The sequence below is a fragment of the Coptis chinensis genome, chromosome 8, assembly GCF_015680905.1.
Source record: "Coptis chinensis isolate HL-2020 chromosome 8, ASM1568090v1, whole genome shotgun sequence".
NCBI classification, from domain to species: domain Eukaryota; kingdom Viridiplantae; phylum Streptophyta; class Magnoliopsida; order Ranunculales; family Ranunculaceae; genus Coptis; species Coptis chinensis.
Window position 1 is genome coordinate 75,084,540 of NC_141463.1, and position 143,946 is coordinate 75,228,485.

The following is a 143,946-nucleotide window of genomic DNA, read 5'->3' on the forward strand; positions in this document are numbered from 1 at the left end:
ATTTAGGTTGTGAACGTTTACTTATACTTTATAAGGTACTGATGATATGATCTTCTGTGTGTCACCACACACCATATCATCTACAACATAAAGTATCAGACACATGCATATAACTAATAACATATATAATATGCATAACATTTGCTCATATGATTCTCATTCAAAATATAAAGAATTAGAGTTATTACAAAAGTAATGCTTTTAGTATATAACCCTATCAACCTCAATCTATTAAGCAAAACTCTGTTCTCGATCGAGCCCGGTACCTGTTCCATATTAGCTTGAATGTAAAACCTTGTATCAGCAATGATCCTTTGAACTAGAACTTGAGCTGATTGTCGATTGCCGAGTGTTTTGAAATCTTCTATTGTTTCTTTCATGCCATATGAAACTGACTGAAGCACATATAAAAGCCCTTATAACCTCAGCTTTTGTCTTGTTACCCAAACAAATTCTGAAGATACTTGACCATTCATAATTAGCATTCCTAGTATCTGTGTTTATACCCAAGAAATTTTTTATACCCTCTAATACCTCTTTAGAAAAAGGGCATTTGAAAAACAAATGCTTCGAATTCTCATTGTTGTTATTGCTCATTGTTGTTGTTGCAAAAACAACATTGAGAGTGCTCCAGGGCCTTCTTCTTTATCAGCCTATCTTGTGTTTGTAAGCTATTAGAGAATAGCTGCCATGTACAAAACGAGTGTCAAGGATGTACCAGTTTTCCCTATACAAGACTAGCCCATCTGACATGTGGTGCCTCTCTTCTCAGAGCTTGGTATGCCGAACTTGTGGTGAAATTTCCAAGCTGTGATGGTGTCCTCTTCTAAATTGCCATGGATCTCAATGTTAAGAATCCGATGTTTCAAATCATCATCATGCAGTAAATGCACAAGGTGGTTCCACTCACCATCAGTAATAAGAGCATCTATTGTAGCTTCCAACCCAATGATAGTAGCCCAATCAAACTTAGCTTGCTGATTATGATACAGAGGGATGTCACTACACCATAGATCGTGCCAGACCTTAGTTTTCTTCCCATTTGCCAGTCTTTTTTTGATGAACCTTCCTGCAAGTACTCTTGTCTTTAAAACATTTCTCCAAACCCATGAACAATCTCGAGGGATATCCATAGACTAGAAGCTAGTGTTTATTTTTTATATGTTGGGCATACACCCATCTGACCCATAGACCATCATCCTTAGTGGCCACTTTAAAGACTAAACCACAATACGCAGCCTTACTCCACTTGTGTATATCCATAATATTCAGCCCACCTTGCTCCCTAGTTAAGCACATAGTGCTCCAGCTTGCTTGATGCATCTTGTTGGAGAGTTCAGGCCCACTCCACAAAAAGTTAGAACAAATACTGACAATGTGATCTAGTATAGCTTTAGGAAGCATGAAAGATCTAGACCAGTACACATGGAACGAAGAGAGAACTGAAATAATCAGATGAAGTCGACCTGCATGAGAGAGGAATCTCGCCTTCCAGCTGGTGATTCTTTCAGTAACCTTCTCCACTAAAGGAAGGCAGTCCTTAATGCCCAATCTGGATGCTACTAAAGGAACTCCCAAGTAAGTAACTGGAGGAGACACCAACTGAATTTGCATAGTACTTGCCATAGCTTTTGCATCATCATCACTCATGCCTCCTACCATGATAGTAGTCTTTGTTGTATTGATCATGAGACCTGTTGCAGCAGTAAAAATTTGCAATTTCTGGTTTATAGAGTTAATAGACTCAAAATCACCCTTTGAGAATATCAACATATCATCAGCAAAACACAAGTTTGTGAGTTGAATCTTCTTGCATTTGGGATGAGGTTTGATAGTCTTAGAATTGATACCATCATGTAAAAGTCTGCCTAGAACCTCCATAACCATTACAAAGAGATAAGGGGAGAGAGAATCACCTTGTATGATCCCCCTATTCCCTTGAAAGAACCCTTCCAAAGAACCATTCAACAAGATGGAATAATGTGGAGTAGTTATGCAAATCGAAATCCAGTCAATCATCCTTTGAGGGATATTAAATCTCTTTAACATATGAAAAATAGCCTCCCAACTCACTGTATGATACGCCTTCTTTATGTCTACCTTAATAGAGCATCTTGGAGAGATGTGAGCTCTACCATAGCTTCTTAGCACTTCATGAGATAAGAGAAGGTTGTCTTGAATATTGCGCCTAGGTATAAAAGCAGTTTGGTTGGGTGCAACTAATTCTTTAATGACACTCTTAAGCCTATTAGTAATTATCTTAGTGATGCATCTGTAGATAATAGTACAACAGGTGATAGGTCTATATTCCCCACTCTAGTTGGATTACTAGTTTTCGGAATAAGACACAAGGTAGTAGCATTTACTCCTCTAGAAAAGTGACCAGAAGAAAAGACATTAAAAATGGCATTAGTAAATGTCTCACCTACTGTTTCCAGCAAGTCTTAAAGAAAAAGGCATTAAAGCCATCTGGACCTGGTGATTTGTCATCATCCATGGAAAAGAGAGGAGTAACATCCACTGCAAGAGAATCAGCAACACCAGATGATAGAGAAGTAGAGATGTTTAAATCACTGAAAAACTCATGCCCCACTGTGATAGCTGAAGAAGTGCCAATAAGATTTTTGTAATAGCCAACCACTTCATTTGTCACTAACTGTTGTGTATCCAATCTGACTCCTTCATTTGAGACCAAAGACCATGTAGCATGTTTATTCTTCTTTTCCTTTATACAATTGAAGAAATATGTTGTACCCTGATCACCATCCACAAACCAATCATTAGAATTTTTCTGCTTTAATTCCATGAACTCTGCTTTGGCCAAAAATCACCATACTTCTTCATTTCCGTCCTTTCTTTTAGAATAAGAGTTATATCCAAAGGATGCAGTTGAAGTTTTTGTTGCATATCATAAAGGCATGTCCTGGTAACTTCCAGTTGAGAGTGTAGACTAGAGAAATGCTTCTTTGACCATCCTTTCAGCTTGAGCTTAAGAGACTTAAGTTTTTGCATAAGAATATATATAGGGTTAGAATCCACATATTGTAACCAAGCATCCTCCAGAATGTCTTTGAACTCAATGTGAAACACCCAGTTATTGAAGAATCTAAAAGGACTTGCTTTCCTTTTATAATCAGCCCAAGATATAAGAACTGGGTTGTGGTCTAAGATCCCATATGGTAGAAATTCAGCTTCTGAAGAACCAAATTCTGCAAGCCATTTATCATTAACAACACACCTATCTATTTTAGACATGATTTTGTTCCTGCCATCAGAGTTGTTAGACCAGGTGTAAAAAAAACCAGTAAACTTGAGATCTACAAGACCAGTATATATACGTAAATTGTAAACAGTGAACAAACGGAATTGTTTCCCTAGCTTGGATGAACAAGATGCCCACCAACTCTTTCATGAGCATTTGTGACATTATTAAAGTCACCAAAAACACACCAAGGAATATGACTAACTTGTAAACTAGTCAAGTCCCTCCATAGCTCAAGCCTAGCACTACCATCATTTCTAGCATAAACAGTGGTGAGCATATATGTCAAAGCCGAAGACAATATAGTTAGTTGGGAATATATAAACTGGTCACTTTTACTAATCTTAGTGATAGATACAACTGAAGGATCTCAGCAGAGCCACACTCTCCCTCTTGGATCTTTGTTGTAGTTATCTATACATATCCACCCAAGACAGCACTTCTTTTGAATATATAAAGCTTTCTCAATGAAAACTTTGAGTGATGAAAATATCTTGGCCTTCTTTTTTGACTACCACCTACTCGCTTGTGTTTTTTCTTCTTAGTGATGAAATTATGAAAATTCGCAAGTCTTGAAAGAAAACCTTGGATATACAATTAGAGTTGTATCCTTGTATGCAGATTCTAGAAGGAAAAAATTAGTAGTACATGCAACAAGTAAGGCACTAACTTTGCCTTCGGAACTTTAAGTACAACTTGATCTACTTATTCTAATTAAATGCATTTTAGGGCATCTCCAATGGGAGGGGGGGTTAAAATTACACCTCCACCTAGGCTCCACGTAGGTGCCATTAGGATTTTATAATTCTAATTGCATACTATTAGATAGCCTATAAATATCCACACTCTATACTCTCCAATGGAGAAGTGTCAAAAAAATTGAATTTTAAACTCAGACGTCACTTAAAGTAACATCTCTCTTTAATTTAAATTGAGAGTCCAAGTTAAAATTTTACTTTAGAATTAGAAATTGACATTACTTAAAGTGACGTCCGAATTTTTTTTTGTTCGGACGTTGGTTAAAGTGTCGCCCGAGCTATTTATCAACTGATAGCAAGATAGGGAATTCCCCACCTCCTCTATCAATTAATACTCTATTATTTACGGTATATCACCCCCATTGGAAAGAGTTTTTTTATATTTAGAGTGTAAACTTTACACTCTATACAATTTACACTCTCCATTGGAGTTGCCCTTAGTAGACTTTTTTTTTAAAAGATTATATGGTTGAGGCGGACCATATTTGTTGATTAGACTTCGAAAAGTTACATACTTCTCTACCTCCATGAGAGTATGATCATTAGAGAGAGAATCATCTCTACAATAACAGTACTAGGCTATACGCCTATAAACCTTACAATTATGAAAAACTCATGAACAAACTCACTCGGGTACATTGTACACACACATAGATAACAACATAAAACACCTAACGTCTGATACCAAACAAAAATTTATCCTTTAAGACTGGATGATCATTCCTTAGATGTTTTTGTGCCTTCTCAAAGCTATAGAAAAAAATCTCACATTCACAACAAGCGTCGCATCATCAGAAATCTCAGTGATGTATTCATCAAGGTTTTTATCTTTATATTTTAGTAGACTTTCGAGTACATCTACCTTGTAATCATTGAGACAGCAAACTAAAAATCTGAGTACATCTCTCTGTTTGTCTCCCTTAAGCGTTGTTTCAAGAAAATTTGAGCTTCCCACAATCAAAATCTGCCTTCTGCAATAATAGCCCAACCAGGTACGATGACAAAACATTATCTCTGACGAAGTTAATCACCTTCCAGCTACTTTGTTGCATCATACCTACCATATAAGATGTAGTAATAAGTTCAAAACTTCTCCATTTCCTCTCTTTAGCAAACTTTTCTAAACCTTTCTTGATACTGCTATATTCTTCTTCTTCAGTGGTTATTTCTCCGCTTTGTTTTCTTAAAAAGACTTCTCCTAGACATCTAGCTAGAACAACACCATCTTCTAGCAAGACACCCCCTTGCCCGATATCAGGGGTCATAGGATGGAGAGCATCCCCAGCAATACAAACATTTTCTTTGTAGATTGCTCCAGGCCATAATAGCTTCCATGGCCACCTGAGCATTAAAGGAGAGGAGGTGATGCTTTTCAGTTCAGTTTTTTCCACGACATCCACCCAGTCTTTGGGCACGTTACCAAGATTCCTTAGTACAAATTGCTTCATCTTAGCTGGGTCATCTTCCTCTCCCATGTCTTTGTCTACACACACAATTCCATATTTCCATGTCAAATGTTATGCATTCATTAGAAGAATAATTAAAAATAGAAACCGCATGCATGAATGTTGTTCTATGTATTCAGTCCTAATTGTTGTTGAGCAAAACATTTTCCGAAGTCCGTCTAATTGCATATCCCTGATATCAATCTGTTGTGAATCAGCTGGATCACTCTTTGACGAGGTGACTCAGATCAATACCAAGTGCGGCGGGGAGGGAATACATATTTCACTCCTAAGTGTTAGAGTGCAAGTATGGGACAATATTCCCCATGTCGAAAGGTCGGTGAATAAACCTAGTGAGATCCTATAAAGGATTTCAAATTGGGACTTGGAATCAAACTTACTTTTGTTGGACGAAGAGTATGTGAAGAACCAGTACACATTGTTTTGATCGCAAGGAATGAAACCTGATCGGAAGCCATTTCCTGAAAATTGCATGAATTTGGGTTCAAAGTTGTGGCCATCGGGAAACTCTGCAATGCCCCGTGCTGCACACCTCCCAGTAAAAGTTGGCCTCTGAATACCCAACCCTTTTGCAACCACGGAATTTACTCCATCACACCCGATTAACACCTGAAATTATGTCGGATTTAGTTAGTTCAAGGCTTTGACACATCAACTTGATATGAACTCTTAAAGTAAGTACTAACAGAGGTCATCTATAACTTAAATTGTTTTACTTACAAAGCTCAGTTTTAGATATTATTTGCAACTTCTTTGCAATCACACAATTGCTAGCAAATAAGCAACCCCTTAAGAGTTGTACCACAATAAAATCTTGTATCCTCGTATATACATGTCCTACGTACTTACATTTACGACATATATACCTTACTGAGTTACTGCATATATCCAGTAATCTCTGTATTTTTGAAATTTCTATATATACCTTAGTCTTGAGGATGGATCCATCAGCCAGGTGCACCCATTTAAAGTACCCTGCTTCTTCAATTGATACAACCTTGGAACAGAACCTGATAGTACCAGGAGGTAGGTCCTTTGCAAGGGTTTCAAGCAACACCATCCTTCTCACACAACGAACTTCGTGATATCCACTGTATGATCAAGTTTAAAAATTGTGTGCAGGTATAGTCATCAGTATTTACTTGAACTCAATTGAATGACAAGACTCTTGTACTAGATTTTAAGTTTTCGAAAACCTTTCTGTCATCTTTGCACAGTGCTAACGACTGAGCAGTAGATGCTATCACGGCAATTGGTACAGATCAACTACCTTGGGACATCAGACCCCAAATGGAAATTGTACAAGCAACACCTACAGTCTTTGCATCATCTCTAGTGTGCGGAGAGGGGCCAATTTTGCGGCAGATCAGGCACCCAAACATGCTAGTAACCTTGTGACTTCAAATCAAGTTGTGTATGAGGCTAGACCTTACTGGTTAAGACGTTGGGAGTCTCCGCATTCAGTTATTTTAGATTTTGCTAAGGTCGTTTGGGATCCATATACTTCCAAACTGTGACATCTCTGTAATTTCATGTCTAGTACTATACTAATATACTACTAAATTAGGGGAATAGATACATGCTAAATATATTGCTAAACATACGACGATCTTCATGTATAAATAGCCGGGAGGGAAGAAAGGGCGTAGATGATAATGAAATTGACTGAACAGGCCTATCAAAAAACATTTGACTGAACAACGTTATCTAACACTAAAAAACTGTCGATGTATTAGACTGCCAATTTCTCAAGAAAACTCCACAACATTACATCAACTAAATAGGATTATGTGTGTAGGAACAGAACAAATTTACAATATTCGTTTAGAAATGTATATGTTCTGGAAAAACTCACTGTTTTGCTTTGACTTGAAATGACATTTCCGACAAAGGCAATCCCGAAACAATAGATGCAGCAACAGCACTGCAGAGGACAAAACATACAGCGATATATCACTTAGGATATAGATATGATGCCTTCATGTAATTGTCTTCTACTTTCTAATTCATCCAATCAATCTATTGTAACTGGAAAATTCACTGGTAATAATAAGCCACTCAAATCCATGGTAGTTTACTTACCCTGTAAGTTCCTGATGAGTTTGCCTAAGGGAATCCCCAATGCCAAGTGCATCAAGAGCCTTCCAAGCATTTGTCCAATTTGATAACGCAAATCCAGTCACTCTCAAATCACTCCACGACTCCAAAACCAAGCTTCTTAATCCCAACCTATATTTAACTTGATAAATTTTTGTAAGTCATGCTACTAGCTAATCCTTAAACCCTCTAAAATTAGAACAAAACAAATTATTTAAAATTAATCAACGGCGTATCCTTATTCATTTGGGGATATATTTAGCAGAGTATATACCTATGAAGCCCCAAGGCTGTGGTGAGTCCTGCTATCCCAGCACCAACAATCACAATATCTTCAACCGTCTCCATTTGCAATGAACTTAAAAATCAGCTCAGCCTGCTTTGCTTCCAAGGTACCAAATGAATCTACTTCCTCTGCGTCCACTTCTCAGTATATATACATATTAGCTTAAGTATAGAGAGAGTGGAAAGACAACAAAATAAGCAGCAGCCAGTATTTTGTAAGCCATGACATCATCTTAGATACATAATGAAGATCAGAATAAATATCTGGACAGGAAACTGTTTGCTGTACACAATACATCAGCTACTTGGTGGGGTAGCTGCCCGAAAATACTATTTAACTGCCTGAAAATTTTATTTAGCTGCCCAAAAATTGAACTGACAAATAAAAATAAAGGTGATGTTTCAGTCACAACTCACAAATTCGTTCTTACTAATAATGAAGATACTGAACAGCAGACACATGGGTCCAAGCCGCCCCTATCAGCGGTAAACTGACTTTCACTAAATTGTCTAAGGTCCCAAAAATAAATAAATAAATATAAATAAATAAATATATATATATATATATATATATATTATGGTATCTTATATATAATACGGATAAGGGATTTTCCAATTAGTTTCCGTATTCCGGTTTTACACCAAAGTTTTTAATCCAAAGAGTACCGGAAAGTTGGACAGCCACTTTATTTTTGCTCTTCATGAAAAGGATAAAATCATATATACATTTCTCCTTACCATCACTTAACTTACAATGAAAAAAAAACCCAAACATACCCACATTTTCATCACTCTATAAATCACAACGAAAAAAAACGGAAAAAAAAAAAAAACAGCACACAAATTCTCTAAACTCTTTTTCATCATAATCCCAACTCTCCTTATTCACACTCTAAAAAATAATATTCGCAGAAAAGACACCGTTTGACAGATATACCCCAATTAAAAGAAACAACATTCTGAAACTCTCGCCCATGAGACATTTAAAATTAATAGGAACCCAACCCCAAGAGAATGGAAGTGAAAAAGGGCGAATCTATATCCTATTCTTATCCCACCTATCGATCGGAAATATTGCCATCCGACCCCGAGAATTCGGATTTGAGTCTATTCCGATTTCGCTACACATCAACACTCGAACTCCAAAAATAAATCCCTATGAACAGGCACTGCATCTGGGACATCTGGAACGGAATCACAAGAAAACAGAGACACCGTTAGTTCGTCTTCTCCATTCCTGATATTCCCAATTAAAAGCGTTCCCTCCCGAATTTAACTCCGTCATTCCACCAAAATCTTCTTTCCACTAAAAAAAAACAAATTCATCATTCTTCTGCTGATTGAATTGATGAATTAAAACCTACTCTAAAGCGCATAGGTAGGGATTTTGTTTATTTCTTCAAATTTGTCTGCAATTTTCGTATTGTTCTATTTCTTACTTTTTCCTTTTCTATTTTTTTTTTTTTTTGTTCCAGTCGCAGAATAGTGCCTTTATCATCCAGGACTTTTTTTACCCAACTTCCCGCCTCAACGGAAAAGTATGGTCTTCTAATCTGTTGCCCCATTTTCTTATACCAAGTTTTCAGTTATTTTTTTCCCCAACCAACCATTTCGATACTTTTCCAAAAAAATTATGAGAAGGTTGATAAGGTCAGTGCGTAGATATCATTGATAGTAAATAAATTTGATTGCTAAATTTAATTATGGCCATTCTCTCAAGATTTCAAATTGGTATTTTCCTCTTCATAGCAATTCAAACAACTTTGGGACCATATTTGGTGTTGAATCGAGGGTGAGGAACTCTAATTGGTGTTATTATTAAATAATATCCTAAGAGTCACATTAAGATCTTGAAGGTGTTCAATATGATGTGGATCTTGAGATAGCTTGCTTTAATGGTCTCATTCAAGAGGCTTGGATTCCCAAGTGCACATATCATGCGCCATTGAATGTTTTTTCTTGAGTCAATACAGAGTTTACTCAGACGATGAGGTTGTATCTGGCCGGGCATGTATGGTCCATGCCAAGATACAAGAAGCAAACATAACTTAATAATACTTGCCAACCAATAAATTCTCTTTTGTGTTACATGAGCAGTTACAAATGATTGAAAATGGGAAACTGTTAATAGTATTAATTAAAGTTTTCAGTGTGGGACTGGAAATTATAGAAAATGAGTTTGGCGTTGATATCTATCCAAATTTGAATGGCATTCCTTGATACTAGGATGGGACGGTAGACCACTACTTCTATAAAATGCTTCAAGAGCCGCCTTCACAAACAATCCATGGCTAGCAGCACCAAAATAAGGTATATAAGGTATAAGAAACCCGTTCCTAATAGAAAAACGCACCAATTGGATAGTTTCCCTAATAACTAACTGTACTAATTTCACGAATAAAAATGACGCTCTCTTCTTCTCTCTCCTTCCAAGTTTTGATCTAAATTCCATGGCGAATAAATTCTCTATGGGGGTTTATTCGTTGGTTCATTTAATTCATAGGCAATTGCAGAAAAACTTCTCTTGTTAGAAATAGGTTTACTTACCTTTTCTTTCTGTCCTGTTCACTTTTAATTGTTTGAGAAAATGCAAGATAAATTTCATCCTCACATTTACGTTTTATTTGGATTGGTTAGTCTCACTTTGTCAAACACAAGTTGCTGTTGGTAGAAGGAGTGCTTCATTACATAAACACCGCCAGGTATGCTTCAGAATATTTAGGGAACTAAATATTGTTTGTTTTTGTAAAACTTTATTTTCGTTCAGAATAGTTGTCTTTTTTTTTCACTCCTTTTTTTTCACATTTTAATTAATTTTCCAGTTAACTTTTTATTCCAATTTAAGATTTCGAAAGGAAAAAAAATGAATGAAAAGGCATTACTAATTTACTACGTTCTTTTTATTAAAAAAAAAAAAAAAAAAAAAAAAAAAAAAAAATACTACGTTCTTTCCTTTTCAAACGCTTTAGTTGGGTCCTAGAAAATTTATTCGCTTTGAATTTGGTTAAATGGAATCATTGTTGGTATGGCATTTAGCCCATCTATATTTCTCTTTTGTATGAGATTGATTGTATGCGACCTTCACCTGTTTTTGTATGTGACCTTCTCACATTCAATATATATATATATATATATATATATATATATATATTTCTTAGTATGTCGTTCATAATTGAGATAAAACATAATTGCCTTTCATTTTATCTTTGTTCTACTTTAGTTCGTCATGGTTCAAAAGATGCAAAAGAACAACACAATGCTCAAATCAATGTTAATATATATATATATATATATATATATATATATATATATATATATATATATATATATATATATATATATATATATATATATATATATATATATATATATATATATATATATATATATATATATTTCTTAGTATGTCGTTCATAATTGAGATAAAACATAATTGCCTTTCATTTTATCTTTGTTCTACTTTAGTTCGTCATGGTTCAAAAGATGCAAAAGAACAACACAATGCTCAAATCAATGTTACTAACGTGAAAGCAGATACCGACAAAGAATGCCTCATATGCTCAACAAATTAGAGGCAAATCCATCAATCCATATTGTGAATGAACATGTGAAAGGTATTGATCCAACCTGAAACTACCCACACTTATTTGTCTTATTTTCTGTTTTTCTTGGTTGTCATCTGTTTAATTATATAAGGGGTGTACTAAACCTACTAGCTGTGACAGTAACTGAATCAATTGATGATAAACAAATCTCATTTGATACTTCTCTGACTACTGACTACTTTGATACTTCTCTGACTACGCAATTTTGATTAGCAATTAATGATGGATAGACAACTCTATCATTTTTAATCTTCATTGCATCTATTGAACTTTGGTTTATGTCTATTTTAGAGGGTTCTCACTTTAGAGGATCCTCGCCTTTTTTGCTTATTCCAAATAAATTAGATGACCCCTTTACTTGGGGAGGAAGGAATTGGATAGGAGGTTGAAAAATGTAAAGCTTTGTGAAAAATATATCTAGAGACAGGTTGGAAGCTCTGCTCTTAATGAACCCTGCATTGTATGCTTCAAATACCTTGGAACACTGTATTGAGATGCATTACAAGTTCTGATAATCTTTCATTCCTTACTTCCAATCTACTGATTATTGATTAATCATGTGATGCCTTGATGGTTGATGACGTAGGTAATCATTAGAATGCATTGATTACATAATAGTAGTATGCATTTGTAAATGGAAGCAAATGAACATTATTTTTTTACTTTGTCACTTTATTAAACAATTCTTTTTAAGTTTCTTAAATTAGCTTTTGCGATAATCATAGATGAATATGCATCACCTGGAGGCTTTGCCCAAACAATCCAGTGCAATGGCAACTCTATCAGCACAACAGTGAGTCATACACTCATACCCGTCTATTTTGCCCATTGATTACTTATGTAATTTGGTGACTAAAATTTTGCTTTTATTGTAGATTTATGTTAATGGATTAGATCCAGGTGTAAGTGTGACAATGTCGGATTATCGGCCTGTTCAACATGCGTTTGTTATACTTTTTAAATACGTTTGTTAGACTGCTAAGTGAAACTCAATCAGAAATTCAGCTATACAAGTTTGCTTTTGCTGAATTTGACAACATTAGCAGTCGTTACAAACAAATCACAAATCTAACAGGTATCCAAGGAATGAAGCAACTGAGATCGTTGCTGTCTCCTTTTTTTTTTTTTAAATAAATTTCATTGTGTATTATTACATCATTAGTAAGGGTTCAATAATTAGGGATATTCTGGATTCAGGGATGCTTTGAAATCTTTTCGCTGTTTGGGTCTTTCCTTCATAGTAAGTAGGAGGAGCATCCTCAAGAACCAGTGGGCTTAGTGTGTGTCTCTCTAGCACAGATGGTCAGGTTGTTGTAGGTGGGCCATTGACTGCAGCTAGCCCCATCCAGGTAGTGTGTTTTTTTAAAGGTGTTTTTGGTTGTCATCACGCCATCACTTCCATTTTGAAAAGGGAAGAAAATATTTTTGGCAAAAAAAAAGAAAGTATAGAAAGTCGTGTCTTCTTATTTTCTTTAAACATCAAAATTGAATTTGTGTGCAGATCGTTGCTGCATCATTTTCTTTTGACACCACAAAGAACAAATGTGCTGATGAAAAACTTGAAGCTTCTCTTAACAAGTCGCCTCCACAAGTAGCGGGAAGGCCATCAATGATAGGTCTCAACTTCCGACCTGCACCAAATTCATCTGGAAGAATATCTGTTAGGAAAATTGATAACCATCAAAATTTTGTAGGTAGTTTCATGCTCCAACCTCGAGGAATGGATGTGACATCTCCCCACTCAACTGACTGGAGGGGTGGTCTGGGTTCTAGAGGTAATGCAACTTATTCTGCTAATTCAACCTTCTATATGTTTGTCGCAGAGGCAACACCAAAGACAATGTTCTTGTGGTAAATTTAAAATTAGATATATACATTTATCTAACATTGCATGCACAGATACACTTTTATTATTCTCAAGCTATTTGTGTTTACATGCTCTGGTTATTTAAAAATTGGCCCTGATCTGATTTTTCTGCAGAATGCCAAATATTGATTTGGAGATCATACATTGCCAGATGGGTTTCAAAATAACTCATCCTATGAAGTTCAAAATAAAACTGAACATGCAAAATATATGATGAATGTTGATATATTTCTATGGTGGGAAATCTTTGTACGTTAGCTATGCCCCGCATATGCCCCACTTATCGTGCAAGTTCTCATATGCGCTTTTCATGTAGGCATGAAATCTAGTATTGTTGGCAGAATAGGCAGTGGCAAAACAACACTCAAACAAATTGTATTATGCTTAGTTGAACCTACTGCTACTAGACAGATCCTGTTAATTAAGGGGGTAAGATATCATCCATTGTTAGTTATTACATCATACTATGAGATATACTAAGAAGCCAACTCTTAAAAATTTGGTTCCTTTTTTTGAGCTGAGCAACTATTCCTTAATGTAGGGATTTCTGTACTGCAAGCCTCACTTTGCCAAGCTCTTTGAGGATTCTGCGAATTTCAACTGGAACTTCCAATTACGTATACCTTCTTGATCACGTCAATCGAATTTTCTTTGAATTTTTTACCAGCTGTCCTTCGGTTTATTTACTCATTGCATTTAGATTTTCGGCGTTGATATGTTGTGTGGGTTTCAGACAAGGTCACCTACCAAGCCTGCTGGATTGTTTTCTCACTTTTAATGGTTATACAAGGTTGTTCAAATTTGACATGGATGATGGAACTATAACAATTACCTTACCATGTGGAAGAAAATTCGGTTATTGGGAAGGACCGTTTTGGGTAGGGGTGTAATACGGGGCGGGGCGGGTCAACCACGGGTCAAATAGTGATGGGGGCGGGGTTAGGGGATACAAATCCAATGGTCCCCGATGGGGGGGCGGGCGGGTTGAAGTGTCATGTCTTAGTACCATCACCCGGCCCGTTGGGTCAGTTTACGGGGCGGGTCATCTGGGTCGGGTGGAAATTATCATTTTAACCCAATTTCACTAAAAAAAAACGTTCTAATTCTGCAAGTAATATATTTCCAATTCACAGTATATAGAAAAAAATGGAATCAATCAATAAAAAATAAACAAAAATAAAAAAACTTGAATTTGAATCCAAAACCATATTTGTAAATTTGAAACTTATTTATTGTGATTTACCATTTGTAAATTGATTATTTTCCATAGCATGATAAAATGAAGATGGGAGCGAGGATCTATGGTACAAAACAATAAAATATAAACTAAAAGAATTCAAAATGAATACAAGGATGAATGATTTATCTTCTCCAAAATTCGAAAGTTGAATTTGAATTTTTGATATTTTCCCAATGTTCAAACTTGAATATGTGAAATTGATATTGAACTCATAAGTTTGTATTCATATCTCTCAAATTTCTACAAAAGTTAAAAGAAATTATAAACAAAATACAAAAATATTAGAGTTAGAGTCTTAAAATTGTGAGGGTCAACGGGGTTGGGTCAACGGCTTTTGACACTGTGTGGGTTGGGCGGCTTGACGGGTCGGGTTTGAACATAGAACCTATACCCATAGCCCGACCGCATAAAAACAGTGGCGGGGCAGGGCGGGTCTATTTTCGGGTCGGTGCGGATTTGGGTGGCGGGTGAAGACCGGGTACCCTACCGGATGATGGGTCAACGGTTTTTTTTTACACTCCTAGTTTTGGATGGTGCCCAATTGCGAACCACAGGTAATTTGTCTATCAGTCTATCGCTCAATATCTTTCCTTACTTTCTAATATAAGTTACTTTTATATTTTCTTTTACACACAATTATATCAGTCGTCTGTGGTGTTGTTCTTTGTCATGTACACTTTTCCTTTGATTTGTAGTTTGAAATTTAGGCATGTGACGCCCAGAATTACAAACTTGGAATTCACGGCTTGACACAAAATTAAAGGCTATTTATTTACCTTTTCTCCTTTGATTTGTAAACTGAATTAAGGCTTGATTAGGAGATTGCCACAATCATAAACTTGAAATCCATGGGATAGTCTCCATTTTCTAGCAAAGAAAGTACAATCAATATATGCTGTGTCTTTGGGATTGCGGAAAGCTCCACCATTTTTTAAAGCAATACCAAGTGGGATATTAACTCTTATTGCATACTGATCTAATATAAGCCTATAAAGGGTCTACCTAAAATGTTTAGCACCAATGTATAATAGTCTATTTTTCATTAAACTACATGCCATGTTTTCTGAGTTGGATTATATGGCCTGATTAATGTAAAAGATATTGTTCTAATCCTGGACAACATATTTTGTAGGTTAAGAAAGAAGTCCCGAAGGTGGGGAACTACAAAACTGAAATTATAAAAGAGAGTTGGAATGACCTTCCAGCCGAGGTTTTAGAGTTGGTCATATCATCTCTGTTTCTTGGTGATTGCATTCGTTTTTGTCTTACTTGCAAATCCTTGATATCCATCACGCCACAAATGCTATCAAACCCGCCTCTTACACAGTGTGAATCTAGGTGTCAATGCATACCATGGTTGATGTCCTTGCAAAAGAACAACAGCTCTGAATGCATATTCTATTATCCTATATACGATAAATGTGCTACGTGTCTTAAAACGGCTTATCCACTAAAGAAGGTAAGTGCTAAAGTTATTATTCATATTCATCTGAATGAATTATGTGTTTCCTTTTACTTGGCTTTTGGTCTGTGGACTATCTTTGACAACATTATGGACCTTATTTCAAGCTTTGCCTTTACTATTTCCTCCTTGAACAATAGAATTTCTAAAGAACTCAATTGTTTTATTATGTTGCTTTTCCTTGCTCTAAGGAAGTCCTTTGCCCTGTTGTGTTTGAGAAAGGGAATTGTCAGTAATGGATATAAACCTGTTCCTCGAGGGTCTAGCCAAACTGTTGAGATTGAAACAGATAGGGAGAATGTTGCATCACTTGCCAACGCTCTTTACACAACAATAACAATTCCAATGACTAAATGTTGCTTCATTTACTCCTTCCTCTACTGCACTTATCCAAGAGGCAGAGCGAGAGCACGAATGTAAGCGTTAATAGAATCAGAAATGCAGCAGATCGAGTTTGACAATCCTCCTATCGGAGGTGAGTATTCCCAAGTACGATTTTCAGAATCACACAAGCTCAATGGAAAGGAAACTGAGATTGATTATGAAGAAGAGGATGATGGTCTAGAGACCGACGAGAGTGATGAGAAGAGGTTACTTACCCACCAATTTACATTCTCAAACCTGGGGGACTAGTAAGTGTATAAGCAACAGGTTACACGTGTTTGAACTCCAACACTTAACTCGCTCGTGAAGAAGGCTTAACATATGAAAAATTTTGTGAGGCTTTTGTATATCTACAGAGTAAACACATCAATGAGCTTCAATTTCCTGTACGATAAGTTAGTGTACTCAAGCACTCTCATGTCTCATGTGAACTGTAATTTTTTATCAGCGAATTACTTCCAAAAGTTCAGTTCCTGTGTATAGTTTATTGACGGTTTGATAGTTTGAAAACTCAGTAATACACCATATGCTTCTTCAAAAAGTATAGGTTGTATCTTAAGTTTTGTTAGGTCTTGCTCTCAATTTAGGGGGACTGGACTACAAAACCATGATCACTCTTCACATTGATGACCTTCTCAACCAATGTGCATCTCCAAGAGTTCGAGGCAAATATTAAGAAGTTGATCAATAATCTTATGTCCTATTCTTTGTCATGCACTATCGTTGGCTATCCTAGCTACCCTACTTTCTTTTTTTGCAAAATTGGTTTATGTGGGTCTTGGTGCAACCAACTGTGTTTTCACCGCGTGTTATGCCCATGAACTCGATTTTTGGCGTAATTCAACAATGCAAGGACCTTTATAATTATGTACTGATGACGGTATACATCAATTTTTTTACTCCATCGTGTCATCAATACTTACTACTATCTCAGTCACAAGCTTATATGATTAACGCCATCAAATACGCTAACATAGAACCTACTAGCCCAATCTTATGTCTATGTTAGAGCAATATAGTAGCTCACTTAGACTCATTACTGCATTGTTTCATCATCTCTTTTTTTTTCATAGTCATGTAGTTTTTTTAAATGAAATAGCAATCCTTCCATGGTCTATATTCCTCTGACTTTAAAATTTTATAGGCTTCCTTTGAAATGACAACGTCGGGATATCTTCCTTTGTATGACATAAATGACTAGGATCAGCAATGCAAAATTAAGTTCCGCGTCTCTAGAAAATGGAGCATCGGAAAAGAAGTGCAAGGAAAAACTAACAGATTTGACATGGTTTTGATAGATGATCAAGTTAGCCAATTTCATTTGAATTGCACAAATTCCTTTTCCATTATTTTTATTGCAAACAATTACTAACTAATTTCGTATATTTTGGTTTCAGGGAAATCAAATGCATGCAATTGTTCCAAAGAAGCAAGCAGAAAAATTCTCAAAAGTTATCCGAGAAGGCTGCGTGTATGCTGCTGAAAATTTCATTGTACAAACAGTCTCGAATTATCGGCCTAATGAAAATGAGTTTGTTATACTTTTTAAATGGGACACATTTGTTAGACTGCTAAGTGAAACTCAATTAGAAATTCTGACGTACAAGTTTGCTTTTGTTGAATTTGATAACATCAGCAATCGTTACAAACAAATCACAAATCTAACAGGTACATTGAGAATATATATAAAACTACAAATACACACACACACACACACACACACACACACATAGATATATATATATATATATATTATAACAAATATCTCTTTATAATCTCTATCAGATGTATATGGCGTGCTTGAAGGAATGTCAACCATAACGTTTACCAAAGGAATAAAGCAACTGAGAAATATTCACTTGAGGACTGAGAGGTCAACTTTCAATAATTTTGTTTTTTAATGAATATGAAAAACTTCTTACCTGTATCTATATACTCACAAAACATTATCACCCATTGGGAAAAAAATGAGGATTACATTATGGGAAAATGGAGTGGACTTGGTTGACAAAGATATCATTACTGTGGATCAGCCCGTGGTCGTTGTAACATTGTTGACTGTTGATATCTATAATGGTGACTTCATTATTATGAATATAATTATCACTGTATATTACTATTTTATTCCTTCGCTTGGAATGAACTAATTTTTAAAATATTTCAGGTGTATACTATGTAAATTCGACAAGGGCGACAAGAATTTATTACAACTTGGAAATTCCTGAAATTAAACATCTAATGAACAGGTAAAGTTCTCACACGTTCATATACTTTACATTACTCCAGTTAATAGAAATTTAACTTTCAATTTTTCAGTTCCAAGAACACAAAAATTGCACTGCTTGAAGGGTCATCATCTACTGATCGTATATCGACTAACCGACAACTCAAGAACAGGAAAACTCTTTCTGAAATTCTTAATTCATTGGATAGAGACCCATTACACTTAATTTGACTCTCAAAGAACTAACATTCCATTGCATTATGTTAATCAAATTGAAGCCCGACGCCTGCCAAAGTTATGCATGTGGCGTTGGGTGCTAATAACATTTTCAGAATGGGGACCAATAACCAATATAAGAATTTAGTGTTGCAACTAGCTAGCATCCATTATTTCTTCCTTTTGTCGCCTCCATACGGATGGTTCGAAAAAATCAACACTCCAACATTTGAATCATTCAATCTCTATACACATGAAATAAGATCCACATTATATTGAAAGCTTTTAAATTGTAATTTTGTTACATAACCATCTTCCGGTAAGCTATTATTTACATATTCAATTTACTCCACATATTCACTCCAAATATTAACAGTGTCCAATGCATTTTATCTAATTGTTTCCAAATGTGATCGTTTCTAAATAAATAATTAAATTAATTAAGCTAGCTACAAATTCTTTCTCTGTCCAAGCTACCTACTTATTTAAACAAAAAAAAAAAAAAAAAAGCTGATAGTAGAGCATCATAATTAGAATCGAACAAAGAATACAACTAGCGTATTGAAGTGTTTTTTCCTTATTGAACTTTTTAATTTACTATTCTAATTTACATGCATTCATTCTTTTCCCCAATTTTTCTTTCCTAGCACGTGCAATGCACGTGCCCATTTACTAGTGTTTATAAAGCAAATAAATTTAGAGGTTATTTGTACCCAAATTGATGACCATACCTCATACACTATGTTGTTATATGAACAATGATTGTTCATACTCCAAATATGTATTAACATTAATTATTCATATTACAATAGGTGTTCTTACTAATTATACATTATGTTGATGTATGAACAATAATTGTGCATAGCTCATGTTGAAGTATGAACAATAAATATTCATACATTGATTGTTCATAGCTCATGTTTTGAGGTATGAACAGTGTTGATGTATGAACAGTGATTGTTCATACCCAAAATATGTGTTCTTACTGATCATACATTATGTTGAGGTATGAACAATGATTGTTCATAGCTCATGTTGAGACATAAACAATGATTATTCATACAAACAGTGATTGTTTATAACTCATATTGAGATATCTAAATAGGTATGAACAATTATGAATATTAATTGTTCATAACTCATAGCTGAGGTCACCAAATAGGTATGAATAATTGTTCATACTCCAAATAGATGTTCTTATTAATCATACATTATGTTAAAGTATGAACAATGATTGTTCATAGCTCATGTTGAGGCATGAACAATGATTGTGCATAGCTCATGTTAAAGTATAAACAATGATTGTTCGTACTATTGGGGTCCCACATGTGATGGTATGACTTGGTGGCATCGTCCACATGTGGGTTGGATGATATCATGGCATCATTCGTAAGGAGCTCGAGCAATTTGCATCCGTCGTTAGGAGCAAATACTACTGATAATTTGACATTGGAATGTCGGTTGGAACCAAAATTTTGCAAACGCATTGAAATTTCATAACACTATAAAACCAAAGTTAGGTTTTTGGGTAAAATAAGTATTTGAGATACACCAATTTTGAAAGCAACCAAAATTGAGAGAAAACCCTTGCAAAGAGATAAAATTTGTAAGGAGAGAGATTAGTGAAAAGAGATATAGTAAGACTTGAGATGAGTGATTGTAATCTTCATTCCCACACTTATAAAACGATTTGCTCTTGTGGAAGTAGGCATCATTAGTCAAACCACGTTATATCTTGTGTCTCATTGTGGTAAGTTATTATTTTATATTTTTATTGCTTGTTTGTGATAGTTAATTCCATAGCTTAGGTTTGTGGTTATTAGTTGTAGTGAAAACTTAGATTTTTCGATTGGAGTTTAGAGTGTTCATATTCAAGCTATCTTAGTGGGAATCGATTGATATCGTTTTTCCCAACACATACGAATAGTGATTATTCATAGCTCATGTTGAGGTATGAACAGTGATTGTGCACAGCTCATATTGAAGTATGAACAATGATGAACAATTATTGTTCGTATGAATAGTGATTGTTCATATATAGCTTATGTTGAGGTATGAACAATCATTATTTATACATCAACATTGTTCATACCCCAAATAGGTATAAACAATTTTGATTATTCATATTCCACTAGGTGTTCTTACTGATCATATCTAAGTATGAACAATCACTATTTTGCGTTAGGAGTATACTTGACCTTTCATCTACGGAACTGTTTTTTATTTAACGTCAAGGGTATACTTGACCTTTCATCTATCCGGTCCTTGTAAGTGATTAAAAAAAAGGTGGTGTCGAGAGTTATTTTTTCGCCGTTTTGTCCATGAGAGTCACTCCCTGAGTATGTTTTGGGTAGAAGTTGCCTCACAAATTTACTTGGTAAACAAACACAACCTTGTATGTATATCTTTGAGAGTGAGTGGCGTTGGTATTAAAACCTCATTAGTTCATAAACATTGAAAGATTGCGTTCATGTAGCATATTAATTAAGACATTATTGTAAACCAAGTACTTAAATTTCCCAGATTCTTCTTTGTGCAGTAGATTACAAGGTATATGGTTGTTTAGATGAATACTTTAAAGCATCCAATTGTCTAATTAATTAGTTAGACCAAACGCATACACATTTCAATTATATTTTAGTAGAATTCCCCTTGTACCTTTTTATCATTTCCATCTTTATTTTAATATAACAGCTCGGTAAGGTGTAGAGTTAATGATCTATGAACTGCTTTTCTGAACTAAATCATGATTTTGACAAATTGTTTACTTCGTGATCTATCATCTATGTGAGCAGCATAGCAATCCAATATACCTTTTCAACACCAATAAATCAGTCTTTTCTGTAGAGCAAACAGCGAACCAAATTGAATTAGTTTCCCTAGAGTCCTGGACTATCCCCTGACATTTACTGTCATGCTAGGCACAATACTAATTGGTGTTTACTTAAACAGTTCCCAAAAGTTACACATGAACCTAATACAAAAACCATTAAGTGTGGTCAGTTAACAACTCTAGCTCCCTGCTCCTACTAACCTGTGCAACAACTTCATCAACTTCTCCATTATACTTCAACAACTAGCATTCTAAGATCTAAACTCTATATAGGCCCCTCTATATAAGGTTCATCTATCTAACCTTTCACATTCAAAAGCTTTTAGTTTCTCTTAAAACTTCAGCGCCTTTCTTGTTTCCATCATCTGTTACAAGTAATAAGTAATAACTATATCAACCATGATGAAGAGTAGCGACTCAACAGTCATCAGTGTCAAAGAGACCAACACCGATACTAAAGCAAAGGCAGCAGCTAAGGGTGCTCCAATAGTTGCAACCAGTAAAGTTATTAAACATGAGAAGAGAGGATGGAAGAGAGGAGTTGCAATATTTGACTTCATTTTGAGGATTGTTGCAATTGCTGCTGCTCTTGCTGCCGCTACTGTCATGGGAACTACTGATCAAACACTCCCATTTGTTACTCAGTTCTTTCAGTTCAAAGCTAGCTACGATGATCTTCCTGCTTTTACGTAAGTGAGATATAAATAATTAAATATTGTACGTTCTTTACTAACATAGGAATTTTGGTTGTGTGTGTGTGCGTGTATGCATGTATGCAAGACCATCTATGAAAATCTGTAAAAAGAAGAAACTTCATAGACAGTCTTGAACAAAACTGCATGTATCTTACTTATATGAACTTCTGCAGGTTTTTTGTGGTCGCAAATGCAATAGTCACTGCTTACCTTGTCCTCTCTCTTCCTTTCTCAATAATTGGTATAGTTCGGCCACAAATAGTAGGTGCAAGGTTGCTTCTCCTCATCTTCGATACAGTAAGTATATATCATTTGAAATGCTTTTGTGCTTGAATATTAAACAAAAAATCTGAGAAGCACTAAGGTTAGCTTGACACTTGACAGTATGTTTTTGAGAACCGTTAACAATGAATCTCAAGTTACTGAGATTCACAGCAATGCTACTTGCTCATTCCTATGAAGTACAAATCTACTCTTCAAAACAATTTCATATAATCCTATCAGGTATGGTTGTCGTCTACATCAGATATGGACTTTGAATAATAGAAGTGCCCCTAGACATAATTCAAATGACAGTATTTTCAGAACAGTTACCTATACGAGTAGTGATCCATACCATCCATGGCAGGTGATGATTGCAGTAAGCTCTGCCGCTTCCGCAGCTGCTGCTTCAATTGTCTACTTGGCACATAATGGGAATTCAACTGCAAACTGGATTGCCATTTGTCAACAATTCAATGATTTCTGTCAACGCATTAGTGGGGCCGTGGTGGTATCTTTTGTGGCCGCCGTTATTCTCATGTTGTTGGTTGTGATTTCTGCTTTGGTTCTCAGGAAGCACTGACGATAGGATATGCACACGCCATCTGAGATGTGACAGATTGTTTCTTGAGTGATATTTTCCTGTTGTTGTTGTTTTTTTTTTTATGATTATGGTGTAATTTCAATGTATTGGTGTATATGTGTACTAGTATTTGGGGTATTTTAATTTGTCAACTGTCAGGAGGGTAAAATGAGCAAAAATGATTTTATCGGTGTCCATTTCATACTCTTGCTGCTCAGGGTAATTGGGTTTAGAACTTAATGTAATGTAATATATTCCAAGGACTTATCACTTATGTCAAGTGCTAACGAGGATGATGTTCTTGTTGTAAGCGGATAAAGAAAACAATAAAAGAGACAAGGACAGAATAAAAGGTAATAACCAAGGCGCAGATTAGGCTGTCCTTAAAGAAAGATTTCGCCCCTTCCAATAGTGCAGAAAGGTCACCCCTTCCAATAGTGGAAAAAGGCAACAATGGCGTCTTCCTCACAGGATTCAATGGTTAAGGAAGATGGGGTTCTGTTTCTCTGTAGGGTTGGTTAAGGAAGATGGGGTTCTGTTTCTCTGTAGGGTGGGGTGAAGTGGGGTTCTGTTTCTCTGTAGGGTGGGGTGAAGTGGTATACACGGATGGGGTTCTGTTTCTCTGCACAAGTTCTGTCTCTCTCTCTACGTCTGTAATGGCAATTGGTAAGCCACTACCCACTAGACAGTAAGCCCAAGTCCAAACCCGACCCGACGCGACTCGGTGCGGGGCAGGCGGGCGCGCGTGTGTGGCTTTGGGTGAGTCCTCCCTCCTAACACAAAAGCTTTTGTACCCTAAAGGCACGCCCTTATGGTAGAGGAATTCCTCATATACCTCACTTGCTAGTGGTGGTTCACCAATGTGGGACTAAACACAATGCACTAAAGTGGAGAGAACACACATAGTTCATCTCCTCCACTTTGCACACACACACAAGTATTTTGAAATACTCTTGGAGATTCCAACAATCCCCCACTATTTCAAAATACTAATAGTCCCCCACTAATTTGGAATAGGATATTATAAAAGAAAAGGGTTAACGAAATGCCAGAGAGAATCGAAAAAACAATGCATAAGATACTGGTGCTTTTCGGGCTTGAACCAGTCATAGGATAACATGTTTTATAATACGTGAAAGTGGTGGATTAAAAAATCTTTGAACCAGCATTCCCTTGTAGTAAAATAGAGCACATGCACCCACATTGTTCTTTCATTATATGTCTGTTCTGCGGTGTTGTGCTTTTTGGCCCTCAAGGCTACTGTGTTCCATGAATGCTCTAGAGTACTTGCCTGAATACTCATAAAAACAGACCCAGTTCTACATTCACGTAGGTGGATATCCATCAAGTGTACATTGCAGTTAAAATACACTATTTCAAAAAATAATGGACTATGGATTCCAATAAGAGTAAAATAACTCATCCTTTCTCATTGCAATTCAAGTTATACAAAGTATACAAAAATGCTATCTAGTCATAGGGTGGGACGTCTCAAAGGAAGACAATAGCATACCAGAGCGACGAGGTGACTTGTTTTTCCCTTTGAACCTACTTCATGGGATCTCCAATCACATAGGTGGGGTTGCCGTCAGTGTCGCCCTCTATCTAAGGCAAAAGTCCCATCCCCCTCGACATTTCAACCACTTGTCTCCTGTTAAGCGGTTTTGTCAGAGGATCGGCCAAATTTAACTCTGACCTCACATAATCTAGAGCCACAACTCTAGATTCCAGCAGCTGCTTTATAGACTGTAGTCTCAGACGGATATGCCTACTTTTCCCATTATACAATTTGCTCTTTGCCTTTGCTATTGCGGCCTGATAGTCACAATGCATAGGTATAGCTGGAGGCGGTTTTGTACCAATAGGAAGATCTGCCAAGAGGTTTCTAAGCCACTCAGCCTCAGCACTTGCTTTATCTAAAGCAATAAGCTCGGACTCCATGGTTGAATGAGCTATCAAAGTCTGCTTAGAAGATTTCCAAGCGACTGCACCTCCACCAATGGTGAAAATATAACCACTAGTGGACTTGATATCATGAGAATCAGATATCCAGTTTGCATCACAATAACCCTCTATCACAGGTGGAATTTGTCTAAAATGTATGCCGTAATCCATTGTTCCTCTCAAGTACTTGGCTAGTCTCTCTAATGCACTCCAATGTTCCTGGCTAGGACAATGAGTGTATCTGCTTAACCTGCTAACTACATAAGCAATGTCAGGTCTAGTGCAATTCATCAAGTACATGAGACTACCAATAATTTGGGCATATCTAGACTGAAGGACACTATGTTGATCATTTTTTTAAGTTCACTAGTTGCCTCATAAGGTGTCGACACAGGCTTACTAGCATAAAAGTTAAACTTCTTCAAAAACTTCTCAACATAATGCTCTTGTGAAAGCGTATAGTCATCACTATTTCTGATAATTTTGATTCCAAGAATCACATCAGCTTCTCCCAAATCCTTCATTTCAAATTGGGAGGATAAAAACATCTTGGTGTTTCTCACAACATCAAGGCTATGACTCATTATTAACATGTCATCCACATATAGACAGATAATCACATATGTATTCACATCAAAAGATTTAAAGTAAATACATTTATCAGCATCATTTATGTGATATCCATTAGACATCATGACACTGTCAAACTTTTCATGCCATTGTTTTGGCACTTGTTTCAACCAATATAAAGACTTAACCAATTTGCATACTTTTTGCTCATTCCCTGGTACTATAGTACCCTTAGGCTACATCATATATATTTCTTCATCAAGATCACCATTCAAAAATGCAGTTTTTACATCCATTTGATGAATAAATAAATTATGAATAGCAACGAGAGCCATTAGAACTCTTATAGAAGAAATCCTAATTACATGAGCATAAGTATCAAATAGTCAATGCCTTTTTTCTAGGGGAATCCCTTGACTACTAGTCTAGCCTTGTATTTCTCAATGGAACCATCTAGCTTCAGTTTCTTTTTAAAGATCCACTTGTAACGTATAGGTTTCGCCCCAGGAGGTAGATCAACTATCTCCCATGTGTGATTAGCTATAATCGAATCTAGTTCTGAGTTTATAGCATCCTTCCAAAAAGGTGCATCTCGAGAACTGATTGCTTCATTATACGTCACAGGATCATCATCAAGAAGAAACGTGTAAAAGTCATCACCAAAATTGGTGGATTTTCTATCTCTTTTACTCTTTCGAATTTCTTGTTCAGAAATTTCAGGATTTGTTAATTGTTGTTCACTAGGAGCAACCAACCTCTCGATGCCAATTTTCAAAGGAAACAAATTCTCAAAGAAATCAACATTTTTACTCTCTATAATAGTGTTAGCATCGACAAGGTTATTATCAAATTTTACTACTAAAAATCTATATGCGGCACTATTATGAGCATAACCAATGAACATACAATCAACAGTTCTAGGTCCCAATTTTCTCTTTTTAGGTTCGTTTACTAGAACCTTTGCAAGACACCCCCACATTTTGAAGTATTTCAGGTTAGGTACATGACCTTTCCATAATTCATATGGTGTCTTATTCCCTGTTTTCTTGTTGGGCATCCTATTATGTATATGGCAAGCAGATAGGATTGCTTCCCCCCACAAGTTTAGGGAAGCTCCATAACTTACAAGCATAGCATTCATCATCTCTTTTAGTGTTCTGTTTTTTCCGTTCGGCTACTCCATTTATTTCGGGGAGAGTATGGTGGAGTAGTCTCATGAATAATGTCATTCTTGTCACAAAAGTCCCGGAAGGGGTTAGACTCATATTCTCCACCCCTATCGGACCAAGTTTTTAATCTTCTGATTAAAATTTGGTTTTCAACTTGACTTTATACTTGAGAAACATCTCACCTGCCTCATGCTTGTTTCTAAGTAAATATACCATGGTGTACCTAGAGAAGTCATCTATGAATGTAATATAATAAAACTTCCCCCTCTAGACATGGTACTTCGAATTCACCCAAACTGTATGAATAAGAGTTAATAATCCAGTTTTATCTCTAGAAACAGTTCTGCAGGGTTTCTTTGTTGCTTTAGTCTCAGCACATATCTCACATTTATCATTAGAAAAATCAGAAATATCAGACAATAAACCACATGCTTTCATTCTTTTCATATACTGAACATTCACATGTCCTACTCTACCATGCCATATATTAAAAGAGTCAAGCAAGTAAGCAGAAGCAGATTCATCTTTATTAATAATAATGTTATCAAGTACATTCAACATGAAAAGACCACTGTTATTACAATAACCTTTCCCAACAAAACCCTCATTCTTCGTCAGAACGAACTTGTCACTCTCAAAAGTCACCTTGGCCTTGACTTTTCCCGATGGGACCGAAATCAGATTCGGCGAATCTCGGGAACATGAAGAACATTACTAAGTGAAAGGGTTTTCCCGAAGTTAACCGGAAGAATCTTGCATGTTCCCTCAACAGAACGGACCTTGAGTCACCCATATAGACCTTTTCATCTTTCACTAGTATGTAGTCTGAGAAGGCTTCAACATCACCACAGACGTGGCGGGTGGCACCAGAATCTAGTACCCAGTTTTTCTTCCCAGTGGCCATGAACACTTGTGACACCACAGCAGCAATAATATCATCTCCCTCAACTATATTAGCATTGGGAGGATCATCAGTGTCTTTCTTGTGCCTGCACTGAAAAACCCTATGTCCAGGTTTACCACAAACATAACAATTTCCATTGCCAGTACCACTCCTTTTAAAAGAAGTGTCTTTGACCTTGAAATTCTTATTTTTGTTGTACTTCTGCTTTTTAGAGGTTTTGTTAGATTTGCTAGGATTACCTTCAATGATGTTGGATTTAGAATGGAATTCCTTAGACAACACATCATCCCGAGTCTTGTTCTTTTCCTCTATGTGAATGTGTATGATCACATTCTCAAGAGTCATCTGCTTGCACTTATGCTTCATACTATTTTTATAGTGTTTCCAAGACTCGGGGAGTTTCTCAATCAAACATCCAGCAATAAAGGTTTCGGGTAAATCAATACCTTCAGTTTTCAAATCATTAATCAGCACATGAAAATCATGGATTTGAGACGTTACATCTCTATCCTCTCTCATCTGGAACTTTAAAAAAGTCCCGATAGCATATTTCTGAGTACCAGCATCCTCTATTATGTATTTCTTGTTCAAACTCTCCCATTTATCATGTGCATTCTTATTTGAACAATAAATATCAAAAATTTCATTGGACAAGGTACTCAAAATAGCATGTCAACATACCTTATTCCCATTGAGCCAAGCAGCTTGATTTCTTTCGAAATCATTAGAACCCTCCACGGGTTTTATATCAGTGAGATACTTTGCATAGTTGAGTACATCTAGGGATGTGAATACCCTTTCTCTCCATCGCTTGAAGTGTGAACCGTTGAAGGATTCAATCTTTGACACATTGGGTAAGTTGCAAGCATCCAATAGAGGTGCAACATCTCTCATAGTCGAAGTAACTTCCATGACTCCAGAATTGGTTTCTTTGATCGGCGTGGTGTCAACAGGTGTAGACATCTTGTTCTTTCCTTAAGATTGTTGTAAGCGGATAAAGAAAACAATAAAAGAGACAAGGACATAATAAAAGGTAATAACCAAGGCGCGGATTAGGCTGTCCTTAAAGAAAGATTTCGCCCCTTCCAATAGTGCAGAAAGGCAATAGTGGCGTCTTCCTCACAGGCTTCAATGTTGGCGTCTTCCTCACAGGATTCAATGGTTAACAGCAGCCTGACTTTGCACTAAAACAGACTACCCTCTAGAACAGTAATATAATTATCTCTGGCAGCTGACAGGGAGAAGAGAAGAAGAATAAGATGGGGTTCTGTTTCTCTGTAGGGTGGGGTGAAGGTCTGGTATACACGCACGAGTTCACAAACAGCTAAGGAAGGAAGTTTAGGCAATTGGTAAGCCACTACCCACTAGACAGTAAGCCCAAGCCCGAACCTAACGCGACTCGGTGCGGGGCGGGCGGGTGCGCGCGTGTGTGGCTTTGGGTGAGTCCTCCCTCCTAACACAAAAGCCTTTGTACCCTAAGGGCACGCCCTTATAGTATAGGAATTCCTCATATACCTCACTTGCTAGTGGTGGTTCACCAATGTGGGGCTAAACACAATGCATTAAAGTGGATAGAACACACATAGTTCATCTCCTCCACTTTACACACACACACAAGTATTTTGAAATACTCTTGGAGATTCCAACAATTCTCACACCTGAATACTATTCCAATATAAAAGTTTCTTGTCTCACAAATTACCCGTCACATTTTTCAACAAATTCAAAAAATATCTGGCACGACTGGCCGTTAATTTCCCATGAAACTTCAATTGGGATTGGTAGAGACATTGCAGATCATTATTGTCAGTATCAAACTGCAACTCCAGAAACAACTCGATTTCAGAAATCGAGCTGGCTAACACGAGTTGTGAAAGGAAGCACACAACTAAAGAGAATTAAAACAAGATGAATGCAGAGAATCAAATTAGTTCGTTGCAGTGAAGAGCAACACGCCATTTTCCTACTTCGAAATCCACTCTTGAGTCTTGAGCTAACTCTTCTTCAAAATCATGGACAAGTAAACGAAAGATCAAGGGAGAGTGATAGTGCAACAGTTTTGACAGACAATTCTCAGCCCTGTTGTAACCTAGATAAACCATTATCATCATATTCCTTGCCCATGGTTGCTGAGGAAGCAATACAAAGAGAACCATCATGAGCTTGAGCAAATGAACCCAGTAAGGTGTGCCAGGCATAGTACAAAATATCAGGATATGGGTATTTATCGATATTCAATTTATGGATATGTATCGTGGATATATGCTCCTCTTTGGAGATATTTGACATTGTTTCATATACAAATATCGTGGATATATCCAAAATATTGACAAATATCGTAGATATTGTAGATATTTTTGATATATCATGATATATTATTTATATTTATTTGAAATATAATGGTAAATATTAAATAAAATTATTATATACACAAAATATCGCCAAATATCGCCAAATATCTCAAAATGTCACAAATATTACAAATATCATCGAAATATCACTGATATTTGCAGTCGTATATATCTCTGAACATATCGTGATATTTATATATCTTTCTCTGAAATCTGGATAGATATCCCCAAATATCGCGATATATCAGGATATTTTGTACTATGGTGCCAGGAAATGATGCTTCCCTTCTTCTACTAACTTGCAGCACCTTTGTCCTTGCATAATTGCGAATTTGTCCCTGCATAATTGCGAATCCAAGCCCAATTCATGTTTTGTTTGTACCATAGTCCAAGGACCAAAATATCGCCAATATATCCGATATATCGCCGATATATATATCGTTTTTTTTGTACACCGACATCGATATTTCCGACATATATCCACCGAATATTGAACTCTTTTTTTTCCGATATAAAACTTTATATCACCGATATAATCGATATATACGATATTTACGATATATATCATTTGACTTTTTGACCTTTTGTAATATAAATCCGATATTTCTAATATATTTCTGATATATTTCCGATATTTTAAATAGTTTGGACTGGTCACAAAAAAAATAGATATATCCGATATATATATCAGTTTTTGGGTACACCGATATATTCACCGATATCGATATTTTGGTCCTTGCCATAGTCACTAATTCGGAATTCGGCACTAGTTTGGCAAGGAGTTGAATATCCAAATGTGATACCCTTAGGCATGGCCTGAAGAGGAGTACGATAGAAAGACGCCTAGCGTGACGATTGCGCCATGGTGTGGTCCCACTTCTCTTAGACGGTTGTCCAATATCTAGGTTATAAATAATGATGCGCCAAATTCTAATGTCGAGGACTTGATGTTGGGGTGGTTGGTGAGAACATCCACCGTAGTTAAGAGTGCTCATGCAGGTAAGATGAGTGACCCCCTAGAAAGTCCTGTCGGAAGAAAATCCCACACTGTCGGAGGTTTGCAAAGGCCAAGTGGGGACGGTATCAACGCGACAAGATGAGACGGATTGTTACATAAAATTCTTACAAGTTTCGATCAAAATCCAGAAAAAATCAGGAAAGCCATAACTAATTAAAATATCCAATATTATTTGTGATTGCGTATCAGCGTATATTAATTCAAAACTCTTAAGTATATTAGTTGGTGTAGAACACAGACTCTATAGTTATTGTCTAATTGTTTTTAATAAATCCAAATTTACTATAAAGAAGTAATTTTCGCTTTTATCATTTAAACACAACTTAGAACTGTCTAGACTAGTCTAGTTTATGAATTCTAGTAGTCATAGAAGGTTAATATTATGATATATAGGTTAAGAAAGTATTTTTTAGTGTTTTAGACGGTTTATAATATAATTAAGATGATTTTGATAGAGTTCTCTATATAAAGAAAATTGTAGTCTAGTTTGGACGGTTTATTATGATTTTTTAGTCTAGTTTGGAGGAAGAAAATTGTAATAAATTCTTCATTATTATCAATAAATTTATGTTTCAATTTATCTCTACAATGTTCTATTGAACTTTTAATACCGCTTCTCCTACATCATTGGCAAAATCTTCTTCTTCCTTAAAATGTCCTACAAATGTTTGAAATTTCAAATATAAATTACTCAAATACATGTTAAAAAAGCTACCCATCATCATCAAAATCAATAAAAATTGGTGAAAACCGAGCAAAACCACGATTTTACTATTTTTGCCTTGTTTTTGCAAATCACTAATGAGTCCATTTTGAGACTTTTTACGTTTTATTGAAAAAATAAGAGACTTTTGTGACTATGGTTTGTATGTCATTGAATGATGCCAACATTGAAATATCTGTATCTTGATTTAAACCTAACCAAGAACAAGGTTCTATGAACTCGTATGCAAGTATGAAAAGGGATGACTGAAATCCAACCATCAGTATCAGATGTTTATTTTGATTTTCACTCCCTCTCAATACAGTCAAAAATGACCATCAGTATCAGATGTTTATTTTGATTTTCACTCCCTCTCAATACAGTCAAAAATGGCCATCAGTATCAGATGTTATTTTTTATTTTCACTCCCTCTCAATACAGTCAAAATGGCAAGTGTAGGAAAAAATGAAGAGTGACACTACCAACCGAATTTAAAAGGTAATCACGTCTCTGCAGTGCTACTCCATAACAGCAAAATACAAAGAGAAATTTGTTAGAGTTCTTACGGAACAATTACCAATGGTTGAAAAATCTGTAACGGAGGTACGAGGCTGTGAGAAAAGGATGTTTCTACTATCACGTAACAGTTTTATTTTCTTACACTCACATAGAGTCCGGCAGAGAGGGTACCCGCACAAGGAAACTGGTGTGGGCGCACCCAATCTCGTTAGATTTCATTGGGATTGTGATGTGTTAACATGAGGATTAACACCGTCATATTTCAGTGTTACCCGAATTCCCGAAACAGTCTGTCACCCTCTTTTATTTTGGTAACTAAATCTCAGCCATCTCCCTCAACAAAGATAAAAATAAATAGGAATAAATATAAGAAACAATGTCTTCCAGCCACTTCTTCCTCGGCTACTACCATTTCTAATGAACAATCTAATCATCCATATCTCGTCTTCTTCTTCTATCACTTATCGTCTTCCGTTCGGTGATGCCGAGCAATCATTTTTTCTATGACTTCTTGTGTTAAACTGTACACATGGTTGTACCTTTTATTTACTGAAATTCTACAGTCATGAAGATATGTAATGATCAGATTGAATTCTTTACTCATCAGAACTAGGACAACTACTACCAGGTGACGATAGTTCTATCAATTTTTTTTTTTTTTTTACTATATATAAAAATAAAAGACTTCCTAAGCATGGATTTATGACCGGTGGACATCAGTTGTACTTAGCTTGATAACATAGCAATGGAATATTAAGTGCCAGACATCAGTTGCACGTACTAGGAAGGCCTTGTGTAATACTAAGAAGATGAGGTAGTGCTACTTGTAGCTTACTAACCCGAACACGTATTCACTTAAATTATGATTTGCTATGTTGTCAAGCTTATTAGAAGATTATGAGGTACTTGCACTTGTAGATTTTCCACTCCACTTGCAGTTATAATTGTTAGGGGCTGAATTATATATCTTTTTTATTTTTTTGTTAAGGAAAAAAATGAATAGTTCCATGTAGAATTCTATCTTTTAGATTTAGTTACCAAAATAAAAAAGGGTGACAGGCTGTTTGTAGTAACACTGAAATATGACGGTGTTAATTCTCACTTAACGCATCACAATCCCAATGAAATCTAACGGGATTGGGTGTGCCCACACAAGTTTCCTTGTCTGAATCCGGACTCTTCTTACATATAGTGTGCGAAGGACAAAAACAATTAAGGCTGTATATGTTTTTCTCTCTTCTTCTCCAGATTCTCATCCTTTTCTCTTATCATATAAATAAAGTTTAACTTGCGTGCAAAAAATATAAATAAAGTGCAATGCTAGCATAAGCATAGAAGTTAAAGGTGTCAGCTCATGAAGTTCAGTTGATAAAATACCTCATCAACCTCAGAACAAAATGGTCCAAATAGTGGAACACAAAGGAATATCTTCAGATAAGCTATATCAAATGCGTTGACAACGATGGATATCTGATTAAGCTCTGATGCTTTAACAAATATGTATCAGGACACTTGAAGAGGCTCGGGGTAGTGCTAACAGCCTCTCACTGATTTCTGGAAACTTTTTTGTTTCCTGTGGACTTATCTTGATTATCATTTCCTTCAAAAACACGGCCTTCAAAAGTAAGAACTCCAAGAACTTGGGTGTGTTTGAGAATTCATAATATATTTGTTCACCCATGGAATAGAAACCTCAAATCCCCAAAATCAAAGAATTGTAAGTTTCTATAGGGGGTAGAAACTTGAGATTTCCATATATTCAGGAATTTTAACTCTTAAAATTGTAAGTTTTGGAATTAACAATTCCAAAAAGGAAAACTTCCAAACACACCCTTGAGTTCATGTTCCATTCCGTGGAAATTTTTAACCTCAACAGTTCTGAAAGAAGAAAGTATGCACTGGGCTGTCAAATCTGCTCCCCGACTGTCACGCCTTCTAGAGAGCACATACTGATTGGAAACATAGAAAATAATAATAATAATAAATGAATGGTGAACTTTAAGGAATTAAGAGAATATATTTTAAAAATATATAAATAAGTGCTGCTGCAGTACCAGATCCAAAAGAGAGAGAGAAGATTTGAACTTGTACTTTGAAAAAATAAGTTAAGAACTGAACATAACTTTTTCTTCTAGTACCTTGTCTCTTTCCCAAACACAAGCTTCTACACAAGGTAACCTCTTTAGTATGTTTGCAGCCAAAATAGGAGAATGAGCACCCACAAAGCAATCCTCAAATATAATTTTCGTCAGCTTAGGAAATAGTTTTGGAAGCACTTCCAGAATGTCAGGAGAATCATTTATGCTCTTTGCACAGAAAAAGGGGGGAACAACAGAAAAAGGAAAAGGTAATTAACAAATAACAAGATATGAGTAGATTCTCCAAGATGTAATATCAAATAAACGTTAGTATGGACACAAAACCCATATACATTTTTAAAAATGCAGGGCAACCCATGTTTCTACTAAGACTTTAGTCAGGGGATCATAGCTTATAGGTAAAAATGTGTAATGAACTACTCTTTTGTAAGATCAAATAAACGTGACATACTAGAATTAGGGACTGGTGATGCTGAGTGTCACTGCATATAGAGATGAATAAGTTTCATATTTGAGTTTAACTAAATGCTGATTCGACAGTGTATAAATTGAGACATACAGGAGCTAACTAACACAATTTTCTCCCCTGGTCTCTTCTAATTTACTTAAGAAGACAACGATGTTCAAACTAAATAGATTCAATAATACTCACCTTTAAACTCAAAATTTCCAACCGCAAGATTTTTACTTCGTAAGTTCAAAGCATGCTGACCAAAAGAACTTGTTTGCCATAAAAATAAGGTAAATAGGAACCTACCTTCTAAGGCCAGGAAATGTGTTTACTATGATAGGAAAACACTCAAAAGTCGTAAAGTACAAATAGACCTACTGGTCAATCCTGCCTTCGCAGCTGGGGCGTTAAACCCTCAAGGAGATATCTTAAACATTGCAAATATTTTCACCATGGCTAACTTAACTTCAAATGGAAACCCATGTTCTGTACAAATTTTCATGGGTTGAAGGCCTTTTCAGCACGGAGGTTCAGATATACCCCAGATAATCTAATAGTTAACAAAGTGTTTGGAAGTAATGATCTACAAAATATTGCATTAAACAATGTCAATACACCAATTATTTTGGGTTGAGCTACAGATACTAATATCATAAGTAAAAAATCATACTTATCCAATGAAAATTGGCGGAGCAAAGACATACCCCAAAAACTGGAGATGACAGTTTTAAAGTGTTAACATTATACGCCTCTTTCAGAATTCTAATCAAACACTGTGCATACACATCTTTCTCCATCCGATAACCTTAAATGAAATGAATATGAGCACTAATAAGAAAAGAGGCGTTCTTCAGAGAAAAGTTCGTATGCATCGATCCTTTGCAAATGATTGATGTGAGATTCGGGCTGCAAATATTTATTTTAGAAGCAGCACTTGTTTCGTCATTTGTAAATATCAGTTCCTTGAGTTGAATGGCAGATACGGTGAGAATATTGAGATGGCTACAATCACATTGACATAGGACCAAAGTTTCCAAAACAGGGCAATGCAGAATAAGCGCGCCATTCAAATCTCCATCTGGAAATTTTACTGATCCCAAATGCAAACTCTTAATCTTCGCAGCCGAACACATAGATTTAGGCATTCTGAGATGAACACCATCCCAACAATTGAAACCACTAGCCATAGTTAACACTGTAATATCTGAAGCAAAAAGGCGGCGAGGCACTTCAACGTGTTGAGCGACAAGTAATTTAAAATATAGCTCCTTAACTTGTCGTTGCAAAGCAGCAGTTAACCATGCATAAACATGATTTGAAGTGAAACGCTCGTCAGAAGAGACACTCAACTTGTGCATACCAGCAGCATTGTGAAGAATTAAAACTCAATTAACAAAATCAATCAAATCATTTCTTTTTAATGTCACTTCACCTGGGGGAGTATCATAGTCTTCATCTGAGTGTACATCAAAGTTGAAGTTCAGATAAGGAGTAGACATCCATAAAGACTCCCATCTCTTCGAAAGAAATGTTGTTTGAACGACCACTCTATGTCTAAAAATGAGAAAATGTGATGGATGATTGAATCTGGTAGAGCACTGATTCTGTCTCCTACATTGCTTTTCTTCATCTTCACTTTTGTTTCACCTAAATTTCATGAAAACTTCATTCGTGTTTTGAGTGGAAAGATAGTGTATGTAAGGAGGTGAATCGTTTTGCTACTGGGAAATGTCAGCTTACAAGTGGATTCTGGTTCTAAAATTTCATTTTCTCACAAGTATACTATGACGGCAGTTAGGAGCCATGACGGGCTGAAACCTGAATAATAGTTAAACGTGAAGATCAATTCAATGTCAAAGTACTAAAGCCCAAAATAAATGTACATGCATTAAATTATTCATTTCAAGAACAATCATGGTGTTTCATTTCAAGAACAATCATGGTGTTTAGTGGTTGCTGATATCTTCTTAATAAAATATGAGCAGAAGTATATCAGTCAGCATAAAAATCATGATGAAAATAGCTAAGAGTGACAAACAAAACAACCCGACCTCAAATAGTCAAATGAACAAGCTCAAACCCTATTGCAATAATAGCAAATAAAACATAAATGTTTCTGACACATTTATATTCATCCATAACTCTTGAAGAAGGAAAACAAGTCATAGGATTAAAGTTGCAAAAGAAGAAGAAATAGGATACCCAGTTACAGTATGCTCTGGCAAAGAAAGGAGCTGGACACTAAGGAGTAAGGAGAGTAGTGAGGATGATAGATTTTTAAAGCTTCCAAAGTTCACAAACAAAGTGGAAAAGAGAAATGCAACTGAGCAGACGATGTACTACACAAGTACAGAAGGCCCATGGCTCAAATCTTTGCATTCCGACAATATCGAGACTACAAATCATCGACATGCCACCCCTGAAAGGCCTAAATCTCATCAACATATATCGAAAAAGCTCGGAGACTGGCAGACTACAACTGCAATACTGCCATTGGACGAAGTCTCAATAATGAAATTGCCAATGCACATGGATGGGGACCTTTTCCAAGTACATATTTTCACTTTGTGAGTTGTGACAATTTGTTTTGTCCGTGCTTTTTTTTAACTGAAAATTTTATTGATAATGATAAAAAAATATATATATAAATAATTATGATAAGACGTGCAGTAAAACTATATTAACACAGAAAAAATAACACAATCACGACACAGTGACGTCACATGTTGCAACATCAATATTGCAGTAGTGAAAATGAGAGTTAAAAATCTCTTTTCTCTCTTTCAAAACACTTCTTCTCTTTCTATTATCATTTTTCCATTCTTATTTTATCATTTTCATCTTTTTTTCATAGCAAACCATCTATTCCATTGATTTTTCATGGTACAACATTGATGTTGCAGTGGTTTTCATGGTGCAACATTGATGTTGATGTGATATTTCTCAGTACAACATTCACGTTGCAGTGGTTTTTATAGTACAATATTGATGTTGCAGTGATATTTTTTGGTGTAACATTCACGTTGTAGTGGTTTTCATGGTGCAACTTCGATGTTGCAGTGGTACTTCTCAGTACAACATCGATGTTGCAGTGGTGGTTTTTCATAGTGCAACATTAATGTTGCAGTGTCATGTCACTGTGTCAAATTCTCTGTGTCAGTGTAGAATTATTGGCAACAAGCTGCGCTGCCAAGTCCTTTCTGAATGGCAAATCATATTCTTCTAAATATAAATTCGTTAGAACCAACTGTCATTACGTTACTATCTATAACTTTCTACAATCTCGTAAGGAACTCAACAGACTATTGTGCCAAGAAACTGAAAGTATCGAAACTGAACGGAATGAAACAATATTAGTTAGCCCTACAAACATCCTCGTGTTTCTCAATCTTCCGTGTCGCTGCTCTATTAGTTGTTTCTCTCACTTCAAAGACTCCACCCATCCCTACCAACGGAGACACTCCAGTTACATCAACACATACATGTTTTCCCTCAGTCCAACTATAAATCAAGACATATGCAAGCCAAAGTGTCGATCTGCCCTCATTCGGATCAGTGAAAAGTTAACACAAGACTATTTCTTCACTTGTACCCCAGCCTTCCAAAATGCATCAACATAAAATGTCTCTAACATGATCATGTTGGTATTTTAAACCTGGAAAATGTCTACAATGTGTTGCATGGTCCCCAAAAACATCTAGTCTGCTATTTTTGCATAAAGGGCAAAGACCACCATCAGAGTATAGAGGAATCATAAGACGGTATCAGAGAATAACACGACACTCCACCTGTGACATACATTGTCCAAGTTCATCCACCAGAATAGCAAGTAGAATTTTTTTTTTGTATGTTCCGACTGCAAGCACCCAATGACTGTTTTTTGACGAGTAGATAAATCAATCTCCCTCTCAATACCAACAACAATTTTACCGTAGAAAGCTTCTGCCAAAATTTTTGGGGTGAGGGGACGGTAACATTCATAGCCGGAGAATTAAAGTCAAAATCAGGTAGACGAATACCCAATGCACTGCTAGAATAATCAAGAATCTCACCAATAGGCACTGGGCTACAACTCCTAAAGATGTGGTTCTGAAGCTCTAAAATCTGAAAACGAGAGGCAAAAAAAGCAAATGCCGAGACATAAGTAACATAATAGATACCTAACCCACTAAGACATAGTGGAAGTGTTGCTAAATGCCACTGTAGATCACCAAAGCCAGGGATATCATTAACTAAAATACCCTGAAGAACACTGAACACTGCAGTGATGGTAATCAAAAGTCTTAGCTGACTCTCTAAAAAAATATGGTAGATAAGTACGAATCGTAAATACCAACTTAGAGAGCCCAACATAAGCTCATAACAACGCAAACTCACATTGTGGATCCTCCAATATGACTAAACCTCATCAAAGTCATAGTATTTTCAACACACTTGTGAGCAAGGCTCATGACAAATGATGAATCAGTGTTGATTGCCCTTCCAAGCAACCTGACCCCTTGTTGAGGACGGGATAAATCTGAAGGAAAGAGACCAGGAGTTGAGGACGAGATAAATCTAAAAGAAAGAGACTAGGAGTGGAGCGACGTGGATCCAATAATGGCCAAAATATCTCAATTTTAGCCATATTAAAAACCAACCCATAAGAAGGTCTTTATTCCTGAATCATACACAAAGTTGTCGCCACATGTTCTGTATACCCAATCAAAGTCTTATTGTCTAAGTGCCAAGCCTGTAGCAACAACTAACAACTGGACTGGATATGCAGAATCAGATGATGCAACACCAGTACAAAAAGAAGAGGACCCCAAAGGATCACCTTGTTGAACTCCAGTAGCAGCCATATGTAATCATCCATATCCCTCAAGTATAATTTCGCAAGTTGACAATACAAATACTTAACCCAAGGGGAAATAGCTGGGTGACAAGAGAATTAAAATTAGATGTGAAAATAGTAGTTCTAACATGCTAAAATCATTCTAATCAAGTTATATTTGTACTCTCTAAATCATGTGATATAAGAAAGAGTAATCGTGTTCTCCACTCTTGCTTGCACTTATTTATAACGAATCTAGACTAAACAACTATTAACTAATTGAGAGAGTAATAAGAGATAAAAACAATAAACTAAGATGCAAAAACAGTAGATTTAAAGGTGAGAAAGATAATTAGAGAAGGGTAATCCACCACACAATTCAATTGATCATTAGGTTGATTATCGAATTGCATATTGATCCCTAGTGAACACCAAGTCCTCTTGGATCAAGGTTCCACTAGCATGAGAGTTTAGCTCCACCACAAATCTCTTTGATGGTGACTCTAAACTCTAGTTCATCATTATGAGGTTTATCTCTAAACACTCACAATAATGAACTTGAAACTCTAATGCAAAAACAATAACAAACTAAATACTAACCATCTTCACGTTGCTTCATAAACCCCCCTCTAATTGAGGTTTTAGCATTGTTTCATTGGATGTTCTAAACTAAAACAATAAGCTAAGATAAAGACATCAAATAAAGAGACAATAATTTAATTGAAGAACTAAATCTTTTATTGATGGGGAATTAATGGAGGCTACAATTATAAACCTAATTTTAACCCTAAACTAATTAGAGACTAAAGGGAGGAAAGAAGGAGATAATAGGTTTAGCCTTAACTCTCTTTATATAAAAGAGGGTTAGGATTACATTTTCGTGCATGGGCAAAAAAGACTTTGGGCTTCTAAAGTGAGTCCAAAGTCCATTAGGTTAAGTCTAAAGAGGTCACAACTATTGGAAATTACTTCAGTGCTATTTTCGTCTACTTTTAGAGCTCTGATTGGTGCAAGATTGGGTCCATTATAAATCTTATTCCGAGCCGGTCGTTTTGATATAAAGTAGGCCCAATTCTGAGGCTCAAGTCCAAAGATACACCCATTTGAAGTTTTGTTGACTTTTCTATTCACTTTCTACCCAAATTGACTTTGACTGGGCTTGAAAATAACTTTTCTTCATGATTCTTGGGCTTTAAACGTAGAACTTTCTCAGCAATCATCTTGACTCATTTTCCATGCAAAATGACGTTTTTAAGCACATAAACAACTTCAAGACCTGGAATACACAAAAACATGTAAACATTACTAACTCTTATTTATTATAAATATAATTGGGCTAAATAGAATACTATTAAGGGGTTTAAACTACATTTTTGGGTGCTTATCACTAGGCATCGGGTACGAACCCCTCTCAATATGATAGTCCGATCAACTATGTTAAAAACATTCTAAAAATCTACAATCAGTATAGAAAAGGAGGTGTTGTCACTGTTAGCATATACCATGCGATTAACATCGTGCAAAATCACCTATGCTCCAATAGGGACACCGACCCCATACTAAAAATCCTGTAAGTATCTTACTACATATTTGGAAAACTCATTTCATTGCAATCTTTAAGACAAGACGGCGACAAACCATGCCCGCAACTATAGGGACGAATGATATTATTCGGTTAAAGAAATGGGGTAAGCAGAGCACTCCCTATGAATTCTGCTAATAGTTGTGGACATCGTCCCTATAACCAAAGATTCACCACAGAGGTCAAGACATCTAATAAGTCAGACGATATAGTTGCTACAACACCACTTATAGCATTTAACATGTGCTGAGCACGGAGACCATCACAACCACAAGAAGTGCCTTTCGGAAATGACCTAATACATGACAGTAAGGTCTCTCTCTCTCTATCTATAAAGGGGATCATCAAAAGAAACATTAGATTTCATATGTGGTTGTCGCATCGGGGTGTTTCTCCTATAATGCATGTAAAGTCTCCGCAGTATTGAAAGCCTGATGATGACAACACTTTAACTGTTGCAGCAAAATGTATATTAACAATTTTCTGTAAGCATTGTCGCATATTCTGAGTAGGGGGCGGATTTTCTGGTTGGCTAGATTGAAGGAGGCTCTATTACAAACTCTAAGAGACGAAACATCCCGCCATGCTCATTCCATGTCGTCAAAGCATGGAAAATATGTTTTGGTTGAAGGTGTTTCTTGCATAGTGCAATGCAACAGAAAGAGACTAACCGAATGCATAACTGAACCAGGATCAACAGTAATATCCCAAAGAGCCGATTTTAGTGGACCAGAAAATGCCACTTTTTTTTTTTTATTGGGTATTCCTCATGGGTCAAAATATGGTGATTGTTCTAGACTTCTAGTGAAACTAGAGTCTAGTAAAAGTTCCAAAATAGAACACTAAATTGGCCTCCATGCCCAATCAAAAGAGGGATCTTCATTGTACTTGTGGCGTATCACTCCATTGATTTTGATGTGCTCCTTTGTTGTTAGCTTCGTTGCACTGAATTCTGCTTTCCTTAGAGAAAAAAGATTGTTGCACTAGACAACTAGAGTAGAGATTACGTTGCAATCTCCATCCTATACGGACTTTCTACTTCAACCATTCAGACCATCAGAGTTCCATCAAACTTTTTCCTATTAAAAGTTAATATTCCCACTCAACGTGTCACAATCCAATTCCTCAAACAGTCACCACACGCACAACACTTGTTTCTGCCACACAACACATGCTCAAAAAGTCTTTAAAACCCCACGTGTCATTCAACAACCCTCCAAAATTTCATCATCACGAGCCAGTAAAAAAAGAGACCACCTCTCCCTCGTCGTCTTCTTCTTCTCTCACATAAAAAGAAAAGAAAAAAGGAACCTCCCATTTTTATTTATTTATACTCTCCTTCTTCTTTAAGTTATCTTCTTCACACCAAACCTTAATAAAAATCATTCCTGTCTTCAATTAATCCATTATCTCAACTTCTTTACATCTCAGGTACTCCCCTTTTCTTATTTCCAGCAACTTTTTTCGTATTTTTGTATAAATTGTAAGGGCAATTGTGTAAAAGAATGAAAATTTATTACTTTAAATGGTTTTTTAATAGGTTGGGTTCCAAGGTTTGAGTTCAGTATTAAAAAAAACAGGTATATTTATTGGTGAGTTTTGAGGATATAGAAAATATTTGAGTGTTGTGTGGTCTCATGAGAATTGTTAGGGGGATGCAGAGATTGATATTTGAGGAAGAGCAAAAAATTGTGAAATCTTTTAGCTTTGGTATTGGTTTCACTATACCTAAAGCTAGAGCACGTGATAAGCATTTGGGTATTTGAAGGACAATTTTGAGGGGTTGAGTTGGAAATTTAAGATGACTAGAATTTTAGTTCAGAGAGGTTCTGCTTCGAATAATCAGAGTCGTTCTGCGGGTTCTTCGTCGTCGGGTACTAGTACTTTGGTTCCTCAGGTTCAGGTTGTGAATGTTACAAGAGATGAGCAGGAAGAGGAAGTGTTGGAAATAGGAAGTTTGGATGATGATTCACCTGATTCTTGTTTAAGTTTTGAGGAAAAAACGATGAAAAGAGATGAACTTTTTGGTGAGAGTAATCAGTTTGTTGTGAGTGAAACTGTGTTTGATGATGAGAAGGAGAAAGTTGGTAGTGATGATGTTTTGGATTCTGGGATTGTGATGAAAGAGTTGGGTGGTCTTCGAATTAGAGAGAAAGTAGATGAGAATGAGGGCCCAAGTATTGGTACATCTCAGATTATTACTGGTACTTCACAGCCACCTCCCCCTCCAGTCCCACCCCCAAAACCTTCTGGTGGAAACTTAAGTTCAAGAAGAACTGTCTCTGGTGGTTCGAATGCTGTGAGAATTGGTCCTTCTAGAAGAGCTACTGCTTGGCCACTTGTTTCAGCTCGGAATGCGCAATCGGATTCAAGGCCTTCTTCTCCTAGGTCTTACGGTGAAGGTGAAGGTTACAACAGTGCTGATGAGCAGAGTCCTTGCTTTGGGTCCACATGTGATGATGCCGTAAGCTTTTATCTCATTCTTTTATACAACTCGTAAATTTATTGTATGCATGATTGTTAGATTCATTATGTTTGATGTAGACGGTAGAGTTGTTGCAACTTCTACGACATGTATCTAGTGTCTTTCTGTGTATAGGTTTATATGTATTGCTATTAGTTTTTTAATCATCTGCTAGAGTTGTTATTAGTCAAATGATTACTGAGATTATCTTGCACCAAACCCTTGCAATCCACTATTTCAGGCAGTCTGTCTCTACTCACTCTCTAGTGTAACTTGCTGAAGAAAACAAATTTTAGTTTATGGAACAGAGCCGTTTGAGTATCTTTTGTTCTGTTGTGACACTTCTTTAATGTACATGCAAAATTATCATGATTGTTTTTTTTTTTAAGATTTCAGTTTCTGAGTGGAATATTTTGTTGAAAGTAATGTACTGCATGTGTGAAAAGAAATGAAAAAGTCTGTAAAGAACAATTCTAATTTGGACGACCTAATAATAGTCTAGTCTAAACAACTAAACAGACTTCATAAATCGCCTCCAAAAGTCTGTAAAATCTCTCTCCCCCAACAACCACTCTTTTTATTGTTCTTGTGGTTTTGAATCTTGATAAATTATGATATATGACCCTAAACCCAATGCTACATAAATACAAATAAAATTTAAAATTTTATTTAATATCCGCGTCCTACTTTTTTAAGATATGCATGTGTTGCCGCGTTTGTGTCCGCGTCCATGCTTCATAGGTGAAAACTGAAGAGATGTGCTATTGGTGAGTGTTTTCCTAAGATTTAAGTCACATAACATTAACTATTCTTTTCAATATGTGTTATATTGTACATATTGGATCAAACATTAAATCTAGGACACTGGTTGTTTTTAGGTCTAGATTAGTAAATGCATAAAAACTTTGCTTTTCACCTCAAAAAATGGTCTTGCTGGATCAGGATCGACATTGTATAACTATGTTAAGAGGGATGGGCAAATTGTATAACCGTATAAGCAAGTTTCTTGGATTACTGTGCTTGTGTGCTAGAGTTGGAGAGTCAGTTAATCATGTACTTCGGTCTTCAGGTTTGTCATTTCTTTTGGCAGAACTGGTCCTGTTTCCATGAGATATCTGGATTACTTTGGGTTAGTCGAGGCTGGTGGATCTCCTTACTCAGGCATACATCCCTAGTCTATAATAGAGGCCAACTTATTTGGAATTTATGGCTCCGCCTGTGACCATGTGGTTGGAACATACTTTTGTGGGTAGAGTAATGGATCACAATAGGTCGTTGTAGCCCTTAAGGGTTTTCTTTATTACTGCAGCAAAGTGTTTGTTGATTTGAGAATTGTTTATTATGAACACTTTCTGGCGAGATGGGGGAATGTTATGGATAGAGATTCTTAATTGGTGTGCTTGTAGAGTGTAGCTTTTGAGAATGTTATTATTTCTTTTCTTTTCTAGTCATTAGTTTTCTCGACCTCTTCTTTGTTTCTAATGAAAATTTTCAGTTTACCGATTAAACAAAAATGCAAGAGACTGTTATTTTTTCTTTTCTCTTCTATTCATAAGTTTTCTAGACCTCTTCTTCGTTTCTAGTGAAAATTGTCAGTTTACTGATTAAACAAAAATTGCAAGAGATGAGATGTATTTAGTTCTTTGTTATATATAACTAGCAATTTTCATAGTCAGTTGCCCTTCTCTAAAGGTTCTGAGCCTTCAATACTCTACAATGTTTCAGGAGAGGGAACGGCAGTTTGAGCTGGAGATCAGAAGAGTAAAAGGTTTTGAACTCAAACGTATGCTAGAGGATGGGAACTGCCTGTTTCGCGCTGTTGCAGATCAAGTGTATGGGGACGCTGAAGCGTATGATTTGACACGGCAGATGTGCATCGATTATATGGTACTTCTGACTCCCCCCGCTCTCCTCTTGAGGATTTACATTCTTCCATACTGCAAAGTGAAATTGGATTATTTGCCACGTTCTAGATTTTTGCTATCCAGAAGAATCTGCAGCTTTGTGGGTTTGAACTTTTTCTATTTGGGATATGTAACTTCCAATTTTTAGTCACTTCATTAGCTGTGTGGGAGTGCTAGGCGTTATGCTAAGCATTCTCTAGCCATACATGTTAGATAACTTAAATGGGAATTTAATGTTATCTTTTATTAGCAAATTATTATGCATATCTATGGTATTCATGCAAGCATGCTTTCTAAATCAATTGTTGCTAGTCTAAAATTCAAAGAGTGGTAACAGAGAATAATGGGTTAATGTCGTGATGGTCCCTCTTTGAAATTTTGTTTAGACTAGTGATTCGTTTATACTTGTTTTCCCCTCATTTGTTTGTTTTTTTTTGTTGATTTTAAGGGGGTTATGAGTAATGTATTTCTGTTTTCCCTTGTTCAGGAGAGAGAGAGGGACCACTTCTCCCAGTTTATAACAGAAGGTTTTACATCATACTGCAAAAGGAAAAGGCGAGATAAGGTAGGTTGTTTCTATTCTATATATGCTGCGGCTCTTCTTCCTGCAATTTGGACTTCCACATCTGGTTGAGAATAACCCTGTTTTAACACTTATTTTTGCAAGATGTCCCTTCAACTTAATTGAAGCATTGAAACATTGGATAAGTTTCTTTATTGAAGCATTGAATCTGTTTCCTACATAAAGACCAAACTAAAATATCCAAACGCGTCTTTGATTTTCTTGATCACGTATAACATATATATACTTTGTTTCTGCTGCCTGACTGAAGAGCTGTTACATATTTTACCAGAAGCATTAACTTTGTTTCTTTTGGAGATATGACTGTTCATTTCTGACGCATGAGAAAACAGAAAACATTTCAGAAATAACACTTACCCGGAGGAAAGTATAATTATTTTGTTGTTTCATTCATATATCTATATATATTTTTTTTCAATCTATTGTTCTAACAAGATTGTCAATGTCAATTTTGTTTCTTTTCTTTTCTTTTATTTTATTTTTCCTTTTCTTAAATCAAAATATATTTATTGATATGAAAACTAAATCAAACAAACGATTTAGAGGTCAAGTGTGCTACAAATTGCGCCACTAGCCCCTTCTGAATAGCAAAACCAATCCTCCTAAATATATATTTGTGAGAACCAACTGTCATAACATTGTTGTCTAAAATTAAAAATCATTGTGTCGTTTTTGTTGTTTTCTTCACTTCCTGTGTGTCACAAGAGTTCAAATTTATTTGAAAAATATTAGTGTCAGTTGGATTTACTGGGTAACCTAGTGATGTTGCAGTCTCTATTATGGACTTATAGTGTGGATTTACAGTTCAATTCCTGTTCATTTGACTTGAGGACTTTAGGAAAGGCATTCTGTGCATGATGCTTATGTTGTTGTGGCTCGGTTTTTATTACCACTTCTTTATTATTAAACATGTGAACCTTCCTGTTTGTCCTGTCTAATCTTTGTGGATGCATTAATTGGTTGGCGACAGGTTTATGGAAACAATGTTGAGATCCAGGCTTTATGTGAAATGTACAATCGTCCTATCCATATCTATTCCTATAGCACAGGTATGTCTCTTTGGAAGTCGTGGATGACTTTATGTTAATTTTAGTGGCATTAAACTGTACGACTATGCTCTCTCTCAATCTGTCTTGTTATTGACATTAATTTGGTCTTTGTGTTTCCCTATCTTTTAATGCAGAACCTATCAACATTTTTCATGGAAGCTATAACACAGACACACCACCTATTCGATTGAGTTATCATCATGGTAACCATTACAACTCACTCGTTGATCCACGGAGATTGACAATTGGTGCTGGCCTTGGATTTAGCAGCCTTCAGGGAGTGAGTCTGCTTGCGCTAAACGTCACCTTACTCGTTTCTCTACTTTTGTTTAATTTTGTTGATTTGAATTTTGTTGTGTAGGCCAACATTGACAAGGATCAAGTGAAGGCTGCTATTAGAGCTCAACAGGACCAACAGATTGATAATGTAATATAGCTTTGGGGTTTGGGCCGTTTGGCATTTATTATTATGTCCCTTGACTGACTGATTTTTACTGTTTTGTACATTAACAGGCACTTTTATCTGAGGGACGCTTTTACTCTGATCTTGAACTGACAGAGAAGGAAATTGAGCGCATGGTGATGGAAGCATCAAGGGCCGAATACATTGCTAAAGAAAAATTCAAGCAGCAGCCTAGCTTTAGAGAATCTTCCACTTCTAGTGCAGAACCATCATCTTCTGGAGCTAGTGAGTTCCCTTCTATTTTCATTGCAGCACATAAAATGCACTACCTTCCATTTTGCAGAGTTTATCGATAATACTTATTTTTTCCATTATTGAATATCCTAACTAACCGTTGGGCCGCCCTTATCCTGAAACTGAGAAATTTTAGCATTGGAAAAGCGTTGATCTTGTCAATGTTACTGTAGTCCATTTGTTTGTAGAATTTTCTTGAGTATTAAGCTTTTCTGTGGTGGCAAATTTGTGAACACAGTGACAGGGTCTTCACGGAGCTTGCCAAAGGCAGAAGGTGAAAGGGAGAGGATTCTGCCTGATACAGTGCTGAGCAGTAATATGCAGATGTTACTATCAATGGGGTTTACCTATTTGCAAGTGATCGAGGCATATAGCATTTTTGGGGATGATCTTGATTCAATGGTTTGCTATCTACTGGAGACTGGTAGTAGTAGACGCAAAGGCAAGGCAACTGAATAAGTTGTCACCGTATTGTGTCTGATAGGATAAAGTAGATGTTTAAATTGTGAGTCCAGCTATGAGGTTAAAGTTAATAAAAGTGGATCCATCAATGTAAATCAGATACAATGCTGAGATAAATATTTCTCAGATGTTGTTGCATATGCAGTAAATTATATTATTGATTCTAGTTTCTAGACCATTTATGCTTAATAATTGTAGTTTAACGTTGGATGGTAAGGTCCGTAATTTGCCTCCATTGTAGCTATCGAGCTGTTTTGTTTTTAAATAATATGGGTGACAGCATGGAAATCCCTCAAAATGGTATAACCACTAGAAAAACTATCAATGTTCGAATTTGAAAAAACGGATGTGCTGAATGGAGATATGTCTACCAATAATGTTTGACGAAAACATTTTTCAGTCTCTCAATACAGGAAATGTCTCTAAAGAGATTGAGTTCAGTCCTCATTCCCACCTCGAGTTTCTCCACTTCTCACTACTCATTTAAAATTGGCCATGTTTTGAGCAAGTCGAGGTCATTTACAGATTCAGACCTGCTCGACTACGCAAAGCTGACTCAGGATTCGAACCCTCTGCATTTTGATTCAGAATTTTCTCGAAGATATGGTTACAATGATGGAATTGTTCATGGGATGCTCATAGCCGCTCTCTTCCCTCAGATTATAGCCTCTCATTTTGTAAGTTTTTATTGGACTTTCTTTAATGTTTTTCTTGTTCGCCATTATTTTTATTAACCTCGTTCAACTGTTTCTGCAGCCTGGAGCTGTATATGTTTCACAAAGCTTGCAGTTTAAGTTACCAGTTTATATTGGAGAAGAAGTTGTTGCGGAAGTTAAAGCTCTTAATATAAGACCAAACAAGGACCGATACTTGTACGTTTCACTCTCTATAGATAGTTATTCTGTTAGTAGTTTTGTTTATTTAATTGATTTTTTTAAATGTTTTTCCTATAGGAGTAAGCTTTCCACGAAATGCTATAAAAATGGGGAGCTCCTTTGTATTGATGGTGAGGCAGTTGCTTTGTTACCCACTCTAACTATGGATGTGGAAGGAGAGGAATCTTTGTAATCCGAGTTTAGCAATGGCTAAAACATGTAATGTATCTATACTCTGTCAATCAGCTTACTATTTGGTCATTAGTATTATAGCTCTTTTTATAGAATACCTATGTTTTTTGTACTTTGTCTTACCGAGTTTTGAGTATGGTTTCTCTTACCGATTGTGTTTTGATTCATTTTATTCTAATTTCTTCTTAAAAAGTATGAATGAGTTGTTTCTGTTAGAAACGTGGAGTAATGGAGGATAATTTATGATGAGCTAACTTTGAAACAATAAACATAGAGCGTTGAGTACTTGTCATTCTGTATATTTATCCAATACAAATGTTCTGTCTTTTTGTCTGTTATCCCGGGGTACACTTCTTGCATCTAAATACACTAGTAAGCATTGTTAGTCATTGAGAAAACGAGCAACAAGTGCAAGCCAGGGTGATCCCACTGATTTATATTACAATTTTAGGAAAAAGGTCTTAACATCATGGATATCACCATCAAAGACAGACTCTGTCTCAAGAAAAATTAGTATCAATTGTCTGCATTACCATGTGATCACCCTCAAAATATTTTTGCAGTACTTTCTTTGATGATATGAACTTATGAAGATCTTCATGATGTTGTAGACTTGTATCCTGTAGGTGTATAGATCGAATTAGTAGATTCATTAAAGAGTTGTGAGTTTCTTCTTTGGAAAAAGAACCTCAAGAAAATATGAGAAGTGAAACTTCCTTGTTTTGTTGAGTCTCTTTCGGTGAATAAGTTGTTGTGAGGAGTCAAATATATATTTTGTTTCGATAATCGTGAGAAGTCAAATAAACCATTCACATTTTTGTAAAAAGCAGTCTAGCTTATTGGAGAGGAATAGTTTTTTTTTAAAGCAAAAGAGAAGCTTAGGTTATTTGTTTCAAATGACACGCACGGCTTTCTGTTTTTGGTATTAGAGTGTTGAGTTGAGTAAAGTACGAGTTGGCTTTATATGTGTTAGCTTTGAAATGTGTAAGTGTGTAACATAGAACATTTGTCAAGTTCATCATCTACTGTGTAACATAGAACATTTGCTAAGTTCATCATCTACTCTTGTGAAGTTGTGAGGCGTAAAATAAGATGATCAGAGCAACAACATTCATTCTCCTCCTTTGCTCATACCTGCACATTTCTGCATCGTCCAACACTTCTAGTAATGTCACGGTTTCAAGTATCTTTCTACCAATCTTATAGTTGGTTTGACTGATTTTGAGCTTGTTAATTTTTAGTTATTACCATGCATCTAATGTGAAATGCTATTCATGTAAATTAAGTTTGGCCACCACATACAAGTCTCTTTAGAATCCGGCCACCCCATTTTGTGTGAAATCTTTATGATCTGGGCCAAGACATTTTGAGCCACCTACTATTCATCCATACTAGTGCATACTATGTTCTAATGGACGAAAGTCAGGAGGGTGTGAGGGAGATCCTCACTTCAGAAGGGGAAAATTACGAAAAGAAACAAAGACCAAAACCTACTAAGATATGCTCTGTACTAATGATGCTCCCTGTGTCGATGACCATGCATCTGTGGCGTTTGGCATAAAAATCAGCACCGCAAGAACAACTAGTGCAGCAGAAGTTCCCCAAATGAACAGTGTATGATATCTAGTAAAGCAGTACTATGGTCACGAAGACGTACAACAACACTGATGTTAAGTCAATTAATAAGCTGGCTAGGGAAAATAAACACTTTGGATGCAGATGGCCTTGCAAATTAGTTGATTTTTACGCTTTAGAGTTTAGAGTGTAGACCAACACAAAGTTCTTTGACTTCTGATTACTGCAATTTAAATTTTTTCGGTTCCACAATGCTTCTTCAGGTTATGGTTACCAACCTCCTATGGACACCAAAAGTATTCTAGTGTCTGTCAAAAAAGGGCGTGGTGGCGGTGGTCGTGGAGGTCACGGTGGTAGTTATAGATCTGGTAAAGGCAGCCGTGGTGGTAGTCCTAGTCCAAACTATAATGGCACTTGTCCAATTAATACAGCATCAACAGCTACAACAGCTGCTATAATGGTTGTCGCCTTCTTAGTTTTAGGCGTTTTGGCTTTTGGGCTTAGTCAATAGATTTAAACCAGTTACATCAAATGTTTTTAGTTTGACCGTGTGTAGATATTCAATATGACCTTCTGATTTATTCCAAGTCCTTTGTCTACTAAAACAGGGAGTTGAGATCTGTGAGCAAGTTATATCTAACATTGTTTTTTTGCTTTTGCATTCATTCCTAAGAACTTTCAATAGTATTAATGTAGCAATTATTTGAATGATCTGATTATTTTGGTGTAACAAAATGATTTTCATTACACTTACTAATTACAGAAATGTTCCTATTTATACTACTATCTATAAAGCAAGTAGTTACAATTAGTTAGAGTTGTTATGCTGTTACAAATCAGTTACATTTGATTACATTTGGTTACAGAATGTTGTTAGATGATTGCTGAGCTGTCCTTCATTGACTGGTCTTCAGATGACTGTTCTTCAGACCCCTTATTACCCCCCTTCAAGCTGAAAGGAGATGCAATCACCTGAAGCTTGGCAAGTAGCATTTTAAATCTCTGCGTAGACAAACCTTTTGTAAAGATGTCAGCCAGTTGATCCTTACTGCATAAATACTGAATATCAACAACCTTGTTAATAACCAGTTCCCTGATATAGTGATAGTCTATCTCCACATGCTTTGTTCGAGCATGGAAAACTAGATTATTCGCTAAAGCAATAGCACTAATATTATCACAGGAAATCAAAGGTGGTTGAGGTAATAAAATATGTAAGTCTTTAAGAATGGCACAAATCCAATACAGCTCTGCAGCTGTGTGTGCTAAGGACCTGTATTCAGCTTCAGTGCTTGATCGGGCAACAGTATGTTGTTTCTTTGCAGACCATGAGATGAGATTGTGACCTATGAAGACACAAATTCCAGTAATAGACCTCCTGTCCACTGGACAAGCAGCCCAATCAGCATCTGTATAGGCATGAATTTTAAAATTGCTTTTGATAAACCAAATTCCATGACTAATAGTTCCCTTTAAATATCTGATGATCCTTTTTACTGCTGCAAGATGTGGTGCTCTTGGACAATGCATGAATTGACAGACCATGTTCACAGCAAAAGAAATGTCAGGACGTGTCCAAGTTAAATATTACAAAGCCCCTACCAATGATCTATATATAGTTGGTTCAGACAAGACTTCACCTGAGTGTGAATCTAACCTGCAGCTTGAAGACACTGGTGTAGGTGCTGGCTTAGCATCCACCATGTTTGCTTTCTGCAACAAGTCATATGCATACTTTGTCTGACATAAGAAAAGGCTTTTTTCATTTCGCTGAACTTCCAAACCCAAAAAATAATGCAGTAAGCCTAAATCTTTCATAGCAAAAATTGAACTGAGTTGAGTGATCACTTGAAGATACACTGATTTAGAACTTCCTGTAATAAGAATGTCATCGACATAGACTAAGATGTAGGTCCTTTGTCTTTGAATCTCTCTTGATAAATAAGGAATGGTTTAACCCGAGGAACTAATAGATCCAATAGACAATAAAGCTTGAAGAAGTTCTTCATACCATGCATGAGGTGCCTGTTTAAGGCCATATATAGATTTCAGCAACTTGCACACATAGTGTGGCTTTGTAGGATCAACAAATCCTTGTGGTTGCTTCATGAAAACTTGTTCCTTCAGATGACCATGTAAAAATGCATTGGATACATCCAACTGCCTAATTTTCCAGTTGTAGTGCACAACAATGGACAGTATCAATCTTATTGTAGTTGGCTTGGCTACAAGACTGAATGTCTGCTAGTAATCAACTCCATACTGCTGATGAAAGCCCTTGGCTACCAGTCTTGCATTATGTTTATCAATTGTGCTATCTGCCTTTTGTTTAAGTCGAAAGACCCATTTATTATCCACTAGATTCTGAGAAGAAGAGAGTGGAACTAAAATCCATGTATTTGTTTTTATTAAAGCATTGAACTCACTCACCATTGCATCTTTCCAATTTGTATCTTTTATGGCTTGAGAAAAGCAAGTAGGAGTTGGAGGAAGTGAGGATAAGGTAGTTTGAAGAGCATATGGTAAAGGATGTTTAATAGCATGAAAAACCTTAGGTTTGAAAATGCCTTGTTTAGATCTAGTGTACATGATGTGATTGTTTGATGAGCTAGAGGCAGGAATGATACTAGACAGATTTGAGGTCTGAGTAGAAATGGAAGGTAAACCAGAGTTCAAAGTAGGAAGTGATTCAGTAGAAATGGATAGAGTAGAAATTGATGATTCGGGAAAAGTAGAAAGATGAGAAGGACCAGAAGAACTGAGAGTGACTTGTCTAGGAATAGTAAAAGGAAAATTTGAATTGAAAGAAGAATCATGTAGTTTGAAAGGAAACTCTTTTTCATTGAATATAACATGCCTAGAAATGTACACTCTTCTAGAATTAATATGAAGACATCTATATCCTTTATGATTCAAAGAATAACCAATAAAAACACAGAGTTTGGATCTTAACTCTAACTTGTTAGAGGTATAGGGTTTTAACCAAGGAAAACAACTACACCCATAGGTTTTGAGCATTGAGTAGTCTGGTTTTCTGTGAAAAAGTTTCTGCCAAGGTGAAATGAAACTCAAAGAAGATGAAGGCAATCTGTTTATAAGATAAAGTGATGTTGAGAAAAGATCAACCCAATATTTCGAAGGAATGGAAGATTGAGATATTAAGGTTCTAGACATGTCCAAAATATGTCTGTGTTTCCTTTCCACCACTCCATTCTGCTCTGGAGTGTGTGGACAAGTAAAATGATGAGAAATACCAGAAACAAACAGAAAATTTTCAAGTATATCACTAACAAATTCACCTCCATTATCAATTCTAACTGTTTTGATTTTGTGTGATAAAAAATTCTCAATGAATGATTTGAATGATTGAAACACAAGACAGAATTGAGATTTTGCATGTAAGAGAAAAATCCAACAATATTTAGAGTAATCATCAACAATGGTAGCAAAAAATTTATTTCCACTTACTGAAATTACAGGAGAGGGACCTTACAAATCCATGTGTAACAACTGCAAAGGAGCAGTGGACTTACAAGATGACAAAGAAAAAGAAAGTTTTGTAGTTTTGCCTATAGCACAATCAGTACAAAAAGAGTTCTTTGAACCAATGAGAACATTAATAGAGTTGTCTTGAATGAGTTGATGTAGTATAGAAGAGGCAGGATGTCCAAGTCTACTATGCCATGTAGAATTTGAAGCTTTATTAGATATGAATGCAGTATGAGCAGAGAAACATGGAGATGATGATGATGAGAAATGTAGAGGGTACAATCCATTTTCAGTTGGGCCTTGGAAAAGCATCCTCCCCGATGCCATGTCCTTGACAAAAAAGGCATTGGGAGTAAAAATTAGGACACAATTATTATCAGAGACAAATTGATGAATACTAAGAAGATTGTGTTTGATATGAGGAACATGTAAGATATTTCTAAGATGAAATGGATGATGTGAATTAGATATTTTAAAAGTAGTAGAACCAGTATGAAGAATAGGCAAACCTTGTCCATTGCCTACGAGCACTTTATCAGATCCTTTGTGGTCAGTGTGAGCAGCAAGATTGTTATGATTGGATGCACCAGTGTCAGCATACCAGCAAGAGTCATTAGCTTGAGAAGATGAAGCTTGATTTGATGTGTGATTAGACTCATTGAATTGAGGTGAATCATAGTACTGAGTATCATTGGTTTGAACAGAAAATTCTGTATCATTGAAGCTTGCTAGCATAGCAAGTTTTGCAGGTGGAATCCTGCCAACATAGCTGTGATTCATCCTATTGTGACAATCCAAAGCAATATGACCAAACTTGTTATAGATTTGGCATTGTGGCCTTGAGGATCCTGTATTATTGTATCCTGAATTCTTGTAATAACTACCACCATTGGGACTAAAACCTCCACCATTGGTACTAAAACCTCCATTGCCAGAGTTACTGTTTCCAGGACTGTTATATCCAGAAGATTGTCCTTGATTAAAGTTTCCTCTACCTCTATAAGAACCATTTCCTCTTCCATTTTGATTACTTCTTCCACTATTTCTACCATAACCTCGATTTGACCCATAGAAGCCTCTATTGGAGATATTGAAAGCTGCAAAAGCTTGATGTATCTGTTCTGTGTTCAGAAGTCCTTTATTTCGTTGTTCAGTAGTAAGCTCTTCATTCAAAAGTAACCCGTGCAATTCTTCAGAATGAACCGGATCATTTACAGATCTTGTACGAATTGATGTAGTAAATGAGTGATACTCTGTAGGTAATCCTCTTAAGGTGTGATAAATCAGATTAGCATCATCAACAGGAGAACCAGAAGCAGCTAGGCTATCAGTTATCATCTTGATCTTTTGAAGATAATCAGCCATTGAAGAATCACCCTTCTTAATCTCTTGTAGCTGTGTTTTTAATTGAATAATATGTGCCACAGATATTGTTCCTAACCTCTTTTCTAGAATTTGCCATAACTCTCTTGAAGTAGATACTCCAACAACATAAGGAAGTAGTTCTTCAGATAAAGTAGTATTAATCCAAATTAAGAGCATTTGATCACGTTTAACCCATACAACATATTGAGGATTTGTAACAGTTGAATAAATTCCAGCATTATTCATAAGAAATTTAGGGGGACAAACATTAGTACCTTCAATTAAACCCATCAAATCATGTGTTTTGAGTATAGGCATGAAGACTTGCTTCCACATGAGATAATTATCTTGCTTTAGCTTTAATGGAACCATATTTGAGATGTTCTGAAACGAATAAGAGTTGCTTGATGGTGGAACCGCCATTGGAGCATTGAAGCTTGTAAAGTTGTAGTTCTGATTTGGATTTGAGGTTTGAAAACCATTAATAGAATTGAAACCTTGATAATAACCTTGATTTGGCATAAAGAAGGTTTGAGGAACTTGATTTTGTTGTGAGTTTTGTGAAAAACTTGTTGAATTTGAAGTCATGTTGTTGAAGCTTTGAAATTGTTCTTGAACTTGTTCTTGAAGATTTGTTGGAATAGAAGCAGCAGCAATATTGATTTGAGATGCCGGAATATTAACAGCGACATTGACTTGATGATGATCATTGATCTGATTTTCATTGAGTTGAGGAGTGATTTGATTTTCAACTCCATTAACAATCGAATTAGGGTTTGAAGAAGGTAAATTTGTATGATTTGATCTTGTCATTGAAAGGTTTTATGAATTGATTTGAAGAAAATTGATGAATCTCAAAACTGTTTTTGGATCAATTAGCACCATGAGGTGTATTTGGCTCCGATACCATAACAAAATGATTTTCATTACACTTACTAATTACAGAAATGTTCCTATTTATACTACTATCTACAAAGCAAGTAGTTACAATTAATTAGAGTTGTTATGTTGTTACAAATCAGTTACATTTGATTACATTTGGTTACAGAATGTTGTTAGATGATTGCTGAGCTGTCCTTCATTGAGTGGTCTTCGGATGACTGTTCTTCAGACCCCTTATTATGGTGACATATTTTTGTAATGTGTATCAACCATATCTGTTGTAACATCGTTTCGGCATTTCGGCCATGCCACAAATCCACCTCAAAAAGATAAACCCGTCAGGAACCGAAGTGTTAAACCCTTAGGTTTCACACTAGCCATCGTCATTCGTGTTAATCCTAACAAATCCTTGGTGATTTTGTGTTCTAGTCTTGCGGAGATCGACTGTCTCTATTGAGGAGGAAGGCTGGAACTTGACAATATCAGCAAATATATTCAGTATTCACCGTAAGTAGAAAAATTGTATCTATGGCAGGTGACAATCATTGTTGGTCGAATCTCCCTAGGGATATTTTAGAGTTGATTGCATCATGCCTATTGATTACTTATGCATTCGATTACGCGAATTTTGGTGTTGTTTGTAAGTCATGGAAATCAGCCATTTTGGAGGAGAAAAAAATCCTCACATTGCGCGGCCTCCCTTGGCTGCTGTTGTTGGACCACATCGGAAACCCATACTTGTTTTTTCATGCCCTCACGTAAAACATTTCGTTACAGAAAAGGACCAGATCCTCACACTCAAGAATGCATAGGATCAGGGATGGTTCATGATTGGTCATGTTGGACGAAACCAGCCCAAACATTTTTTGTACTCAATCTACTAGGATATGGTTCATGATGTCCACCTATTACCACACTACCATGAAAGTAGAAAATCTTTTGCATGTTCCGACTGCAAATATTCAATGACTGTTTTTTGGCGAGTAGATAACTCAAACTCTTTCTTGAGACCAGCAACAATCTTAATGTAGAAAGCTCCTGCCAAAATTTTTTGTGGTTTTGAGGGAACGGTAGCATTCACAGCTAGATAATCAAGGTCAAAATCGGAAAGACAGAGACACAATGTACTAGTAGTATCATCAATGATCTCACCCATAAGCATTGGACCACAACTCCTAAGAATGTGGTTTTGAAGCTCAAAAGTCTGAAAATGGGAAGCCACAAAAGCAAATGCAGAGACATCAAAGGCATAATAGATACCTAACCCACTAAGACACAATGGAAGCGTTGCTAAACGCCACTGCAAATCACTGAAACCAAGACATCATAAACTATGATACCTTGAAGAACACGGTGAAGATGCTAGTCAAAAGTCATAGTTGCCTTCCTAAAAAAGGATGGTGGACAAGTTCGAACTGCAAAAACCAGCTTAGAGAGCCCAACACAAGTTCGTAAGAGCGTTAACTCACATTGTGAATCCTCCACTGCATCTAAACGGTCCATCAAAGTCAAAGCCTTTTCAACACGTTTGTGAGCAAGGCCCATGACAAAAGATGGATCAATGCTGACCGTACATCCAAGCTACCCAACCCCCTATAGAGGACGTGATAAATCTAAATGAAAGAGATCGGGAGTGGAGCGATGTGGATCCAGTGATAGCCAAAATATCTCAGTTTTAGCCACATTAAGAACCAGCTCGTAAGAAGGTCCTTCTTCCTGAATCATACGCAGAGTTGTCGCCACTTGTTCTGTCCCTAATCAGAGTCTCATCGTCTAAGTACCAAGCCTAGAGCAGTAACTGACAACTAGACTGGATATGTAGAATCAGAGGGTGTAACACCAGTGCAAAGAGAATGGGACCCAAAAGATCACCTTGCTGAACCCCAGTAGTAGACCATATGTAATCATCCCCCAAGTATAACTCTCGTAGGTTGACAATACAAATACTCAACCCAAGAGATAATAACTGGACATTGGATGCAAACCTCTCTTAACATGGTAGTCTGATCAACTATGTTAAAGACATTATGAAATTCTACTAGTAGCATTTAAAAGGGTTAAGGTAGCCCAGCCTGTATTAATGAACTCATTCATAAACACAACCTAATGCACCCTCCTCTACTATAGATTGTAAGCATTCTTTCAGTGGAGGGGTGTAAAACAATACACCATCATCAGCAAATATAAAACAAAAGGAGGACTTCACTAACAGGTCAACTGCGCCCTATTATTAGTTTCTCTGAATACATGCATGGTGTGTATTACAGCAAGAGAGAAGAAGACTTTTCCTTCTAATAGATTCACAGATGTTGGAGTAGCACCAAGGAGGGGGAGAAGAACCATTTGTTTTTTGCATTGCCCAACATACAATCTAAACATATCTCAACCCGACCACAACCAATCTTTAAGCAACCATCCAATCCCGCATTTCACAAAGGAATTTGTTGAGATTATTCCACCCCAATTTCTAGGTGTGTCCTGTCTATTTCTCTCCCAAACCTCTTTTTATATTAATAGAATTTACTCTTCACATAAGTTTGAGCTTATAGAGAAATTGACAATTTAGCTTTGATATCAAAGCACAAGTTTATAAGAAGTCGTGGGTTCAAGTCTTGTCAGGTGAAAGTTGCACAAAAAATTTCTAGATATATCCCTTCTATTTCTCTCCCGAGCCTCCTCTCATATTAATATAATTTACTATTCACATAAATTCGAGTTTATGGAGAAATTGACAATTTAACATAATTGAAAGAAAAATAAAATTTTGTTATTTTTATTCAACGTTAACTTTTTTTTCCTTTTCCTTTTCTTTTTCTTTTTCTTTTTCTTTTTCCATTAAAAAGGAAAACTACTATAGTCAATATATACCAACCACCTCACTTGTGAGTTTCTTCAAAATGACACAAACAATATACCAAAATTTTACTCTGAAATGATTTAACACTTAATTTCAACATCAAAATCTGCCTTTGAAAAAGAACCTCCACAAAATATTAAAAGTGAATTTTTTTGGTCTGTTGAGGAAACACTTTCGGTATTAGAGAGGTATATGTTTGTTTGTTTGATTTATATGTGTTAGCTTTGAAATGTGTAACATAGAACGTTTGCCAAGTTCATCATCTACTCTTGTGAGGCAAAAAATAAGATGATCAGAGCAACAATATTCATTCTCCTCCTTTGCTCATACTTGCACATTTCTGCATCCTCCAACACTTCTAATAATGTCACTGTTCCAGGTATCTTTCTACCCATCTTATAGTTGGTTGACTGATTTTGAGCTTGATAATTTTTAGTTATTACCATGGATAATTGGAATGTGAAATGCTGTGAAATCCTATTCATGTAAATAAAGTTTGGCTACCACATGCAAGTCCCTAGTGCATGCTATGGTCTAATGGACGGAAGTCAGGAGGATTTGAGGGAAATCCTCACTTCAGAAGGGGAAAAATAGGAAGAAAAACAATGACCAAAACCTACTAAGATATGCTCTGTACTAACGATGCTCCCTGTGTTGATGACCTTGCTTCTGTGGCGTTTGGCGTGAAGTGCATGCAGCAGAAGTTCCCCAAATGACCAATGTCTGATATATATCTAGTAAAGCAGCCCTATGGCCACCAAGGGTCCAAGACGTACACAACACTGATGTTAAGCTAATTAATAAGCTGGCTAGGGAAAATAAACACTTTGGATGCAGATATGCCCTAGCTTTGCAAATTAGTTGATTTTTACGCTTTAGAGTGTAGACCAAGGTGACCAACTAACACTAAGTAGTTCTTTGACTTCTGATTAGTGCAATTTAAACTTTTTTGTTTCCACATTGCTTCTCCTGCAGGTTATGATTCCAAACCTCCCATGAACATCAAAAGTATTCCAGAGACTGTCAAAAAAGGGCTTGGCAGCAGTGGTCGTGGAGGTCACAGTGGTGGTCGCCGTGGTAGAGGCAGCCGTGGTAGTAATTCTAGTCACAGTAATGATGGTAAAGGCAGCCGTGGTCGTAGTCCTAGTCTCTGTCATGATGGCACTTGCTTTGCAATTAATACATCAGCAACAGCTATAACAGCTGCTATAATGGTTGTCACCTTCTTAGTGTCAGGCTTTTAGACATTTTAGCTCAGTCAAATTTAAACCAGTTACAGGAATGTTTTTAGCTTGACTGTATATAGCTTCTATTTATTTATTGTCTAGTAATTTTTATTTTTTTTTTTTATTTTTTTTTGTGCAAAAGAGAGTTAGACCTAAAAAAGGGTCGACTCTCTAAGATTACATAATTACAGACTCCATGATAATTTGGACCGTGCTGAAACAAAAATACGGAAAGACCCATCTACCTCTAAAAACTAAACTATAGGCCACAAAATTCAAGGTCCTACAAACATAGTAAAACTTACACTCAACTAATTATTAATACAGGAAATTGACAATTTTTCTAAATGTATCGATTGACAGAAATCCACCACATTTTGAACCAAAGTAAAAGGAAATGATAGCCTGGTCTAATCAGCATGCAAACTAAAATGATCCTGAAAAAAACTTCATGCACTCCCTCACTCCTCCAACGTTCGAAAAATTCCCTCCACTCTTTTCTCCATTATTTCTTTCACACTAAAACATATGAAGAAGACCTCAGCCATTACTACACTCATCTTCTTCAAACCAACCCACACACCAACTCCATAACCCAAACCCACACTCAAATTCTCATCAACGGTTTGTCCAACAACAGTTTTCTCGCCACTCATCTCGTTAAATCATACGCAAAGGTACAAAACTACACTTCATCTCGTTTAGTTTTCGAAAATGTTTATAAGAAACGAGTATTCATATGGAATGCAATGATACGTGCTTATAGTGTGACATCATCATGGGTAGAAATCATTGAACTGTTTAAAAGAATGGAATTAGAAAGAATACAACCTGATCATTACACACTCCCTTTTGTTATCAAAGCGTTTGGAGTTTTATTGAAAGTTGATGAAGGGAAAAGAGTACATAAAGTGGCTAGGAAGTTGGGGTTGGTTAGGAATGTGTATGTAGGGACCGCTTTGATGGAAATGTATATAAAGTTTGGTGACTTGGAGATGGGGTTTCAGTTGTTTGATGAAATGCCGAAAAGAGATATTGTCTCTTGGACTTCTATGATATCGGGGTATGTTGAACATGGGTTTTATAAAGAGGGGTTGAGAGTTTTTAATGAAATGAGACTTGGAGATGATGATAATAAACCGAATTGGGTTACGGTTTTGAGTGTGATCCCAGCTTGTGATTATTCGATACATTCGTTTGTGGTGAAGTGTGGGTTTGATTCGATAGCAGAAGTTCAAACTGCGGTTCTTAATATGTATGTTAAAGGTGGGGATGTTGTGGAAGGTTATAGGTTGTTTTGTGAAATGAAAGAGAAGAGCTTAGTTTCGTGGACTGTTATGGTGAGTGGGTATTCGCAGAATGGATATGCCAGTGAAGCTCTTACATTGTTTTATCAAATGCTGAAAATGACTGATCTTAAACTTGATGCTATAATAGCTGCAAGTGTTCTTCAAGCTTGTGCCCAACTTGGTTCGTTAAATTATGGAGAGATGATTCACGGATATGTTGTACGTATGGGACCAGTTGTGGGACTTGAAGCGGAAACGTCTCTTGTTGACATGTATGCAAAATGTGGTAGTTTGAATGCTGCACAAAGAGTATTTGGTGAGATGAGAAATAGGAACATGATAACATGGAGTGCACTGATTTCAGGTTATGGATGTCATGGTTTTGGTTCAAAGGCGCTTGATCTTTTCGAACAGATGAAAAGAGAAGGCTTCATACCTGATGAAGCTGCATTCCTAAGTGTATTATCTGCTTGTAGTCACTCGGGTCTTGTTAGTGAAGGAAAGGAGTTTTTTAACTTGATGCGACAAACATACGGGATGTCCCCTGGCTTAAAGCATTATGCTTGTGTGATTGATCTTCTTGGACGAGCAGGACTCATCGGCGAAGCTTGGGATATGATCGAGGGGATGCCATTTGAACCGGATACAAACATTTGGAGAAGCCTGCTTTCAGCCTGCAAAATCAAAGGGAATGTTAACGTTGCTGAATATGCATGTAACCAGTTGATGGAGTTGGACTATGATAACACAGACTACCATGTGCTTCTAGCTAATATATACGCCAGTTGCGGGAAGTGGAATGAAGTATCTAAGGTAAGATCTGTTATAAGAGGAAAGGGTGAGAAGAAATCACCTGGGTGTAGCTATATAGAAGTGAATTGCAAGATCCGTAATTTTTTTGCTGGTGATAAGTCCCACCCTGAGTCAGAAAACTTGAGCTTCATTGTTGAAATGCTTCACACTTTGGTGAGTAACAACCAATAGATATGTCATATCTAGAAGAGCGTGTGTAGCTCTTATCTGTAACCTCTGACAAAGGACAAACATTTGTACAATGTATGTAATGGTGTGTTGTGGTTCCGTCAGTTCTTACCGATGGTGTTTCGTGATTTATGTGCTACTGGTTGGTTCATGTGACTCTCAACTCAACATGGAAATGAAGCTTTGATTAAGATGGATATGTTTGTTGTCTATTACAGGGAGTACAAATTTGACAGGGTGAACTAGGCCAGGTCAAGTACACTGAGATGAAATGGGGTTAACAAAGTTGAGATGTGACTCTCCGACCATTGTGGTGATGAAGTTTTGTCGAAGGAGACATGTTTGTTTTCTGGGAGTATGATTTGACAGGGTGTAGTAGGCCAGGACAAGTACAGTTAGATGTGACGGGCTTAACAAAGTTGAGATGGTATTTTGTTCTGGGTTAAATCAATTCGGAACATATCCAATGACAGTGTTTGATTCATCGATTACAATGGAACTCTTGTGCATGGAATATGAGAAATCAATTTGCGCTGACCCAATTTGGTATCTATGTTTGGGACAAACAGTTATGCCTTCAAAGGGTTTTAGTTTGATTCCCCTACATAATTGACCGAAAAAAGTAGTAAGATGAAGTGAATTTGAAGGCTATTTACCATTCTAATAAAAGGAAATTCGGAGAAGAATCTTGTTTTTGTTTGAACGAAGGCTTTGTGATGAGGCATCAGCAAAGCAAAACTCTGGGATCAAGCAAAACTCTGGTGATCCCCTTGGTCCACATCTTTATGGGAGAATTCTGTTCCCCTGCGACTTCATTGCACAATTTACGAGCAGATGAGATTCTCCGAAAGAAGGTTAGAAATCCAAATGACGCCCGCATTCTTTGCCTTTCCTATTGGTTGGTTAAATATTGTGATCCCTTTCCAAAAAATTAGACCATCCATGCCTGTGTTGCTATTTTATTTATTTATTTGTGTGTGTGTGTGTTTTAATCTTCAGATAATACCATTTGTTCCAAAAAGTAGTATCTTTGAATTTTAAATTGCTGCTTGAGGCAGGAATGAATCTTTTATTGTCCGTTTGAACAGAAATAATAGCTGCTACTTGCAAGTTGGGTATGATTGTTCTATTGCTAATGTCAGGATAAATAGAAACTATTGAGTGAGTGGATATGGGTTGGAGGGATCAGGAGGAGGGGAAAGATGCCACTTCATCTTCCAAAATATCGAACACCTAGCCCTTCTTTTTTAAATGAACATCGTAGCCCTATTTGCAATATACTACCCTATTTCCTTTTCTTCCCCTTTTGACTAAATCCCTAGTTGTTGTTCTAGAGGCCTGAAATGGGGTTTACAGTTGAAGTTCATAACATTCGAATATCTTTGGAGACTTTCGAAGTTTATGTTGTAGGTTGAAGAAGTGTAGAATCTTGCACTGAATTGTTCATATGACCCGAGGACTTATGATATGCCCTGATTGTTGCTTGTCGAATCAAGAAACAAATCTTGCTGAAACTGGATGCCTTATTGTCATAGAGCACTTTGTTCCTGTTTTTCCATAGACTCACTAGGCTTGTTATCAAACAAGCCTTCCACATGTCCAAAATGAGGGAGCTATAGTGCTTTCCTTGTTGTTGAATGTCATTGAAGGATTCAATCTGCTGCCGCGTGTCAAAGACTTCACTAACATATTTCCAGATTTTCTTTGCCAGTGCACATTCATATAACAGGTGATCGAGAGTTTCTTCATGTGTCTTGCATATGCAGCACCTTGAAGCCAGTTGGGATTTCCTCCTTTTCATCTGATCGTCAGTTCTAGTGGCTCCATGTGCCAATTTCCGTGCTCTTCCTTGAGTCCTTGGTAAGACTTTAGCACTCCATATGAACTTGCTCCATGTAGGTTTGTTGGCTTTGGTTCTAATGTCTTCATGTGCTGCAGAAACCGTAAATTGACCATTGTTAGTGGATAATCAGACCCTTACGTCCTCTCTGGAGTTGAAAGGTTGGTGCAGTGAATTGATATCAGTACCAGTGAGATTCAGCACTTGAATCAAACTGTTAGAGAATTCCCATGAATGCAGTTTGTGAGTGTTGCCCGAAGCTTCATTATGTCCTTTCTTTCGTCCTGAAAGTTGTCACAAATAGGTTTCTGCCATAACCAATTGTCCCTCCATAGATTTATAGATGCACCATTCCCAACAATCCATCCATGAAATGGAGCCATTTCCTCGAGAGCCCATCTTGTTCCCAGCCATACAGTTGAGGTCTTGTAGTTAGACCATCCACCTACTTTGTTTGTATATTTCCCCTTCATGAAATGAGACCAGTTGCATTCTTCAATTAATAGACATCATGTCTGTTTAATGAACGTGTGAATGGTTGCTGTACCTTAATTTATTTCCTTCCCTTCCCGCAGACACTCCTTATTGGAACATACGGTGTCAATTTTTAGCTTCGATCTTCATTTGGATGAAGCACCTCTGCTTCGTTGTCGCAATCTTTGGTTGAATTTTGTGAATGTAGCCAAAAGTCAAAATTAGAGAAAGTAAAAAAGATGAAGTCGTGAAGATGAAACCACTTTCGAAAGAAGGCGTCTTTATATCTACTTGTACACTAAAAGGGTGTGTTTGTTAAATTTTAACTCATGGAAAGGAAAGGAAATAAAATGGGTGGTCCACTATCGAATGGAATGGAAAGGAAATAATTTTAAATGGTATGTGTTTGGTAAACTGGAGAAAGGAAAGTAAAAACTGGGGAAATGAATAATCATGTTTGTTTGCAAAATCTATGGAAATGAATAATTGTATTGTTGGGTGGGGTGTATTAGTAATAAGTCCTTATATATCTATTTCCTTTCCTTTCCTTTCCACAAAATTTTCAGGGATTAGCTAAGGACACAAAACCTTTTCCATTTGTTTCCATATGGAAAAGCTCATTTCATTTTCCATTGGGTAAAAATAACGCCTTTAAAAACTATGGAAAAGATGGACCACTCTTATTTTCCTTTCCTTTCCATAGTGTTTCCATCATAACAAACACACCCTAATTCAAGTTGTACACACCAAGGAGGTATCATTTAGCCCGACTTGTCAATTAGGGGCTTGAATCAGGATTGGACTAGGTGTCCCAGGTGATACAGTGATAGAGCCGGAGGGATTGATATTTTCTTTTTTTCTTTATATATATATATATATCTTACTATATTAGAAAAATATGGAGTAGGAGGAATAGTATTTCGGTGTCATATTTATGTCCTTTAGAGATAAAATGATAATTATCTGATTTTCAAAGACTTAAAAAAACCAAAATTAATGACATAAAAGTAAATATTTGAATATGTAAGTCTTAAAAATAAATACAGTGGGCCAAAGATAATAGTGTCCACACATTATTATTATTATTTTTTGTTATTTTTATTTTTTCTATTATGGACTCTATTAGAATAAAATAATTAAAAAATATAAAAAAAAAAAGACAGACTTTTTTTTTTTTCTCTCTCCAGCTGTAGACCCTATGTATTCTAAATATATTTTTTACTCGCGTGCTGTTTGCTAGTGTGTGTATATATATATATATATATATACTGGTGGTGACCGTTGTTGGTCGAATCTCCCAAAGGATCTGTTGCTGATTTTAGATATTTTCTATTACCCATTACGTGATTTTCAGCACTGTTTGTAAAACATGGTTTGGAGAAGAGAAAAAAGTCCCCCAGCAGCAGCAGTTGGGGCGGTTACCTTGGTTGCTGTTACTGGACCACATTCTTCTTTTTCATGCCCTCCTGTAAAGAAGTTCTGTACAAAAAAGGACCAGATCCTCGCACTCAAGAATGCATAGGATCAAGCCATGGATGCTTGGTCATGTTAGATAAAACCAGCCCAAACATTTTTTAACTCAATCCACTTACAGCTGCTACCATTTTCTTTTTACCTTCACGTACCAATGCTGAATTTTTCATGGCCTCACCGATAAAGCTGTCCACCTAATCGTACTTTGTTCAAGGTCGATGTTGCTCACAGAGATATAAGCACCTGGCTCTCACTGAGCCAATTTATCTTTGCCTCCAACTATTAACAATGACTATAACGGCACTGGCGTCTCCTGCATTGTGTTTATGGTCTCTGCGGCTCTCAGGCTCTGCATGTTTGAATGAATTTCCATTTTGCAGACTAGGGGATAAGAAGTGGACATTAATAATGATTGAGGAACTTGGTTTCTGGCGTTGTAGAGAATTCAGAAACCATGATGGAAGTTTATATACTTTCTAGATCGATGTAATACTACTGTGGTTTGTGATGTAAAAGACGTTTCTTCTGATGATGGTGGAATGGTGTAATCAAATACATTCCTTCTTCTTCTTCTGCACTGCGATTGTTACACCTTAAGGAGATAGTTCATTTAGTCGAATCATCGGACAAATATTAATGGTTATCAAATCGCTAGCAGGTAACTTTCCAAAGCTTTCATGTAGAAAAACGAGGAGGGCCACTGTGGAAAGTTTATAAGCTAAATATGAGTATTCTGGAGTGGGTGGAGGTGGAAAGTCTTGGCGATGATGCTGCATTGTTTGTAGGTCCCTATAATTCTAAGTCGTTCTTGGCTAACAATTATCCTGATCTGAAACCAAATTGTATCTACTACATTCACCATCGATGCAGACTGTGATTGCTTCTGTTGTTGGCTTGATTTAAGTACCAACGGGTTTGAACTCCTACCTTCTCTTGAAAGGTTTCCACGGTTGCACAATTACCTAGTTAATCATGGCGTGGATTATGTGTTGCCAATTTTTGGGTTACGCCCTCCCCAGTGGTAGAGTCGGATCAAGCAGTATTTATTGGATAGCCTATTTATTTTTATTTTGTTCATTGTTTATTTCTGAACAATAGCATATTTCCAGTTAACTTCAGCTAGCTCTGTGTCTGCAGTGGATGTTGCATTTCTTTTCGAGGACAAGAAAGTATTTATTCTATATGCCATGAGATGTTTTTCTAATAATCATATATACGATTAGTGGGCTTTTTGTATCCTCAAAAAATTACAACCTAATGGACTCCCTTTTTTCTCTCTCTCTCTCCCTTTTTATACCATCTTTTTTCCTAACTTCCCCCTCTCATCAGCTTCGTTCATCTCCTCTCCATCACTCGCCCTCTAGCTCTCCACCTGTCCCACTTCCTATATGGCAGTTATCGGCAGTTAGGTTCTGGCGGACTGATCCACATCGTCTTCTCTTCACAATTCTGCGTACGACCCTTTTGTACCTTTGAGTCCACATGTCATCAATAGGTCCTATACAGATGCCCCTCTCGGTCTCGTTGACATTCCGCGGTATCATTTATGGTCCGCGGACAGTCTACGGTTCCGAGAATCATCCCAAACCTCCCCTTCCAAATATTCCATCTCTGGCACACACCTCCTTTGCATGTGCGCCATCATCCACGTGTCCAAGGCGCACGTGTAGGAAACCTGTCTTTTCGGCGCACGCACATCGAACCTGCCTTTTCGATTTTCAAGGACCCACGTGTCCTTTTTCCTCTGGTCCTTTTTTCTTTTGGTATTACGTTTTTACCCCTGTCGCTTAGTATTCTGCTCAAACATCTCTCTTTCTTCAAAGCCCATCTTTTGCATCTAAACCCTCTCACTTTTCTCACTCTGCTCCTCCTTCTTCACTGTTATTCTTTTCCGGTGGATTTTTGGCCGCTCAAGGTTCGAGTTTTCTTCATTGTTCTTCGTTTTTGTTGCTCTTTGCTGCTTGTTACCTCAGGTTTGTCTTCATCCTCTTTGCCCCTGTCCTTTGTACCCGATTACGCTTATTCGTGTAACTGTTCCTTCATTTCCCTTCGTGGTTTATTTCCCCCTTGTTACCTCAGTTGGGGATCTCCAACTTGTTGGATTCTATCATGTCGAATCGAACCGCGGAGTACCTCGGGCTTTTCGCCTCAGGGATCCGCGTCCTCCACCTCCAGATCTAGCGGTCATACCGCGGAACGATCTGAGTCAACGACTTCTGACACTTCTAGCCCTGCCGCGGAACCTTCCACTTCAGGAAGGAAAGCCACTCTTCCTCCCCCACCTTCATATCATTGTAGACCCAACTTAGATGCCGTTAAAACTGCTTATGGCATCCCAGCCGACGTGATTCTTGAGCACGTGCCTGGCGTTGCCCATTTCCCACATCTAGTCACACCATGACCCGGTTGTCTCATCGCTACCGTAGGTCAGATAGCCGCAAGCTTGCGGTTTTCCTTAACTCCTCTAGATGTCGAGGTATGTAACCACTTCAACATCTCCCCATGCCAAGGCATTGGTAACTTTTAGCGCATCTTATACGCCGCGAATTACTACAACAAAACCAATTCACCCAAAATCCAACTCTGCGACATAATAGCTCATTATTATATAAAGAAAAGTACCAAATTTGGTAGTGTAGGATACCAATCCTTTTGTACCCGTCCACAGAAGAAGTCATTTGTCCTCCACATTACTACCTCTGAAAAAGAATGACATTATTATCCGTTATATGTGTCCAGTAGTTTTCTATCCGCGGATCTTTCATCTGAAGTTTCTCTAAGGCATCTCAGTTTCCTTTCTAGTGGTACGTAACATCTTTTGGTTCGCAGTGCCTTTTCCTAATTTGCTTTTAACTCGTCTTTCTTCTGTGACACAGGTTGGAGCCCTGATTCGCGATCTAAAATTTACACCGGCGTCTCATCGCAATTTTCCAAAGGTCTCGGTGATTTGGGAAGTGCCCAAAGTGTGAAGTTCTTGGTATAGATTCAGACAAGGGCAACCCTCTTCTCCTTGATCCTTCTTTGAAAAGCATTGGTAACTATTAAGGTCCGCTCTACCACCCAGCACCACCCAAAGAAAGACTTCCCAAATCCTCCCCTCGCCCTAAAAGAAAGGCCTTCAAGTCTTTCAAGTACACCAACAAGATATACCACTCCAAAGTCGTTTGCCCAACGAGCCGCTCAATCTCATACCGCTACTCCTAATAAGCCCCTCTCTTCCTACTTTGTGGCGGATTGGGAAGACGACTTTACTCAACCCTCATCCGCTATACGATACGCCATGGCCACTAATAAACTCAAACTTTGGGAAAGTGACTTCGGACGGGAGGAGGCCCGAAGTTCGCGCCAAGAGTCCCCCGACCAAAAGGCTAGAACCGCGCTCTGCGATCCAGCGGAAACCGCATCATCCGCATTGCGGGCCAATTGCTCCCTTCATCCCCGGTAAAGAACCCTACCCATCTGGGCCTTTGTCATCTGGTGCCATTGACATATGGCGCCCTCAATTCAGGGCCAGGGAACGGGATATAATAACTCGTGACTCGGCCCTAGAAAACACCGCTGTTGCAGCCTCTCTTTTCTTCAGTTCACATCTTCCAAAAGACCAAGCATATGGAGACTCTGGCACGTTTGCTTCGCATAGAGCTTCCATCTACCATGGCTGGGAAAAGGTTTAAATTTTTCTCCTTGCAACTTATCTTTTCATTTGGATAGTTTGGTAACCAATCATTCTTTTCAGTTGAGTTTGGACATTGGCTACTTGGTCCGCGGCTTAACCAACACGCTAGAATCGCTGGAAACCGTGAAGCAAGAGATTGAAGGCCCTGATGGCTGGAAGGCCAAATACGCCAAGTTGGAGAAAGATCGTGACGTTCTTCGAATTATAGCCGTGAAGGATCAAAAGGCGCTCCAGCTAGCTGAAGACAAGCATCGCGACTATGTGTCCGGTGTGACATCCAAACTCGAGGGCCAAAAAGCGGCGGGTAAGATAGCTACTCAAGCCATTGGAGACAACAAGACAAAGGACGGAGGCCGGACCGTTTGTAGTCTAGCCGAGAAGAAGATCAGCTGTGAACTTAAACAACAGCTTGAAGCTCTCACTGCGTCTGGCCGTCTTCTTCTTGTTCCCCCTCCAGCAGCGGATATTCCAACCTCTGTTCCCCTGCCTGCTCCGGCCGGTCACTCCCCCCATCGATCTTCGCTACTCAAGTGATGCCTCTACCCACATCCAGTGTGGTTGCCTCTCCCATTGACTTGGATAATGATCCTCCTTCCTCTGGTGAAGGGGATTTGGCGTCCACTCCGAAGGATGCGACCGGGCGGCGAAGTAACTCATTTGAATTCATGTCTTTTTTGTGTTTAAACTTCGTGTTTTTGTGTTTGTTGTAATCCCTATACTATGACTCATTGCACTTTTTGTAATATCCTTAGCCTGGTTTTCTGGGTATGCCCAGCAGGCTTTTAATGTCAGTTGTTTTGCATTCCCGAGTTCCTTATTAGCAAATCTAATTTCCATTGAATGTACTTTTGATCTCTTTAGCGTTGGAGTTCTTTTATGTCTTACCTAAATTTGCTTCATAATTGATTTGGATATTCAGTCCGCGAAGGCTCCTCCCCCCGCTGTCTTTGATCGGCTGTGAAGTCTAATGGGGCAGCTCATTTTGCCCCAAGTTTGATTCAAGTGAATACTCTGCGCAGGGATCACCCTCCCTGCTGTCTTTGAACGGCAGTGAAGCCTGATGGGGGCAGCTCATTTTGCCCCCAGTTTGAATCGGACGTTGCATCCACGAAGGGCTCATCCCCTTTGCTGTCTTTGAACGGGTGTGAAGCCTGATGGGGGCAGCTCATTTTGCCCCCAGTTTGATTCGGACGTTAGCGTCCATGCGGCTCATCCCCCGTCTTTGAGCGGGTTGTGGAAGCTAACGCGGGGGCAGCTCATTTTGCCCTTGATTGATTCGGACGTTAGGCCCGCCCGCGAAGGTTTCCGCCCCCGCTCTCTTTGAACGGTGTGAAGCCTGATGGGGGCAACTCATTTTGCCCCCAGTTTGATTCGGACGTTGCGTCCGCAAAGGGCTCATCCCCCCCGCTATCTTTGAACGGCTGTGAAGCCTAATGCGGGGCAGCTTATTTTGCCCCTTGATTGATTCGGACATGAAGTCCGCGATGAAGTTCGAAGCCCCCATCCCGCTCATTTTGAACGGCTGTGAAGCCTGATGGGGGCACTTATTTTGCCCCCAGTTTGATTCGGACTTTGCATCTGCGAAGGGCTCATCCCCCCCCGCTGTCTTTGATCAACCAATTCATGCTATGGCGCCAGAAATGCATTCTTTATTTTATTGACTTAGAATTCCACACACAATACATTTTCAATCGCTCTATATATACAAAAAAATTTCTTGTCCCATCGGAAAGCTAAACACTACTTCTTTCATGAAATTTCTTCAGCATTCTTATATTCCACTGTTTCTCAATCGTTGCCCCTGCCGGCGTTTCAATCTTGTAGGTGCCAGAAGTTCCCTTCTTTGTCACGACATACGGTCCTTCCCAGTTTGGTCCTAATTTGTCGTCATTCTCCTTCTTAGTGGCTGGGGTAACCCTTCGCAGCACCAAATCCCCAATCATGAATGCACGCGGCTTTACTCGTCTATCATACTGTCTCTGTAGCCTTCTATGATACTCCTCCAGTCGCATGCGAGTTATATCTCTTTTTTCCTCAATTACATTCAACTCAATGGCTAATATCTTCTCATTTAGACCCATTTCCACGGCCCTGGTTCTTGTCGTTTTCTCTATCATTTCCACCGGTATGACAGCTTCTACTCCGTACGCCATTGCGAATGGTGATTCATTCGTGGAAGTTCGCGGTGTGGTACGATAAGCCTATAAAACATGATTCAATTCATCAGCCCATGCTCCCTTTCTGTCCTCCCCCAACTTTCTTTTTAAATTGTCCATGATGATTTTGTTTGATGCCTCCGCCTGACCATTCCCCTCCGGATTGTATGGCGTCGAGAATCCTTGTTTCACTTTGTAGGCTTGAAGGAATTGACACACCTTTCCCCCAGTAAATTGTGTTCCATTATCTGCAATGATTGTATAGGGCAATCCGAATCTGCATATTGTGTTCTCCCAAAGGAACTTCTTCACATTCTCTTATTTGACTTGCTGTAGTGCCACTCCCTCCACCCACTTGGTGAAATAATCAGTGGCGGCCAACATAAATCTTCTTTTGCCGCTTGCCATGGGCAAGGGCCCCACTATATCCAGTGCCCACATGGCGAATGGCCACGGACTAAACACATTATGCAGTGGCTCTGCTGGGGAGTGGATGAGTTGTGCAAACCTCTGACATTTCTCACAAGTTGTTGCATACTCTGTTGCCCTCTTCATATGGGGCCAAAAATACCCCTGAGATATCAATCTATGGGTTGTTGTTCGGCCAGTTGAGTGACTTCCACAATCACCTTCATGTACCTCGGCTATCACTTTTTGCACCTGCTGTGGCCCTATGCATCTCAATAGTGGCCCGCTGAAACTCTTCCTGTAAAAATCCCCATCTAACAGAACATATCTCTGACTTAGTTGCTCCATTTTTCGTCTCTCCTTTGTATTCTCTATCTCTACTCCCATAAGAAAAGTTTTAATAGGCGTCATCCAACCTGCCTCCCTCTCAATGGTGAGACATACACCCTCTTCTTCTGATGTACTTGGCCGGCGCAAAACTCTTACTTCAATAGAATGACCCTCTTTTCCTGGAAGCACAACGGCCACATATGCTAAAGCATCAGCATGTCTGTTTTCACCGCGGCCCAAATGGGCAAACTGAATCCTTTTGAACTTGCTGGCTTTTCATTGTAGAACCTCCAGATATCGTGCCATCCTTGGACAACGCGCCACAAACCCCCCATTCATCTGACAAATAACCAAGTTAAAGTCAGAGAACACCGATAACTCACTTACTCCCAGATCTTGTGCCAAATCTAACCCTGCTATCACTGCTTCATATTCAGACTCATTATTTGAAGCCGCGAATCTCAGTTTCATTGACAACTCCAACCTTGTGTTCTCAAGAGTCACCAAAACCACGCCGATCCCATTCCCGGTATTTGTAGTTGATCCATCCGTGAATACTCTCCATCCATTGCGCATATCCCAAGGGTCTAAGGGATCACGTTTAGATTCTCCCTCCTGATCCATGACCATTTCTTCTCCCCAAGTGGGATCCTCGGCTAGAAATTCTGCTAGGAACTCCACCATGGCTTGCGCTTTTTCTGCCGTTCTAATATGATATTGGATTTCATAACAACTAAGCATCACTGCCCATTTTAGCATTCTGCCAGACTTTTCTGCCTTCAACGCTTGCTTGAGGGGCAGATTTGTTATCACCACCACTGAGTGAGCCTCGAAATAGGGTTTCAACTTCAATGCAGAGAAAATCAACGCCAAGGCATACTTCTCAATTCCATCGTATCGGCGTCTCGTCTAGCATGGTTTTACTCTGAAAGTAAACTGTCTTTTCTACTTTTTCTACAACTCGCACCAGGACTGAGCTTATCGCGTACTCTGAAACCCCCAAATAAAGATACAACCTCTCTCCTTGCTCCGGCCGCGATAGCAAAGGTGTTTGTCCTAAATAAGCCTTCAACTCCTGAAAGGCTTCCTCATACTCAGCGGTCCATTGGAAATCTGGCGTTTTCCTCACCAACCGATACAACCGTCTGCATTTGTCCGATGATTTAGATATAAATCTGTTCAATGCCTCGACCCTTCCTGCCAACCGCTCCACCTCCTTCACATTCTAAGGGGACGACATCTCAACTAGGGATCTAATCTGCTCGGGATTGGCCTCTATTCCACGGTACGTGACTATGTAACCCAAGAACTTTCCCGAAGATACTCCGAATGTGCATTTCTCGGGGTTCAGTTTCAGCCTATGCCTCCGGAGTATGTGAAAAGTTTATTAGAGACCCCTCAAATGTTCCTCTTCTGACATGTTTTTTTCCACCATATCATCAATATATATTTCCATGCCCTTCCTAATATTGTCTTCAAACATTCCATGCTCTTCCTAATATTGTCTTCAAACATTTTTCCCCACCTGAAATGTAGCCGCAGATTCTTCAAACCAAAAGACATTCTTGTATAGCACAAAAGTACCTCCTTCCACCACGAAGGTTGTCTTCTCTTGATCCGGGCGAACATCGCGACTGGTTATATCCCATGGACGCATCCATGAAAGAGAACACCTTGAAACCCGCAGTTCTATCTACTAACTCATCCACTTGCGGCATAGGATAATAGTCTTTAGGGCACTTTTATTCATGTCTGTAAAGTCAACACACATTCTGACCTTGTCGTTCTTTTTTGGAACAGCGACAATGTTGGACAACCATTCCGTACATTCCACATCCCTAATTATCCATGCGCCCTTAAGTCGTATAACCTCCTCGCGAATCCCTTCCGCACAGATTTGGGTCTTTACGCTTCATCATCTTCGTCTTTACAGTTTCGTGATCTTCCTTCATATGCAAGTGATGACAAGCAAACTTTGGATCTATCCCATTGATATCTTCAATCACCCATGCAAATATGTCAACATTCTCTGTCAATAATTGTACCAGCTTGATTTTCCATTCCTCTGGAAAGTCCGATCCGACCGACGTAAACTTCTCTTCCTCTCCCACCCCTAGGTTCACGATCTCCATCTCATCCAGAGTTTTCGGTCCCTGAGGAGACTCGTATCCTTCAGTCAAGTCCGCCTCCTGTAATTGCTACACTTCTCCTTTCTCGCATGTCGGTTTTTCCCCTCCTGTTCCACAGACCATATTTTTAATCGTCACCTGGTGTATATTCTGCGCGGCGACTTGATCCCCCCTTATTTCGTACATCCCCCCCCCCTCGCCCCTCGTGGGGAAGCAGATCATCTGATAATAGGTCGACGGAATGACCTTCATTTCATGAATCCATCTTCTCCCTAGAATGACATTATATTGGGACCCAGTATCTACCACCATAAACCTGGTGAATACCATCATCGGACCTACTGTTACTGGCAACGTTAACTCCCTCATAGGCTCTGTCATGCTACCATTGAAGCCATGCAAATTGGTCTGAGGAATCTTCAACTGATCTCTATCTATGTTCATCTCTTCCATGGCCCCTTTAAACAATAGATCTATCGAACTTCTGCAGTCTATCAACACCCGCTTCACTAAATAATTACCCATTGCTATGGTGATCACCAACACATCCTCATGCGGCGAAATCACTGATTCCAAGTCTTTCGGTGTGAACATTATGTTTCCCTCTCCTATTGCGGTTCCCAATACTAACCGCGGCATGCTTGCCACCTCATTTACTTGTCGAAGTCATTTGTCTTTCTTATCTTGTCTCCGGTAGGCATTTTTCCGAAAGTGTCTCTCCACCGTAAATGACATTTATTGTTCCTAAGATCCTATCGAGCCTCGCCTCTCTCCGCATGACTTAACCTCCGCGACATATTCTCGAAGCATCCCCTTCTCAATCATTTTTCCACCAGCCACTTCAAAGCATAACATTCGTTAGTGGCATGGTTCATAATCGATGATAGGCACAAAAGGTTTTCCCTCTATCTCGAGGGGTGTATTCGCGGTCCCTCATTATCGCAACCCCTTGATAAGTGGCAAGATTTCCTCTAATGGCCTGTTAAGAGGTGTTTGTTCTATCTCTCCGCGATGCGGCTTTCTTTCGCGAATATCTCTCCTATTTCGATCTCCAATTCTTTCGGGTCCACGACTTTCCCCTCTGTAGGATCCCCCTTCTCTCTCTTGTCTATTTCTTGATCATCTTTGTCCACCGGGCTGCACCTTTGCCTTCGGATCTCTTTTGTTCCCTCGCATTTCTTTGCATTATGTCCTCATACCGAATATATTTTTCTACCTTTGGGTACAGAGCGTGCAGAGTGGTGATTTCGATTTTGGACACCGACTCGTGGACCCTAGTCCCCTACCTCAAGCCGTCTTTTGAAATGCAATTTGTATGCTCATCCAGATTCTCCACCCTCGGGTTTCTTCTTTGAATCTACACGAAATTCCCTTAACGATTTCGTGACCTCGTTTGATGTTGAACAAGGCCGCTGATATCCACTACCCTCCTTTTTCGGTGGATGAAATGGTCCACGCGAAAGCGCACGCTCTAGCTCTTCAAATCGATGCTCGCGAAGATAATCGGTAATACCAATCCGAGGCTCCCCCTTAAGGCTTGCGGGGAACATCATGCACAAGATCCATCATACTTACTTTCTGCCCAATGGCATCACATTTGTCTGATGTGATGCAAATGATCAGTTAGGTCGCCCTTCCCATCATACCTTTCAAATCTTGGTTGACTGAATCTCTTAGGTACCTCCGAATTCCAGATCGAATCCGCCAGTGGATTCTTATTGAGGTTAGCAATCTCCTTTTGAGCGGCACTTTGGTTCACTTTTTCAACCGCACGGTTCACTTCTCTATCTTTCTCATTCATTACCTGTACTACCTCCAGCGTGATGCCCTCTACTGGATCTACTCCCCGGGGCTGGTATTCCTCATTTTCCCCTTTCATCTCACTGCCCCGATGATCCCCACGTTACATGTCTTCCTGTGCAGTGTCTCTTTCCTTTCTCAATTCGTCGTTCTCGTTCCTCAACCTGACTATTTCTTCTTGTATAAGTCTGGTGGCGTCTGCCGCCACATCAGATATCTCTTCCTCTCCACCCACCTCTCTTTCTTCGCTCACCACTTCCTCTACTACCTCTCGAACAGTTTCTTTTCTAGGTCTTCCTACTCCCTTTTTTGTTATGGTGACCATTTTATCTCGCTCTCCCCACAGACGGCGCCAAAATGTATATTCAAAAAATTACAACCTAATGGACTCCCTTTTCTCTCTCTCTCTCTCTTTTTTTATACCCTCTCTTTTTTCCTAACTTCCCCCTCTCATTAGCTTCGTTCATCTCCTCTCCATCACTCGCCCTCTAGCTCTCCACCTGTCCCACTCCCTATATGGCAGTTCTCGGCAGTTAGGTTACCGCGGACCTGATCCGCTGCATCAGGTCTTCTCTTCACAATTCTGCGTACGACCCTTTTGTACCTCTGACTCCACATGTCATCAATAGGTCCTATACACTTTTCTTTCAATGAACATAGGTCTTTAGTTGAGACAAGGAGCTATTACCATAAAACTTGTTTCTGATTACCTTTGATTTTTATCTCCTGGAATCCCTCGTATGAGCCCCTTGCCTTCACAATTCTCACATTGTTCTACAGTAGTGCGCAAAACTCTAAACCGTGGTGGTACAACTATAGCGTACAGTTATATAACCACCTAAATTCTTGTTTACAGTATTGTCAACGCATCATATTTAGAATCATTACAGTGGAGGTATGATAAAAAACTGTTAAACATTGTCCCAAGGATCATAGGAGCAGAGTAATAAAATAGACTAGTATAACTGCAGCCTAATGTGGTGAGGGAGCGGATGTGTTACTTTGGATATGGAAGAAGGGAAGAAGCTGCAAGCTGGAGAAAATAATTTCGGTAATAAAGAGGAATGGGAGCTGCAGGGGAGAAGAGGATGGGAGGGAAAAGGAAAGTGGAGGAAGCAGGGGAGAAGAAATGGAGACAACAAGACAACAAGACAGAAATTTTGGATTAACATTACTCAAAGATTCACCCCAAATGAACGTACAGATTCCACATACTTCACGAACACACAAGTCCTACTTAGCCGGAGGGATTCGAACAAAATAACTTATCTATCCATGTCGGGTCAATGAGGTCCCGTGGTATGATGCCGCCTTCCGAACTACTCAGCTTAATCTCTTTTGCAGAACCTGTTTCTCTGATCATGTCCCAATACATTCTAGCGGCAGTCCTGCGCTGATAAGGTTCATAAACATGTACGCTTCTCCTGGGACCTGGGATGCATATCCCCGGCAACTCCTCTGAGTCCAATGTAGGGAACCTGCTCAGTTGATCCTTTTCAATAATGGCTCTCCTGAACTCTTCTTCAGTGGCGGAGATCCTTACCTCATCAGAGGAGCAGGTGGAGGTGGAGGTCTTCAGACGGAGTACAAGGTGGAGAGTGGAATCTTTGAAGATGATGTATCCAGCTAGGGTTCGACCATCCTCGAGCTGCTTCCCAGCGAAGATGAGACGTTGTTGGTCTCGGGGAACGCCCTCCTTGTCCCCTCGAAGACAAATATTGATGAAGGCATGAAGCAGATTCTGTCTGATTTTTGGAATCTACTTCGATTCCTCATTTATTATATATGTAAATGGAGCTGGCTGTTTTAGATTTCTACCATTATCTACATCGTAAGGAACATCGCTAGTTCAATTTGTAGTTCTCATCTAGTGCCCAAAAACTGTTTTCCTATTGTTGTTGTTCTTTTTTTTTAATGTTTTAGTTTCGAGGAATCGTCTCAATTGTTTTTATCTTGAATTTGGGGCGTGTGATCTTGGTAACATGGTAAAATAAAGCTTGTGTTGTGTAAAGGTTCGATCTCTTTAATTTTCCTCTGCTGAGTTGGAATTACATTGACCTGATCGTGTGGGAGGCTCTCCTGGATTGCAACTGGTTTGGAGCAGATGATTGAACGAGTAATAAGCAATGTGATATATCTAATCTAAGCATAGGGAAGAATTTTACCAATCTACAATACAGTAGCATATATTTTTTGCATTCTTAATTTTGTCAGTCTCCTATGTTACATCTATCTTGCAGGTCGCAGTGAGTGGGAGACCCAAGCTCATCTTGGTTCATCGATGGATTAAGACGAAATGTTGTGCTCAGTGTATAATGTATCCACTCTTATGTATCCACAGGTAAACAGTCTCTTATATCAATGTGTTTGTGTCGATCGTTCAGTTTTACGGAATTTTATATTTTAATGTTGAAAGAACTATTTATATATTAAGCTCATACAGTTTCCCTTGTTATCATATATGCAGTCTCTAGAAGTCCTAGAGAAGAAATCAGAGAACGAAACAATCAGCTTCACAGATCTAATATTTTTTCTAACTAACTAATACAACAGAATAGACAGAATAGATCAATAGAGAACGAAACATCATTCCAATGGACTTGAGAGTGGGGAGCCAGAGATTCTTCATATACCAAAAAAAAGGAAAGACTGACTATGAAATTCCAGATACAAGTTCAACTACCAAAACAAACTGTTAAATATATGTCTTCCGTTAGGTATAAGCCACTCCTAAACATAAATTCTGGCCGGCTTTTGGCCATTTCACCTCAATAACTAAGTGTTAGGCTGTGAAGAAAACATTGTAGTACGTGAGCTTGGACTTCATCCAAGATTGATCTATAACGTTTTACATAACTGTTAAACCTACACCTGTTTCGAAACTTCCAAATGTGCCAGCAACTTAGAGCAAAGTAGCAATCAGGCCAACAACTCTGGGTTCCACGAGGAAAACTAGGCTACAAAGGAATCTTAGAACTCATGCAGATGCAAGTGGCCGAACCAATATGATGCCAAGTCCCACAGATTTACTGAATTCCTGATTCCTGCTAGCTGTTTACACTCCCATAACACGTGCTTAGCTTGCTGATTAATCAAATGAATACACCACAAATTCTAAAAGCGATTTAACGTAAAATTTTGTGATATAGTCGGATTTGAAGCAGCAGGTAACCTGTTGTTAAGTGTATTCATAGAGCATATAGCAGTAGGAAATGATTGACTTTATCCAAATATCTGGTAACTTGGTTTTATAGGATGGCGAGTAAATAGTTTAGGGGAAGGAATTAGTGATTGATAAGAAGATTTAGTTGTGATTTCATCCCTAGAGTTCTAAGGCCAACCTAATTCATCTCGGATTGCATCTGTGAGCACAGTAGGAGACTTAATCAAATCAATCACAGTTGAACTCAAAAATGGCTCAATCAAGTCCCACTTCCATTTCATTATCCTAGAATAAAATCGTCTTCCCCAAGACCTAATTGTGCAATTCTGATGATTCAGTGAGAGGAAAGTAGTGCACATATTTATTAAAGGCCCATCTCCTACCCAGTATGGCAGTATACATACTATACAACGATAAACCGTGTTCGATACCTTATATTACCCCCACATTATACTTTGTGTTTGTGTCAAGACTAGGTTTACGTGTTTCCATTTGGACGCACAGGTTTGGGCTACTCACTTGAGTATTCCAAATCTTGTAATCCAAATTCAACTATTCTTCTAAGCGGTATGGATGAAGTGAGCTTCGAACCTAAAAATTCTTATATGGTTAAAAGAATCGTTACACTGCAAGCAATAATTCTGTTAGAATCATAACACTGGAAGCAACAAAAACCAATTTAGGACAAGGATGTACTTTATGCCGTAAAAAGGTATATATGCCATGGATAATAACGAAGGGTGGAAGTAATATAGAATGTTGCGAGGTAGTAGGGCATGACAAAGGAAATGAAATTTCTCCTCAGCATCACCTTGGCAATCGTCTAGATAATATATTGAGGATACTCCATTATATTATAAATTCCGCAAATGATGGGTAACAAATAATTTTTATTAAATCCAATTATAAGCCCACCTGATTTATGTTACAAGGAGAATGCAGAGACAGAGTAGGCTAACATCACAAAATTTTAAACCGGTGTCTGAGATAAAACAACCTCCGTCCAGGGTTTTCTTTTCAATTGATCTCTATATGAGGATGTGTGAACTGTCATTCTTCATTTTCATTTTGGAACAATTAACAATATAAGCAGTGTCATTTGTAGTAATATTAATAACAAAATCATCGAAGTTATTCCCAGCGAAAGTACAACAGAACAAAAATTAGTAAAACTGTAAAACAGAATTAGTTTAGCAGCACTTGGGAGACAAGTGAAAGATTAAGTACTTATCTGGCGGTCCACCGCAAAGTGCGCTGCATATACTAAATTGAGTTTGATTTCTTTTGAGGTGAAAATATGAGTAGTACTAGCAGCAGCATCCATGCCTACATACATATAATTTTGTAATCGGTGGAAGATGGACTACAGCATGGGTAAAGGGATGATTTATCTGAATTTCGCCATTGTCATGCAAGGAGATAAGCCAACCTCCTTTACAAGAGCCACATATTCGACGACTACGTAGCTCTGGTGTTTCTATTTTGTAAACCTTGTGATCCTGAAAACTGAAGAAACCTAAGGTTTCGTTAAAAAAATTATGCGGCGTGCACTTGTTGTAAGGAACTATCAGCCATGGAAGATTAAGCTTTGGAGGAAGTAAAGACGCGGCAAATGATCTCCTTGTTGGACTCACACAACTAAAACGGATCAGATCATTAAGGTCTAGTCTTTCGATTATTGAATCTGTGAGATGTCTTGGAAGTTGTGACAAGAGATCCTCCATGAAAACCTAGGGGTTTGTTTGCACTCTGCAGAGTAAACCTTATTTTCTGGCCATTACATATAGTTCGTGACATTACAAAGACTTGTAGAGTTAGAATTCTACTAGATTACGTTTCTCTAGTTATTGACATTAAAGACTTTCTTATTTAGTGTACTTTCCAAATATTGATACTACTCATTATTAGCATTCTGGTATGTCGTGGTACTTCCCAACAATTTTGAATGTACTATTACTGCCGGACCCAATTTGTGTTACAAATATGTTATTGGTCCCCAAAAAATTGAATTCGAAATCCCAAACTTAAATTATCCGGTTAGGTTAGGTCGTTTGAACTAAACCCCAAACGATCCGGCCACACCGGTCAAGAGCCCAAAAAATAGAACTTTATATTTTTTTCAAAGTTCAAATCCCAAACGACATGGCCACATCGTTTTGGACTAAGTCCAAACAGTGTGACCATATCATTGGAGACTTAGTCCAAACGGTGTGACTATATCGTTGGGGATTTTTCTAAGTCCAAACGGTGTGGCTATTTTTTTCTAAGTCCAAATCCTAAACGACATTGCCATATCGTTTTGGACTCAGTCCAGACGGTGTGGCCATGTCGTTTGGGATTTGAACTTCAAAAAAATTTAAAGTTCTCATTTTTTGGGCTCTTGACCTTGTGGTGTCGGTTTTTGACTAAGTCCCAAGCGGTATGGCCAAGTCGTTTAGGACTTAGTCCAAACAACCTAGCCGGGTCGTTTGGACTAAGTCCCAAACCACTTGCCCATACCGTTTGGGATTAGTCCAAAACAACCTACCGGGTGGGTCGTTTAAGTTTGGGGTTTTCGAATTCAACCTTTTAGGACCAATGGCATACTTGTAATAATTGTTTTTTTAAGATTTTTTTAGACCAATGGCACACTTGTAATAATAGTTTTTTTTTGTGGGAGTCTGCCCAACACAAATTGGGTCCGTAAGTAACAAATACCTAAAAATATTGAACTCACGGGAAGAAGTCCTCAGTCTTGACAGGCCACCGTTCTTTTTGTTGCATGTTTTACATCAGTGTATATGGATGGGGTTGAATAAAGGGCATTGACACGCCCATCCTACAAGCATTGCAACCAAAATTATGTAGTAAGTACTGAGAACTACCCGAGTTCTGAACAAATAATTTGACTTTAAGGAACAAAGGTTCCACAAGACAATCAATGGTACTTCCATGCATTTTGAGGTATAGCCAACATAACGATTATATCATATTGCAATACATCAGCCCAATGATCTTATCTAGGTATATCATCATTCAACTCCCATCTCTACACTATATGATAGCCGGATCTTTAGGAGGAAAATTTCTCAACCGAACTGTATATTTGTAATCTCTTTATTTTATGATTTTAATTAGAACCACCTCCCTTAATTATTCTAAGGTGATCTTGGACATACCCATAAAAACACTCCCGTACCACAACTTTGAAATAAATAAATAAAATTGTTTAAGACACATTTAGGTTTCTAAATTACCCTTTCTTTTATTAAGTATATCAAAGACAAAACAAAACAAGTGTTTATCCTTCCAGCAAACACAAACCCTTCGCACTTATTTTCTTTTTTTTCTGTCATTTTTTTTCTCATTTACGAAAGGAATTAAAAAGAGATAAAATTGTAGAATTTAGTCTTCCTCCTCCTCCTCTCACTCATCAGCCATTAATGTATTTTTTCCTCATTGCAGCTCCTTGCTGTCTTTCTCATTTTCCGCTTGAGAAATTTTCAATTTGATATATTTCTACTAAACTCCTTTAACCCTTCTACAATGATGAAGAAGAAGTAATTGCAATAAGAAAAAAAAAATCAAATTTGAAACAACTTCTAAAAGAGGAAAAAAACAATTTGTTTTTTGGGCATTCTTTTACCTTTATTAGAAGTTCTCTTATTGTGTAGTGTGTTGTAGTAACACAAAGATTCTTCAAGGTTCAGAGTATTATTTTCAATTTTTTTTATTTGTTGTTTCCTTTTTGGAATGAGTCTCTCGGTTTTTTTGTTTTTTCTCTTTCTTTACCCCTATTGGAAATATCTCAAATTAATTTGGAAGATATTATTGGATTAAAGCGGTTATTGGGGTATGGCAAAAACTGAGTTAGTTATAGGGTACGGGAGTATTTTTATGGTATGTCCAAGATCATCACCCTTATTCTAATAAGCTCCCTCCTTTTTAAACAATTTACCAAAAACTCTCTCACTTTATTGAAATTAGAATTAGCTTCATATTATTTAAAATAATTTAAAAAACCTCATTCACGTCACTCAAATTATATTCAACCCCTCCTAATGTTTTTATATTATTTTTTAGATTATAAGTAGAATTCAAAAAATCATACTATCAGAGAGATGTTAGAGCGACAGATTTAAATATTTGAAAAAACACCGATGCGTAGCACGGTTCACATACTCGTTTAGTTAATAAAAGAAGAGTCATCTCACGATTCCCTTGCCGCATATGCATTAGTAGCAGAGAAACTGTTATGCTCTTTGTTTAATACATGAACTGGGTAAAATTATAAACAACATGAATTTTTCAAAGTAGAGATTAATATAATCACCCCAAATTAAGGGAATTGCTATATACAGACCCCATATCTCTCAAGGCAGACCCCATTTAAAAAAAAATTAATACCAGATATGTCCCCAAATAATCTCTTAGGACAGACTCCACTTAAAAAGTGAAAACACATAAATTTCAACTTTTGTCTTTTTACTCAAGTTTTGTCTTTTTACTCTCTCTCAAGAAACCTTCCTTAAACCCACACTTTTTTTTTTCCACTCCTCTCATTTTCCAATCCAAATAAACTTAACCCACACATCTCTTCTTTCTCTACACATATTCATCTTCTTTTTCAAATTCTTTTGTTCTATTTCTATTTACAACCCATCTTTTTGTTTTTCATTTTTTTTTATGACATTGAGTGAAATGGAATGGGCATATGATGTTTTTGATGTGAAAAATGAACTATTTAATGAAGAGAAATTTCAATCAAGTGGCCAAGACGGCGACCAAGACGAGGTAACTCCATATACAACTATTGTTCATAATGATTCCAATATCAATTTATTATGAAATCATTATGAGGACGACTTGTACAAAATGTGATTACAAAGTATTTATGCAAACTCAATCTATAAAGACAATCTCTTCCGTTTAATGGTTGATTTGAATAGTGAGTGTTGGGAAATGGGAATAGTCTTACGTTCGAGATGTCCCAGGCCAACTAACTTTCTAAGACTCTGGCGCCCCAACTGGAGCGACTTATGAAGCATTAGACAGTCTAATTTGGCCGTCTCTTAGTTACTTTGATAGATATCCTATATTTTTCTTGTGACAAATTTTTAGCTAACATTATAATTCACTGTAAATGTTATAGGATCCTCTATACAGTCACAATGAGGTACCAATTGATGCACTTCGGACTTCACAAAATTCAAATGCATCTTGGAGGAGGCACTACATAGATCAAACCGAACATTTTAACACCAACATGGTATGCATGGATGAATATATGTTTTGAAACTTACTTTTTTGATTTAATACCTTCTGAACCATGGATTAATGAATACTTAAATTGATTTATAGGTATTTGATAGTCGTCAAGATTTGATTGATTGGACACAACATAAAGGAAGTGAAGTGGGAGCTATTATCGCCACTGGGAAATCTCAAAATGCAATTGGTGGGAAGGGTCCTATACTTATTTTGATATGTGAGCGTGGTGGTAAATTTCGACCTCATAAAAAGGTAGAAGCAAACGAGAAGACAGTGAGAAAGACTGGAACAAAAAAGATGAATTGTCCTTTTAAGTTAAAAGTGTGTTTTGAATGTGGTAGTTTAGATAGATGGACACTAAGGGTTGATTGTGGTAGTCATAATCATGGGATGGCAAAAACTATGGAAGGTCACTCTTATATGGGAAGGTTTAATAATATGGAAATGATTCTTGTATCTGAGATGAGTATTAAGAATGGTTCATTGGAACCAACTTTAAAATAAAAGACGTTCATATTAGGCTAACTCCGTTTGCATTGGATGGTTGGCCTGGATCGTCTTAGAAAGATAGGAGATTGTGTTGGACCTATCTTAAGAACGGTTTATTGGAACCAACTTTAAAATAAAAGACGTTTCGATTAGGCTAACTCCATTTGCATTGGATGGTTGGACTGGACCGTCTTAGAAAGATAGGAGATTGTGTTGGACCTGTCTTAAGAACGGTTCATTGGAACCATCTTTAAAATAAAAGACGTTCAGATTAGGCTAACTCTGTCAGCATTGGATGGTTGGACTGGACCATCTTAGAAAGATAGGAGATTGTGTTGGACTTATCTTAAGAACGGTTTATTGGAACCAACTTTAAAATAAAAGACATTCTGATTAGGCTAACTCTGTTTGGATTGGATGGTTGGACTGGACCATCTTAGAAAGATAGGAGATTGTGTTAGACCTGTCTTAAGAACGGTTCATTGGAACCATCTTTAAAATAAAAGACGTTCAAATTAGGCTAACTCCGTCTGCATTGGATGGTTGGACTGGACCGTCTTAGAAAGATAGGAGATTGTGTTGGACCTATCTTAAGAACGGTTCATTGGAACCATCTTTAAAATAAAAGACGTTCAGATTAGGCTAACTCCGTCTGCATTGGATGGTTGGACTGGACTAACCTTTCTCGTTTTGGATAGCTGATCTAAACTGTTTAATTGGTCAATTTTTAGTAATTCACTCAAATTTGGTTCACAGTGGCTGAAAAAATCTTTATTTTAAGACAATAATTAAAAAACACATTACTAACCATTGTTTATACACCTAAATGTTACATATTCATTTTATGGTCTTCCCCACTACACTATATGAGCTAAGTTCAGGGTTTAAGGTTTATGGGCAAGGTTTTGTACTTTACAGAGATGTGAATGAAATTAAATTTGAACAATTTTTTTTTTCTTTAATTCAAAATTTATTATTGAATTTTGGCTCACAAAATTATTTTTGAAATTTAAATACACGACTCAGTTTAGGGTTTTGGGTTTATAAATCGTTTAGTTGGTCAAAATTGGTCAATTTTTAGTAATTCACTCAAATTTGGTTCACAGTGGCTAACAAATTTTTTATTTTAAGACAATAATTAAAAAAACATTACTAAACATTGTTTATACACCTAAATATTACATATTCATTTTATGGTCTTCCCCACTACACTATATGAGCTGAGTTCAGGGTTTAAGGTTTATGGGTAAGGTTTTGTACTTTACAGAGATGTGAATGAAATTAAATTTGAACAATATTTTTTTTTCTTTAATTCAAAATTTATTATTGAATTTTGGCTCACAAAATTATTTTTGGAATTTAAATACACGACTCAATTTAGGATTTAGGGTTTTGGGTTTAGAGCATATATATAGTGAAGGAAAACTTTGATTCAAAATTTTTGGTCAATTGATTTGTAGTTTTTTTTTTTTTTTTTTTTTTTTTTTTTTTTTCATATGAAGTCTTGAAGATGAAATTTAAATTGAAATTTCCTGCCCAAATTTTAAAATTTGAATTTGAATTTTAAATTTTAGTAAAATTTCGAACACAATATTTTGGTGATTTGGTTTGTATTCTTCCTTTCATGTTCAATACAATATGAAAACATGAATTGAATTGAAATTGGAGTTAGTGATAACACAAAACCAACTTGAAATTCAAAACACAAAATTTAAGTTTAAATTTTTTGCCCAAAATTTCAAATTGGATTTTAAATTTCGGTGAAATCTCGAAACCCGCCCAAAATTTGAATTTGAATTTTGAAATCCGACCTTACAGTAAGTTGTACCAAAATATTTTGTCAAAATTTCAAATTTCAAATGAAGAGAGATGTGTTGGTCATAATGGTTCAATTTAACTAACTTAAAAAGAGTAGATGTTCACATTGGGCTACTCTATGCCCCCTTTTGTTAGTTGGAATGGACCGTCTTATACATAGACAAAATGTGTAGGTACTGCATTAGGAATGGTTTAATTAAACTAACTTATATAAACAAAGATGTTCCAGTTAGACTATCCCTTTATGCCTCGTTGGTTGGGTGGACTGTCTTTACACTTAGATTAGATTTTCTTTGGCTAGCTTTGTTTGATTTAGTTGGTTGGACTGGACTGTCTTATACTTAGATTAGATTTTGCTAGTCCTACATTAAGATCGGTTTAAATAAACTACCTTAAAGCGAAAAGACGTTCGCACCAGGCTAGCTTTTCTACTTTAGTTGGTTGGAATGGGCTGCCTTACACTTAGATTAGATTTTGTTCCCACAATAATTTGACTTTACACATACATATGCCAAGAATTCTTCGTGACAAGGTCGTGGCTCATATGTTCCATACTGCAAACTTCGCAAGACTACAAAACTAGTGAAGTTACAGATTCCCAAGGACAGGTTAAAATGCCGAGACAACAGTCTTACCATCAACTTAATTTTATTGAGTGAGCAAAAATCTAAATGTCTGCCTTAATATACAATTTGCACTTAATTAGTTACTGCTAAGATCAGTATTATTTATTATTTTCCCACATGCACTATATGTCTATATAACAGTATCGGAAATGATATTCCGATTTCATTCTATTCTACAACCAAACATGGCCTTAATGGAATCACTTAGTACTTGCTTCACCACTTTGCCCATCGCTATAGCTGCATTGATTGTTTCGATAACATTCACATTTGTAGTAAGAAAACTATCCGATAAGAAGAGGTATTGCCCAGTTCTTTGGTACCGTCTTCCACCTAATTTTCAACTTCCATAGAGCGATGATTACATGGTGATCTCGTTAAGCAAAAACAAGACTTTCGGGATTCTCAGCCCTTTCGCGTTGAAGTATTCACTTCGGATCCCGCAAACGTGTTGAATACATCCCGAAAACAAATTTCTCAAACTTAATCACAACCTGTCTTTGTCTCTAAAAACTACAAAATGTGGATTTAAACTAGCCTCTAACCACGATTTTGAAATGTAACAGGACTATGCCCAATATTTCACATATGATATAACCATTCCAAATCTTCTCTACAAACCTTTGCTTTATTCCACCAACACCTGCAAGTAGGCAACGTGTACACCAACTCCCGACTTGTCATTGAAGATTGTACACCCCAAAAGAAACAACAAATAAGCTCGAACATGACAATCAACAATTTCAGCCGTAGCATCTTCGGGCGTGTTAGAGAATGTCTTCCTTAACCACTCTAGAGTCACATGCCCTTTTTTCACTTTGGGTACATTTTCGGCCGTCAAACCAAGCTCTTGTATAAGCAATTTTTCTACTTTTCCTTTATCTAACAAATAGATTCCCTCCACTGGAAGACCTTTTATTGGAATCCCCAAAATTTGGATGACATCATCGAGAGTAATGGTCATCTCGCCAAATGGGAGATGGAAAGTAGTTGTTTCTTGATGCCATCTCTCACAAAATGCTGAAATCACTACTACATTGAAGTTCTTCCACGAATACAAGGCTAAGTTTAACAACCCGCACTACTACAGAATGACACTTATACCACTGTTTTTAAGTGTGGTATAAATATATTTACCACTGTTATACAACCGTGACAATAGGTGGTGTGGTATATAATAATAGCAAAACTGTGGTATATATGTTTAACGGATACCACGGTTTTTCAAAGAACCGTGGTTTGTATGCCCATTATATACCACGATTGTCAACAGAACCGTGGCATATAAACTATTGAAACCGTGGTTTATATTAGTGTATGTGTTATAATACCGTGGTATATAGTTATATTAAACACTACGGTTTATATTAGTGTATATATATATATATATATATATATATATATATATATATATATATATATATATATATATATATTTTTAATAATAATGCTAGTAACAGTCTTCCACTTAAAACTGAACACCCATAACAAAATTTACACAGCCTGCCTACATATAACATTTCCATCTTCCCAACAAATTTCAAAATGTACAATTAATAAACTATCAAACATTGCAAAAAAAAGATAATAATAATAATAAAAAACTTCTATTAATTTTTGAGTGCACTAAGAAAACAAACTTCAAATTCCTTTTCATAAATTAAAAGGTAAGACTCATAAATTAAACCTGGAGGGTCCGAACATAGCTAAAACTCACCTTCATTCGCCCTCGAATCGAAAACACCCCATTTTCTGGATGAACTAAATAATATCGAAGTCGAACACCGTCAAGTTCATCTTGCGTGTATGTCTCCTTCAGTTCTAAATTTGTTATCCGGATGAGTCAAAGCACAACACTAAGCATTGATTGACCGCGATCTTTTCGATCTTTACACCTCGCAGAGTGGAATGCATTAAACAATCGCCTACTACCTAATTCTAAATTGTTATTGTAATCGAGGAACTGGGGGCCGGAACAAAAAGATTTAGGAATAAATATTTCAAAAAGAACACATACTTAGAAAGCTAAAACATACAAAACTATGGCTCGGTCGGGCACAATCCACTAACATGATGTGATATTAATGGTAAATCCAGAGGTTGATAATCGAACCGGAAGTTTAGCTTGACTTTGATTGGAAAAGTAAAGATTTCTTCGAAATCTCAATGTATTTTTTCAGCCACAGATTTTTACGCCGCCATAACTTCATCCGCCATATTCATGGCGAGTTTATCGAGGATGGAGAAGTATATATTTTCACCACGTGACATGAAATTTGTGTACGCTTTATTGGAGCATTTTAAGAAAACTTAGAAGCAGGGGGTTTTCCTTTTCAGAAAAACGAGCGGCAAAAGACCATAAGTTTTGTCCTCACCTTACCAAACGCAGCCTTACATATCATATATAAGTTAGTAGAGATTCGATCTATGAGTTTGAGAGAACAACACGTAACATTCAACTTTGCTAGAGGCGACATTTTCCCTTGACAAAACCTCGGATAATCATGGAGTCATGGAGAAATGCGAGAGTAACTTAGTTGTAGAGACCCGGAGGACAAATAGAGAAGAACGGACACATACCTATTGCCTGACTGCTAACCGTGATGCATAGTTGTGGTTGCTGCAGTTTGTGCACATCCAATCTCCATCACGCCATTGCTTTGCTCTAACACGAGAAAAGATGCATCACAAAATCAAAATTTTGAAATATACATGTCCGCACCTGATTTAGAAATTAAACATAAAATACCTATCACACTTCTTCTATATGAGTCTACAAACAATACAATTGTGTAAAACTTTAACAAATTGGGAGGCTGCATAATGGAAATTGTTTCATGCATGCACTGCAACACTGGAGCCTAGATAATTCAAATGATTGAACGATTATTTTTGAGCCAGTTCTGCCGCACATGTAATAATCAAGCAAGAGATTTAGCTATCAGTAATGTGGTAAGACTATTGATTATTGACAACATTTAGATCCTCTATAGCTAACTTCTTAAGACTCGCGTGTACTTATTCCTTCACATTTGATTGATTTTCTTCTCCTTAATTATGGTGTTGTTTGTGGAACTATGGTGCTGATAATTGGTAATCCAAGTTAACATAAAGCCAAAAAGTTTCATTGGCGGAGTTTAGAAGCAGATGAGCTAGTGACTCCTTTACAGATTACTAAAAGGTGCGAAGTTCTCATATAAGCAAGTGACAAACTAACAACAATTTCAAATAACCTAAGCCCACCTTTCCACGAAAAAGAGAACCATCCGAAAATATAGCATTTATCCCTAAAACATAAACCTCGTACATATAGTAGCCTTCCGGATGGCTTATTTGGGCGATTGAAGTTCATGATTGCTCGAAAGCCTCCGCTGGACTCACGAGTCATATCCATTCTACTAATGATGTCACCACCTTTTACTACAGCCATTGAATTTGAATAAACTTAATGCAATTAGATATAAAAGCGAGAAGATAGATGAGCATAACTTTACGTGGCTCCCCACAAACTTAAAAGTTAAAGTATTGATCGAGTTAAAATCTTTATAATTACTCTTTGGATAGCACGCCCAATAAATTGGTGGCAGAAAATAAAAAGTGAAAAAAGAGATTCCTAAATGTTTGTTTCTTTTCTTTGTGTTGATTGGTAAAAATGAGTGAAAAGCCAAAAACAAAGAAACGTAAAACCAAGTATTACCCTTTTCCAAGAAGTGTAGGCTTTTGGTGTGGTGAGTATGTGGTAACTGCACTTGACCTTGTGAGTTCAAAGGTGTTATGGAGCTTCCATTGCGGTATGGGTAAAGGTCGGATGTCCGATCATTGCGGGGCCTTAATATGCTCATAGCCACGGTATGAAGGTTTTTTTTTGGAGGAAGTAAGCATTCTCATGTTTTGGGATGTGGGAACCCGTATCCTCGCTAGTGTCTTACATATGTACAGCTCCAGCGACAATTGGCTACTGATTCGGTCTACAACAATTGAATATAGAACATGTAAGAGCAAAAAAAAAAACATACAAAAATCGAGGGAAAATAAATGATTTCGACGAATGGATTAAGGTTCCCTAACTGCACAATTGGGAGAGCCGCGATAACAGTTCACTCTAGCTCCCAATCTGATTGCTTGAGTCGCTCAATGAATCATGACAGTTAAGCGTGCACTCTATCTCCGAATCCGATCGTTCGATTAAGCTCTGCGAAATAACGGACGGATTTAATCCAATACTCTTTTCTCGGTGATCCATCAAAGCCGATCGGTTTCGGATAATGGGGCAAAGCAAGTCTTCATAAGAATCCTCCATGGCCGAGGTATCCATTAGCAAAGGAGGCGAGAAGACTTGGTCGAGCTTCATTCATACCATAAAGCGATCCCTCGGCATCGAAGTCGCATATTTTGAACCCCTTATCGAGCGAAATCCATTATCACGGGCTTGTGTACTTGGGGAGTGAATCCATGTCGACCAACATACTCCCTATTTCATCATAGTTTCCCAGCGGAGGACCATCGAAACACCGCTATTAGTAAGCGAGGTATCATCGGGGAGATTGAAAAGTCGGCTTGCTCTTAATTCCAAGCACCTTGGTGGAATTTGGCACCGGATAATCCGGTCCACCAAAAGGTACAAAGAAATGTTCGGAGCCATCATAGGAATGATTGTCTCTTGATGAATCCATGTCTAAGAGGCAGCTTGAGAGAGCGGCTTCGGTTGATCTCCTCGAGTTATGGACATAAGAGCTATCACTCCCTTGTAGATTATCAACATTATTATTTGATATAGGAAGGTCAGCGGACTTTCCTTGACCACACTCTCAACCGGATTGACTTGTAAAATTGCGGTTAGTAAGGCGCACTTTTGAGTGTTTGAACCTTTTCGGAAAGAGTTAGGAGTTAAACCGAATAATTGCGGGGCTTCAACGCAGAGAATTTGAAACCTTCTCAAAATTTGGGCCGGTTGACAATTTTGAAGTCACCTCGGAGACCTCGTCAATGCCGGTTTCGCCATCAGCCCACTACTTTGAGCTGTATAGGCGAAGTAGATCTTCCCCGGTATTTGGCCATGGGAGGAAGAGTGGAGGATATAGTGTTTTACCGCGATGAAAGCTCGATATTGATTTCTCGAATCTTTGGAGAGAATCCTTGAGTTGATTAATTAGCTTTTGTATGCTAGCTAAATGTTGTCGATGTTACGCAAAAGGAAGCTAGAGACTTGGCATGGCGCTAGTACCGGCGTCATGTGCACGTCGTAGAAGCTCGCCCCCTCTCCATTATTAGCCGCCGCCCGGTTCGCGTTGATTTGTTTATGAATACGTTGTAAAGCATGTGTCCAGTAGCCGAGAACCGGCTATGTCAACTGTGGGATGGACTCTTCCGCTTCGATCATCCACTCGAGAAAGAATATCATCACTTACTTGCAAATGAGTTGTATCTGAACTATGATGTTTTTCTCTATTTGCATTGATAAATGAACTATCTGTTGACTCTCTATCATCGGCTTGTGTTGAAGCCATATTACGGTCAGTATAGATAATACATCTCGTATAAGGAATCTAAGAGCTTTGATCCATATCCGAAAGCGGCACCGACCGAGAGATCCGATATCTATGTTCACGATGAGCTATCAAATCTTCAATAGGACCTGAAGCTAAAACTTCATGTTGACTTTTCGAGCTAACAAGGACTCCCACGCTTTAAGCCTTGGAAACCAAATGTGAATTCGACCGAGGAGTGGATACACGATCATCCCATAGCTCACCATCCATCTTTGCTTTGTTTCTCGTAAATTAAAGCTTTTTCTAGCTATTTTGTTTGATGCCTCCTACCGACCATTCCCCTCCAGTTGTAGGCGTCGAGAATCCTTGTTTCACTTTTAGGCTTGAAGGAATTGACACACCTTTCCCCGGTAAAATTGTGTTCCATTATCTGCGATGATTGTATAGAGCCCAATCAGAATGCGATATTAATGTTCTCCCAAAGGAACTGCTTCACATTCTCTTCTTTGACTTGCTGTAGTGCCCGCCCTCCACCCACTTGGCGAAATAATCGGTGGCGACCAACATAAATCTTTTGCACCATGGCAAGGGCCCCCACTATATCCGGTGCACATGGCTAATGGCTTACGGACTAAACCGTTAAACAATTGGCTCTGGCAGGGAGTGGATGAGTTGTCTAAACCTCGACATTTCTCACAAGTTGTTGCATACTGCGTTGCATCCTCTTCATATGGGGCGAAAATACCACGAGATATCAATCATGGGTTGTTGTTCGGCCGGTTGAGATCGACTTCCCACAATCACCTTCATGTACCCTGGCGGTATCGCTTTTTTGCACCTGTGGCCTATCGCATCTCAATAGTGGCCCGGAACTCTTCCTGTAAAAAAATCCCCATCTAGCGAACATATCTCGACTTAGTTGCTCCATTTTTCGCTCTCCTTTGTATTCTCTATCTCTACCCCATAAGAAAAGTTTTAATAGAGCGCCATCCAACCTGCCTCCCTCAATGGTGAGGACATACACCTCTTCTTCCTCGATGTACTTGGCAAGCAGAAAACCCTTTACTTCAATAGAATGACCCGTTCACCGGAAGCCTGGCGACCCACATATCTTTAAAAGCGTCCGGTAATGCATTTCCGCTTGCCCGACCAAAATGGGCAAAGTGAATCCTTTTGAACTGGCGGCTTTTCATTTGTAGAACCTCCGGATATCGCGGCCATCAGCGGACAACGCGCCACAAACCCCCATTCATCGACAAATAACGAGTTAAGTCGAGAACCGATAACTTTTACTCCCGGATCTTGTGCCAAATCAACCCCGCTATCAACGCTTCATATTCGACTCATTATTTGGTCAGCGAATCTGATTTCATTGACAACTCCAACCTTGTGTTCTCAAAGAGTCACCAAAACCACGCCCGATCCCATTCCGTTATTTGTAGCTGATCTATCCGTGAATACTCTCCATCCGTTCGCGCGCCAATCGAGGTTAGGGATCGCGTTTAGATTCTCCCTCCCCATCCATGACCGTTTCTTCTCCCCAGTGGGATCCCCATTTAAAATTCGCTTAGAACTCCACCATGGCTTGCGCTTTTACGCGTTCTAATCGATGTGGATTTCCTCGCGGACTAAAGCATCGGTACGCCCATTTTAGCGATTACGCGGGGACTTTTTCTGCGCCAACGCTTTAGCCCGGGGCAGATTTGTTATCACCACCAAGCGGTGGTGAGGGTCGAAATGGGTTTCAACTTCAATGCGAGGAGAAAATCGGCCAAGCGCAAGCTTACCATTTCATCGCGTCGCCGTCAAGGCGATCTAGCATGGTTTTACTCGAAGTAAACCGCCTTTCTACTTTTTTTCACAACTCGCCGCGGGGACTCCAGCTTATCGGCTGCCTCTCAAACCACCAAATAAAGATACAACCTCTCTCCTTGCTCGGGCCGCGATAGCAAAGGTGCTTTCATCCCAAATAAGCCTTCAACTCCACGAAGGCTCTCTCCACTCGGGCCGTGGGTCCATTGAAATCTGGCGCTTTCCTTAACAACCGTCTACAACCGATGCGCATTTGTCCGATGATTTTAGATATAAAATCTGTTCAATGTCTCGACCCTTCCCGGCCAACCGCCTCCACTTCCTTCATTCACTCTGGGGACGACATCTCAATAGGGATCTAATCTGCTCGGGGATTGGCCTCTATTCCGCGCATGCGTGACTATGTAACCCAAGAACTTTCAGAAGATACCTCTAATGTGCATTTCAAGGTTGGGTTTATTTTAATGCCTCCGAGGGTATGTGAAAAGTTTATTAGAGACCCTCAAATGTTCCTCTTTCGACATGTTTTTTCCACCATATCATCAATATATATTTCCATGCCCTTCCTAATATTGTCTTCAAACATTCCATGCCCTTCCTAATATTGTCTTCAAACATTTTTCCCCAACCGTGAAATGTAGCCGCGATTCTTCAAACCAAAAGACATTCTTGTATAGCGGTAAATGCTCCAGCTCTTCCACGAAGGTTGTCTTCTCTTGACCGGGCGAACATCACGACCTGGTTATATCCCATGGACTTATCCATGAAAGAGAACACCTTGAAACCCGCAGAGATTCTATCCTACTAACTCATCCACTTTGCGGCATAGGATAATAGTCTTTAGGGCACTTTTTATTCATGTGCGTAAAAGTCAACACACATTGACGACCTTGTTCTTTTTGGAGCAAGAACAATGTTGAAAACCATTCCGTACATTCCACATCCCTAATTATCCAAAAGCTCTTAAGTCATTAACCTCTCCTCGCGAATCCCTTCGGCAGATTTGGATCTTCGCCTTCATCTTCTGTCTTTACAGGGCAGATCTTCCTTCATATGCAAGTGATGACAAACAGGCCCTGCGGATCTATCGATTGATATCTTCAATCACCCCTAAGCCAACATTGTCAACATTCTCAATAATTGTACCGTTTTGATTTTCCATTCCTGGAAAGTCCGATCCGACCGACGTAAACCTCCTCCTCTCCCCTTGGTTCACGATCTCCATCTCATCCGAGTTTTGGTCGAGGGAGAGGAGATCCTCGATCAAGTCCTCTCAATGAATTGCTATGCACTTCTCCTTTCTCGCGTGTGGTTTTCCCTCTGTTCCACGCACCATATTTTTAATCGTCACGGTGTATATTCTCGCTGGGCGACTTGATCCCCCTTATTTCAGACATCCCCTGGAAGCAGATTATCATCGATAATAGGGTCGAAATGAAAATGACCTTCATTTTCATGAATCCATCTTCTCCCTAGAATGACATTATATTGGGACCAAGATCTACCACCATAAACCCGAGGTGAATACCATCATCGGACCTATCATCTCGTCAACGCAACGTTAACTCCCCATGGCGTCATATGCTACCATTGAAGCCATGCAAATTGGTCTGAGGAATCTTCAACTGATCTCTATCTATGTTCATCTCTTCCATGGCCCCTTTAAACAATAGATCTACCGAACTTCCGCAGTCTATCAACACCCGCTTCACTAAATAATTACCCATTGCTATGGTGATCACCAACACATCCTCATGCGGCGAAATCACTGATTCCAAGTCTTTCGGTGTGAACATTATGTTTCCCTCTCCTATCGCGGTTCCCAATACTAACCGCGGCATGCTTGCCACCTCATTTACTTGCTGTAAGCTCGCTGTCTTTCTTATCTTGTCTCGGTAGGCATTTCTTCCGAGTGTCTCTCCACTGTAAATGACATTTATTGTTCCCAAGATCCTATCAGGAGCCTGCACTCTCTCCGCATGACGAACCTCCGCGACATATTCTCTCGAGCATCCCCTTCTCAATCATTTTTTCCACCAGCCACTTCAAAGCATAACATTCGTTAGTGGCATGGTTCATAATCGATGATAGGCACAAAAGGGTTTCCCTCTATCTCTCGGGTGTATTCCGCGGTCCCTCATTATGCCGCAACCCCTTGATAAGTGGCAAGATTTCCTCTAATGGCTGTTAAGAGGTGTTTGTTCTATCTCCGCAGATGCGGCTTTCTTTTCAATAATATCTCTCCTATTCCGATCTCCAATTCTTTCGGGTCCACGACTTTCCCCTCTGTAGGATCCCCCTTCTCTCTCTTCTCTCTTGTCCACCGGCTGCACTGCCTTCCCAGATCTCTTTTGTTCCCTCGCATTTCTTTGCATTATGTCCTCATACCGAATATATTTTTCTACCTTTGAATTACAGAAATGCGGAGTGGTGATTTCGATTTTGGACACCGACTCGTGGACCCTAGTCCCCTACCTCAAGCCATGCTGAAATGCAATGACCGCTGTATGCTCATCCAGATTCTCCACCCTCAGGGTTTCTTCTTTGAATCTACACAGAAATTCTCTTAACGATTCCAGTGACCCGCTTTTGATGTTGAACAAGGCCGCGATATCCACTACCCTCCTTTTCTCGTGGATGAAATGGTCCCAAGGCACGCCTAGCTCTTCAAATCATCGATGCTCACAAGATAATCGGTAATACCAATCGGAGGCTCCCTGCGTTTGCTGGGGAACATCATGCGCCAGATCTATCATATTTTACTTTCCGCCACAATGACATCATTTATCTACGATTGATGCAAATGATCGGGTTAGGGTCGCCCTTCCCATCATACCTTTCAAATCTTGGTTGATTGGAATCTCTTAGGTACCTGGATTCGGATCGAATCGCCAGTGGATTCTTATCGAGGTTAGCAATCTCCTTTGAGCGGCACTTTGGTTCACTTTTTCAACCGCATCGGTTCACTTCTCTATCTTTCTCAATCATTACGTACTACCTCCGGTGATGCCCTCTACGGATCTACTCCTCGGCCGGTATTCCTCATTTTTCCTTTCATCTCATCGCCTGGATGATCCCCACGTTACATGTCTTCTGTCGCGATTCTCTCTTTCCTTTTCAATTCGCCGCTCGTTCCTCAACCCGACTATTTCTTCTTGTATAAGTCCGGGTGGCGTCGCCACATCGATATCTCTTCCTCTCCACCCACCTCTCTTTCGCTCACCACTTCCCTCTACTACCCTCAGCGGTTTCTTTTCTAGGTCTTCCTACTCCCTTTTTGTTATGGTGGCCATTTTATCTCGCTCTCCCACGCACGGCCAAAAATGTATATTCAAAAAAATTACAACCTAATGGACTCCCTTTTCTCTCTCTCTCCCCTTTTTTATACCCTCTTTTTTCCTAACTTCCCTCTCATTAGCTCTCGTTCATCTCCTCTCCATCACTAGCGCCCTCTAGCTCTCCACCGTCCCCACTCCCTATATGGCGGTTCTCGGCAGTTAGGTTATCGCGGTTTGATGATCCGCATCGAGTCTTCTCTTCACAATTGCGGTAATGCGACCCTTTTGTACTCGACTCCACATGTCATCAATAGGTCCTATACACTTTTCTTTCAATGAACATAGGTCTTTAGTTGAGACAAGGAGCTATTACCATAAAACTTGTTTCTGATTACCTTTGATTTTTATCTCCTGGAATCCCTCGTATGAGCCCCTTGCCTTCACAATTCTCACATTGTTCTACAGTAGTGCGCAAAGCTCTAAACCGTGGAGGTACAACTATAGCGTACAGTTATATAACCACCTAAATTCTTGTTTACAGTATTGTCAACACATCATATTTAGAAACATTACAGTGGAGGTATGATAAAAAACTGTTAAACATTGTCCCAAGGATCATAGGAGCAGAGTAATAAAATAGACTAGTATAACTGCAGCCTAATGTGGTGAGGGAGCGGATGTGTTACTTTGGATATGGAAGAAGGGAAGAAGCTGCAAGCTGGAGAAAATAATTTCGGTAATAAAGAGGAATGGGAGCTGCAGGGGAGAAGAGGATGGGAGGGAAAAGGAAAGTGGAGGAAGCAGGGGAGAAGAAATGGAGACAACAGACAACAAGACAGAAATTTTGGATTAACATTACTCAAAGATTCACCCCAAATGAACGTACAGATTCCACATACTTCACGAACACACAAGTCCTACTTAGCCGGAGGGATTCGAACAAAATAACTTATCTATCCATGTCGGGTCAATGAGGTCCCGTGGTATGATGCCGCCTTCCGAACTACTCAGCTTAATCTCTTTTGCAGAACCTGTTTCTCTGATCATGTCCCAATACATTCTAGCGGCAGTCCTGCGCTGATAAGGTTCATAAACATGTACGCTTCTCCTGGGACCTGGGATGCATATCCCCGGCAACTCCTCTGAGTCCAATGTAGGGAACCTGCTCAGTTGATCCTTTTCAATAATGGTTTTCCTGAACTCTTCTTCAGTGGCGGAGATCCTTACCTCATCAGAGGAGCAGGTGGAGGTGGAGGTCTTCAGACGGAGTACAAGGTGGAGAGTGGAATCTTTGAAGATGATGTATCCAGCTAGGGTTCGACCATCCTCGAGCTGCTTCCCAGCGAAGATGAGACGTTGTTGGTCTCGGGAACGCCCTCCTTGTCCCCTCGAAGACAAATATTGATGAAGGCATGAAGCAGATTCTGTCTGATTTTTGGAATCTACTTCGATTCCTCATTTATTATATATGTAAATGGAGCTGGCTGTTTTAGATTTCTACCATTATCTACTTCGTAAGGAACATCGCTAGTTCAATTTGTAGTTCTCATCTAGTGCCCAAAAACTGTTTTCCTATTGTTGTTGTTCTTTTTTTTTAATGTTTTAGTTTCGAGGAATCGTCTCAATTGTTTTTATCTTGAATTTGGGGCGTGTGATCTTGGTAACATGGTAAAATAAAGCTTGTGTTGTGTAAAGGTTCGATCTCTTTAATTTTCCTCTGCTGAGTTGGAATTACATTGACCTGATCGTGTGGGAGGCTCTCCTGGATTGCAACTGGTTTGGAGCAGATGATTGAACGAGTAATAAGCAATGTGATATATCTAATCTAAGCATAGGGAAGAATTTTACCAATCTACAACACAGTAGCATATATTTTTTTCATTCTTAATTTTGTCAGTCTCCTATGTTACATCTATCTTGCAGGTCGCAGTGAGTGGGAGACCCAAGCTCATCTTGGTTCATCGATGGATTAAGACGAAATGTTGTGCTCAGTGTATAATGTATCCACTCTTATGTATCCACAGGTAAACAGTCTCTTATATCAATGTGTTTGTGTCGATCGTTCAGTTTTACGGAATTTTATATTTTAATGTTGAAAAGAACTATTTATATATTAAGCTCATACAGTTTCCCTTGTTATCATATATGCAGTCTCTAGAAGTCCTAGAGAAGAAATCAGAGAACGAAACAATCAGCTTCACAGATCTAATATTTTTTCTAACTAACTAATACAACAGAATAGACAGAATAGATCAATAGAGAACGAAACATCATTCCAATGGACTTGAGAGTGGGGAGCCAGAGATTCTTCATATACCAAAAAAAAGGAAAGACTGACTATGAAATTCCAGATACAAGTTCAACTACCAAAATAAACTGTTAAATATATGTCTTCCGTTAGGTATAAGCCACTCCTAAACATAAATTCTGGCCGGCTTTTTGGCCATTTCACCTCAATAACTAAGTGTTAGGCTGTGAAGAAAAACATTGTAGTACGTGAGCTTGGACTTCATCCAAGATTGATCTATAACGTTTTACATAACTGTTAAACCTACACCTGTTTGAAACTTCCAAATGTGCCAGCAACTTAGAGCAAAGTAGCAATCAGGCCAACAACTCTGGGTTCCACGAGGAAAACTAGGCTACAAAGGAATCTTAGAACTCATGCAGATGCAAGTGGCCGAACCAATATGATGCCAAGTCCCACAGATTTACTGAATTCCTGATTCCTGCTAGCTGTTTACACTCCCATAACACGTGCTTAGCTTGCTGATTAATCAAATGAATACACCACAAATTCTAAAAGCGATTTAACGTAAAATTTTGTGATATAGTCGGATTTGAAGCAGCAGGTAACCTGTTGTTAAGTGTATTCATAGAGCATATAGCAGTAGGAAATGATTGACTTTATCCAAATATCTGGTAACTTGGTTTTATAGGATGTCGAGTAAATAGTTTAGGGGAAGGAATTAGTGATTGATAAGAAGATTTAGTTGTGATTTCATCCCTAGAGTTCTAAGGCCAACCTAATTCATCTCGGATTGCATCTGTGAGCACAGTAGGAGACTTAATCAAATCAATCACAGTTGAACTCAAAAAATGGCTCAATCAAGTCCCACTTCCATTTCATTATCCTAGAATAAAATCGTCTTCCCCAAGACCTAATTGTGCAATTCTGATGATTCAGTGAGAGGAAAGTAGTGCACATATTTATTAAAGGCCCATCTCCTACCCAGTATGGCAGTATACATACTATACAACGATAAACCGTGTTCGATACCTTATATTACCCCCACATTATACTTTGTGTTTGTGTCAAGACTAGGTTTACGTGTTTCCATTTGGACGCACAGGTTTGGGCTACTCACTTGAGTATTCCAAATCTTGTAATCCAAATTCAACTATTCTTCTAAGCGGTATGGATGAAGTGAGCTTGAACCTAAAATTCTTATATGGTTAAAAGAATCGTTACACTGCAAGCAATAATTCTGTTAGAATCATAACACTGGAAGCAACAAAACCAATTTAGGACAAGGATGTACTTTATGCCGTAAAAAGGTATATATGCCATGGATAATAACGAAGGGTGGAAGTAATATAGAATGTTGCGAGGTAGTAGGGCATGACAAAGGAAATGAAATTTCTCCTCAGCATCACCTTGGCAATCGTCTAGATAATATATTGAGGATACTCCATTATATTATAAATTCCGCAAATGATGGGTAACAAATAATTTTTATTAAATCCAATTATAAGCCCACCTGATTTATGTTACAAGGAGAATGCAGAGACAGAGTAGGCTAACATCACAAAATTTTAAACCGGTGTCTGAGATAAAACAACCTCCGTCCAGGGTTTTCTTTTCAATTGATCTCTATATGAGGATGTGTGAACTGTCATTCTTCATTTTCATTTTGGAACAATTAACAATATAAGCAGTGTCATTTGTAGTAATATTAATAACAAAATCATCGAAGTTATTCCCAGCGAAAGTACAACAGAACAAAAATTAGTAAAACTGTAAAACAGAATTAGTTTAGCAGCACTTGGGAGACAAGTGAAAGATTAAGTACTTATCTGGCGGTCCACCGCAAAGTGCGCTGCATATACTAAATTGAGTTTGATTTCTTTTGAGGTGAAAATATGAGTAGTACTAGCAGCAGCATCCATGCCTACATACATATAATTTTGTAATCGGTGGAAGATGGACTACAGCATGGGTAAAGGGATGATTTATCTGAATTTCGCCATTGTCATGCAAGGAGATAAGCCAAGAGCCACATATTCGACGACTACGTAGCTCTGGTGTTTCTATTTTGTAAACCTTGGGATCCTGAAAACTGAAGAAACCTAAGGTTTCGTTAAAAAAATTATGCGGCGTACACTTGTTGTAAGGAACTATCAGCCATGGAAGATTAAGCTTTGGAGGAAGTAAAGACGCGGCAAATGATCTCCTTGTTGGACTCACACAACTAAAACGGATCAGATCATTAAGGTCTAGTCTTTCGATTATTGAATCTGTGAGATGTCTTGGAAGTTGTGACAAGAGTCCTCCATGAAAACCTAGGGGTTTGTTTGCACTCTGCAGAGTAAACCTTATTTTCTGGCCATTACATATAGTTCGTGACATTACAAAGACTTGTAGAGTTAGAATTCTACTAGATTACGTTTCTCTAGTTATTGACATTAAAGACTTTCTTATTTAGTGTACTTTCCAAATATTGATACTACTCATTATTAGCATTCTGGTATGTCGTGGTACTTCCCAACAATTTTGAATGTACTATTACTGCCGGACCCAATTTGTGTTGGGCCACTCCAAAAAAAAATACAATTATTACAAATATGTTATTGGTCCCCAAAAAATTGAATTCGAAATCCCAAACTTAAATTATCCGGTTAGGTTAGGTCGTTTGAACTAAACCCCCAAATCATACCCGCCTGGCCGTCAAGAGCCCAAAAATAACTTTATATTTTTTCAAAGTTCAAATCCTTAAACGACATACACATCGTTTTGGACTAAGTCCAAACGGTGTGACCATATCATCGTGGAGACTTAGTCCAAACGGTGTGACTATATCGTTGGGGATTTTTCTAAGTCCAAACGGTGTGGCTATTTTTTTCTAAGTCCAAATCCTAAACGACATTGCCATATCGTTTTTGGACTCACCCGCACGGTGTGGCCATGTCGTTTTGGGATTTGAACTTTGAAAAAATTTAAAGTTCCCGTTTTTGGGCTCTTGACGACCGGTATAGGTCGTTTGGATAAGTCCCAATCGGTATGGCCAAGTCGTTTAGGACTTAGTCCAAACAACCTAGCTATGGTCGTTTGGACTAAGTCCCAAACCACTTGGCCATACCGTTTGGGACTTAGTCCAAACAACCTAGCTGGGTCGTTTAAGTTTGGGGTTTTCGAATTCAACCTTTTTAGGACCAATGGCATACTTGTAATAATTGTTTTTTTAAGATTTTTTTAGACCAATGGCACACTTGTAATAATAGTTTTTTTTTGTGGGAGTCTGCCCAACACAAATTGGGTCCGTAAGTAACAAATACCTAAAAATATTGAACTCACGGGAAGAAGTCCTCAGTCTTGACAGGCCACCGTTTTTTTGTTGCATGTTTTACATCAGTGTATATGGATGGGGTTGAATAAAGGGCATTGACATCATCCCTACAAGCATTGCAACCAAAATTATGTAGTAAGAATCTTGAGAACTACCCGAAGTTCGAACAAATAATTTGACTTTAAGGAACAAAGGTTCCACAAGACAATCAATGGTACTTCCATGCATTTTGAGGTATAGCCAACATAACGATTATATCATATTGCAATACATCAGCCCAATGATCTTATCTAGGTATATCATCATTCAACTCCCATCTCTACACTATATGATAGCCGGATCCTTAGGAGGAAAATTTCTCAACCGAACTGTATATTTGTAATCTCTTTATTTTATGATTTTAGAACCACCTCCCTTAATTATTCTAAGGTGATCTTGGACATACCCATAAAAACACTCCCGTACCACAACTTTGAAATAAATAAATAAAATTGTTTAAGACACATTTAGGTTTCTAAAAACACTCCCGTACCACAACTTTGAAATAAATAAATAAAATTGTTTAAGACACATTTAGGTTTCTAAATTACCCTTTCTTTTATTAAGTATATCAAAGACAAAACAAAACAAGTGTTTATCCTTCCAGAAAACACAAACCCTTCTCGTGACTTATTTTTTTTTTTTTGTCATTTTTTTTTTCTCATTTACTTAAAAGGAATTAAAAAAAGAGATAAAATTGTAGAATTTAGTCTTCCTCCTCCTCCTCTCACTCATCACCATTAATGTATTTTTTCCTCAGCGGCTCCTTGTCGTCTTTCTCATTTTCCGCTTGAGAAATTTTCAATTTGATATATTTCTACTAAACTCCTTTAACCCTTCTACAATGATGAAGAAGAAGTAATTGCAATAAAAAAAAAATCAAATTTGAAACAACTTCTAAAAAAGAGGAAAAAACAATTTGTTTTTGGGCATTCTTTTTACCTTTATTAGAAGTTCTCTTATTGTGTAGTGTGTGACAAAAGATTCTTCAAGGTTCGTAGTATTATTTTCAATTTTTTTATTTGTTGTTTCCTTTTGGAATGAGTCTCTCGGTTTTTTGTTTTTCTCTTTCTTTACCCTATTGGAAATATCTCAAATTAATTTGGAAGATATTATTGGATTAAAGCGGTTATTGGGGTATGGCAAAACTGAAGTTAGTTATAGGGCGGGGAGTATTTTTATGGTATGTCCAAGATCATCACCCTTATTCTAATCAGCTCCCTCCTTTTTAAACAATTTACCAAAACTCTCTCACTTTATTGAAATTAGAATTAGCTTCATATTATTTAAAATAATTTAAAAACCTCATTCACGCCACTCAAATTATATTCAACCCTCCTAATGTTTTTATATTATTTTTTAGATTATAAGTAGAATTCAAAAATCATACTATCGGAGAGATGTTAGCTTAATGCATTTTAAATATTTGAAAAAACACCGATCGTAGCACGGTTCACATACTCGTTTAGTTAATAAAAGAAGAGTCATCTCGATTCCCTTGCCGCGATATGCATTAGTAGCAGAGAAACCTGTTATGCTCTTTTGTTTAATACATGAACTGGGTAAAATTATAAACAACATGAATTTTCAAAGTAGAGATTAATATAATCACCCCAAATTAAGGGAATTGCTATATCTGAGACCCCCATATCTCTCAAAAGGGACCCCATTAAAAAAAAAAAAAATTAATACCAGATATGTCCCCAAATAATCTCTTAGGACAGACTCCACTTAAAAAGTGAAAACATATAAATTTCAACTTTTGTCTTTTTACTCTCTCTCAAGAAACCTTCCTTAAACCCACACTTTTTTTTTCCACTCCTCTCATTTTCCAATCCAAATAAACTTAACCCACACATCTCTTCTTTCTCTACACATATTCATCTTCTTTTTCAAATTCTTTTGTTCTATTTCTATTTACAACCCATCTTTTTGTTTTTCATTTTTTTTTATGACATTGAGTGAAATGGAATGGGCATATGATGTTTTTGATGTGAAAAATGAACTATTTAATGAAGAGAAATTTCAATCAAGTGACCAAGACGGTGACCAAGACGAGGTAACTCCATATACAACTATTGTTCATAATGATTCCAATATCAATTTATTATGAAATCATTATGAGGACGAATTTTGTACAAAATGTGATTACAAAGTATTTATGCAAACTCAATCTATAAAGACAATCTCTTCCGTTTAATGGTTGATTTGAATAGTGAGTGTTGGGAAATGGGAATAGTCTTACGTTCGAGATGTCCTGTGCCAACTAACTTTCTAAGACTCGCGGCCCCAACCGGAGCGACTTATGAAGCATTAGGCAGTCCTAATTTGGCCGCCTCTCTTAGTTACTTTGATAGATATCCTATATTTTTCTTGTGACAAATTTTTAGCTAACATTATAATTCACTGTAAATGTTATAGGATCCTCTATACAGTCACAATGAGGTACCAATTGATGCACTTCGGACTTCACAAAATTCAAATGCATCTTCGGAGGAGCACTACATAGATCAAACCGAACATTTTAACACCAACATGGTATGCATGGATGAATATATGTTTTGAAACTTACTTTTTTGATTTAATACCTTCTGAACCATGGATTAATGAATACTTAAATTGATTTATAGGTATTTGATAGTCGTCAAGATTTGATTGATTGGACACAACATAAAGGAAGTGAAGTGGGAGCTATTATCGCCACTGGGAAATCTCAAAATGCAATTGGTGGGAAGGGTCCTATACTTATTTTGATATGTGAGCGTGGTGGTAAATTTCGACCTCATAAAAAGGTAGAAGCAAACGAGAAGACAGTGAGAAAGACTGGAACAAAAAAGATGAATTGTCCTTTTAAGTTAAAAGTGTGTTTTGAATGTGGTAGTTTAAATAGATGGACACTAAGGGTTGATTGTGGTCGTCATAATCATGGGATGGCAAAAACTATGGAAGGTCACTCTTATATGGGAAGGTTTAATAATATGGAAATGATTCTTGTATCTGAGATGAGTATTAAGAATGGTTCATTGGAACCAACTTTAAAATAAAAGACGTTCATATTAGGCTAACTCCGTTTGCATTGGATGGTTGGCCTGGATCGTCTTAGAAAGATAGGAGATTGTGTTGGACCTATCTTAAGAACGGTTTATTGGAACCAACTTTAAAATAAAAGACGTTTCGATTAGGCTAACTCCGTTTGCATTGGATGGTTGGACTGGACCGTCTTAGAAAGATAGGAGATTGTGTTGGACCTGTCTTAAGAACGGTTCATTGGAACCATCTTTAAAATAAAAGACGTTCAGATTAGGCTAACTCTCACGGCATTGGATGGTTGGACTGGACCATCTTAGAAAGATAGGAGATTGTGTTGGACATATCTTAAGAACGGTTTATTGGAACCAACTTTAAAATAAAAGACATTCTGATTAGGCTAACTCTGTTTGGATTGGATGGTTAGACTGGACCATCTTAGAAAGATAGGAGATTGTGTTAGACCTGTCTTAAGAACGGTTCATTGGAACCATCTTTAAAATAAAAGACGTTCAAATTAGGCTAACTCCGTCTGCATTGGATGGTTGGACTGTACCGTCTTAGAAAGATAGGAGATTGTGTTGGACCTGTCTTAAGAACGGTTCATTGGAACCATCTTTAAAATAAAAGACGTTCAGATTAGGCTAACTCCGTCTGCATTGGATGGTTGGACTGGACTAACCTTTCTCGTTTTGGATAGCTGATCTAAATTGTTTAATTGGTCAATTTTTAGTAATTCACTCAAATTTGGTTCCACGATTGAAAAAATCTTTATTTTAAGACAATAATTAAAAAACACATTACTAACCATTGTTTATACACCTAAATGTTACATATTCATTTTATGGTCTTCCCCACTACACTATATGAGCTAAGTTCAGGGTTTAAGGTTTATGGGCAAGGTTTTGTACTTTACAGAGATGTGAATGAAATTAAATTTGAACAATATATTTTTTTCTTTAATTCAAAATTTATTATTGAATTTTGGCTCACAAAATTATTTTTGAAATTTAAATACATTTCGGTTTAGGGTTTTGGGTTTATAAATCGTTTAGTTGGTCAAAATTGGTCAATTTTTAGTAATTCACTCAAATTTGGTTCCACGATTGGTGACAAATTTTTTATTTTAAGACAATAATTAAAAACATTACTAAACATTGTTTATACACCTAAATGTTACATATTCATTTTATGGTCTTCCCACTACACTATATGAGCTGAGTTCAGGGTTTAAGGTTTATGGGTAAGGTTTTGTACTTTCTGAGAGATGTGAATGAAATTAAATTTGAACAATATTTTTTTTCTTTAATTCAAAATTTATTATTGAATTTTGGCTCACAAAATTATTTTGGAATTTAAATACACGACTCAATTTAGGATTTAGGGTTTTGGGTTTAGAGCATATATATAGTGAAGGAAAACTTTGATTCAAAATTTTTGGTCAATTGATTTGTAGTTTTTTTTTTTTTTTTTTTTTTTTTTTTCATATGAAGTCTTGAAGATGAAATTTAAATTGAAATTTCCTGCCCAAATTTTAAAATTTGAATTTGAATTTTAAATTTTAGTAAAATTTCGAACACAATATTTTTGGTGATTTGGTTTGTATTCTTCCTTTCATGTTCAATACAATATGAAAACATGAATTGAATTGAAATTGGAGTTAGTGATAACACAAAACCAACTTGAAATTCAAAACACAAAATTTAAATTTAAATTTTTTGCCCAAAATTTCAAATTGGATTTTAAATTTCGTGAAATCTCAAAACCCAGCCCAAAATTTGAATTTGAATTTTGAAATCCGACCTTATGATAAGTTAATAGAAATATTTTGTCAAAATTTCAAATTTCAAATGAAGAGAGATGTGTTGGTCATAATGGTTCAATTTAACTAACTTAAAAAGAGTAGATGTTCACATTGGGCTACTCTATGCCCCCTTTTGTTAGTTGGAATGGACCGTCTTATACATAGACAAAATGTGTAGGTACTGCATTAGGAATGGTTTAATTAAACTAACTTATATAAACAAAGATGTTCCAGTTAGACTATCCCTTTATGCCTCTGTTGGTTAGACTGGACTGTCTTACACTTAGATTAGATTTTGCTGGCTAGCTTTGTTTGATTTAGTTGGTTGGACTGGACTGTCTTATACTTAGATTAGATTTTGCTATTCCTACATTAAGATCGGTTTAAATAAACTACCTTAAAGCGAAAAGACGTTCGCACCAGGCTAGCTTTTCTACTTTAGTTGGTTGGAATGGGCTGCCTTACACTTAGATTAGATTTTGTTCCCACAATAATTTGACTTTACACATACATATGCCAAGAATTCTTCGTGACAAGGTCGTGGCTCATATGTTCCATACTGCAAACTTCGCAAGACTACAAAACTAGTGAAGTTACAGATTCCCAAGGACAGGTTAAAATGCCGAGACAACAGTCTTACCATCAACTTAATTTTATTGAGTGAGCAAAAATCTAAATGTCTGCCTTAATATACAATTTGCACTTAATTAGTTACTGCTAAGATCAGTATTATTTATTATTTTCCCACATGCACTATATGTCTATATAACAGTATCGGAAATGATATTCTGTTCATTCTATTCTACAACCAACATGGCCTTAATGGAATCACTTAGTAACAGCTTCACCACTTTTGCCCATTGCTATATTTTGCATTGATTGTTCTCGATAACATTCACATTTGTAGTAAGAAAACTATCCGATAAGAAGAGGTAATTGCCCGATTCTTTGGTACCGTCTTCCACCTAATTTTCAACTTCCATAGAGCATGATTACATGACTGATCTCGTTCATCAAAAACAAGACTTTCAAGATTCTCAAACCCTTTCAGCGATGAAGTATTCACTTCGGATCCTCGCGAACCGTGTTGAATACATCCCCGAAAACAAATTTCTCAAACTTAATCACAACTGTCTTTGTCTCTAAAAACTACAAAATGTGGATTTAAACTAGCCTCTAACCCGCGATTTTGAAATGTAACAGGACTATGCCCAATATTTCACATATGATATAACCATTCCAAATCTTCTCTACAAACCTTTGCTTTATTCCACCAACACAAGTAGTAGGCAACGTGTACACCAACTCCGACTTGTCATTGAAGATTGTACACCCCAAAAGAAACAACAAATAAGCTCGAACATGACAATCAACAATTTCAGCAGTAGCATCTTTAAGTGTTAGAGAATGTCTTCCTTAACCACTCTAGAGTCACATGCCCTTTTTTCACTTTGGGTACATTTTCGGCCGTCAAACCAAGCTCTTGTATAAGCAATTTTTCTACTTTTCCTTTATCTAACAAATAGATTCCCTCCACTGGAAGACCTTTTATTGGAATCCCCAAAATTTGGATGACATCATCGAGAGTAATGGTCATCTCGCCAAATGGGAGATGGAAAGTAATTGTTTCTTGATGCCATCTCTCACAAAATGCTGAAATCACTACTACATTGAAGTTCTTCCACGAATACAAGGCTAAGTTTAACAACCCGCCGGTAACTTCTAGCTTCTTTTGGAAAAGAGGTGGTTCTTCACTTATGTCCCATTGCTCTAGTTTGACGGTATGGTGGTGCATTTTTAGAATACCCCTTTCCTACAAAATTAAACAAGATTTTAATTTAATAAATAAATAAATAAAAACACGACTATAAAATGAATTAAGCATAGATGTAAAAAAAAAAAAACCTTTCCAGCCCAAATCTTGCGAGCAATATGGTCCTCATAATCGACCAAAACTTTGTTATCTATAGGACCTCTGGAATATATTCCCAATTTAGACTCTCCATCGCTCTCGTTCTCATCAACTTGATGCAAATTTTCTTCTTGCCCATTAGAAACCGCTATCTCCTCATCATGTTCTCCTTCCAACTCAACATTATCTACTTGCTACAAATTTTCTTCTTGCCCATTAGAAACCTCTATCTCCTCATCATGTTCTTCTTCCAACTCAACATTCTCGTCTTCTTCAATATGGTCTTCTACAACTATTGCTTTTTTGGTTTTTCGTATTAGATGAGATGCCGTTTGGGGCACCCTAACTGAAGGCTGGCGACTAGAGACAACTTTCCCTTTCTTTTTTCAGGGCGGCATGACTATCCCTGTAATACGTCAATAGCTAACAATAGTCAAATTTCAATTACAACCCAAACTTTATGATGCAAGACAGAAAATGCAAGCTTTTAACTATGCCATGAAAAACCGATGATTTTTTTGTAAACTATATATTAATTATAAGCACTCGAAGTCTCTCAATCAAAGACTGTTATTAAATGACAAGTGATACAACAATCCCAACATCTTCATAATCTTATCCAAAATAATATTCTATTTGTCAAACGGATGTCAGAAAACATCTCACACAAAATTTTCATGAACTAGCTGTGCTATAAATCTCTCTGGCTCAGATGATATTATCACCAATCGGGTTTTCTCTCAGGTTTTACCAAGATAAGTGATCAAACAAAGCTGTTTGGAATTTATGAATATGTAGTGACCAAACACAAAACGCAGCAATCCAATACCATTTTCAAACGAATCAAGCTCATAAAGAGACTAAAAAGATACCCACACAACGATCATGTCCATAAGACTATGACCCTTTGAAGATATTAAATATAAAATCTTAGAGTATGTGAAAATCCCTGCGCTATATACTTGCAACTTCCACAAGACGTGCGATAAAAATCAACTACAACTAAAGAATCAGTTTCGTTGGCCTTCTCAAGGATTTTGGAAAATTCTGCATCTGTATTAAATTTCTATGACACATTCAACCGGACAAAGATCATCATATTCGTCCAATAATTCTCCTGAAATATCTTGAGACATACTCTTGAACTTCGAGCGATGGAAGTTTCTGTTTATTTTGTGAACTTTCATGCTTAGGTTCAACTGATCGAAGGAACTCTGGACCTTAATAGCCAAAATGTCAAAGTATTCGTGCTTGGCAGAAAGTTGGGAAGTAGACAAGCAAATCCCAGATGAATTTGTCCATCTGAAATTTTATTGACTGGACCCCTAGAGCTCAGAAAAGTCTGCCTTTGCATTACGTAAAAGGGATAAAAACTTTGGAAGTAGCCAAAAAATAATATCTCCAATCTCTGAATATTGCTCGGAGATGAAGCTGTTACAAGACGAGGTTTCAAGTGATGCTAACATCTATAAGGACGAGTACCTCTTCGAGTCATTTACTCACTCCATTAGTTGAATGCCTAATGAAGCATATAATGATCAGTCCTATGGCAGATTCGGATTAATAGAAGAACGAAACATATATATCCCCTCTTTCACATTCAAACAAATTGCCATATATCATCATCAACTAGTATAATATAACCTCAAAATTGCATTCAAACAAAATTTTCATGAACTAGCTGTGCTATAAATCTCTCTGCCTCAGATGATATTATCACCAATCGGGTTTTCTCTCAGGTTTTTCCAAGGAAAGTGATCAAACACAGCCGTTTGGAATTTATGAATATGTAGTGACCAAACACAGAATGCAGCAATGCAATACCATTTTCAAACGAATCAAGCTCATAAAGAAACTAAAAAGATACCCACACAACGATATGGTCCATAAGAGTATGACCCTATGAAGATATTAAATATAAAATCTTAGAGTATGTGATTAATGGGAAAACACTTCTAAGAAATATTCTCACTACAAAAATGTTATTTGATGCAAATAGTAATAAAGAAACATCTTCTCGCCATTCAAACACTCAAATATAATAAGCTTTGATCAATCTCAATCCATATCCAAATCCATATCCAAATCGAAACTTCAAAAGAAAAACATAGCATGGTCTCTAAAGTATCCACCTTATTACACCTGGAATCTTAAACAATTGAATTAAGAAAGAGAAAAACAAGAAGTATTTTGTTGAGTACAAACCTTTACTCAAAGAAACAGAGTCAGAGAAGCTTTTGAGGCGATACGTTGATTTTGCACATTTGAGACCTTCTAAACCTCATAAGATAATGTAGCGAAAACACTCAAAATATTAAAACTTGCAACAACAGATTTACATTCAATGCCTTAAATAAAAGAAATGCAGCACCATGTCATAATAACTATACCATCAATCATCAAAAAAGAAGTTCATAAAAATGCAAACTTGGAACACTAAACTCACTTCAAATCACCGAATGCATTAAAACCCAACAATGGGTAAACTCAAATTCAATATAAACGATAGAAAACATAATAAAACACATGAAAATAATAATGGGAAAAAAGTAGTTCATAAAAAAGTCATTTTTTTACCGACAAAGTGAGCGTTGAAACGATGATATTAACCAGAGAAGAAGAATTAAAGGATAAACAAGTTCTTATTACCTTAAACACTTGGTTTTTTTTATTTTAGAGAAGGAGGAAGAAAGTGAAAGTGAAAAAAGAAAACAATGTTATTGTTTTTGGGGTGTGCCCAACGACAATTTTAAGTTTGGGGTCTGCCTTGAGAAAAAATGGGGTCTGCCTTGAGATGGGGTCTGCCTTGAGAGATATGGGGTATGTACATAGTCCTTTCCCAAATTAACAACTCAGTAACATTACTAAGCATTACACATAGGATGAAAATAATAAAAGAATTACCTTATTGACATAATGGATAAGCTTGTCCATCTGACGGAACCACGTATGAGCATACTGATACTTAAAATCTGTCCCCATGGTCCACATCATATGAAAATGTGCGAGGCATTAGCCTGAAGATAATAGGAAGGTATTCAACTACTAAATTTCGATCAGAAACCGGCAACAGAAAATAACATCGTAGGGCATTGGCAGTGGAAAACTCCTCTTCTCTGTAAATTTATGCTATATATCGCGATATTTAAGATAGATTATCGAAATTTTGAAATATCATGGGTCATCTTCTTGTCAGAATAAGGTGTAAGGAACTGGAAACACAGGCAAACTGCTTATGATTAAGAGATGGGTAATTTTCATTGTTTACTCAATACAGGATATGGAGTTCGACCTTGTTGTGGGATAATATCAACTTGTAATTGAAGAATCACACAATTGTTCTCTTTATCGTTCAAAGTCATTGACGCGCTCTTTCCCATTTCCGAACAAATTTTTACTATTCATCTCTCATTCTCTTTTGCATAAGCAAAGGAAATTTTCTCTCTCCTTCCATTCAAGTTTTTGAGAAATATTGGATATTTAGATTTGAGAAGTTGGGTGTAAAGAAGTTAGAAATTGCAAGGTATGGTCCCCAGCAAAATCTTAAAAGAAAAAGTAAAACATCTTTAATATTTTTTTTTTTAATGAGATCACATTAAAGCAAAGACAAGGAATATAGCCTTGTGAAGATGAATGAGGTTTTAATAATTCTCATCTTTCCACCTCATCGGTCATTTACAAATAACAAGTACAAAGGTTTGTTTTGATATCTCCTTTAATTTTCCAAATTGTTTATCCCTCTATCAAAACCTCATCTCATCACTAAAAGTCCCTTATATGTCAATTTCAACATATATTGAACAACTCATTAAACTAGGCTTGCCAAACCTCCTCTTATCGCATCGATATTTTCTATATATATTTCAAAATATCGGTTTTGGAGACTTTCGGTATTTTGAACCGGCACGATATTTTGTACTATGGTTCCTACATTAGCTCTAGTTGACCCGAGCTGACGAGCTTCTTGACCGTATCTTGGACCAACTCGCTCTGGTCTCTCCACCAGCGTTGGAAAAACGCCTGCGTCATTTCATATCCAAATACACACTCATTCTCTCTTCTAAGTTATAGGACTCAAATATAAATTTGCAAAGAGCATGTTTATATTGGAAAATAAAGAGTTTCTTGCCTGCTCCACATAAATGAACTTCCGATTCTTATCAGCTAACAATGCCGGAACTATAGAATCCAATACATTTTGAACACAAGCTCCCTACAAGTACAAAATCAAAAGACATGAAAAAAATAACCTATATATAAAATGAAGCAAGGTACATAAAATGCGCGACAGCGTACTAACCTGAATTGAATTATTAGCACCAACATAGTACTGATCAACAGTTTTGAGCCAACCAACATCATCATGAGTGTGAGGAACTAAGTGAACATTAAGTTTTCCAGGCACTATACTTTGTGAAGTGTTATAAGCTATGTACTTAGATTTTGTACATGAAGATAATGCACAGAAGACTAGAATGAACACTACAAAGTTGGCCATGGATTGATAGTGTTGCAGCACTGGAATATTGAGTATGTGTTATAAGTAGTTAGTGTGGATGAGATCAATGCGGGAAATTCGATGAGTTTAGTTTTGTTTTATAGTGAGTAGGAGAATTTGAGAGTAATGATTAAAGAGTTATCTATACAGTTATTCTGAAGGTGTGTGTCTTGTTCTCTTGTTGTTATTTGGTTTCTGCTCACGTTTGATTAAAACTATAATTTTAGGATGGACCTTATCACCTCAGTGATTATATCACACAAGAATTGACAAGATTACACATCACAGCACTATCGTTGACTGCGAATTTCAATTAATGTAGTGACCAAAAACTGGAATATTATGAATTTTAGTAGATATTCCTGTATCAAATTATCAATATCCTCATAATTACAATCAGATTTTGAACATTATGTTCTGGGGAATGTAGACGGGGTCTAAAGAGTAATAAGGACCACAAAATGAATCAGCTATGGCATTTCAAAATGTATAACACGCCGAACTCTGGCATCTACGCCACTGGAAGAGCATCTTGTAGTGTGATTAATAGAATGCTCCAATAGAAAGAGACATCTAGGCTAAGCCCCATTGGCCCGATCTAAATAGAGTGGTCCACTGAAAATATCAAACCATGGAGTTAACGTTAGCATTTTCACTTACAAAATGAAGGAGAATGAACATTTCACTGTAAACACAAGTTTAGACGGGTGTATTTGGTGGTTTTCCGGGGGTCAGAAACAAGCTTAACTAATAGAAAAAACAAGAAATTGGGTGATACACCCCTCATATTAAAAAATATTAGGAGATATGCCCTAAGGACTGCTCAGCATATCGACAGATCTTGTTTTGGTAACTACCATATATTGGAAATCTGAAATGTGTGTAGCTCGGGTCCTAGCTAATACTGTTGTCGGGGTGATATATTGTTGGCATGTGTGCTGATGTGCACTTCATTAGCCAACTGTAATTTCGTATATAAACTGAGATATCTCTTTCAATTGAATGTTGGCAGAAAAAAAAAGGGGAGGGAAGAAGAGAAAAATAAGAAAAATAGATAGAGATCAAAAAGCTTTTTTTTTTTTTTTTTTTGATAAACGATACTTTCTTTATTTACTTATCGATTAATCGTTCAATTACAAAGTCCTTGAACATCCGCTCTTATAGAGCTTAATACAAAAAGCAGTGGATGAGACCACCGAGCGAAGAGAACTCATTTAACAAGGGTTGAATCACTTCCGGTATATTATCTTGATGAGGGATTGGATTGGTCATCCAATCAAGATCGCGACTTTTGTGTCGACGCATGTCGAAACAAAAGTATCGGCTGACCACGATTAAGCTTCTCTATAGTTCCAAACCATCCTTGTATGCCCGAATCCCTTCAATAGTTGTTTGATGTCTTCTATTAGAGCTATGACGGATGAAGGTGATTCTTCTTTCTCACCAATTATTGCTTTATGAAGGAAGGATGAGTCCACTTCAATGATGATGTGATCGAAGTTCTAACTTCTTTGCTACCAACAATCCCATTCTAAGTGCATAGCATTCCATCAATATGGCATTAGCTCGCTTGAAAGGTGTTGCAAATCCATAAATAAAACCACCATATTCATTTCATAATACTCCACCCGCTCGGTACCGCCCCCGGACAACCTAAAGGCGGACTCCCATCAGATTCAATTTCAACCCACCGCTAGGAGGAAATTGCCAAGTTATTGAAATCGCTACTTTGGCTATCTCACTCTCCGGCAGTAGTACTATCTTCATCTTCAAATAATTTGAGCATAGATTTAACTTTGTACGAGAAAATGCATTATGTTCGCATCCTTTGATCGAATCGAGCTGAATTTCTTGCTAACCAAATACACCAAAAACTATTGCAAATTTTTAACCAAATCTTGGTCTACCTGATATTCCTTGCACTTGTAGATGACCTCCTCAATCCATTGTTTGAAAGTTATGAAATTTGTTCCATATATTATGGAGTGTAAGTCAGAACCAAACCATAGAGCTCTTGCAAAAGGGCATCCGATGAACAAATGATGTAATGATTCTTCTTCATGTCGGCATAAAAAGCATTCTTGATCCACATGGAAATGATGCCTTAATAGGAAATCTGAAGTAGGAATTACCTCTTGCGCTCCTTGCCACATACAGTACCTGATTTTGTATGCAACCTTACATTTCCAGATAGAAGCAAAAATCTTTTTATTGTGGTACTTTGAGGGGTCAATCCAACCTTGAAGCATCCGATAAGCAGATTTAACTGTATAGCATCCTTTATGGTGTGGAGCCCAATATCGGGAGTCTTGAGTTGCATGAATCTTCAGCGGGATAGTCAAAATCCGACCGCATATTCCATCGGCCAAGATCTTGTCTAACTAATTGAGTATTCCATCATCGATTTGACGGGATCAATGAAATCAGCAACTCTATCTAAAATGCAATTGTAAGGTTTTTGAATCAAAGGAAGTTCCAACGGTGTTCCCGTGACCCATGCATCCAACCATGCTCGACAGATAATCCATCTCCAATGCGCCAAGCAACACCAAAAGATAATAGATTCCTCGATTATGCATCACTTTCCAAAGTCAAGCGAACTCCGACATCTAGCTCGCCAAAAATCAACATTAGGAAAATATTTGTCTTTCATGTATTTTGCCCAAAGCGAAGTTTTGATGCAAAAGATCCCATGCCTTCTTACCAAGGAGTGCAAGGTTCTGAATATCAAGATTTTTACCCCAAGCCCTCCCCGTGCATTAAGCGGGGTACAAGCTAAATCCCATGAAAAATAATGCATTTTTCGCTCCGTTATATCATGTCCCCATAAAAAGATCTTCTATACTTATCTAACCGATCAATCGGTTCATATGGTAGTTTGATACATGACATAATGTGAGAAGGAAGAGCAGAAAGAACCGAAGTTAATTAGAGTTAACCTTCCTCCTTTACTCAAGTAAAATAGTTTTCCACTTGGCGGTCTATATCTCGAACCTTTGCACCAAAGGTTGAAACTTATCTTGATGAGCCCGTCCGAGGACGGATGGAACACCAAGATAGCTTGGAAAATGATGAGTTGTTAGAACTTTGAAGATCTTGAACATGAGTTTTGCAAACTTTGGATGTAACTTCTTGTGATGAATGAATTGTGACTTTGACCGATTAATTGGTGACAATGCAACAAACAATACTCTTCAAGCACCTTGTTTATATCAACAGCTTGCTTCAAATCTGTTTTGCCATATATAATGATATCATCAGCATACATCAAATGTGTGAGAGGTTGACAATTCCTTGCAAGTTTGATACCATCATAATCAGAATTTGATTGAAGCTCCAAAAGTTTTAAAGACAAAACTTCAGCACAGATTATGAACAAATAAGGTGACATTGGGTCACCTTGTCTGATTCCACGAGTAGGGCAGAAATAACCGAACGGTGATCCATTTAATAGAACTGAATAGGAAACAGATTTGACACAAAACATGATTTTTCTGACAAAAGTTTCATCAAAACCAAAAGCTCTCAAGACTTTTTGGAGAAAACCCCATTCAAGTTTGTCATAAGCTTTTTGTAGGTCTAATTTGAGAGCAAAGTAATTCTGTTTCAGATTGTATTTTGATCTAATTGTATGAAAGGCTTCATGAGTGAGGAGGGCATTATCATGGAGTGAACGATTGGGTAGAAATGCAGATTGGTGAGGGCTTATAATTTTCAAGAGAATGGGTCTCATTCGATTAACAAGGATTTTGGAAATGAGTTTGTACACTACATTAGTTAAACTTATCGGTCGGAAATGATCAGGTGAGATGGGATTATTTGTTTTGGGAATAAGGACTATATGAGTGTGGTTGATTTCTTTAGAGAAAGCTCCATTGTTAAAAAAGTTTTGAACCAAGTCAAGTACTTTTGGTCCTACCTCATTCCAATAATTTTTGAAAAACAGTGCCTGAAAACCATCTGGGCCGGGAGCTTTTAATGATCCCATATGGTTTAAAGCCTCGAAGACTTCGGAATCTTGAACTGGTCTCAGTAGACATTCATTATCTTCATCAGAAACAAGCTGAGGGATAACATCAAAGTAACTTCCAGGGAGATCATCCACAGTGGAGGAGAAAAGATCAGAAAAGTAGTTCACAAAGCAGTTACCAATGTCCTCCCTTTGCTGGTGTGTCGTGCCGTTCGAGTCTTTAATTTGGGAAATGTTTGCCCGATGTCTTCTCTTAATCACCAAAGTATGAAAATATTTGGTGTTCATTTCTCCCAACTTCCACCAATCCTGTCTTGACTTTTGATGCCAGTGCATTTCTTGGAGTTGCAGCAGATGATCATATTGAATTAAAAGCTCCTGTTCTTTCTGGATACTTGACTCTGTAGGCATAATACACATCGCATTATGTTCTTGCAGTTGCTTGAGTTGATTATCAATCTCCTTCATTTGGGTTTGTAGGTAGCCAAACTCTTTTTGATTCCATTTGAGTAGTTCCCTTCTACAAAGCGTCAGATTTCGACAAAAGGCATAAGAGCTCGAACCATCAAACTCTATTTGCATAGCAGCCTTAATCACCTCCTTACATGTAGGATCCGTTGTCCACATTGATTCAAATCTAAATGGCCTTTTTAACTTTGACTTCTTAGGGTGAAGTTGGACCAAAGAAAAAATCTTATGATCGGAATGGATTGTCGAAATATGTATAACTTGTGCCTCTGCAAAACTTGTCCTCCAAAATGGGTTGCAAAAGACTTCGATCCAGTCTACGGTACATTACCTTTCGGACCTTCCATCCATTACACCAAGTAAATATATTCCCAACATAGCCCACATCAATGAGGGCGCAGTTATAAACCATCTCTTGGGCATCATCTATATGTGATTTTTTGTCGGTCTACCTCCCCATCTTTCCTCATGGCATATAATTGAATTAAAATCTCCCAAACGGACCCAAGGCTTTTGAGCATTTGGTTGGAGTTGATTGAGCATACTCCATTGAGTGCACCTTATTCTTATCTTAGTACTAGCATACACACCGAGAAAAGTACCACTCCAAACCACTTACTCCATTCGGTTCAAGCATGGATGATCCATGAATCAAAGTGAGAATATTAACTTTTAGATTAGAATCCCATAATAGCCAAAGCCCACCGAATGCCCAACCTGGCTGGAATTACAAAATACCTATAGTCACCGCCTAGACTCCTTATAACACCTACTGGACTTATTGTAAGAAGCCGGAGTTTCGGACAAAGAAAATCAATATAGGTCTCTCCTTTCTAATATGATCCTTTGGCGCTAACCATCGAAGAGCGACCAACACCTCAGCAGTTCGGTGATGATACTCATGCCTCCCCGGAGGCCTCTGCGGGTCGATAAAACTAGCCTCTGTTCTTCTTTTCTTACCAAAAGTTGATGCTTGAGTAGAGTTTCCTTCTAAAGAGATGTGAAGCACACGCCCTACTAATTCTCTAAATGAGTCTCCAATCTTTAAAAAATGATTCCTTTACTAAACACTCTATTACTCAATTCAGTCCATCCTGTCATTGCAACACACTCAAAACCAACACCGTAAACCAATAATCAAGAATTTAAACCAATCATGCAATATTTAAGCAACTGCTAATAAATTGTCCAATCGGATGAACGCAACAACCAGAAAAAAACAGGATCTTCGACCGATTTAAGCTACCAATATCATATCAATCAAATCCCAACCTATAACATAGAGTCCTCAAAATAACGACCTCTTTGCCTCGCTGAAATTTCAAGTAAATGACATCGATAGCTAGTTAAAACTCGCGGAAATCCATGAAATCTCTGTCACCACCGTTCACCAGCAATCGCCACATAGAACTAAAACCACAGTTTGCCCAAACATCCCGTCAGATTGATTCTCACTCTGTAAAACTGGAGAAGGTGAATTGGAGAAGGTAAAACTGGAGAAGAAGAATAAAGCCAAATTAATAGTTTTATTGGTAATAACAATAAAGCCAAGAAATTTGGTGGGAAGAAGAAGTTGATAATGTGACGTCTAACATGCCTTTTGGTCAAAAAAAAAAAAAAAAGCTATTGGATAAAACCAAATGGAACAACTATAAAAAAAACAAAATTGGATGCAAAAGAAAAAAGTGGGGATTTATTTCATTTTCACATTTTCATTTATATTTTTCCATATTTGAGAGGAAAGAAAGAGGTATTTATTTTTTTGTAACTTAAGATAGAGAGGTATTGATAAATTGTAAAACTCAAGAAATAAACTTCATTAAACTTGAATGATTCTCTTGATCATTACAAACATCTTGTACCAAAACTCAAAAGGCCATAGTATCCTCACCGTTTTCAGCTCAATCATACTTCAGTTCACGTGATATTCACGGAAAACATCCAAATAAAATAACAGTTGTAAATTATATGAAACGCAATTTTCCACAATTGGACCTTGCTGGAGCAAGTGATCAACACGATACAGAGCATCCATACTCAAATAACTCCAAGGGTATTTCGGAATCCAATGATTAGAAAATAGTATTGGAATGGAGCAAAATTTAATATTCCCACTCCCAAAGATGAGCACTTGAACTGGAATGCTTCAAACTTTGAAAGTACTTCATGTGTGGGGCGAGGTGAAGTGCAAATCAACTTAGAGCATCATCAATGCATTTCGATTTTTTGTTGTGGATGAAAATGGTTAAAAACGAGTCAAGTACCAACGCGAAATCCAAAAATTTCTTGTTTCGATTTCGCATGGCACAAGTTGTCCCGTCCAGACATTTTTTCTTTATAAATGGCAAAAGTTGTCCCGTCTATCATTTTCCTCTATTTCTATGGTGCCAAACCATTTTCGCACCCATTGTTTCTCTCCATTTCTATGGCGCCAAACCATTTTCGCGCCCATTGTTTCCCTCCATTGTCTATGCTATATATCAAATGAATCACAGGTGAAGCATCAACGCATTTTTTTCATTTCTTAATCTCCTCTCATCAGTCATCAACTTTTTATATTTTGTCTCATGGGTTCTAGTAGTCATAATAGCAATTGGTGCGAAAGAATTACTGAACTAATTTTCAACGTCGATGATGAAAATGCCGCAATCGTTCAACAAATGCAAAGTGATGCAGTTGTAGTGGCGTCAATGATTTCGGCTTTCAACACTTTATCTGTACCAAAATATGGTGGATTTGTTGATGGTAGAGAATACACTAACCGCGATCGTGTTGGTGCGTATGAACAGTTGGTGGCTGATTATTTTGCTGCTATACCAACTTATAAAGCAAGTAAGTTTCGTTGTAGGTTTCATATGAGATCGAATACCACCTTTTAACAGTATATTGGAAGTTATCACTAATTTTAATCCATATTTTAAGCCTTCTTGTGATGCTCTTGGTTTGTCTGGGGTTTCGAGTTTGGTAAAAATGGCAGCTGCAATACAGATGCTTGCTTATGGTTGTCCAACTTATTCAATGAATCACTAGATAAAACTTGTTGAGAGTACGGCCCGAGAATCACTTCATCATTTCTACAATGCAGTTGTCAACTGTTTTGAAGAACAGTACCTGAGAAGCCCAACGGAAGAAGATGTAACACGTTTGCTTGTAGTATGTGAAGAACGCAGTTGGTCAAGTATGTTGGCCTGGGTAGTTTAGATTGTATGCATTGGGTATGAAAAAATTGTCTAACTGCGTGGCATGGAACTCATTTGGGCCATGGTAGAAAAGCGACTGTGATTTTGGAAGCAGTTGTAGACCAGGAGCTATGGTTTTGGCATGCATACTTTGGAATGGCTGGATCGTATAATGATCTTAATATGTTAGATAACTCCCATTTATTTGATAATTTAGTCAGAGGAACAGCTCCAGCTTGTGTTTATCAAGTTAATAACAATCCTTACAACATGGGATACTACCTTGCTGATGGAATATATCAACCATGGGCTACACTGATTCAAACAATCTCATCTCCTGCTACTCCTATGGATACTAACTTTGCAAAATCCCAAGAAGCAGCTCGTAAAGATGTGGAACGTGGTTTTGGTGTTTTACATGCTAGATTTGCAATTGTTAGCAGGCCTGCTCGTTAGTGGGACAGAGGAGCTCTATCCCGTATAATGAAGACATGTATTATACTTCACAATATGATTGTTGATAATGAACATAATGTATAACTTCCAAAGTTGGAACCACATTCAGATGAACGGTTGCGGCATGAAGTTGAGATGCAGAGTAATGACCATCTGTTTGTGCAAAATATGGTAGCCAGGACATTAAGTATTCATTGTGAAACTACTAATCAACAATTGAAGAATAATCTGGTTGAACATAATTGGGCATGCTATGGTGCACGCCACAACCAAATGAACAACTAATAAATTTGATTTGTCCTAGTTGAATTTTCTATTAAATGTGTTTTTTAATAAGTGTACTTTATGTATTTTCTGTTAAGTGTACTTTTATCAAGTTTGTTTTGTTTAAATAAGATTGTGATTTGTTGAATAAGATTTGCACATACTTGAAATTAAAAACGTTACAACATACTTGGAATCGTTATAACTAAAAATCATTATCTTCATATTCTTTATTTTCATCTCTCAAAAATGGATTGGGAGAGCGTGCTCACCTACCACAAGACTGACTAGCACTGTTTGTTGATCCAGAAGAAGAAAAAGACCCAAACTGTTGAGAAGGATGGGTTGGAATGTATGGACTAGGTGTAGGAACCGTTATTTCATAATGCAAATTTCTACAAACCGTGAAACCCATGCGCAGCGAAATTAATGGTTCTCACGATTTTGGATTGGAAAACATACCTTTAAATCCGGTTACTTGATATCTCTAAGAATCCAATAGCTATGAAATCAGCAACCACCTATTGATCTTCTGCTGTATTCCTTTCAATAGATTGGACGTTGTGTGGGCAACGATCTACCACCCCCCTTCTTTCTCACAAAGCTAGAACCAATTTTGGATCTATCTTTCCTTGCCTCTCTTTTCAATCCAGATGAATAGTGAATTTCGGCTAGGAGAGAAGGGTTTCTATTTATAGGCTACAACAGGGACTATGAGGAGAAATTAGGGTTGGGCCTCCTAACGGGCTTGGGCTTCCCATGTTCACCTAGAACACACGGCCCAAGTCCGTCAACAAATGGCTTATTCCACTAAAAGTCATTGTTGTACTACCGCCATAATCCCAAATTACGTGTTACGTTTATGGACTCCATATTATATGCTCGTTGATCTTCCTGTGTTTAAGATATTGAATGTCCGTTGATTAAGTCAAGTTACTGACAATTACATTAATCAACTTTTTATGTCCTTGAGTAGTACCACTCAACCTCATTGTCATGTCGGAATAAATCCACCTACAGGGTTTACATGAAAATCTTTTTGAGCTCCTCAAGGGGACATCATCAGCCCAACTTCTTGCGGGACACGGATTCCTTCTATAATCAACAACATACCTTACATACAATGTATTACCCAATCTATCGAGTTTGTTGATTCACAAATAAATCTCACTCATTGATGATTTAAAGTAATGTACAATGCGCGTAAGTGCCCGTTATTATATCCGGATTAAGAGGACAATCATCCATAATAACAGAGGCGTTTGTTCTCTTATATAGTCAGTATAAAGAGAAACAACCTCATTTAGTCATGTTCAATACACACAAAGTATACTAGTGTAATCCTATAGTCAAGATAAACTAATACCAAATTATACTACAACCGTACCAATAGTTTGTCCAAATCCATCTAGGTTATGAACGATTACTTATACTTTATAAGGTACTGATAATATAATCTTCTATGTGTCCACACCATATCATCTACAACATAAAGTATTAGACACATACATATAACTAATAACATATATAATATACATAATATTTGCCCATATGATTCTCATTCAAAATATAAATAATTATAGTTAATACAAAAGTAATGCTTTTAGTATATAACCCTATCACTATGAGGGGTTGGAATGTATGGACTAGAAAATGTTGGATAATTAGGAATAGAAGGAGCAGCAGGAATACCTTGTTCTTGTTCAACCCACTTACGATAAATAGCTGCTTGCTTAGCATTCCAAAATGTCAGTTGAATACCGCTAAACTTGCTTAGATCAAGCATCATGATATCTTGTTCTTTCTGTGCTTCAAGCCTTAATATTTTGTATTCTTTTTCCTTTTTCATTGAGAGGAACATTTGTCGTTTTAGCTCTGTTTGTTCTTGCAGATATTTTGTAGTTGTAAGTTGATTGTCTTTGACCTCCTCCAGAGTTTGTGCCATTTGGTGTGCAACTTCATAAGCATATCTTTTCTTAAACTTTCTTTCCTTTTGCCATTTTTCTAATCCGGGCACTTCCTTCGATGGTTGACTTTCTTCATCTAACGAAATATTGGCTATTCCAATATTGTTGTTAGTGGTTGATCCACCATTGATGCCACTACTAACATCACTACTATAAGTGGTTCTCTATTTTTTTTTTAACTACTATCACTTCTAGCTTGATAGAAATGATTCCATTTTGGACTTAAAATTAAAATCCAATAACAATGCTCAAATTTAAATTGTTCCTTTTGAATAGTTAAAAAAATAGTACGAGCTCGTGACATTGTATCATCCGCATTAGTACCACTAGCATTCACTCTCAATTGTTGATCATAATAACCTTGAAATAAACTTATCGTATGTTGGATGATGTGAAAATGCGCTTGAACCGATCCACCAATTCATGGTTGCCCTACATGACCAAGCTGGCTCATACGCTTGTTCATTTCATCAACAATTTTCTAAAAAAAAACATGCCTATTTTGGCCCGTTCAAACAACTGCATCTTCTGAAATAAAAATCCAACTATGACATAAAATTTTATCTTCTACAACTGTAAAAAATTTTAAACGACCTTGAACATAGGTTTGTTGGCCTGTTTTTTTAGCTTTGGTTTTTACTATTTCTACCACCTATATTCTTCTACCTCTAGACCTTTGTGAAGACATTTTGTAATTTTGGTGAAGAATAAAAAAAGAAGAAGAAGATGAAGTGAATTGGTGAAAAATGAGTTAAGCAAATATGCAATATATATAGGCCCATTCCAACGGAACTAAATATAACCATTAACATAGCCGTTAATTCCAACGATACAAAATCGAGCCGTTTGAATTTTTTATTACAAAAAATAAAAAAATGCTGGACGGCAAAACTTGTCTCGTCCCACTCTTGGACGGGACAACTTGTCCCATGCGAGTCATTTATATATTTTTGACGAATTTGGTTTCAGATTTGACAATTGTTAAAATGAAAACGATGTTTTGACAGCGCGTTGGTGACGAAAATTGCCAAATAAATTGTCAACTGTCACATTGGAAATGGATTATAACAATACGTTGATGATGCTCTTACTTCAGGTTTTGGTACTCTCAAATGTCTCATATTAATTATCACACCATGAATCATTTATGGACCAATGCAATTTTGTAGAGAGAATTCCGGAGATATTCTTGAAGAACTAGACATAATAGGAAATCCTTAGTTGGCTAGTTTTAAGTTCATTTAGGAGTTATTGGAATGACATAAAAATTTACTAATAAAAGAGGTGAGTTTAAGGGCATCATTTTATATAGTGATGAGTAAATAAAAGTGGAACTAAAGATTCATAATCCCTACCAGAGTTAATTACATGCATACAACTTTAATTATGATTAGCCGATTTTTTAAAGCTTTTAACTCTCTATATAATGCAATAAGTCATGCACATATATATGTTATACATGCTTGGTTCAACGATCAGAAAGTTGGATCAATATATCACGTTAATGTTACTTTGTAATTTCTTTCATTAATGTTACTTTGTCATTTCTTTCATTAGAGCATCTTTAGGTGAGATACTATTCTAGCATAAAACACCAAATTTTATAAAAACCAAATTTCATTCTCATAAATTTTGAAAAAATGAAATTTAAAACACATGTTTTTTAGATATCATTCTATTCTACTAGATACTATTCTAGCCAAGCCAGTTCTACTAGATACTATTCTAGTGAAAATGAAATTTGGTGTTTTTTCATCTTCAGGAGAGACACATGTTGATGAAAACGCCAAACCAAACACCAAATCGGGCAAAATTTGGTGTTTGGTTTGGTGCTGTATTAAATCTCTGTGGTTTTTCAAACACCGCATGGGTTTGGGCTAGATAGTGGGCTTCTATGGCGCAAGTTTTGCAAAAACCGCATGGGCTTGTGCTAGACTGTGGACTTCAATGACGCGGTTTTGTGAAAACCGTATGGACATGTGCTAGACTGTGGACTTCAATGATGCGGTTTTGCGAAAACCGTGCGTTGTTTATAACACCGCGTGCTCTAAATGAAAAAATGGACAAAAAAACGGCTATATTTTTCTTTCACTATAAATTGAAGCACACACACAATAGGTTTTACACTCACTTTTATTTTCCACTCTCTACTCTCTACTCTAAACCATGGCCCAAAATATCGCGAGATATTTCGCCGATATATCTCGATAAATTGGTACACCGAGATCGATATTTGTATATATAACACGAATATTGAACCCCATTTTTTTCCGAGATAATGAATTTCGATATGGACAAGATAATCGATATTTCGAGATAATCGATATATATTTTGACTTTTTGACCAATTTTTAATAATTTAATATTGAAATTTCGAAATATCCGAAATATCCAGATAGGATATATATCGGTGAGATATCCGATATTTTAGAAACTTTAGATTCCAAAAAACCGAGATATATCCGATATATCCGATATATCCGATAAACACCGATATATGAACCGATATCGAAATTTTGGGCCTTGCTCTAAACCACAATGACTAGTGAAGAGCCAAAAACAAAATCTAAAGAGGCTTCATGGATACAAGAAGAAGATATTGCTCTTACCAAGAGTTGGTTCAAAAGTGAAAATGAACCCATTTAACACCCCAAAAGCCCAAACTCATTGCGATTTGTTTTTGTTACAATCAACGGCTCAAAAGTCTAATATACTCATCGAACATCATGACATCATAACACAACATAACCTTCTCTCTCGCTGTCCCTCTGTTCTTCTTCTCACAAAATTGTAAAAAATTTCATAGAAAAAAAATTGTTCCATGAAAAAGAAACCCTAAACAAAATCAGTATTAGGGTTTCTTAAATTTCGTAAAAATGACTCAAATTACCGGAAAATTGATGCCAAATCTCGATCAACAAAGCACAAAGATTCTAAATTTAACAGTTTTACAAAGAATTGATCCATTTGTTGAAGAAATTCTGATTACAGCTGCACATGTTACTTTTTATGAGTTCAATATTGACCTTAATCAATGGGTATGTACTTCACAACTTGCCCACATCTCAATTTTACTTTTTTTTTTTATGTTTATTTATTTATTTATCGACTTTGCAGAGTCGTAAAGATGTTGAAGGATCTCTTTTTGTGGTTAAAAGGTAAGATTTTTTGCCTTTGAAGTTCATTTTGATTCAAAAGAACAAAACTTTGAGTTGTAGAGATTGGGTTTTGGTGTTTTTGTGTTGGGCAACTGAACATTTGGTGCTTTTTGATGTTTGTGTTTGTAGAAATACTCAACCTAGATTCCAGTTCATTGTAATGAATCGGCGTAATACAGGTATTGGATTCATGCTTTGTCTCTTGCAGCATTTTTATGCTAGTTGCATGTTTTCATATATGAACTGTTTTTGTTCTTTTCTGTAAAATGGGATTCAAAGCATTATCCGTCTTGCAGTGTTGTAAAGCTTAGTAGAACTTACTAAAGTTTGTTAAGAAAATTACATTGTATTAGAGTTGGATGACACCAATCTAGCTGTGTTAGGCATGCCTTTTGGAAAAATGAGTTTTGTTGAGAAGTCTAATATGTGTAATCCCTTTAACTATAAAGGGAATATAAGCTTTGTTTTATTTTTTGAATGGCAGAAGATGAATTTTGTTTCATCCCAGAGATAAGTATACTAGAATTAGTCTCCACTCTCCACCTAGCAAGATACTAAGATATGAATGTGACATTTAGGGCAGTGTGTAATTGTGTACTCTGAATCCAGTTGTTCTACTTGCTCTAGTAGAACTGGCTTGGCTTGCATATCTCTGTGACTTACATTTTCACTAGAAAGTAGTTATTGTTGTTTATACGACGAGGAAAAGAAAGAAAATACAAGTAATAAACTGCATTGAAGAGCTCAATATCATGAGCATTTTAAGAAGAAAACAAAGTGTTTTCCAGATAAAAATGTTGTGACTAACTGTTCCCAATTATAAGTTAACCTACCTATTGAAAAAGACATTGAAAAGGTTACCTGCAATCACTGTAAATTTTGTGCTGTGATGGCAGATAAGAGGATGTACTACAAAACTCAAGAAAGATAAATGAAAAGAATGATAGCCCCCTTACCTGCTTGAGATTGCTTTTGTAATAGGAAACATAACCAGATTAGACATTTTGTTGTGTCCTCACAGTGAAAAAGCCTCTAGACCTTTGAATTATAGGTTTATCCCATATAGGGAAGTCCAAGGTACCTTAACCGGATTATACATTTTATTTGTCTAGTGTTTGCTTTTTGTTTCTTGTATTTGGACTTTGCTTCTTTATTGAAGCTCATGCCAAGCAAAATAGAAAACTGAGTAGGGAAAAGAAGGAAAAGTGCGAACTTATCTTGTTCTGATTGAAGCAAGTTAAGGTACCTATAGAAGAGGATTCCAATTATATGCTTGATATCATTTTTCCTGTAGTTAACCTTTGCCATACGTACTAAGGTTTATATCGTTTAAAGGCGATTAATGTCCTGGTAATAAAAGTACTGACAACTTACCAAAAAATTAGAAGTACTGACAATGATTTTTTCCTCTTCATTTAGATTTATAAAACAGATGTTATTTTTATTTTGAACTAGTTGATAGTTTCAACAGACGTACACTACGTGGCAATTTTGCCGAGTTTTTCATGCATCTTTAATGGCGTGGAATAGAGTTTTTCACCTTACAATTCCCAAGTACAACAAATCTCTAAGACGTGATAACATTATCAATCCCAAATATAATGTTCTCAAACCCCCCAACGCTAGGATTACCTGCCTGTCGCTTCCCACGTCCATTTGGAATCTTTAATTTTTCACATAACTTCTTTACTGATCAGAAATGATCAGAAAACGAGAAATGTTTCACATATCTTGTTCAGTAAACTTTCATGTATCACTTGTATTTCTTTCAATGCAAATGCTGCTGTGAATCGAGTTCGAAAGTGGAAAACATTTTTTCTTTTGCTCATTTTCTTTAGGGAAGCTTTGAAACATGTGGTTATACAAATGCTGAATAGTCACAACAGATGGGGGTATGCTGAGCAGTACAAATCACTGTAGCTATAAAAGTTCACTTAGGTTGAATAATGAATTTGTTACCTTTTACGTTCTTTATTTCTTTTAATCTTTAACCAAAATAAGACTATCTTGTGACATTATGTAACTAAGGGTCAAAATGATGGACTTCTGACAAGCTTTCAATGCGATCGTAATTAAATGCTTGCATTAGTCATTTTCTTTGTGCCTCTATTTGCAACTATCTCACCGAACTTGCACAACAGATAATCTGGTTGAGAATCTCTTGGGAGACTTTGAGTATGAGGTCCAGGTTCCATATTTGTTGTATCGGAATGCAGCCCAAGAAGTTAATGGTATATGGTTCTACAATCCACGTGAATGTGAAGATGTTGCGAATCTTTTTAGCAGGTACACCTTTTTTTGTTCATCGGCTGTCCCAAATGCACCATTGTAACCTAAACATACTTAAGTCGTTCTTGATAGCAAACAGAAACTGTTTGGATTGAGTAAAGATATTAATGTTAATGTATATATTGCTTTGGATAGGCAGCTTTAGCAAAAAAATCCAAGAAAGTCTAGTTAAAAAATAAAGTAGCTTTACATCCTGGGTCCAAATGGTTGGCCAAGTGACTGGGGAAACATGCGAAGTACTCATTTGAGAAGACGTGTTTACATATTAGAATATGTTACACCTGTTTAAGTATGTTGATACTGAGATACATCTTAAATGGTAACTAGTGCACTACATACTTTGTACCATGTGCCCTCGTCATCATTAATGCATATTCGTATTTCATTCTGAGAATATGTGTTTTAACCTCGATCAGCTTATTCTCCAATTTAATCAGTACTCTGTTTTTCCATCTATTTAGATTATTTCAGTGCGCCATTAAAAAATCACTATAAAATGAATATAGGATTACAGTCATCATTATCTGCAATTGGCAGGACATTACAAAACATTTTTATTATAGATTTCAAAATGAAAAAATAAAATAAAATAATGTGATGTTTCTTTAAAGAACTTCCTACTTTAGAAATGGAAGCAGATTCATTTGAGTAATCTTGTCTTTTAGAATAGATAAACCTTCATGTCCCATGGTGCTTACACTTAGAGTCTATATAATGCATACCATGTCGTGAATAATTGTTTGATCTTAGAGTGCAGCTGCATTCTATTTATCAAAATGAAGAAAAATGTAAAAGTTGTGTATTACCAAATCGGTATCAGTAGCTCATTTGCAATCTAGAATCTAACTTCAAGTCCATAAATCCATAGGAAGAACCTACAACCTTCAGACTTTTGTAAGGCTCGGATAGGTCCGTATAAAATATCTTTGTCTTTTAACTCCATTCTGTCTGTTTTTCTTATATTCAGGATTCTCAATGCATACTCCAAAGTTCCTCCAAAGCCAAAAGTACCTTCAATCAAAAGGTGAGAAGGGAAAAACTGAAAAAAGAGCATAGTTTCTGTTTATCTCTTTACAGCTTTCTTTTTTGTTTACACTTGTATATTACAACATTTATGCTATTATTTGACTTTCTGCTAAAAATGTTCTAGATTGAAAGCTATATCTTGACTTGCATGAGAAACCCGAAATTCTGTATTAAGCTTACTGGGCCCAGCTGATTGGCCCCATTTCAAACTAAATACATCGAAGCACGTTTCAATCTCATTGTGAAATAGTTTAGAGCAATTGTTTGTATGCCAAAAAGATTTGATGTATTGGGTTGTTGGTATCTGTTGTGGGAATCCCACCAAGCTATTATCTGCTGTGCTTTCTGTTTTATGTTTTTTTACTTATCTGCAATCTTACTGTGTCTGATTGATCCTTACCGATGAAGTAGTATTGTACCAATAAGGGTGTGTGATCAAGTCATATGGCAGAGGCTAATAGAAATATAGTGATTACCTATAATAAAGGAAGTTGCGAATCCATTGCCCAGATTATCAGTGTATGTCAAAAACGTTTTTAGTCCTGACAACAGAAGTTATGCCTCAGTCATCAGTAGTTCCAACTGATATTTTTGTTCACATTAACGATTAGTTCTCCTTCAGTTGATTTTTTTCCTAATATCATTTACCATTTATTCTTCTTTGATACTTAGTGAGTTTGAGGAATTAGAGGCTGTCCCAACTATGGCTGTGATGGAGGGCCCGCTGGAACCAACATCGTCAACGTCCTCTGCCGTTGCAAATGTTCCCGATGATTCTCCCTTTGTGAATTTCTTCAGTGTATGTGCTTTATGCCTCTAACTTGCAACCTTCACACTTTGCGTACATGATATTCTTGGTTATTATGATGAGTGTATTTCTAAATGGCCTGTTATGGCACCACAACTCTTCCTGGCAATTGATAATTTGCTTTGAAATGTTGGTAACTTGGTATTCCACTATTTTCCCTCCATGTGTTTCGCGAGTCACGACCATTGATCCAAAACTCACTCTGTGCGCTTAGCTCTCGAGAAGCACTCGCCATAAGACTCATATATAGAGAAAATCTAGGCTTAATGATCCAAGACTCTTATCTCGCATCTACCTAATAAGAATCATGTTAGGGTCATAAATATACCCTCCTTTATTGTTTGATTTATTTCTGGTGAGAAGTAGTCTTAGGGGAATTTTTGGGAGTACGCAATAATTAGCAATACACAATCAACCCAATATAACACTTAAGTATGGGGTGTAGAAGGCTGGAATCTGTTTGTAATGTCATGGTTTTTTTCTACAGGCGGCTATGAATATCGGGAATACTTCAAATGCAGTGATTCCAGGACAACACCAGCATCCTCCTGCAGCGGTTCCTCTGCCTTCCCATGCCCCTAGTGTTCTACCATCCCCAGTGTCATCCCACCAAAGTCCATCTCCTCTTCCAGTTTCTGCTACTCCTAGAATGCCCCTTCTTGATATTCCTGATCTCAGCGGCAACCATGCTGCAAATCTTGTAAAGCCGTCTTCTTTTTTTGCACCTCCTCCATCCTCACCGGCATTGATGGTAGCACAAACATCATCCTCCATGACACCTTCTATTCCAAGTGCACCTCCTATGCATCCACCTGTGAATCTTCAACGGCCATATGGTACTCCAATGCTGCAACCTTTTCCACCACCCACTCCATCTCCATCACTCACACCTGCCCCTACCCCGAATTATGGGCCTGTTATAAGCAAAGATAAAGTTCGAGAGGCACTTATGAGGGTTCTTCAGGTTTGTCTTCAGTCAGTGCTCTTGTACATTCGCTGGTTTAAGTGATGTGGCACTAATTGATTTCATTTACCGAGTAGATTTATGTATTTGTGTTTCTTACAGAAAGACGAATTCATTGACATGTTCTACCAGGAGTTGCTGAATGCTCATTATTCATGACTACAGTAAAGTTTCAATCTCAGTTTTCTGTTTTTGTAGTTCTGGTGGAAAAGCAGCATCTGTTGGATGGGTTTTGTCTCTAGTTGTTAATTATGATTACTCTTTTGTTAATGTAATTAACGTGAATTTTTTCAGCTTGTGAAGTTGTCTATAATGTTGGTGTTGGGTTTTTACTTTTTTTTTTCCCTCTATTCCTTCTCATGTTTGCTTCTTGCACAGTAACAGTCCCTTCTCTTTTAATATTGTCATACAACTATAAAAGTTGCATAAACTAACCTGAAGAGTGGCATTTGCTTCCATTAACAACTGTACACTACCTCTGATGGGTTTTTATCACTGGAAACATTTTCTGTTAAAAAGGTGTAGAACTCATCGACTTAATGAAGTTTGAACAGATAACATGTCATGTAGTTTGGGTGTCTAGACTGAGGCCATTAAAATGGTATCTGGGTGATGATGCCCCCGGGCCGGGTCGGGCGAAGAGTGGAGTAGAAGCTAGAAACTATGAAGTAATGGTTATGACGGTTGAAAGAGTAAAAACAGGATATATCCAAAACTAGAATCCCCAAAAAAGGCAATCTTGTAAAGAGACCTATTAACTCGCTGTGCATTCAAGACGTGCGTTGGTACGTTTCAGATATAAACCGTAAAAACTTCACTCTCAGGAACAAAGTGAAAAACAATCCAAGAAACCTATTTTTTTCCACAATGAGGAACTGGCTAACATTACCACGTGATGTCATGTTCAATATATTCGTCAAACTTGGAACTTTTTACGTTCTTGATTCTGCACAATGTGTATGTACTGCATGGCGAAAAATCGCGGAAGACCCGAAACTCTATAGTCACATAAATATGTGTTACCCGAGGAATATGTACGTTGATCCATTGATGTTTTGTGAGTTTAATGAAGTTGTTATACAAGCCTTGGGTAGAAGTGGTGATGGTGACGCGTTGGAAGAATTGACTATTGAGTTTTTTGGCACTGATAAACTGTTTTATTACTTTGCTGCTTTTAACATGTTATTGAGGAATTTGAGGCGTGTGAGACTTATAGGTTGTTGGGAACTTAACAATGAGATGATAGTTAAATTCGTTGAAGCACACCCTATGTTGGAGGAGTTTGAGTTGATTTTAATGTCGCCTGAGATTGAAACTATTGAAGGGATTGGTCGTTCTTGTAAGAATTTGAAGTCGTTTAGATTGAATTACCGGGCAAGAACGGTTCAAAATTATACAGATTTTGATGAAGAGAGTTATGTGTATGAAGCTAATGGAGAGGCTACGGCTATTGCTAAAACCATGCCTAATTTGCGTCGTCTTGATCTTTATGGGAATTTGTTGGGTAGTCGTGGTTTGCAAGCTATTCTTGATGGATGTCCACACCTTGAGTTTCTTGATCTTCGACAATGTACTTTTATTAGTCTGAAAGGGGATGCGCTGAAGAATTGTGTGGAGAAAGTTAAGGAAGTGAAGCTTCCTAACAATCCCACTTGTCTCTCCTATTGATTATGTGGCTGGTGGAGACTGCTTTACTCATGGTGAATCTTATGAACAAGGATTGAGGCTTAGGTGTTTTTTTGCTAGAAAAGAAGTCTTGGGTATTTTCGCATATTACTTATCTTTTGTTTCTTAGGAGTAGTTATAGGTTAGTGCACACTGCACACTGCACATTATCCAATCAACTAAGGTTTTTTTAATTTCGCAAAATTTCAGGATTTCCACTGCTTGAATCCTTATGTCCAACATTATGACATGCTTGCTTAGAATTTTAGGTATGTTTGCCGTGTTTTTTTTTGAAATTTAAGTATGCTTTGTTGTGTGTGAAAGTTTCTTGGCGACGTTAAAGCAAATACGGGTGTAGATTACATCTGAAAGTCTTAAACATATGAGTGTGTCGGATTGCAAAACTTAGTTCTGTTAGCAGTAATTAATATCTTGCAAAATCTATATTTGTGCGGACAAGCTAATTAGATATGTCAACGTATTCCTCTGATAGCGTCTGCCGTCTAGTACTCATTTACTTATCTAAGATTATTAGATGTATAAGTTGTTAAATAAAGAAATAAAGAAAGATGAGTCCACATGGGATATTTTACTTTACGTGGTTCAGTTGGTAAATAATCATGTTTGATCATATTCGTCATACTGTATTGACGATATTGATTGTTTGCTATGGATTTTAGGATCTTTATATCGTACCTTGTCTGCCCTCTGAACAATTTCTCACACATGAATTACGTGTTTGGAATTGAATTTTTAGCTGAAACGGCAATGCAATAGTGTGATCCTGATACCAACACTAAACAGAACTAAGAGACTGCATTGTCAGATTGGTTTCTGGTTTCTATTGAAAACATGTTACTCATTCTCTAATTCCTGCACTGACAGGTCTGCACTCTGCAGTTCATCACTTCTTATATTGGCCTTTGGGGCAGTAGATGATACTTTCTTGTGCTGGTCTAGACTCTGGATCATTTTATTTTGTTTCAGATAGTCTGATTTGCTCTATGTTACAAGTATAGAAAGTACGTTCAGACACATGAATATCTCACATCTGTAGTGAAGCCTAGATTATTGAGTTCAGTGTGTTATTAGGGTTGCTACTCACTGCTTGCTGAAGAAATGTGATGATAGGATAGGATATTTAAGGCTTTCTAGTGCTTCCACTGATACTACGAGTTTTCTGACATGGGTGATACAGTTGGCGGCAATGGGGGTGTGGGGGTGGGGGAGGATATTGCACACATTAGTGGTCTTTGACTCTTAGAATTCGCATGACTCGTGAGAGGGTGAACATAATGATATCAATAATACCTCTATTGTAGTGAGTTTGTGTATCTTTATACTTGCCTGCATTTTTTGAAACCTAGATTATGGAGTCTAGTATGTTGTTAGGGTCACTACTCACTGCTTGCTGAAGAATTGTGGAGAATTGGAGATTTAAGGCTTTCTAGTGCTTCCACCTATATTACGAGTTTTCGGACACAATTTGTATCCTGGCTGACGTGGTGATACTGATACAGTTGCCGGCTATAGGAGACATAGCCGATACCTGATGGTCGAGTAGGATTGTTGTTGCTTTTTAAAGGTTTTTTTTTTTTGGGGGGGGGATCTATTCTACGAGTCGTTATTGTGCAAATTTAAGTAGGAGGACTAATCCTACAAGCAACTTTTTGACATAATGCAATTGGGAGTTTAGGAGTCGTTATTTTGCTAAGTAACCCCTGATGTCTGATGAAATTGCAAATAGTGTACTGAGTGATTTTCATTCTGACATGGTTGTCAGATATGTTGATGGTTTTTGAATGTTATATGGTATGTTTTAATGATAATTGACACAATAGTAGATGAATAATCTCAGGTTTAAGCAGTGATAAGATTGTTGTTGGCTTGTTGCATTTAAGGCAGCCAGCATGTAGGCCTCTGTTCCCTGGTTGTAGTCCATCACTCCATCCCCCGTTACAACCATTTATTTTTCAATTATTTACGATAAAGCAGGGGATTCCTGTTTTATAAGGTACCCTTTGGGAGATTGCAAACGTTGAGATTAATCAGATTACTATTCTCCTTTTTGGTCCTGCTTTGATGGTCAGACAATTAAGTTTTGTAAAATACGTCTATAACGTCAGTCTCCCCCCTGCAATTATGGATAGGAATGTAGGTAAAGGACTTTGGTTAGTTATAATCAGTTACGGCTATTATTTTGTTCTTTAGCTCCCTGACTATATCATCATTTCTCTCCATAAGCACCACACAGTGGCTTATGCCTTACGGTGCCAATTCCCAAAAGGTTTGTACTTTGTAGGGATGAGTAGAAAAGGTGCATGGAAGGAAGCCATTCCTGCTCACAACATACTCTCTGCTTGCTTGACCACTTGCAAGGGAAGGAATAGGTGCACAACGGTGTCCCCAACACCACACAGAAAGCACACTCTTTGGTATAGAGATTCCATGATTCTGCAGGCAAAGATTTGTACAACAGAAGAACTGCACTTTTGATACAGCCTTTTTCCAAGGGAAGCAAGTTGGCATTGCTGCTGTTGTCCATGCATTTTCCTCTCTAATCTTTAACAGTGAGACCTATACTGAACGATCCCTTCTTTTCCCACAACCAGTTCCATTAAGGTAGTTTAATTGGGCATTCCTCCCCCCCCCCCCTCAAAAAAAAAGAAATATTACAACTTTGCCATCAAAGTCCAGGCCCAACAACCAATTCAACCGGTCTCACCATAAAAAACCCCCAGGCCGTTTGAGTGTATACTCAAACGGTCTCGTCATGTCGTTTGAGTATGCACTCAAATGATACCGCCATGTCGTTTGCGTATACACTCAAACGATACCGCCATGTCGTTTGAGTGTACACGCACTAGGTTTGAGCCTGTCGTTTGAGAATTGGCCCTTTGGAATCTCCATGGAACGGTTTGAGCATGGCGTTTGAGTGTACACTCAAACGGTACAACCATATCTTGAGTGTATCCCATGGAACGGTCTGAGCATGGCATTTGAGTGTACACTCAAACGGTACAACCATATTGGCGTTTGAGTGTACACTCAAATGTCATGCTCAGACCGTTCCATGGAGAGTACACTCAAGCGGCTTGACCATATCGTTTGAGTGTGCATTTAAACGGTTAGGCAATGTCGTTTGGTATCACATGCAAGCGGTATGGCTAGGTCGTTTGGGGCTTCTATGGGGCGATATGGTGAAGTCGTTTAGACTAAATAATTGAGAAGTTATAAACCAAGGAAATTCCTGATTAACCAATGATTGGCCCGATTAATCAATAAAAATTGATTACATAAACACCAATTACACTTTTCTTATACATAAACACCAAACACTTTTCTTATAATACAAATCATTAATCGATCATAATTGTATAATAATTTATTTAAACAATTATCCGCAATATTGAATTAGTAATGATCAATTATTAACACATCTCAATTGAATTAGGAAAATTGAAATCCGATTTAAAAAATTGGGTTAGGAACAACACAATTAGTTACACTAACACAATTACATGCACTCTGCACCCTTTATATGTTATGAGATAGTATCTATATAACAAAGTTAAAACATGTAATCAAACATGCCAAAATCTAAAATAATGTAATCAAACATGCCAAAATCTAAAATAATAATTTGTTTTATATCTAAACTTGTTATTTTTCATTTTTTTTTCAATTGTGAATCATAAACTAGTTTGGGGTTTTGGGTTTGGGGTTTGGGGTTTAGGGTTTACAAATTTCGTACTAACATATTTCACTTAATTATTCGAAATAATAATTTGTTTTATATCTAAACTTGTTATTTTTTAGGGTTTTATAGACTTTAGTCCTATGCATAGTTGGTTTATTAAACTTTGGTTTAGAAAAACTTGAATATTATACTTTAGTCTTAGTTATGTTTGTTTATCGTTAGACTAACGGTGAACAAACAGAACTAGGACTAAAGTCTAATATTCAAGCTTTTATGGACCAAAGTCTAATAAACCAACTATGCATAGGACCAAAGTCTAATAAACCAACTATGCATAGGACCAAAGTCTAAAAAGCCCTATTTTTTATTTTATTTTTCAAATTGTGAATCATAAATTAGTTTGGAGGTTTAGGGTTTAGGTTTCAGGGTTTTCGAATTTCGTACCAACATATTTCACTTAATTATTCGAAATAATAATATGTTTTATATCTAAACTTGTTATTTTTTATTTTATTTTTCAAATTGTGAATCATAAACTAGTTTGGGGTTTTGGGTTTAAGGTTTAGGGTTCAGGGTTTATCAAATTTCGTACCAACATATTTCACTTAATTATTCGAAATAATAATTTGTTTTATATCTAAACTTATTATTTTTTATTTTCTTTTTCAAATTGTGAATTATAAACTAGTTTGGTGGGTTTGGGGTTTAGGGTTCAGGGTTTACGAATTTCGTACTGACATAAAAAAAATTTAATTTCAAACATATTTCACTAAATTATCCAAATCTAAAATAATAATTTATTTTATATCTAAACTTGTTATTTTTCATTTTTTTTTTTAATTGTGAATAATAAACTAGTTTGGGGTTTAGGGTTTAGGATTTACAAACATATTTCACTCAATTATTCGAAATATATCAAAATTTCAAATATCTCTACAAGAATATTCAAGTTCCACATTTACTCCTCCTTACTCCTTACATAGAATACTCAAGTCTCTCTACATAGAATACCCAATGAAAATCCTAAATGGAACATGAAGATGAAGAAAAAACATTTTAGGTAATGCTTAAGGTGCAACAACAAATTAGAGAATGAGAAAATAGAAGAAATGTTGAAAGTGAAGAAGTGACACAAAATGTTGAAGGTGAAGGTGAAGGTGAAGAAATAGAAGAAATAGAAATGCGACTAGTCGAGCAAATGAGATGCCGAGAAATCGTTGACGACAAAGACAAGCAAACCTAAATAATGAGGTAACATTTGATTAGAATGAATACAAAACACTTGATTGATTGAATTAATGAATGAATCTACAAAAGAGCATTGATTAGAATGAATGCAAATCACTTGATTGATTGATTGAATGAATGAATGCAAAACCCGAGCCCAAATGACATGGCTAAGTCGTTTGGGGACACTATGGAACTACATGGCTGGGTCGTTTGGATCCTTTATGGAACTACATAGCTGGGTCGTTTGGACCCTCTATGGAACTGCATGACTGGGTCGTTTGGACTAAATTTAGTGAGAAGTTAATTTTTTTGGTGACTTTGAAATCCCTCATTACCTAAATGCAAATTGTTTGAGACTCTTGTTTTATTCTATATGTAGGATTCTTTGCCGCTATCCGATAACTGATCCTCTGCAAACTCGAATGACGTGGATTGTCAACCGATTTTAAGTAATATAACATAAATTTTTACTACGAAAGAGGTATGATGGAGTAGGCATTGATTTTTTTTTTTTAAATTTTCTAAATATAATTTTATTAGTGTATTAATAATAGTTGTTGTTTTTTATGTGTTTAAGTCTTTCATACACGTAGCGAGGCACTCGGTTGGGCAACCGCTAGAGGAAAACAAGTTAATGTTCAAGATCATTGAAAAGTCGGAGTGTGCCAAGGGAAACCGAGTAGCAAGATTGAATTTGGCTTGCGAATGCTCATGTGTGTATCGGTCACACAAGAAGGAAGGCGAAGGGAGGGCTAATAAGAGAAGGTCGGGAACCAAGAAATCGGGATGTCCATTTAAGTTAAAATGTGTTTTCCAACACGGCACTGTCGATAGTTGGAAAATAAAAGTTAGAAATGGAATTCACAACCATGTATTGGCGAAGACCCTTGAACGACATGCATTTGCTACTCGTCTGACCGTTCTAAAGTTCGAGTACTTGTCAAAGATGAGTAAGTGTGGAATAAAGCTTAAACAAATTTTGGATTCCATCAAGAATAGGTATCATGAAAACATATCTAGTATATCCCAAGTCTACACTGCAAGGCAGAAGGTGAGGAAATTGGATATGAATGGTCTCACACAATTGCAGAGATTGCGTGAGTTGTTAGCAAAAGAACATTATTTTGAAGAGTTAAGACAAGATGAGAATACCGAGGAGATAACGGGGTTGTTATGGGCCCATCCAGAAGGCCTTAAGTTGGCTCGAACTTTTCCAACAGTTTTCATGTTAGCTACCTACAAAACTAACAGGTATCGGTGGCCTTTCGTACAGTTTGTTGGGGTGAGTTCAATGTGGAAGTCTTTCATCGTGTGTCAGGTGCTGTTTCAGTCTGAAATAACAGTCGACTATGAGTGGGCCCTGCATCAGTTTATTGGTTTACTTGGTGATATAAGCCCATTCGTGATCGTGTCTGACAGGGACTTGACCTTGATGAGTGCCGCTGACAAAGTTTTTCCTAACGCACACAAGCATCTATGTAGATGGCATATCGCTACGTGCGTACTTTCAAAATATTACGATATTTTTTCAATTACAGAACTTGTAGAGAAGAGCCAGTTTTCGTGAAACACTGTAGTCAAATAGAAGATAGAGCCTATTTTCCAGCGTAGATGAGATGCTTTGGAAAAATATTACAGGGTTGAGTACTCTAATTTTGTTAGTTATTTGCGAGAGACTTGGTTTTCTCACAGGGATCGATTCGTATGTTGTTGGACTGACCAACACATTCACTTGGGGAGTACAACGACCAATAGAGTTGAAGGGTTTCATGCTCAGGTGAAGTGTGTACTAGGAAATGCAAATTGTCATGATTTTTTGAGTATGTTTAGCTTAATCCACCCGATTCTAGAGATCCAGATGTCCGAGATTAGAGCTACTTTCGAGAGGAGTATGATTATAACTCAACACCACCACCAGATTCCTTTGTTTCGTGAACTCAGAGGCCTTGTCTCACGCAAGTGTTTATACTTACTATTTGAAGAAATAGATGCCCGCGTGAAGCATGTTAAAGATGGAGAGATCAGGTGTTGGTGCTATTTGCGCACGAGCCATGGACTGCCATGTGCTCATGAATTAATTGAGTTCGTTTGAAGAGCAAGAGCGATCCATCCCTTTGACTGCTATCGACCCCTTTTGGAAAACATTGTCTGCTTCTCCCAATGTGTCAGTGGGTGTTGGTCCCGATGTTACACCTTCGATCGACTTATTCATGAAAAGGTTTGCAATGGTTTCTGAAGAAGAGTAGAGGGTTATGATTAGGAAGCTTATGGAGATTGCCGTACCAAAAAGTACATGGCTAGTACCGCCTCGTGAGGAAGCAAAAACCAAAGGTCGGCCGAAACGTAGCTGTAGGAGAAAGCTTCCAACTGGAGATGAGAACTCTTCAAAGTGAGACCCATCTCATTTTGAACATTCTCAACATGACCATGAGGAGTGGGTCTCGTCACAACCAAACACTATGCCCACCCAAAACACCCACACCACACCAA

At 37.4% G+C, this 143,946-nt stretch overlaps 9 protein-coding genes, 4 long non-coding RNA genes and 1 pseudogene across 20 annotated transcripts; 8 read left to right on the forward strand and 6 right to left on the reverse strand.

Annotated features, from left to right (window-relative positions):
* Window positions 1-4,808: 4,808 nt before the first annotated feature.
* LOC147483035 (monooxygenase 2-like) lies at window positions 4,809-8,272 on the reverse strand. Of its 2 annotated transcripts, none has more exons than XM_086575753.1 (6): window positions 7,858-8,272; window positions 7,569-7,715; window positions 7,342-7,410; window positions 6,412-6,577; window positions 5,867-6,095; window positions 4,809-5,503 (listed from the first exon to the last, which is right to left on the reverse strand). In XM_086575753.1, exons 1-6 carry the CDS (start codon window positions 7,929-7,931, stop codon window positions 4,953-4,955), a joined length of 1,236 nt encoding a protein of 411 aa, XP_086431879.1. In that variant the 5' UTR covers window positions 7,932-8,272; the 3' UTR covers window positions 4,809-4,952. The 2 variants fall into 2 exon arrangements, with proteins under 2 accessions (XP_086431879.1, XP_086431880.1); XM_086575754.1 differs by having other exon boundaries at window positions 5,930-6,095; window positions 7,858-8,070.
* Window positions 8,273-8,443: 171 nt separating this feature from the next.
* Window positions 8,444-18,016, forward strand: LOC147483036 (uncharacterized). The gene is made up of 12 exons (XR_015206670.1): window positions 8,444-9,246; window positions 9,344-9,406; window positions 10,506-10,570; window positions 11,334-11,482; window positions 12,199-12,266; window positions 12,349-12,548; window positions 12,671-12,822; window positions 12,975-13,089; window positions 13,168-13,248; window positions 13,657-13,769; window positions 13,882-13,957; window positions 15,713-18,016. It is a non-coding gene; the product is annotated as an uncharacterized LOC147483036 (long non-coding RNA).
* Window positions 18,017-21,802: 3,786 nt separating this feature from the next.
* LOC147483037 (casparian strip membrane protein 2-like) lies at window positions 21,803-23,442 on the forward strand. Its single transcript, XM_086577571.1, has 3 exons — window positions 21,803-22,388; window positions 22,568-22,691; window positions 23,023-23,442. The coding sequence occupies exons 1-3, from the start codon at window positions 22,099-22,101 to the stop codon at window positions 23,236-23,238; spliced, it is 630 nt and encodes a 209-aa protein (XP_086433697.1). The 5' UTR covers window positions 21,803-22,098; the 3' UTR covers window positions 23,239-23,442.
* Window positions 23,443-34,248: 10,806 nt separating this feature from the next.
* LOC147483038 (uncharacterized) lies at window positions 34,249-37,514 on the reverse strand. The gene is made up of 3 exons (XR_015206587.1): window positions 37,177-37,514; window positions 34,555-36,784; window positions 34,249-34,365 (listed from the first exon to the last, which is right to left on the reverse strand). It is a non-coding gene; the product is annotated as an uncharacterized LOC147483038 (long non-coding RNA).
* A 5,076-nt stretch (window positions 37,515-42,590) lies between these two features.
* OTLD1 (OTU-like cysteine protease family protein) lies at window positions 42,591-48,701 on the forward strand. The gene is made up of 9 exons (XM_086575756.1): window positions 42,591-42,795; window positions 42,905-43,828; window positions 45,554-45,715; window positions 46,220-46,297; window positions 47,286-47,364; window positions 47,499-47,644; window positions 47,726-47,791; window positions 47,878-48,052; window positions 48,300-48,701. The coding sequence occupies exons 2-9, from the start codon at window positions 43,166-43,168 to the stop codon at window positions 48,518-48,520; spliced, it is 1,590 nt and encodes a 529-aa protein (XP_086431882.1). The 5' UTR covers window positions 42,591-42,795; window positions 42,905-43,165; the 3' UTR covers window positions 48,521-48,701.
* A 139-nt stretch (window positions 48,702-48,840) lies between these two features.
* On the forward strand, window positions 48,841-53,118 carry LOC147483040 (3-hydroxyacyl-[acyl-carrier-protein] dehydratase FERN, mitochondrial-like). Of its 4 annotated transcripts, none has more exons than XM_086575760.1 (4): window positions 48,841-49,200; window positions 49,280-49,395; window positions 49,477-49,617; window positions 52,672-53,118. In XM_086575760.1, the coding sequence occupies exons 1-3, from the start codon at window positions 48,940-48,942 to the stop codon at window positions 49,589-49,591; spliced, it is 492 nt and encodes a 163-aa protein (XP_086431886.1). In that variant the 5' UTR covers window positions 48,841-48,939; the 3' UTR covers window positions 49,592-49,617; window positions 52,672-53,118. The 4 variants fall into 4 exon arrangements, with proteins under 4 accessions (XP_086431886.1, XP_086431883.1, XP_086431885.1 ...); XM_086575757.1 differs by lacking the exon at window positions 52,672-53,118 and adding an exon at window positions 52,032-52,403; XM_086575759.1 differs by lacking the exon at window positions 52,672-53,118 and adding an exon at window positions 52,080-52,403.
* Window positions 53,119-59,725: 6,607 nt separating this feature from the next.
* Window positions 59,726-64,365, forward strand: LOC147483041 (uncharacterized). The gene is made up of 2 exons (XM_086575761.1): window positions 59,726-60,137; window positions 60,734-64,365. Exons 1-2 carry the CDS (start codon window positions 60,047-60,049, stop codon window positions 61,000-61,002), a joined length of 360 nt encoding a protein of 119 aa, XP_086431887.1. The 5' UTR covers window positions 59,726-60,046; the 3' UTR covers window positions 61,003-64,365.
* Window positions 61,261-65,964, forward strand: LOC147483042 (pentatricopeptide repeat-containing protein At3g12770 pseudogene; annotated as a pseudogene). Of its 2 annotated transcripts, none has more exons than XR_015203675.1 (3): window positions 61,261-64,108; window positions 64,952-65,114; window positions 65,193-65,964. The product of XR_015203675.1 is annotated as a pentatricopeptide repeat-containing protein At3g12770 pseudogene, transcript variant X1 (transcript). The 2 variants fall into 2 exon arrangements; XR_015203676.1 differs by having other exon boundaries at window positions 64,966-65,114.
* A 6,486-nt stretch (window positions 65,965-72,450) lies between these two features.
* Window positions 72,451-72,870, reverse strand: LOC147483043 (uncharacterized). Its single transcript, XM_086579476.1, has one exon. It carries the CDS (start codon window positions 72,868-72,870, stop codon window positions 72,451-72,453), a length of 420 nt encoding a protein of 139 aa, XP_086435602.1.
* A 7,170-nt stretch (window positions 72,871-80,040) lies between these two features.
* Window positions 80,041-82,583, reverse strand: LOC147483044 (uncharacterized). Its single transcript, XR_015206745.1, has 2 exons — window positions 81,223-82,583; window positions 80,041-80,591 (listed from the first exon to the last, which is right to left on the reverse strand). It is a non-coding gene; the product is annotated as an uncharacterized LOC147483044 (long non-coding RNA).
* A 28,729-nt stretch (window positions 82,584-111,312) lies between these two features.
* On the reverse strand, window positions 111,313-114,812 carry LOC147483045 (uncharacterized). 2 transcript variants are annotated; one of them, XR_015204963.1, is made up of 4 exons: window positions 114,719-114,812; window positions 114,020-114,088; window positions 111,808-112,220; window positions 111,313-111,715 (listed from the first exon to the last, which is right to left on the reverse strand). It is a non-coding gene; the product is annotated as an uncharacterized LOC147483045 (long non-coding RNA). The 2 variants fall into 2 exon arrangements; XR_015204962.1 differs by lacking the exon at window positions 114,719-114,812 and having other exon boundaries at window positions 114,020-114,693.
* Window positions 114,813-115,701: 889 nt separating this feature from the next.
* On the reverse strand, window positions 115,702-116,503 carry LOC147483046 (putative alpha-mannosidase At5g13980). Its single transcript, XM_086581198.1, has 3 exons — window positions 116,115-116,503; window positions 115,944-116,027; window positions 115,702-115,834 (listed from the first exon to the last, which is right to left on the reverse strand). Exons 1-3 carry the CDS (start codon window positions 116,310-116,312, stop codon window positions 115,742-115,744), a joined length of 375 nt encoding a protein of 124 aa, XP_086437324.1. The 5' UTR covers window positions 116,313-116,503; the 3' UTR covers window positions 115,702-115,741.
* A 12,648-nt stretch (window positions 116,504-129,151) lies between these two features.
* DCP1 (decapping 1) lies at window positions 129,152-135,193 on the forward strand. The gene is made up of 8 exons (XM_086576941.1): window positions 129,152-129,654; window positions 129,734-129,774; window positions 129,904-129,953; window positions 131,916-132,060; window positions 133,031-133,087; window positions 133,762-133,888; window positions 134,385-134,861; window positions 134,964-135,193. Exons 1-8 carry the CDS (start codon window positions 129,493-129,495, stop codon window positions 135,018-135,020), a joined length of 1,116 nt encoding a protein of 371 aa, XP_086433067.1. The 5' UTR covers window positions 129,152-129,492; the 3' UTR covers window positions 135,021-135,193.
* A 682-nt stretch (window positions 135,194-135,875) lies between these two features.
* LOC147483048 (putative F-box/LRR-repeat protein 23) lies at window positions 135,876-136,529 on the forward strand. Its single transcript, XM_086579478.1, has one exon. It carries the CDS (start codon window positions 135,876-135,878, stop codon window positions 136,527-136,529), a length of 654 nt encoding a protein of 217 aa, XP_086435604.1.
* Window positions 136,530-143,946: the final 7,417 nt, after the last annotated feature.

Excerpts from the sequence above, each read along its gene's own strand:
- LOC147483035 (XM_086575753.1), bottom strand. The coding sequence starts at position 7,931 with ATGGAGACGGTTGAAGATATTGTGATTGTTGGTGCTGGGATAGCAGGA. Across the intron at positions 6,578-7,341 it reads TTTCAAGTCAAAGCAAAACA|TGGATATCACGAAGTTCGTT; the intron begins GTGAGTTTTTCC and ends TTGATCATACAG. Across the intron at positions 6,096-6,411 it reads GATCCATCCTCAAGACTAAG|GTGTTAATCGGGTGTGATGG; the intron begins GTATATATAGAA and ends ACATAATTTCAG.
- LOC147483037 (XM_086577571.1), top strand. The coding sequence starts at position 22,099 with ATGATGAAGAGTAGCGACTCAACAGTCATCAGTGTCAAAGAGACCAAC. Across the intron at positions 22,389-22,567 it reads GATGATCTTCCTGCTTTTAC|GTTTTTTGTGGTCGCAAATG; the intron begins GTAAGTGAGATA and ends GAACTTCTGCAG. Across the intron at positions 22,692-23,022 it reads TTCTCCTCATCTTCGATACA|GTGATGATTGCAGTAAGCTC; the intron begins GTAAGTATATAT and ends CATCCATGGCAG.
- OTLD1 (XM_086575756.1), top strand. The coding sequence starts at position 43,166 with ATGACTAGAATTTTAGTTCAGAGAGGTTCTGCTTCGAATAATCAGAGT. Across the intron at positions 43,829-45,553 it reads GGTCCACATGTGATGATGCC|GAGAGGGAACGGCAGTTTGA; the intron begins GTAAGCTTTTAT and ends ACAATGTTTCAG. Across the intron at positions 46,298-47,285 it reads AAAGGAAAAGGCGAGATAAG|GTTTATGGAAACAATGTTGA; the intron begins GTAGGTTGTTTC and ends GGTTGGCGACAG.
- LOC147483040 (XM_086575760.1), top strand. The coding sequence starts at position 48,940 with ATGTCTCTAAAGAGATTGAGTTCAGTCCTCATTCCCACCTCGAGTTTC. Across the intron at positions 49,201-49,279 it reads AGATTATAGCCTCTCATTTT|CCTGGAGCTGTATATGTTTC; the intron begins GTAAGTTTTTAT and ends CTGTTTCTGCAG. Across the intron at positions 49,396-49,476 it reads CCAAACAAGGACCGATACTT|GAGTAAGCTTTCCACGAAAT; the intron begins GTACGTTTCACT and ends TTTTTCCTATAG.
- LOC147483041 (XM_086575761.1), top strand. The coding sequence starts at position 60,047 with ATGATCAGAGCAACAATATTCATTCTCCTCCTTTGCTCATACTTGCAC. Across the intron at positions 60,138-60,733 it reads TAATAATGTCACTGTTCCAG|GTTATGATTCCAAACCTCCC; the intron begins GTATCTTTCTAC and ends CTTCTCCTGCAG.
- LOC147483043 (XM_086579476.1), bottom strand. The coding sequence starts at position 72,870 with ATGGCGTACGGAGTAGAAGCTGTCATACCGGTGGAAATGATAGAGAAA.
- LOC147483046 (XM_086581198.1), bottom strand. The coding sequence starts at position 116,312 with ATGGCCAACTTTGTAGTGTTCATTCTAGTCTTCTGTGCATTATCTTCA. Across the intron at positions 116,028-116,114 it reads GTGCTAATAATTCAATTCAG|GGAGCTTGTGTTCAAAATGT; the intron begins GTTAGTACGCTG and ends TTGTACTTGTAG. Across the intron at positions 115,835-115,943 it reads AGTTCATTTATGTGGAGCAG|GCGTTTTTCCAACGCTGGTG; the intron begins GCAAGAAACTCT and ends GAAATGACGCAG.
- DCP1 (XM_086576941.1), top strand. The coding sequence starts at position 129,493 with ATGACTCAAATTACCGGAAAATTGATGCCAAATCTCGATCAACAAAGC. Across the intron at positions 129,655-129,733 it reads ATATTGACCTTAATCAATGG|AGTCGTAAAGATGTTGAAGG; the intron begins GTATGTACTTCA and ends TCGACTTTGCAG. Across the intron at positions 132,061-133,030 it reads GTTGCGAATCTTTTTAGCAG|GATTCTCAATGCATACTCCA; the intron begins GTACACCTTTTT and ends TCTTATATTCAG.
- LOC147483048 (XM_086579478.1), top strand. The coding sequence starts at position 135,876 with ATGTGTTACCCGAGGAATATGTACGTTGATCCATTGATGTTTTGTGAG.